Source organism: Acomys russatus, chromosome 25, assembly GCF_903995435.1.
Source record: "Acomys russatus chromosome 25, mAcoRus1.1, whole genome shotgun sequence".
Taxonomy (NCBI): Eukaryota; Metazoa; Chordata; class Mammalia; order Rodentia; family Muridae; genus Acomys; species Acomys russatus.
Genome location: NC_067161.1, coordinates 36,314,819 through 36,456,937, shown reverse-complemented (window position 1 = coordinate 36,456,937; position 142,119 = coordinate 36,314,819). Strand labels below are relative to the sequence as shown.

General features: G+C 47.7%; 4 protein-coding genes and 2 non-coding genes across 6 annotated transcripts in view; 4 read left to right on the top strand and 2 right to left on the bottom strand.

The window, feature by feature from the left end:
• The window catches only part of Glra1 (glycine receptor alpha 1), a 138,357-nt gene extending 133,522 nt beyond the window's left edge, over positions 1-4,835 (top strand). Inside the window, exon 9 of the mRNA XM_051168185.1 lies at positions 4,545-4,835. Coding sequence (XP_051024142.1) covers positions 4,545-4,835 — 291 coding nt within the window. The remainder of the gene's footprint in view (positions 1-4,544) is intronic.
• Positions 4,836-19,570: 14,735 nt separating this feature from the next.
• G3bp1 (G3BP stress granule assembly factor 1) lies at positions 19,571-51,586 on the bottom strand. Its single transcript, XM_051168170.1, has 12 exons — positions 51,447-51,586; positions 35,983-36,095; positions 34,408-34,489; positions 32,716-32,889; positions 29,727-29,820; positions 28,265-28,358; positions 25,673-25,871; positions 24,715-24,816; positions 23,119-23,230; positions 22,841-22,969; positions 22,126-22,235; positions 19,571-20,647 (listed from the first exon to the last, which is right to left on the bottom strand). Exons 2-12 carry the CDS (start codon positions 36,075-36,077, stop codon positions 20,438-20,440), a joined length of 1,401 nt encoding a protein of 466 aa, XP_051024127.1. The 5' UTR covers positions 36,078-36,095; positions 51,447-51,586; the 3' UTR covers positions 19,571-20,437.
• On the bottom strand, positions 38,783-38,922 carry LOC127208851 (small nucleolar RNA SNORA29). The gene has a single exon (XR_007833122.1). It is a non-coding gene; the product is annotated as a small nucleolar RNA SNORA29 (small nucleolar RNA).
• Positions 51,587-59,848: 8,262 nt separating the features above from the next.
• Atox1 (antioxidant 1 copper chaperone) lies at positions 59,849-74,557 on the top strand. The gene is made up of 4 exons (XM_051168182.1): positions 59,849-59,918; positions 67,723-67,798; positions 71,621-71,784; positions 74,420-74,557. The coding sequence occupies exons 1-3, from the start codon at positions 59,913-59,915 to the stop codon at positions 71,743-71,745; spliced, it is 207 nt and encodes a 68-aa protein (XP_051024139.1). The 5' UTR covers positions 59,849-59,912; the 3' UTR covers positions 71,746-71,784; positions 74,420-74,557.
• Positions 74,558-97,986: 23,429 nt separating this feature from the next.
• Positions 97,987-120,325, top strand: Sparc (secreted protein acidic and cysteine rich). Its single transcript, XM_051168186.1, has 10 exons — positions 97,987-98,149; positions 107,214-107,283; positions 109,811-109,870; positions 110,504-110,591; positions 112,029-112,150; positions 113,848-113,968; positions 116,126-116,259; positions 116,923-117,071; positions 119,384-119,532; positions 120,122-120,325. Exons 2-10 carry the CDS (start codon positions 107,227-107,229, stop codon positions 120,148-120,150), a joined length of 909 nt encoding a protein of 302 aa, XP_051024143.1. The 5' UTR covers positions 97,987-98,149; positions 107,214-107,226; the 3' UTR covers positions 120,151-120,325.
• LOC127208916 (U6 spliceosomal RNA) lies at positions 109,365-109,467 on the top strand. Its single transcript, XR_007833170.1, has one exon. It is a non-coding gene; the product is annotated as a U6 spliceosomal RNA (small nuclear RNA).
• Positions 120,326-142,119: the final 21,794 nt, after the last annotated feature.

Genomic DNA, 142,119 nt, shown 5'->3' with positions numbered 1-142,119 from the left:
TCTGCACATCGGAGCTGCCCTTGGCCAGAGCACACACACTCTCCAGCTCAGCACAGTCGGCAGCTCACTCCATCACTCCCCCTGTGCACAGCTGAATTAACATGACCTCGCTCACAAGCGCTCTACACTTGTTGCCCCAGTATCAGAAGCCAAGGAGGGTTCCCCAGGCCCACAATATGGAAGACCTTCCCTTGGCGTCTGGGTTTGGCTTGCACTGGAGACCTGCAGATTTGCAGAAACCTCCCTTGAGTAAGAAGCTCCTGGTGGGGAATGGTGGGGACCTAGCTCTGGCCTGGATTTCTCTCGGCCAATGAGTTGGGCCAGGCTCCCAACTCCCACTGTTTTTCCATGTTTTCAAATATTGCCTCATTTGCTGGGCAGAAAACATCCAGCCTTCCAAGTCCCTGGCCCGCCTTGTTAGAAGAATCATCAGGAAGTGTCTGTGGGGCCCCGACTCAGCAGGAACTTCAGACTTCAGATCCCTTGGGTGGACCAGTGGATTGCACAGTCTTATGTCCCAATTTCCTGCTCTGTCCCCAAGCATCTCTTGGCAGATGAGCATGCATGTCCTGCCACCTGCTGGCTGTAATAGGAATAGCAAGGCCTTTCCAGTAATTCCTATGGCGTTTTCTTTTCTCCAGGTTACAAGGGGCCATTGTCTAGCTAGAAGGGCCCAAACCTTCTTCCCTGCCAGTGTGTAACAGCTTCAGAAGGTAGAGCATAACTCTCCAAAAATGTCTAGGAACGCTAATTTTGTGTTTCCCATGCCAATAGACCCCGTTATATATAGTGGGGATGAGTGTTGTGGTGGTGCTCCTGTTTGTGTACAGACGGTTAGTTATATACAAGAGACACTACTCATCTATTGCAGTATTCCTTCTGAGTTTTTCCTCTTATTTATTTGCTTTTTGAGACAGTCTCTTGCCCAGGCTGGCCTTGAACACTGTGTGGGTGTGTGCACTCGCGTGCAGAAATATGGAGATCAGAGGACAACTTGCAGGAATCTGTTCTCTCCTATTGTGTGCATCCAGTGGCTCAAACTCAGGCTTGCAGGCTTAGGAGACAGCACCTTTACCCCCTGAGACATCTCATCAGCCTATACCTGCTTTATTCTTTTTTACATTTTTTAAAGTTTATTTATTTGTTTTTATTTTATACCTTTGAGTATTTTGTCTATGTGTATGTGTGTGCCTGGTGCCAGAGGAGAAGACCAAAAAAATGGAGGGGGCACTGAATCCTCTAGAAGTGAAGTTAGAGACAGTTGTGAGCCACAAAGTGGGTACAGGGAATCGAACCCCAGGTCCTCCGCAAGAACAGCCAGTGCGCATAACTGCTGAGCCACCTCTCTAGCCTAGGTCCTTCTTAGAGCACTGAGCGTTGCTCTCAGTTTTACTCACCTTAGTTCTGGGTTCAAGCTGCAGATGCTCAGAGACCATTTACACACCTGTGTCCTACATCACCAATGCTGTCAGCACTGAATTGTTATGTTGTGTGGTGATAAAGGCCATACAAAAAAAAAAAAAGAAAAAAAAGAACAGAAAAGAAAACAGCCACTTTTATTCTCTATCCCCTAAGAGGAAGGGCAAGTTTATGTTGAAATGTCATAAAGGCCCAGGTCCCCTGCCAGGTACTAGGTGCTGAAATGTGTTGGCTTCCCCCACTCCACTCCTTGGCCTTAGTCTGGAGCCTCCACCGACTTCCAGGCCACAGACAGTGTTTGCTTTGCACCTGTCTGCCCTCGTCATATGACCCACACTCTCCTTCCTCCACCATGAATGCTGAACCAGATGCAGTCATCGATCGTGAACTTCCTGGTCATTAGCCATGTGTCTAGTACAGAGTGCAACCCCACTTAGACAAACTAACGGAATGAAAAGAAGAAAAACGTAAAAGAAGCCTGGGTGGGATCAGACATCAGGGGCACTTGTGGGGGACCCAGGACTTGTAAAAGACCTGGGTTTCATTCTCAGCACCCACAATGGTAGCACCCACAACTGTCTATAACTCAAGGTTCAGGATACTTGACACTCTTTTCTGGCCTCTGAAGGGACTATATGGACTTGGAACACAGACATACATGCAGGGAAAACATCCATGGGGCTGGGCAGTGGTGGCTCACACCTTTAATCCCAGCACTTGGGAGGCAGAGAGAGGCAGGCTGATCTCTGTGAGTTCCAGGCCAGCCTGGTCTACAAAGTGAGTCAAAGGATAGCCAAGGCTAACACAAACCCTGTCTCAAAAAAAGCCAAAAAGAAAGAAAGAAGGATGACAGGAAGGAAGGAGAGAGAGAGAGAGAGAGAGAGAGAGAGAGAGAGAGAGAGAGAGAGATCATCCATGCACAAAAACTAAATATGTCTAAGAAAAATATTTAAGGAGGCTGGAGCTGGTGAAAGTATTAATTATTGAAGAAATAACTTTACTAGGAGAAATAATTTTACTCTGTCTGTATGCCCAGGGTTTGTTTCATTTGCAGTTTTGTACGTTGGAGTGTTGCTGGGTTTAGGGAATAGGCCCTCATATGCTTCAAGCTGCCCTCCATCTGTGTTGCTAAGCTGTCTAGAACTCTTGAGCCCATTACTTCTGCTCCCAAACACCGGGATGACAGGCTGCACCATGGCTGCTCTCACAAACCTTACTCTCTAACACAATGAGTCTCGACCTTCCTAACGCTGCAACCCTTTATACAGTTCCTCGTGTTGTCGGTGACCCCCAGCCATAAAAGTATTTTCATTGCTACTTCATAGCTGTAATTTTGCAACGGCTATGAATCATGTTATAAAAATCTGTGTTTTCCGATGGTCTTAGGTGACCCCTGTGGAAGGGTCATTCGACACCACCCCCTAAGGGGGTCACAACCTACAAGTTGAAAGATGCAGCTTTAATAAGAGAGGTAACATCCGCAAAGGAACTAGACCCCAGTGGGGTGAGAGCTTTCCTGGAGGGCAGGCATAGCCGAGAAAGTGACTGGAATTAAACCAAAAGGAAACACTCCAACATCCTCAAGCATAAGGAAACATTTCAGGGTGACTGAAGAATAATGTCACCTAGAGAATGGCGCAAAGTAAGATGGAACAGGTGGACACACTCCAGGGAATCCGAGGCCTTCTTTAGCACTGGAAGAATTTAATATTCCTAAGGTCAGTGGCAGCCTACTAGAAAGTTCTGAGTAGAGCACACACCCACAACCCCAGCATCTGAGATACTGGGGCAGGAAGAGTGAGAGTCTGGGTCGTCCAGATGATAGCACATCCTATGGCGGTGGAGGCATGGGAAGATTAGCGTGTCACTTCCTGTGCAGCACTTCTTATTCTCGTCGGCAGAATTCCTCTCCTGGAAGCTCTCAGTGTCCAGGAGGGCAATTCCAAGCTGGTAAACCTTGCCGGCACCACACACTGAATTAATTGTTAGCTCAGCTGCAGCCAAAACGCTGGCCTTGGCCTGGGGAGCTGGCTCAGCTGCTAACGTGGTTGTGGTTTGAGGGTTAGGACCAGAATCCTACCAACCTCCTAGGTGCCAAGCCGGTTCCATAACCTTCCTGTGACCCCCAGCTCAAGGGAGGCAGACACAGGGGACACCTGGAGCAAGCTGGCCTGCTGAACTGGTGAGCTCAGGGTTCAACTGGGAGACAAGGAACCAGGAAGATACTTGACATCAACCTCTGACCCTCACATGTCCACACACACGCACACATGCATACACGCACACACGTGAGCATACATATATGCCACACACAAAACAAAACAAACACATTGGTCTTTCAGTCCTTTGTGGAACTACAGGTATAGGGGACTGAGCAGGGCAAGATGGAGCTGACTGGAAAAGGGAGGGACCACCAGGATTGGGGTTCAAGCATTTTACATAGGAGAAGTCTAACAAAGCTGGCAGGGATGCTGGGCTAGGGCTGGAAAGGTAAGTGGGAGCCAAATGACAAAGAGCCTTTGACAAGCCTGTGGAAACTGGAAGACTGTTGGAAGTGATGGTGTGGGGACAAGAGGCAAGAAGAAGCCATGGTTTCCCTGGCTCGTAACACAGGAAAGCCAGGAGCTCTCTGCTCCTTCCCACGCCATCACGGGGTGGGGAAGATGGGAAGGACCACAACAGAGGCAAAGCAGGGGATGTCTCCAAAACTCTAACCAAAATCCAGGCCAGCCTTGAGTCACCTTCTCAATGCAACCTCCAAAGGTCAAAAAGCCTCGAGAAGAAACCTTGAAATAATTCTCAGGCACGAGGAAGGAAGTTTCCTGTCTGAGGTCACATGGTCAGTAAATGACAGAGAGCTACAACCTGGCACAGGGCTCAGGCCTCAGACCCCGTGACCACTCCCATCCCCTGGCTTGCATCTGTTTCAGCACGTGAGTGGCGCCCCTCTATAAGGCTCAACTCCCCAGCCAGCCAGACTGCCTCCAGAAACTGGGGACACAAAGCCTGAGAGACAGGGAGGATCAGCTGGCGTGGCCTGGCCTCCCGGGGGGGGAGTGCCTTGCAGGGAGGGTGCCCAGCCCTTGTCTTATTTTAAGTAGAGCCCCATGCTTAATCTGTTTCAGGATGATGAGGGTGGGGAAGGCCGCTTCAACTTCTCCGCCTATGGGATGGGCCCAGCCTGTCTGCAGGCCAAGGATGGCATCTCGGTCAAGGGCGCCACCAACAACAACACCACCAATCCCCCTCCGGCGCCATCCAAGTCCCCAGAGGAGATGCGGAAACTCTTCATCCAGAGAGCCAAGAAGATTGACAAGATATCACGCATTGGCTTCCCCATGGCCTTCCTGATCTTCAACATGTTCTACTGGATCATCTACAAGATTGTCCGAAGGGAGGATGTCCACAACAAGTGAAGGCTCTTGGGTGGGGGCTGGGGGGAGGGGCTTGGGAGAGGGTGGTGGGAGGAGCACAGAGGCTGGGAGCCAGGGGAGGAAGGAGAGGGAGAGGGAGAGCGCACACCCATCTCCCTCCACCAAGTGCAATAGCAACTGTAGGGGTAGATGCTTTCAGGGTGTGGCAGCATCCATTTAGCCTAGAGGGCTAGGTGGGAGGGCATAGAGGTGGGAGGGCCTTTTTGAATACAGCAACTGAGGACCATGAGGGGGGAGGGTGGGGCTTGGGGGAGGGGGGTATCGGGAAATCACAGCTTTCAAAATTCAAGTCCATTGGGTTGAACGGGAGGTTTCCTGTTTGGAGGTCAGTGCTGCCTGCTCCAGAGCAGGAAAGCAGTGTAATATATGACATCTAGCCATGCTTAACATTAATGCCGAACCCACAAGAGCAAAAGATGCGTCTCTTAAATCAGCCTAGTAACTGCTTAAACTTTCAAAGTCCCCAAAGTAATGGACAATTTTTTTTTCCCCAGAGTAGAAATGGTCACAAATCAGCTTGCTGTGGTATGTGTGCCCCGCCCCATCACACCCTTACAAATGTCTATCTTTGAACTGACACACACACACACATACACCCATGGACACATGCCAAAAAAGCCATTCTGCCTCTGCTTTGAGAGGGTCATGTGACACAGGCAGGAGTTGTGGAGGTGGATAAAGGTGAGAAAGTGACTAAAGAGGAGGACCACAGAAGAAGACTGCGGATGGAGAATCCAGGAAACTCACTGGGTACCAAGCTTGCTTCCTCTTGCTTCTGCGCTTCAACGCTGGCCCAACTTGGCGCCCAGCCCTATGGCCGCCATGGTCTTCTTGTTATATTACCAATATGCAATCTTTTTTATTGTTTAAAAAAAAAAGGTAATAATCTCAACAGATAATATGGGGAGAGACTGAGTGTAAACCCATGAACTTTTTTCCAAATGTCTATTTTTTTGGAGAATCTGTTTGGAACTGCAAGTAGGTGTGCTATGGGGAAGGTGAACAGGGCCACCTGTTCCCAATTGCCAGGTGGGAGTCAAGTTCAAAGATGTGAAAGGGTGAAAGGGACAGTGCCAATGCTGCTGAGCATTCTGTTTTTTGGGGGGGGTTGGGGGGGAGAGACGGTGATATTTAGAAAGTCCAGTCATTATATTTTGACATTTCATATATCATAACATGGGAAGTTTGGGGGAATGACCCCATTATATTTTTATAAGTCTTTTTATTTTAAAGATGCTTTGCACAGCTTTAACACGTAGGAAAGGGAGACAAATGTTTCTCTTTCCTTCTAACTCTGAAGTGCCAGAATGATCCCACACTTGCCAGAGCACTCCAGGGAAGAGCGACAGGGACTGAGATGAGCTGAGTTGGGAAAAGGGACCCTGCTGGCAGATCTGGATATGGCCTGTGAAGGCAGGAAGCCTGGAGCAAAGGCACTGCTGCACGCTATAGCAAGTACACTGGCATTTCTGTCCTAGCACTTTACTGTCTTGGCCTTGGGTCGGGGTTATAGGTAGAATGGGGGTTGATCACTGACAATCAGCCTGGAGTTTGGTTTGTATCCTTCGGGCTAGGGAGCTCAGGGGCAGAATGGAGGAGTGGACTGAAGAGATGGTGCCTGCCTGAGCCTCACCATGCACTTTCCCTGGGGAGTTTTCCTTCCTTCCCTGTGGCATCAAGGCTAATGCCTACATGCGTCTACTACAGAGAAAGCCAAGACAAAGAGCAGGGGATCTGAGTGATGAAAATGCACTGTGCAGCCATGGGATGAGACTGAAACATCGGGGATTCCACCAGGTCCAAGGTCAACTGGCCCATGCCTTCCCTCTTCTTGGGACTGTAGAAACCAAAAAGACAATGCCCATTTGGGCTCTGGGTGAGGGGGCCCAGGACCTTTGTTCATGGGAAATCTTGAGCCCTGGGAGTCCTGTGACTGGGTGACCCTCGTCTGAGGTGGTCTTTTCTCACCACAAACATGTTCAAAGCAGGAAAAGTAAGGGTGGCCTTGAATAATCAGGGTTCGGGATGGAGGTACCAGTGTGCACAGCTGTGAGCATCTTCCTCAGCACAAGGAATCTTGCCACTCCTGTTCTCTGCATCTCAGGAGAGGCCACAATTAGTCCTTTCCAGTGGCACTTTATTCTCTGTATTTAGGTAATAAATACTCGTAATAGAAAATAATCAACAGAACCCTCTCCTTGCTGTACTTAGAGCGACTCAAGTCTAGGTGAGCGGAGGGCCACAGGAGACTCCAAAAGGCACCAGGAGACACCAGAAGCTGTGCTGAGTCATGGCTCTCACACAAAACCATCCAGCACCTTCCAAAGTGGCCTCCGGAGGAAGCGTCTGGAATCACCCTGAGGCAGAGAAACCAATGAAACATTTACCCAACCTCACTTGGGCGCCCAGGCCCCCCATGTCACCATTTTGGAATGGACCATTATGAGCTGCCTGGCCTAGGTGAAAAATCCAGCAAGCAACGGACTCCCGTCTTTGTGACCCAGGGAGGAGTGTTACTGAAGTCCTTCCGACCACAAGCAAAAATAGAACCTGAATCAAGCCTGCAGTAGTAATACACAGAATGGTGTTGGGCAAATGTCTGAGCTTTGGTCTCTGAACATATAGTGGGGAGCATTTGAACTCTCCCTGGCTCTACTTGCTACGAGTCTGTGCTTACACTGAGGAACTTTGCACCACTAAAAGCTTACCATCACTTTGATTTCTCAGGGCTCCAGGCACGCCTGTAGATCTATGCACAGGTATACACGCACTGACCTACATGCCTGTAGACCTATGCGCAGGTACACGCACTGACCCACACGCCTGTAGATCTATGCGCAGGTGCACGCACTTACCCACACGCCTGTAGACCTATTCGCAGGTGCACGCACTGACCCACACGAGTCCTGTTGCTTCTCTTCCTCAGAGAATGTGCCAATTTGTTTTTCCTTTTGTACCACTTTTAATTAAAACCCAAAAGAGAGAGGAAGAAAGAGATAGAAGACAAAAAGGAGAAGAGAGGGGGGAGAGAGAGAGAGGGAGGTAGGAAGGAAAGAAGAAATTTGAACTAGATCATTTAAGCCAAGGATTTCAGGTGACCCCAATGAACAGAGCAAGGCTTTCTTAATTTCCCCTTTAGGTTGAGCACAAAGGGCTCTATGCCCTGGGATTGACTACAGGTGTAAAATGGATGGTTCGGTATGTGGAAATAGGATGTCGGGGCAGAGAATGACTACTGCTTTGCCAGCCCTTCACCAGTACAGACTGGTGTTCATGTATAGTGTGAGACTTGGGAAGGGGCATGGAGGAGTGGATGACTTCAACTCACTCCCAAAGCTGCAGGCTTATCCCAGGAGCCAGGGGGAGATGCCTACTGATTCCTACGCTGCTGGCTTGCAGGATCCCACTGGTGTCAGAAAGAAATGGCTCTATTACGCCCTCTGCTGAGATTTCCTAACACCTACAAATCCCTTCTTGGCAAAGGCTCCAGTGGAGAATGGGGTTTGCGCAGTGGGGGTTTTCTAATAACTCCAGAAAAAAAAAAAAAGAGGAAAGTTTATCATTTTACCCCAATTATTTCCTTTTTAAAACATCAATTAATAGAAAGTAACCCCTTTCAGAAGTGCATCAAGAGGGCTGGTTCATTTCCTCAGCGCGGGCTTCTTTAAGGGTATCATAAAAAGACATGGTGTTTTGCGAGGTGCCATGATGTTAGAAAGCAGGGCAGGCTGGCACAGCAGTCAAGATGGTACTGCCACTGATAACTGTCTTCTGTGCAAGTTAGACTATTTACTTAATTGCAGCATGCTGAAACCAAAGGGCTAACACAAGCCGGACAGCGGCTGCATCCTCTGGAGAAGCTGACAAGCAGAGTGTCTCCTCTTCAGGGTTCAGAGAGTCACATCCATTTTCCAGCCAGGCTGGAAGCCCAGTCCAGAACAATGAACATCACACTGGAAGCTATCCATATCTATTTCAGGAACATTTTCAGTACTTTGTACCCACTCTCCCCCCTTAGCTCTGCCCAGACAGGCGAGACTGGGCTTTCTCAGGATGTTTCTTGGATTGATACGTAGCCAATAAGTCTGTGAATAGATGACTTGACTTTTACCCATTGAATCAACCAGGCCAAAATGTCTCCACCCAAGCAACAAGGAAGCACATTCTTTAAATAGAGTACAGATTCTGTTTTTCTACTTCAGAAGTTTGAAACAAGGCCTTCTTATTTTCCTCCAGTTCTAAGAAACAAGTCTATGACAAGGGAAGAATGAATGTGCCTTGCTTTAACCATGAGAACTCTGTGCAAAGAAAACATACATCCTGGCAAGGGTTTGGTCTGCTGTACTCCAACATCCCAGTGACAGAGAGGACACCCTCAAGTAGGCCCAAATTCCAAAAGCAATAAGGAACTCTCTGTTGGAAGACACGTGGCCAGTTAATGAAAAGGAGAGGTAGACAAGGAAATGAGTGACTGACAACAGGGTAAGCTTCTGTTAATAAGAAAAGCCTGCGAAGGAAGGGACTAATGTAGGAGGCTGGGATGCTTATAGGACAGAAGAATGAAAGGAGCAGCCAGGCGTGGTGGTGCATGTCTTTAATCCCAGCACTCAGGAGGCAGAGGCAAGCAGATCGCTGTGAGTTCGAGGCCAGCCTGGTCTACAAAGCGAGTCCAGGAAAGCCAAGGCTAAAGGGGCCCTATTCTTCACCCTATGGAAGCTCTCTAAACCCACCCATGGTTTTCCTAAGCAATGGAACTCCAGAGGCTAGAGTTCCTTTAACGTCCACTAAAGATGAAGAGCCCAAAGGATACAGTGAAAGTCGTGGTGGCTAAATTTAACTAGACAAAACCCGGTCACACAGAGGAGGGGGAACTGAGTGTTTAGACTGGCTTGTGTCCATTTTAGACTGGCTGGTCTTCCATGTATGTGGGGGTTTTTTAAAATAATGATTTATTTCTTTATATTTCATGTGCACTAGTATTTTACCTGCATGTATGTCTGTGTGAGGGTCTTGAATCCTCTGGAACTGGAGTTACAGGCAGTTGTGAGCCACCATGCAAGTGCTGGAAATTGAACCCAGGTCCTCTGAAAGAGCAGCCAGTGCTCTTAACCATTGAACTATCTCTCTAGCTCCCATGTATGGGTTTTTTAACCTTCAACAAATTATTTCACTTTCCATGATCTTGGAGGAAACCTTACTTCCCAAATTGTTGACAAGCATAAAATTGATAAAATGAAATAACCATGTATTTGCCAGTAAAATGCAGACTATAGATGAGATATTGCACTAAAATGAATCTGATAGCTGCATGTCAAAAGTGCATCCCTGAATATTAACTTTTAGCATCTCAGGTATCTCAAATGCTGCTGAGTGACATCTTTTACTAGATTTGAGATCAAAGATCTTGATCAAAAGCCAATATTCACTTTCCCTTGTCTCAAAATATAGTCATAAGCAATATAAACCCACGAACCCATCTCAACAGTTGATAATAATAGGACCTTTCCTGGGGCTTTTCAAAGTCTAGAAAGCCTTTACTATCTCCTCAAGATGAAGACCAATGAAAGGCACAGGAGCCAAAGATAAGCATCATCTTCTCTCAGGGCTGAACTTGCAATTGAGCAGGGTGAGACCTGGTGTGGCTGTGAATATTCAGGGAGAGATGAGGTGATGAAAGGCAGAGATGGTGCTGAGAGCATCTCAGGGACACCTCAAGGGGTTGGGGGGGCATAGGATGTTCGAGCTCAAATTCCAAAGACAATGTCCATGGCAATCCATTAGTATTTGGTGGTCTCGTCTGCCTGTTAAGCAGTTAAATGGTTTGTCCCCTGTGGGGCGGTTAGCCAGCTACTTCTCTCAAGCAGGAGATAAGAGCTGACTAGAATGGAAACACTAACGAAGGTTCCAGTAAAGAAATGGTGTCCTGTAGCTCTTCAGTCTCACCCAAGATCTAGAAATCAGAAGAGGAAATGGAATTACAAGAGAAAACATGTGGATGGTCGCCTCCCCCTCACCACACAAGGAGAACCCTAAGAACTAAGTACATGCTGGTCTCTGGGTCCTATTATCCCTGATCCTGACTCGATGTGCACAGCACCCCAAGCAGCCCATCTCCCCACTCAAGGCCTCTTCTGCTATTTCCCAGGACTCACCTGGCCTTGGTTGTGGCTCTTCAGCCCACAAACTACAGAAATTATTTACCCAGGGACATATTATCTTCTGTCCTGAGGGCCCCCCAGATCACCCCTTCTGTGTAGCGAGGACTCCAGTGAAGGACAAGTCTCAGTGGGTCTCCAAATGAAAATTACATACTTGCCCTTGAATGTTTCAGTCTGGGCAAAGCAACTTGGCCTAACTGGACCAGAGAATATTCTAATATCATCATGTACCACAACGAAGACTAGAATACAACCACATACGACACTATAAAGAGAAGTAATCCCAATTTTTCTATGACTTTCTTTTTACCCTCCCTCCATGTGTTATGTTAGGTCTGGAAGTGGCATGCTATGAAAGCTGAGTATCCAAATAAAAACAATGTAGGAGGCAATGATGGAAGTTCCAAAATAATAACGTGGGAGGTGGAGGATGCCACACAGACCACAGAGTATTGGAAATCCATCTGGGCAGTCACATAAGAAACAGGTGAGATTCTGACAGATGGGCCAGGGCAGTGTCAGGCAGCCTGAGCAAGAGCTGAGATCCGGAGGGGTTCATGTAAGCGCTGCTTGCTCTTTCTGATGAAGGGTAGCAAGTGGGAGGCAGGTGAGGAGAAGTGGGTCTGTGCCTATCAGGCACACTAAAGGACGCGTTACAGATCAGGTCTCATTGGGCAGTTGGTCAGGACAAGGCAAGAAGATTCCACCTCCTCTCTGACTCCCAGTGTCCCTCAGCCTGCTCAGCTTCTCCCACACTTCCTTGATCTTGGAAGCATATAGTCATTGGGAACTCACATCTTAAAGGGCATTGATTGACACCATTAGTGCTAAGAGTTTATGCTAGATATGAGCACGGCAGGCTTCTTTGTTTATTTATGGTAAGTGTGGTGTATGTGTGTGCATGCACGTGTATGTGTTTAAAGGTGAGAGGTTGCTGTGCCTGCCTGGCTTTTATGTGGGTCTGGGGATCCAAACTCAGACCTTCACACTTCTGCAGCAAGCACTTTACTGACCAAGCCATCTCTCTGGCCATGAAAGCTGTGGTTCGGCAAAAACACCTGCTATGGAGAGTGACTGAAAATGGTCTTCCTCAACCAGTTAGCTGATGGGAGTGCATGCTGCAGACAGTGAAGACCTAGGTTTCTTTCTGTCTTCCTTGTGTGGTGCTGGGGATTGAACCCATGGCCCTTGGCATGCAAGGCTAGTGCTCTACCACTGAATCACATCTCTAGCCGTATACTGAAGGTGTTCCTAGAGCCGAGTTTGTGGTCCAGACATCACTTTGTTGTTGATCTAACTGGAAGACAAATGTGGAGGAAAAAAAGTCCAGCTTGCTGTTTTCATTCTTAGCTGCATCTAAAACTCACCTCCCAACCTAGAGATGATCTATTCCAGGCACAAAATCAGACAAGGAAAAAATGCCACGGAGGAGAAGATACAAACAGGAACCAGATAGTGTCACTGTCACACCATCACAGGTGCAAATGTGCAGAAAAGCAGCGTGTTGTTGTTGTTGTTGTTTCTCAAAAGCTTGCCTTTCTTCCTGTGGCAAATTTAGGAGGGGTGGTTTTTTGGGGAGTAGTTCATAGTATCTCCCTTCATCAAAGACTATCCCCAAGTCTTAAGCTTGCAAGTGAAAGGGGAAGGGCATTACATAAGCTGCTCAGTATGTTAATGTTCCCTGGGTTAGATGCATTTCTACCTCATACTAAAAGACACTGCGCTTTCAGCACACCAGTTTAGCCAGAAGGGTTATCAATGAAGCCAAGTGTTGGACAAGCTAAATTGCACAGCATTTAAAACCCATCCAATTTCATGTCATGATGAGTCCATCTTCTAGTGCTGGAGCCACGACACGATTATCACCACTAACAAGTTAAAATGAGATAAATGAGATGGACTCCAAAGGGGCTCATCTTGGTTTCTTCCTCATACTGGACACACATACAATGCCTACTGCATGCCGACAGGCACACTCCCAACAACAAAGGGGTGGGGGGGGTATGCCTTCTTTTCTTTTTTCTTTTTTAAATAAATAGAGTTCTCCTTACAAAAGACTGGCATAGCCGAGGCCTCGGTGGCCTCCAAAAACATAAAACGAAAACTTGAAAAACTGGACAAAAATACACGTCTTCAGTTGCCATAGGCTTGGAATAGACAAAGCGAATCACAAAGTGACAAAGACAGCCAGCCAGCTGTGGGGGTGCATGGCTCCTGTCATCCCAGCACATAGAGGCTGAGGCACAAAGATCTAACCCTGAGCTACATAGCCTGAGTTGAAGAACGGGACCCTCTCAACAGCCAAGTCGTCAAGGTAAAACCATAAGTACTTTGAAGCCCTCTTGTTTTGTCAGGCTCAACATCATGAGCGCCCGGTTGGGATCCATGCAAGTACTTGACAGTGCTAGTCAAAGAGTGACACTAATAAAAATAAAGTGACTGTTCAATCAAGCCACGGGGCTTCCAAACCAAATTGGACTGGCTTTCAACATGCCTGGGTGATTACAACGCTCAAGAGCAATGCTGCGCTTGCCTTGTTTATCTCAGACTTGGTAAGTTCTCGCTCCTCATCTGGACCTCAGATATATTCACCAACTTGAGATGGGCTAGCTTCTGCCACTGGGAGCAGTGTGCCACTTCAGTCACATCCAAACCTTGCCAAAGCAAATGACTTCCTGTGGACCTGGGAGTCACCTCCAAAGGACTCGCCCTCTGTCATCTCAGTTCATCCTCTAGGTGTCTGCACAGAGCTAACCTGTCGTACAAGTTCTCTGGCTTGGTTTTTAGACAGAACAAACTCCAGATGACTCTGGAAAACTTTACAGTACCTTTTCTCCTCCCCCTAAAAAGTTAGCTTCCAACTGAAATGTGTCATGATGCACAAGGGGAAAAAAAGTCAGCATCTTACAACAGGTAGGAAATGCTCCCTGGGCATGAACACCGACTCCCCAGACACTGCAGCCCTAGAACAGAAGGGCATTGTGCCATCCTTCCGATCACAGTGCCAGTGTGGGTGTGGGGTCCATCTGAGGTAAGATACCTACACTGTCTAAGCCCAAAGCATACAAGAGCTGTGCTTAGCTGGGCACTGCGGTCTAAGCTGTAACGCACCTGGTCATCCATGATGGGAGGTTTCCACAAGCCACATAGCCAAAGCAGGTTGTATCCCGGGCCAGCTCTACTTAACTGACCTGGGAAATTGGGTCCGAATTACTCCAGCAGAAGTTCCTCATCCTTTCCCAGAAGAGAGTGCGACTGTGTGTTTTCTATGGAAACTTCTTTGTATATATGTATAAACTAGGTATGGCCTTAAAGCTGCAGTTAAGGATCTGTCTGGCTCTCACCTTAAGCAGCGTGCTAAGCAACTGCTTCCTTAATGTACTATTTTTACTTCTCATTGGACATTCAACCTTGAACAAGCAATTCCCTCTGGCCCCTTCTCTTTTTTGCATGAAGTCATTAAAGTTAATGACAGGGTTTGTTTTGTTATTTTTGATTTGGTTTGGTTTTGGCTTGAAAAAAAAAACTATTTCTGCAGTTTAAAGATGGAATGTAAAATTTCTGTGCTGTACATAAAATATATATTTATTGAGCCGTCCATAGACTCATATCCACGCCAATTCTAATGGAAAAAAAAAATAAAGTTTTCTGAAATTTTCTGTGGTTAACTCCTAATTGTTAGACTTAGCCGATTTTATGAGAACTTCAGAAACCCTACATTTACCTCAGGAAAAAAATCTGTGTATAACCTGAGAAACGCTTCACATTGAGAAGTGAGAAATCAAGTCAAGAATATTTATTGGTAGATACCAGTGGAGGTTAACAGAGGTGACTCAGTCACAGGTCCTGCCACTCAGGGCTTACAGCCTATGGGGGTGGCGAGAGAAAATGCATGTGTGGGATACAAGGCCAGGGCTGTTTCAGAAAGATGAATTTAATAATGAAGCTAAGACCAGCGGAAATCATGGAGGTGGGAGGAGTGAGATGTGAAGTCTGTTGAGGCAGCATGATGAGACTTAAGTGAACAGTGGATGCAGGGAAGGAGGAAGCCCGAGGACTCATAGCAGGGCGGAACAGCCTGAGCAGTAGCAAGCTCATGAGAAACCATTTGTTCTGCAGAAATAATGACTAAAATGGATTAGGGACAACCAGGAAGAAATACTTAGCCCAGGGACTTCCTCCTCACACATGCCCCGCCCCCACAGCTTCCCAAGAATTTCCTCTACTGAAATATCACACAACCTGAAATTGATTAAAGGCTACCTCCAGTCACTGACTCAGCCATCATGGGGGCTTCAAGGATACAGGAATTAAGTGTCAGTTCTCAGTTCCCTAAGAAGTTACAACCTAGGTCAGGCATTAATCCCAACACTTGGGAGGCAGAGGCAGGCAGATCGCTCAGAGTTAGAGGCTAGCCTGGTCTACAAAGAGAGTTTCAGGACAGCCAGGGCTATTATATAGAGAAACACTGTCTCGAAGAAGAAGAAGAAGAAGAAGGAGGAGGAGGAGGAGGAGGAGGAGGAGGAGGAGGAGGAGGAGGAGGAGGAGGAGGAGAAGAAGAAGAAGAAGAAGAAGAAGAAGAAGAAGAAGAAGAAGAAGAAGAAGAAGAAGAAGAAGAAGAAAAAGAAGAAGAAGTAGTTACAACCTAAAACAGGTAATTCCAATTCCAGGCTGAACCATGAGAAAGGCAGAGACTTCCAGGAAGACCCTGCTTATTAAGATGGTGAACGGGGCTGGGGAGATGGCTCATCGGTTATAAACATGGCTTGTTCTAGCAGAGAACCAGACAACCTGAGTTCAGTTCCCAGTGCCCCATGGCTCCTCACAAGGACCTCTAAGCCTGGATTCAGTACATGCAATCTCTCAGAAATCCAGGGGAAAAAAATACCAAAGGACAGAAAAGGTACAACAACAAAAGATGGTGACCAGGACAGAACCACAAACAGGGACAAAACAGAATTAAAGAGGGATGAATTTGTTCATTTACAGTGCTGAACGGTGAGCTAGGTCTAGATGAAAACTGGCCAAGACAAAGAGGTGGGGCTGGGGGACACGGTTGCAAATTTGGGGAGAAGGCACATGAAGCTAAGGGCTCAGCACACCCAGGAGCATTATGGGGAGTCATCACTCCATGTGCTGAAGACTCACTCAAGTGAGTCAAACGAAAAGGAATAGTGGGTCTTTGATACATACATGCCACATAGATAGCCTGGCAGGAATGCAACATGGTGCTTCCACCCAAAATCTGTCCCTGGGGGACTTAACAGTGACAACCAGGCAGTGGCGGGACATGCCTTTAATCCCAGGACTCAGGAAGCAGAGGCAGGTGGATCTGAGTTTGAAACTAGCCTGGCCTACAGAGTGAATTCCAGGACACAGAGAAACCCTGTCTCTGGAGAAATTGCTCACTGTGTAAAGTGTTTGCCACACAAGCCTGAGGACCTAAGTTCAAATCTGCAGACCATAAAAGCTGGGTGTCATGGGGAGACAGGTAGGTGGAACCCAGGCGCTCACTGACCTACCTTAGTCAGGCCAACAAGCCCCAGTGAGTTTTATTTCAAAAATCAAGGTAGAGCCTGGCTCTGTGTTAAAGAGGAAGCTAATCTATGTGGCAAGTCCAGAATAGCTGGGCCTAGTGTTCAGCGTACAACCAGCTCAAAAAAAAGAAAAAAGAAAGACAGGGGAGGGGGGGTGTTGCAAAGAAAAACCCACAGTGAGTAACTTCACAGACCACACATCTGTACTCTTCCCCACCCTCACAAAATGCAGCTTGCTGGGAAAAAATAAGTGCACCCCTAAAACGGGTGGTGGGGCAGTTCTGTAGAGGGCAACTAATGCTCTCACTCAACAGGGGTGCTATTGTGCTCTGAATGTCACCCTAACTCAGGTCCGTGCAGCAGTAATTCCAGTTTAGGAATACCCAGCTGGAGCTGGGCTCCAGGTTCCACACAGCAGGCCCTGGGCAGAAGCACTGCTGTTCCTGGAAGCCCTGCTCACTCTACGGCTTCAGCCATCCCTTCAACTTGCCATTGTGCCATAATCCACAAGGCATGAAAACAAGGCATGGCCTCACTTGGTTTTGCTGTATTGTTCTTGAGCCAGGCTTTTTGCTTTGTACTCAAGGTTGGTTTTGAACTCACAGCTGTCTCACCTTGGCCTCCTGAGCACCAGTATTAGTGTGCCACTTGCCCTTATTTTAACTATCCAATTCCCACTGCTCCATGGCAGCGGTGGAGATTGGAGAACATAGGAATACCACCTCACCATGAAAGCAAATGCTCTTCCAGGATACAAGTTCAATTCCCAGCAGCTACATAGGAGGGCTCACTCACCTGTAACTCCAGCTCCAAGGGGCCAATGGCACCTCTGTCCTCCTCAGGCACCCCCACACACGACAAATCTTCACACAAACATGCACACATGTACACATAAAAAAAAAAAAAAAAAACCCACTTGGCTAAAATATTCACCACAGATCCTGGATCTTAAGCTCAATAACAATGAGCTAAGTCATCCCTACAAACCAAATCTTAATTTTATCTGAGAAGGCTGAGGGGTTAGCCACTTCTGGAAAAAGTCTGTGCTTCTGTGACCACAGACACCTCTAAGCTGAGCTTTAGGCTTCACGTGGTGTCACTGACATCCAGATGCTGCCATCCAAAGGCCCATGCTGTTCCAAAGCACACCCCACCCCAATCCCAGCGGGCCTAAGGCAGTTCCCTAACCAGCCACAAGCAATAGGGGAATACTGTAACACCCCTATATGCACAAGTGCACACCCCTACACACACACACACACACACACACACACACACACATACACACACACACACACAGCAAGTACAAAGAGGAGTCCTACTTCATTTATCTGAGACATAAGAGAACGGGGCTCCCTTTTGTGTCCCAACACCTCTGGGCCCTGCACCCCCACACCCACAGGTTGCAGCCCAGATCATTCTGCTACTGTAGGTCTCCAGAGAACACCATGCTCCTGTGACACTTCCTCACCTTGCACTGCGGAATCACCTCATCAGGTTAGCACTCCCGACTAGGGAGAACTTCCTTTCTAAAAGCATGACTTAGCACTTAATTGTGAAAAACATTTTTAGATTTACCCAAGTTACCGAAACTTTTTAAAAGAATATTATATAGGCCAGGCTAGCCTTGACCTTGAAATGTGCCTGAGGCCTCTACGCAGGCCTAGGCCAATATGTACCGCTTTCATTTTTCTCAGAAGTAATCTGGCTGCCCTTTGGCTCTGTTTTTTGTTTTTTTTGTTTTGTTTTGTTTTGTTTTTGACAGAGTCACACCGTGCAACCTTGTCTGGACTGGAACTTGCATTGTAGAGCAGGTTAGCCTCATACACTCATGTGCTTCTGCCTCCTAAATGTTGGGATAAAAATGTGTGAGTTCGAGGCCAGCCTCTACAAAGCAAGTCCACAACAGCCAAGGCTACACAGAGAAACCCTGTCTGGGTGTGCCACCGAGCCTCGCTCAGTTGCCTTTTTTGTCACCATGAGCTTAACATAAACTACATGCTGTACGCTCTTCTGAAACAAATGAAGTACTCAAACTGACCCAAAACAGTCACGTGACTTGGCTACCTTGGTTCATGTGTAGCTGCTGCCATATTTAGATCTGTGAGGCACTGATAATCTCATACCATTTTAATCCCAACTACCCTTTCTGACAACAAAACCAGAACATGTTTCTTGACAGTTCTAAAAACAGACACGTTAGGGGGCTGGGGGCAGCTCTGTGGCTAAGAGCAACCCCCAGAGCACACAGGAGAGCCAGGCATGGCAGCACATGTCTGTAAGCCCTGTGCTCTTACAGCAGGATGTGAGACAGAAACAGGGGTCCACAGAAACTTGTGGTTTTCGGGCCAGTTAGCCTGGGCCTATGTAGAGACGTGTCTTCAGCAGGGCGGGACATAAGGGCTGGCAGCAAGTATGCTGTGGTTCACCCATGTGTGATTATGCACATGTATACACACAAATGAACATTAGGAAGTTAAATGTGGCAATCTGGCCGTCTATAGATGAGTAACAACTTGTCCACAGAGGCTTGTGTAAACAAAACCTTCACCATCTCACACACAGCACTCAACACACAACACTGTGAAGTGAGTTGTAGCAGTCTACTTGCCAGATGAAGTTTTCTTCCAGAAATATTTTAATAAAAATTGGCCTTTTCCAAGAAACACCCACCGCATGTCCATCAGTAAAAGAGAACTGTAACAAAATAGAAAATCTACCATATGGCTATGATTTAAAGAAAAAAAACAAAAAAAAACAAAAAACAAAAATGCAGAGCCTGGAGCACATTAGCCAAGTCCAATATTCAAGCCAAATCCTTCTTAGGGCCCCATCAGGAACCCAGACAGACAGACAGACAGCAGAGTGTGGCACACAGCCACGGAGGTCAGCGGCCCCACAGAAGCACCTTCCTCAAAAGCCTTCCAGTCTGAGGCGAGATTTTAGGATAAGGCAGAACAAGGTCAACACAACATACACGTGATCAAAAAAAATTCTACAGTTCCCCCACATACTCTGAATCTGAAAACAAATCTAGAATCTTTATTACTTTCTTTAAACAATCGCCAGGACCGGAATCACAGATAAATAGAAGGCACAGTTTTGCTTGGTTTTGTTATCAGATTTGGGGGGTTGTTTTCTTGTGGGGATTTTTTGTCCTTTTTTTCCTTTTTTCTTTTTTTCTTTTTCTTTTTCTTTTTTTTTTTTTTTTTTTTTTACAAATACAAATAAAACATGAAAAACTCTACCTCAAAAAAATCTAACAGTTCAACAAAAGTCCTTAGCTGTGTCCTAGACAGTGACAGGCTACATCGCAATTTAAAATCCAATGGTAGAAATGGAGGTTTAGAACTGTTTGGTAATCACATGTCAAATGAACAAAGTTCTGGAAACACCTTTTATTCAGCTAGCCACACCAGCAGGGACCCAGCGGCAGTTGCCAAAAAGGCAATTTTTCCACACCAGAAAGAAGTCGTGACTCTTGATAGACAATATGGATTTTTCCTGCTTTCAAAATGTTTATCAAATCCTGTGTCTCCCAACAAACGAACATCCATTGTCAGTGAAAACCGAGACACGCTCCTTTGGGGAATGGCTGTTAGACCTCCAGTCGGTAGATGCAGCGTGAGCAGGAAGGTCAGTCTCTCCTCTTCTTTAAAAATCTACTCCTCCTAAAGTATCATTCCGGAAAACTGGAAGTGAAGGACTAAAAGGTCAGGGGAGGAGAAAGGGGTGGGGAGCACACACCATGAACACAAGCGAAATTAAAATTGTACAAACTCAAGCAGTTTATAATAGACTACTCCGAGACACCAAAGGCTGGTTGAAGGAATTCACCATTCTGCAGGAGTCGGGGCTGTGTGCTGTGTAGAGATCTGGGCCGAGCAATTCACTGCCTTGAAGTTGTAATTCCCCTGCCCACGCCAAAGCCTGGTTTCTGCACCATGCCTCCCCGCGGAGGGCCTCTCATCCCACCACTTGGCCCACCACGGGGGCCTCCTGGTCCCCGAAGGCGATTATCCCTGCGGTCGCCTTCCCTGGCAGCTCGAGTCTTCTTCTCCTCCACATTCAGACGGACTGCTCCTCGGAACATGATGGGCTGTGTGAGGACCAAGGAAAGCGGACACTCAGATTGGCCCCTGACAATAATTATCAAAACTGAGCAAAGCCTGACGCTATCAACGATGCTCTGCTATGCTTGCAGACAGGAGCCTAGCTGTGTTGTCCTCTGAGAGGCTCCACCCAGCAGTGCTTCTAAACAGATGCTGAGACTCACCGCCAATCATTGGGTGAAGTGTAGGGAGTCTTGTGGAAAAGTAGGGGGGTAGGGGGGAGAGAAAAGGACCTGGAGGGGGCAGGAGCTCCACAAGAAGACAAAAAGAGCCAACTAAAGGGCTCAGAGGGGCTTGTGGAGACTGAGGCACCAAGCAAGGACCATGCATGGACTGGACCTAAACCCCCTACACAGATGTAGCTGATGAGCAGCTCAGGCTTCATGTGGGTCCTCTAGTAAGGGAAACAGGGCTGTCTCTGATATGGACTCATTTGCCTGCTATCTGATCACTTCCCCCTGGTGAGACTGCCTTGGCAGGCCACAGGGAAAGAGGAAACCCTCAGTCTTGATAAAACTTGATGAGCCGAGGGGGAGGGGGAAGGGGGACCCACTCCCCTCTTCTGAGGAAGAGAGATGGGGGAGTGAGGGAAGAAGAAGGGAGGGTGGAACTGGGAGGAAGGAGGGAAGGGGCTATGATCAGGGATGTAAAGTGAATAAAGATTTGTTTTTGTTTTTTTTAAGTGAGCAAAGCCACCCTATGGAGCAGGCAGCTTCCCACCAACTAGTTCTCAGCATATGTGGGTAACTGCAGGAAGTAGGAAAAAGCCAATTAAAACAACCCTGAAGCATGTAACTCAGTGCACTAATAGCTAAAGCAAATTTCAGGTAAACAAAATGATATAAAGGTGCCTTCACAGGGAGCTGGCTCAGCAGTGAGGGGCACAGACTGCTCTTCAAGCAGACCAGGATTCAAACCCCAGCACCCACTGGCAGCTCATAACTGTCTATGACTCCAAGATCTGACACTCTCACATAGACATAGTTGCAGGCAAAACATAAAATAGAGGTTAAAAGGCGGGGGGCCTTCACAGCTTTGGGGATAAAACCTTCTCACATACTTCTCACTCAGGCAAAATACCTGGTATCTCTCAAGTAAACACTTCATGAAACTAACTTAAATAAAACTCCTCGAGACAAGCAGATAGAGACTGAATAGGGCTTCCAGGATGGAAAGTGACACTTGGCGAGCTAGTGCTGAACCACATACGCATATACACAAAAGACTGCAGGGAGTGCAGCAAAGTTTTCTCAACACAGCAAGTTGAAGAGAAACAGAGAGCACCCCAAGTGTCACCTGCAAGCACAGCTTCAAGCAGCCTTGGAGTTACCAAGATAGCTAACTGGAGGTGCTCGTCTCACCTCTGAAGGTGCTACACACACCTGGTGTAGGCTAAAAGCACACACATAAAATAAAAATAAATCTTAAAGCACACACACGAAGAAAGAAATGCAAATTTGCTTACCCTGTTGTTAAGGACTTTCTGAACAGGCTCAGAATCATCAAACACAACAAAACCGAAGTTGGGTAACTTCCCGCCACTGTTGATGCGCAGCTCCACCACGTTCCCATAATCTGCAAGTGCAAAGGACTCCTAATTTCTTTGCTGATACCCAGCTTACCCAGAGCTCACTTTTACACCAAGCAAAGATGAACCATAAATTTAGAATGCACACTTGATTTCAAAGATGTCATGTTAAAATGCAAAATATGGCTGAAAAGATGGCTCAGAGGTTAAAAGCACTGGCTGCTCTTAACCACCAAGCCATCTCTGCCATCACTCAAATGCTACTTACATGTATTACATGCTATGTAGTTTTTGGCTTTCGGAACTTAGAGAAAGGACTCAAGTCTAAAAGACAATGCATTATGTTTTACATGCTCCTTATACACCACAGTAAAGGAATTTTATACAACACCGCAGCATGCCTACAACTCATGACAGTGAGGTCATGGTGGAATTTTCCACTTGGTGTCACGCTCAAAGGAAGTGCCAATCATGTCAATCGTTATTTTGGAGTGAACGCTCAGCCCAGAACTCCCTATTTGTGGAAGCAAAGGTTCAATCATGCACTGGACTAAGCAGACCATTAAGTTACTAGAAGACCTGACATTACACCTGTGCCTCCAGTAGGTGGCACTGCATAGGAACTCAGGGCCACATTAGACTCAGCACCTACTTTGGAAAAAATCCTTCAGTTCAGACTTGTCAACCTCATGTGGCAAGTTCCCGATGAAGAGCTGGTGACTGTCAGGGTGCCTCACCATCCTCCGAGGTTCCACATCTCCTGGCTCACCAGCTTCACGGACTGCAGAGACAAAACAGACTCTCAGGGACTCCTTTTCACAAACAAGTTTCCCTCCACAAAACCAAGTCCTTCCACTGCGCCAACCAGGCCCCAGAGTAAGTTCTCATCTCAGAACCGCCCAGTGCTAGAGAAGTCACCAGAACTCTTACTCGGCCGGGGTCCCCTCTGCGGAGGGATATTGATCCGTTGCTCTCGAACTCGCTGATCCCTCTGAGGCCTTTGCGGTGGAATCTGAGAATCAGGCTTTGATTCTGGACGGGGCTAAAAAAGTTTGCAAATTAATTACCCTTTGTGAGAAACCAAAGTAGCTCATCTGATGTTAATTTTCTTTTAAATTTTTTAAAATTAGCCAGGCGGTGGTGGCCCACACCTTTAATCACAGCACTCAGGAGGCAGAGGCAGGGAGATCAACATGAGTTCGAGGCCAGCCTGGTCTACAAAGCAAGTCCAGGACAGCCAAGGCTACATAAAGAAAACCTGTCTTGAAAAACCAAAAAAATAAAAATTTAAATTACACTCTGTGTGTATGAGTGTGCTACACACACACACACACACACACACACACACGGTCCCCACATAACTAACTACCCCAGGTTGTCAGCCTTGGTAGCAGGTGCCACCCCACCAGCTCACCAGTTATTTTTCACTTTTCTTTTTTATCTTATGTATGTTAAGTATTTTGCTTGCGTGCATCGGTACACCACGTGTAGCCTTTGTCATAGAGCACTGGGTCCCCTGGAGCCGGTGTTATATGGTTGTAAACCACTGTGTAGGCTCTGGACGCTCTGTGAGAGCAGTAGGGTTCTTAGCCACCGAGCCAGTCATTCATCCAGCCTTACTCCCTCACACGGTTTTTTAAAACTTAAAAATGTGTGTGTGTGTGTGTGTGAGAGAGAGAGAGAGAGAGAGAGAGAGAGAGAGTGAGTGTGTGTGTGTGTGTGTGTGTGTGTGTGTAGGGCAGGCACTGGTAGCTCTTCCTGAGGACCCAAGTTTGATTCCCAGCATCCACATGGTGGGTGCTCATAGCTGTTAGCTAGTCAGACAGGCACATGATGCACAAACTTGCAGGCAAAAATATCTATACTGATACAAAAAAAATAAAATATTTTAAAATTATGCATTCCTGTGTGAGTGTCTGTGCACCAAATGCATGCATCCTCTGTGCGGCCAGAAAAGGACACTGGATCACCTAGGAGTTCACAGACAGTTGTGAGCTACCCGGTGGAAGCTGGGAATGGAATCCCAGCCCCGTGCAAGAGCAGCAAATGCTCTTAACTGCTGAGCTATCTCTTCTACCTCCTGTTAATTTTCTTAAACAAAATCATTAAGCTAGAAAATAGCAATTCTGGCTCCAAGGAGGTGAAGACAGGCAGCCTCCTAAGGCTTACTGGCGAGCCAATCACACCTAATCTGCAGGCTCCAAGTCAATGGAGACCTTGTCTCAAAAGAGCAAAGTGCACAGCTCCCAAGGAACACGGCCTGAAGTTGACCTCTGGCTTCTACATGCACGCAATGACCTGCATGCACACCTCATAGAAAGAAAACCTCACACATACCAAAACGGCCCTGCTTTCTGGCAAGTGCTACTCTACGAGCAGTCTGCAGAGTCCTCGATGAGGCCCAGTGAAACGCTTCTATTCTCTCCTCCTCCAGGCTGGCTCCCCCACCCCCAATCCCTAGCCCTGCTGGGTGTCACTTCCAAAGCATAGCTAAGTCTGCTCCAAGTCCTAGACTGAGATCCTTACCTGTGAAGGTGGCACTTTGACCACATGAGGTGGTGTCCCTGTCACTGGAACAGCCCCACTGGGAGGAAGGTTCTTACTAGTCACAGATGCCCAAGAAAATGTCTAGGGAAGAACAGGACACATCAGAGGTCTTAACATAGAGCCATTCACTTCTGCCTCACACACACCTCTGCATCGCTCACAGGCAGGAGAGTCTACTAGCATCTGCCAGATCACAAACTGAGTGCTAAAAATGTCTTGGAAGCAGCCAACCATACAAGCACAATAGGCCAGCCTGGTCTACACAGTGAGACCATCTCAAAGAAAACCAAGTAATTATAATGGAGAAAACAGTTTTTAAAAATAAACTAGTGGGCTGGAGAGATGGCTCAGAAGTTAAGAGCACTGGCTGCTCTTCCAAAGGTCATGAGTTCAATTCCAAGCAACCACATGATGGCTCATAATCATCTATAACAAGATCTGGTCCCCTCTTCTGGCAGGAAGGCACACATGCAGGCAGAACATTTATACATAATAAAAATCTAAGTCCTAAAATAACATAAAATAAAAATAAACTAGCAGAAAGCCAAGTGGTGGTGGCATATGCCTTTAATTCCAGCACTTGGAAGGCATAAACAGGTGGATCTCTGAGTTGAAGGCCAGCCTCGTCTACAGAGCAATTCTAGAATACCCAACACTACACAGAGAAGCAAGGAATCAAATAACAAAAACAATAAACAAATGAACAAACAAATCACCAGAGAGTGGGAATGTGGCTCTATTAGCAGCTTCACACAAAGTCCTGGGTTTAGTCCCCAGTGCCTTATACATCAGGCATGACAACAAGTGAATCAGTCTCAAAGCAGAAAGAGCCCTGTAGCAGCCAACGCCTGGCACATGCACACCCACTCATGGCCTGGGGCTAATCATTAGCACAGCATCAAGAAACAGAAATATAGTGCTAAGCCACAAGCCATACCCTCAAGTCCTCCTGTGCTGGGGCTACGTCTGCCGGGGAGGGGGAAGCACTCTTCTGCACGTCCTCAGGAGCAGCTTCCTCCAGTGCAGGCTCAGGCTTGTCCTCCTGGATGTCAGGCACAGGTTCCGGCTCCGGCTCCGGCTCTGGTTCCGGCTCTGGCTCTACAACAGGCTCCTCTAAATGTTCCTCCAAGTCATTGCTGTCACAGAATTCAAGAAATCACCCAGACACTTTGAGCTATCCAATGACTCCAGAGACAGCTCTCAGGACAAGAGCTTGTTTGCTAAATTCTGATGAACATAAGGGTCAAAACAGAATCCAGTGGTTCAGGTTCAGTTACTACTACGCAGTTTACCTATATGTATCACAGCACCCTTGTATTGAACAGGCAGGAGAAAGATGGAACTCTCTGAGCTCTCAGGGCTAGCACAGGCCCAGCAAGGCTAGTGGGGCCAGCCAGTCTCAAAATACCCAAGATAACAGATGTTATATCTGTGGCTTTAGCCACACAAACAGTCCCCATGAAAATACAGAATGTTGCCAGGCGGTAGTGGCGCACACCTTTAATCTGAGCACTCAGGAGGCAGAGGCAGATGGATGGCTGTGAGTTTAAGGCCAGCCTGGCCTACAAAGAGAGTCCAGGACAGCCAAGGTTAAAAACATAGAAACCAGCCGGGCGTGGTGGCGCACGCCTTTAATCCCAGCACTCGGGAGGCAGAGGCAGGCGGATCGCTGTGAGTTCGAGGCCAGCCTGGTCTACAAAGTGAGTCCAGGATGGCCAAGGCTACACAGAGAAACCCTGTCTCGAAAAACCAAAAAAAAAAAAAACATAGAAACCAACACAATAGGGCTAGAGGTGGCTCAGTGGTTAAGAGCACTGACTGTTCTTTCTGAGGTACTGAGTTCAATTCTCACAACCACATGAGAGCTAACTATCTATAAAGTGATCCAATGTCCTCCCGTGATGTGCAGAAGTACATGTAGACAAAACACCTAAATATGTATAATACATAGATTAAATAAACTTTTATTTAACAAAAATCACACACAAGTAGTTCTGGGAGAGAAGACATCAGTTACAACTAACTCAGAACAATGGTTCTAGTTCCACACCAGCTGTAGGCATACTGTCCCAGGCCATGTTTTCTTCCTGGTACCTGACCTCGGTAGGTCTGTAGTAAAACATTTTCTTTACTCGAAGCACAGGGTAAACAGGCATGAGCACACCTTGATAACATTTGAAAGGAGCTTTAAGCACTGAGTAGTGACACATGGAACATCCATGTCAACAGTGCATATTTCTGGCCCATCAAAAACATAAAAAAAAAAAAAAAATACCTAAGACAACACCATATTCATTGTTTGAGGTCATGAAAAAATACTTCTACACATCGTTTTTTCATGTAACCCAAAACCGTCCTTTTAAAAATGTGTGTGTGTGTGTGTGTGTGTGTGTGTGTGTGTGTGTGTGTGTGTGTGTGTTCGTTCCTAAGTGTACACAGATGCACCAAAAGAATGCCAAAGATTTCAGAGGCCAGAAAACTACATCATATCCCTACAACTCAAGTTAAAAAGAAGTTCTAGGCCACCACGCAGGTAGTGAGAATTAAGTCTTCTGCAAGAGCAGCCAGTGCCCTTATCCCAGCTGAGTGGTCACCCCCATTCCCCAGGACAGCCTTAAAATGTACTGCATTTACTTATTGTGGGGAGGAGGGCTGGGACACATGTGCTGCAGCAGACATGTAACGGTCAGAGGATGACTTGAAGGAATCAATTCTCTCCTTCTATCTCGGAAGTCCCAGGAATAGTCTCAGGTCATCCTGTGCCACTCAGCTTTCTCTGAGTCTCATGCTGTGCTGGGCTAAGAAACTTTCATTACTTAGCTTATGGGTCTGAATATACATATATCAGAAGAGTTTATTTATGTGTCTACAACATGTGGAAGGGCTGGAACACATGTAGATCTAGGCTAGCCTCAGCTACACAGTTGAGAGCCTTTCTCCAAAATAACTGACTTGAACCATAAAAGTAACTCATAAACATTAAATAGTTTTTTTAAAAAATATTTATTATTATGTATACACTGCTATGCCTGCATGTACACCTGCAGTCCAGAAGAGGGCATCAGATCACATTAAAGATGGTTGTGAGCCACCATGTGGTTGCTGGGAATTGAACTCAGGACCTCTGGAAGAGCAGACAGTGAGTACTAACCACTGAGCCATCTCTCCAGTCCCCATTAAATAGTTTTTATAATACATCCTATAAAAACAAACAAGTTGCATATTGCTACTTAGAAATAACACATTAAAATATTTTCCTAGAAAATTAGCATTGCTTTGCCTCTTTGGAGGCAGTCCCACTCTAGAGCACACACACGTCATGCTCAAACTCTTCTGGGACACTGGGCTGCAGGCTTGTCCCCACACCTGCCTTCTGCAGTGCTGCAGATCAAATCCGGAACCTGGTGGACACTTGCCAAGGCCCTATCGACTGGATAGAGAGCCAAACCTCGCTCACCTCCTCAAATTAGTCTCTGTCCAGCACAATCCAAGTATTTGTTGAAAGCCTGAGCATGTGAAGTCTTCTTACCTGACAGTCTGATCATAGAAAGTTCCAGAATCATCAGGCACCACCTCTGGTGTCTGCTGTCTCTCTTCAGGTTCTTCTACTTCTTCCTCAGATTCTGAGAGGAAGAGGTGTAAAATAACTATGATTGCTCTACATCCACAAATTCTTTAAATTACAGGTTCTATTACAGACACAAAGAACATCACAGAAAAGAAAACAGGGCAATTTGGTAAAGTCATGGCACATAGCGCAGACTTTGAGGGAAAAATTAAGCATTTTAATTAAGAACACAGAATCCTTAAAAAGGAAAAGGTTCTCTGCTTTCTATTCCTGCTACCATGCCTTGCCTGCCTATCATCCTGCCTCCCCACCATGACAGACTTTATCCCCTTAAACTGTGAGCAAAAACAAAAGCTTCCTTCCTAAAGTTGGGCTACTTCATCACAGCAACAGAGAGAAAAACCGGGATGTCTGCCACAGGATTCACAATTGCTCTGAATCTGGGGTGGGATTGTGGGGCTACACGCTGCTCTGGGCTCACCAGCCTCACATCTGTCCTAGCTGAGAAAACCACATATACAAACAGTGGAGAGAGAACAGAACACCTATGTTATTACAAAGGCCAGCCTGGAAAGCACTCACACAGCAAGTGAACTGTGAGGCAGGCTTGAGCACAGGCTGGCTTGTGACTTCAGTCCCGGCCACACTACTGTGGTCACAGGGTTCTCATTAGAATACTCCTCCCTGGGCCTACAACCCAGAGAAAAGCTGGGACTCCCTCAAAAGTGACTCCCAGCCGGGTGTGGTGGTGCACGCCTTTAACCCCAGCACCCCGAAGGCAGAGGCAGGCGGATCTCTGTAAGTTAGAAGCTAGCCTGATATACAAATCAAGTCCAGGATGGCCAAGGCTGCACAGAGAGAAACACCGTCTCAAAAAAACAAAACAAAACAAAAAAACAAAACTGACTCCCTTCTCCTAGGGAGGCAGCTAACTATAAAAGGCTGATGCAAAATTCCTTCTCATGAAGAAAACATCAAACTTTGTGAGGAACACTGCAGAACAAAGCCAATAGACAAAAAAAAAAAAAAAAAAAAAAAAAAAAAAAAAAAAAAAAGCAAAACCCACGTGGAGACTACTCTCCACAGGTCTGACTCTGCACTCCAGTCTGCCCTTTCTTCTAGCCGTCCTCTACCCTTTCAACAGCACAAAGCTTTAGAATAGCATTCCCTGCAGAACAAAGCAGGCACTTTTAATGCCCATCCTACAGAACTGGGGTTCCCTAGAGGAAGGACTGCCTGGTGTTCACCACCCCTCACAGGCACACCGGTGACCGACCTTTCACATTACCTAGGGGAATCCCTGCAGACCTTTCATGCACCGATAATTCATAAAATACAGTGTAACAAGAAACATTCTCCTAAGTCAGTCTGACAGCGCTTTCAAATCCCACAAAAGTAGCCACGTCTACAGTTTCACACTTACCACCCTCCTGCGGCTCCGTGACAAAGCCACCAAAGACCTCATCTTGGTATCTGAAGATGTCGTTGTGAACATAAAATTTGTTGGCAACAGAGCCCTGCAAAGTCAGCAACAAGTTTTCAGTTATGTAGACTTAAAAACAACAAATCACAAGCATTCATCTCTCTGCGTCCTGGTTCCTGCTGCCTCACGTGCTCACTGCCTGTTCTGGTGGACTGTACCCTCAAAACAAAGCAAAGCAAGCCCTTCCTTCCTTTAGGGGAAAAAAAGGTCACTACACCAAGAGTTATCAGCTATGGGAGATTTTGCCCCCAGCAGACATCCGGCAAGGTCTACAAAGACTTCTGTCTCTCAACAGGGCTTGGCTTCTGATAACCACTAAGGGAAGAGTAAAGTCTAATTGCTAACAGCACTCATGACAGCCGATGTCATCCATGCAAGACTGGACACCCTACTGTGTGAAATCCTGCTTGTACAGTTGTGAAGAACCAAGTAGATACAGTTAAAATCATCATCCTTACCACCAGACGGGCATCAGATAGAGGAAGGAAGGGAAGGTGGGTGGACAGACGGACAAAAGAAAGAACAAAAATAGGTAAAACTCTTTCACAGGATGCCAAAGACAACCATTTAAAGGCATTGTATGCAGTCTCATCTCCAAGCAGAGGTTTTGGTTTTAGGTTTTTTCTGTTTGTTTGTTTTGGTTTTGGTTTGGTTTTTTTGGTTTTTCAAGACAGGGTTTCTCTGTGTAGCCTTGCCTGTCCTGGACTCTCTTTGTAGACCAGGCTGGCCTGGAATTCACAGAGATCCACCTGCCTCTGCCTCTCAAATGCTGGGATTAAAGGCTCTAGCAGGTCTTTAAAAATACCCTAACTCTTATGTAGGAATGTGAATCAAGGTCTGGAGAGATGGCTCAGAGGTTAAGAGCACTGGCTACTCTTCCAAAGGCCCTGAGTTCAATTCCCAGCAACCGCATGATGGTTCACAACCATCTATAATGAGATCTGGTGCCCTCTTCTGGCCTGTAGGTGTTATATGCACACAGAACATTGTATACTAAATAAATAAGTAAATAAACCATTTTTTAAAATCTCTTAAAAAAATAATATGAATCCAGGTACTCACGGTGGCATAACTAAAAGATTTCTCTTGTGGTTTACACATGCGTGAGCCCAAATCCTATCATCTCACTTATGGCTGTTCAATTTTTAAACCTGTTCCCTCATCCACAAAAAATGGGAAACCAAAGCATACTGTAATGCTTTCTATATTGAAATGGTTTATGCAACAATACATTTTCTCTCTTTTTAAAGTTTATTTACTTATTATGTATACCATGCTCTGTCTCCATGTACACTTGCACAACAGAGGAGGGACCAGATCTCATAGATGGTCATAGCTACCGTGTGGTTGCTGAGAACTGAACTCAGTACCTCAAGAAGAGCAGCCAGTGCTCTTAACAATAAATTTTCTTAAGGGAGATAAATGCTTCCCTTGAAAGACAAAAGGGAACTGTGATAAGCCTGTAATTAGCAATATAGGCTGTAAAATCCTCCCCACATGGAAAAGTCATCAAGCCATTTCTTCTCTTCTTCCTCTTCCTCTTTTAAGTCATCAAGTCTTTCTTCTTCCTTCTTTGAGTCATCATCTCTCGGTTTACTGTGAGCTGGCCTCAAGCCTGCAAACCTTCTGACTAAGCTCCTCAAAATATGCAATTACTGGGCTCAGTGGTTTAGAGTACTGGCTACTTTTGCAGGGTACTCATGCTCAATTCCCAGCACCCACATGGCAGCTTACAACCACCTGTAACTCCAGTTCCAGGGAACCCACTGCCCTCTAAGGACACTATATGCATGCAAACAAAACACAGATACACATAAAACAAAAATATATGTATATATATATATATATTTGAAAGTTGGAATTACATGTATACACCATCATGGCTGGCAAGTATTTTACAGTCTAATGTAAATCTTCCTTCAAAAATCTTGACTTCGATCCCCAATGGTGGTGCATACCTGCAATTCTGGCACTTGAGAAGCTGAGGCAGGAGGATCACTGTGATGTCCAGGACAACCTGAGCCACATAATGAGATGCTATCTCAAAACAAAAACATCCAAAGTGATTATTTTTTTAAGATAGGGATAGTAGTTTTACTATCCTAAGTAGTATTTTTCAGATGAATACTACAGAAAACACTCATTCAGCATGAAAAGTTCCCCCTGACTAGGTCCGGGACATAAGGGTTATGCCAAGCAGTTATTAACGAATCATAACTCATTAAATATACTAGAAATGAATGAATGATGGGGTGGAGGATGAGATCAGACATTCCCACCTGCCCCCCTTCCATTCAGCCAAGATCCTCAAATGACAGCATACAAAACTCTGGTAAACAGCAACACGTCCATACAGAATCCAAAGACTGGTCACAATTTACAAACCAGATATAAAAACTACCTGACTACGCAATGGCAAGACCTGTACATACACATTACCTAGGGAAACCAGAGTCACTAACTAAGTGGCATCATAGCCACTAAATGATGAGTAGAAGAAAAACACATCAAGTGTGAACAACATGTGACTGTGCTCTTCAGAACTGCCAATGCCAACCAGGACACAATGGATAGTTACACACAGAATCTTGGATCAGGAAAACAAACTACTATGCATAAACAATAATGGCATATTTTCTGAAACTTAAATATGGATTATTAAGTGAGTTATACTGAAAGGTATTTCCTGAATGTGATAACAACGGGATGATTATGAGACAAAATTCCCCATCCTTAGGAGATGGAAGACACCTCCCAAAAATGTCTCCCTGGGCCAGTGACGACAGCACAGCTCCAGCACAGGACAAAGCAGCTCTGGCCCTATAGACATTCCCACAACCACTGGCTGCCAGGAATGCAGACACTACACACAGCTTTTGGTCTGTAAGTGCTCCCTCACTACAGAGCCAACAGCCGTGATGCACCGTACCTCAGGAGCAAGGACGAAGGTCTGCATGAACCTCCGCAGAGCCTGGTTGTTGTTGGACAGCAGGCCCATCACCTGGACGACCACCCCATCATTCAGGGTGGCGTGAGCATCCACGTGGCGGATCTTGGTGTGGCAGTTGGTGAAGTTTTGTGACATCACTTTTCTGTGGATTTCCTGAGAAATGGAGGCAAGAGTCAATCCCCTGGGAACTCACCAGTTCAGAAATTGAAACAGCAGGTGCCAGCACCAATGACAGACCCTGGCAGATCCTCTGGCTCCTCCTGCAAGCAGTCACTGAGCAGTCTCAAAGCAATCTGAAGCGCAATAGAACTAGCACACTGAAGGGCAGAAACCTGTTAGGTCCACGCCAACTCATCTCCCGCCAACCTGACAGGACCAAGAATCACCTAGGAAGCCATGGGCATGCCTGAGAGGGGGTTTCCAGACCTAGAAACTGTGGAATGAAGACCCATCCATTCCACAGGCTAGCGGCCTGTACAGCAGAAAGCAGGAACTGAGCACCTGCACTCATTTCATGCTCCTGCCACCCTGCCTTTCCACCGTGGACTATACCCTCAAACTGTGGCCCTGAATGCCCCTTCCTGCCTTAGTTGATTTTCTCAGGTATTTGTCTCAGCAATGAGAAAATTAAGTAACACAAAATCTACACAACATCGAGTTAAAAAAATAAATAAATCCAAGGCTAGTGAGGTGGCTCAGCAGGTCAGGGCACTTTGCTATGGGGCCTGAAGATGCAAGTGTGACCTCTAGGACCTACAGGGTGGAAGCCAGAGTCCCTGACAAGGCGTCCCTTGACCTCCACATGCATACCATGACAGTCACACTCACCCAAAAACCAATAAATGTAAACACTTCCGAGCTGGAGAGATAGATGGCTCCAACTTAAGAGCTCTTGCGGCTCTTGCAGGACCTGTGCTCAGCTCCCAGCATCCACATAGCAGTGTAAGCACTGTAAGTCCAGTCCTGGGACTCCAAAGCACCCTTCTGGCCTCCTCAGACACTAGGCATGCACATGACGCACAGACATATGTGGCCGCAATACATAAAAAAATAAGTATATCTTTGAAAGAATTAAAAAATAAATTCCCAACAACAGATAAAGAGAATGCATACATTACTATTACAATATAGCCCAGCTAACTGTGTGTGCTCTAGTTCTTATGAGTACTGGCTGCTCTTCCGGAGGACCCAAGTTCAACCCAGCACCCACCCACATGGCAGCTCACAACTGTCTGTTACTCCAGTTCCAGGGGATCTAACTCTCTCACACAGACATACATAGAGGCAAAACACCAATGCACATAAAATAAACAAACCATTTTAAAAAAAGAAAAGCTAACTAAAAAACAAGAAACAAAACTGTCGTGCCACATGTATGTGCAATCCATGCACTTGAGAAACCGAAGCAGGAGGATGGCCAGAGACACAGCAAGTTCCAGGACAGTGAGAACACATCAAAGTCATGCCTCAAACAACACAAAAATCAAGTAATTGTCTTGAATTTTAACTTAGAAATGACATTCCTATGCTGAAGCCAGCTATCTAACACAGAAAATATAATGTGGCAACATACAGGCATTTCAGCAAACCAAGGAATTACATAGGACTCGCCCCCAGGCACCGGTAGGCAGGAAGCTACCTCCTTTGCTGCTGCGGGCCCACAGCACCTACCTTCTGCCCGTAGACTGCATCTGCTGGCTTCCCGTTGGAATCCAAGCCCCCGTGGGCATAGGAAGAATTCTTTCCATAAAATCTGTACAAGAGAAGGCAATTTACTTCTCATCTTCCAAGGACCCGAAGAGCAGGTACTTAGTGTTCAGGCTTGGTACCTATCCACCTCACTGGCAGACTCACAGCAGGGACTCTGCTTATACTTGTGCACGACAAGTCCATTGCACACGCCCGAGTGGGAACAGTCTCAGTCAGTGAGGCATGACCATGTATGTGGTTGTCAAGTCCCGACTTCCAGGTTTCAGGGTAGGATGATCGTGTTGGGAAGGACCTTGGAGTTTGGCAGCAAAGCCAGGCACTTAAAATCAAAGTCAAGTTCCTGTTTCCGCTGAGCACAGCTGCCCTGTCATGGACCTGGAGAGTCTGTGCCTTCCACCTAGAAGGCAGTGGGCAGTTGTCCTGTGCATGGCTGCTACGAACCTCAATCCCTCCAGCTCTCCCTCATCTACACACTCGGTACCCTCTTCTCATTAAAAGGATAGAGAGATGTACAGCAAAATAGTAACCACAGATCACTGAAGACATCTGAAGTCAGCCCAATAAACCCTAAAATAAATGAGTCCATACTGCTGCTGCTGTGTGTGTCCTGCTTCCATCTACCTGACCCCCAAAGGACACTAACTTGCTACCTTTTTCTGTTTTTGGAGACACGGCTTCTCTATGTAGCTCTGGCTGCCCTGGAACTCTGTAGAGCAGGCTGGCCTCAAACTCTTAGATGTGCTTGCCTCTGCCTCCTGAGTGCTGGGATTAAAGGCTTGCGCCAATGCGAGTGGCACCTTGTACTTTTCAAGCTATTAAAGGGACTCGCTTCAGCAGGTCTGCTCTCTCCTCCACACCCTTGACAGGAATGGAAATGCAGGAAAATAAAGCGTTAGGCTGTAACAGCACTGAGAGACAGGCGCGCAGGGTCTCGCAGCTCCAGCTTCCGTCTGTGCTGATGCAGATTCTGACACCATAAACTTAACTAGCTTCCAAGGCAGGAGAAAAAACTGACATAAAACCCAGCAAAAATGAAGAAAAAGGAAGAAGAGTTAAAACGTGCAGAGACCCTTCCTTTCTGCTGCTCAGAATGACTCCGCTGAGTTTTAAACCCTCTGAGCTACCAGACGAAGGCAGCTCTGGGAGGCTTCACCATGAAGTTGTCAAGAGAAGCAAAACTGTTCTGAAAACGTAAACCTCAAAAAAATAAAAAAATAAAGGCAACATAGTGCTCTGGCCCAGCAAATACACCTTATAACTTCTGTGCAAAATTATCCTAAGGCCTGATAGTTTTATATACTGCAACATTGTAAGAATGCCAGATTCACGCCACCTCACTAACAAAGTCAACCTGTGAGAGCTGGGCACGATGGACACCTTTATCCCAGTAAGGTGGAGGTAGCAGATCTCTGAGTTCAGGCCAGGCCAGGCCAGAGCTACATAACATGGTCCATCCGTTTCTAACCCTCTAGTTACAGGTAGGTGCTTATGTGCAGAGCACCCCACAACACCCCTCCTTGGCACACGAGAGCACACCTGTGCAGCATGTCTGGGGCCTGGTTCAGCAGGGTGTAGTACTGTCGCACAAACTCCCGCCCGACCAGCAGGGGACTAGGCTTCTCCATAACCATCGCTTTGGTCGAGTCAACCTGTAAAACAATACCACAAGTCAGTCAACCAATCACAAGAGCTTGAAAGACACTGACTCACTTTGCTAAGCAACTAACCACAGGATCACTTCAGCATCCCTAAGAGTCTCACTGCCAAGCGCCGAACTCAGAAACTTGACAACCTCAGCCTCCTAAATGCTGAAATGGAACAACCACAGCCATCATCAGTCTTTTTGTTTGTTTGTTTCTTTCTTTCTTTGTTTTTCGAGACAGGGTTTCTCTGTGTTGTCTTGGCCATCCTGGACTCACTTTGTAGACCAGGCTGGCCTCAAACTCACAGCGATCCGCCTACCTCTACCTCATCAGTTTAAAAAGGAATAAACATTATAAGAGCAAACTAAATCTAGTTTTTACATTCCTATGTATTGTAATCAGATGAATACATGAAAACTCAATATTCCAAATATCCAGTCTTCTTAAACTAGAGATAAAACCCCAACAGTATACATTTCTTTCCATCATGAGCCAGCCCAGTTACTAACCTAAACAGCATACGCAAAGGACTTCCACCGTTTTTTGGTGGGGGGTGGGGGGGGGGGGGGGGGGGCTGGCTGGGACTAACCGCGTGTGGCACTACCTTGCAGCACTGCTCTGAGCTCGCTCTTGTTTTCCCATCTGAGACGCAAGGACAACATCCTCAGGTGGTATAGTTAATGCCTAGACACCACTCACCACACTCTAGTAGTCTACCTGGACAAAAGTTTTGCTCTATTTAAAAAAAAAGAAAAAAAAAAAACCATACAGGCCCGTGGTGGTGGCAGCACATGCCTTTAATCCCAGCATCTGGGAGAGAGGCAGGCAGAGTGAGTTCTACAGGGACTGGAAAGAAGGTTCAGCAGTTCACAATACTGGGTGTTCTCCAGAAGATGAGGGTTCAGTTCATAGCACCCACACGGTGGCTAACAACTATCTTTAACTCCAGCACCTACTTCCGGTCTCCACAGGCACAGGGCACACATGTGTTCCACATACATACATATTAGCAACTATACATAAAAGAAAATTTTAACTAGGTATGGCAATGCATACCTTTAATGCTAGCTCTCAGAAGGCAGAGGCAAGCAGATCTCTGAGTTCAAAACCAGCCTTGTCTACATTTCTACCTCCACGCTAGCCAAGGCCATGTAATAAGACCCTGTCTCAATAAATAAATAAATAAGTAAATAAATAAATAAATAAAGCCAAAGCCAGATGAAGTGGCACATGATCTCTGTGAGTTTGAGGCCACCCTGGTCTAAAGAGCAAGCCCAGGACAGCCAAGGCTACACAGAGAAACCCTGTCTCAAAAAACAAAAGCAAAACCAAAAGAAAAACAGTTTAACCCGTGTGGTGGCACAAACCTGTAATCTCAGCACTCTGGGAGGCAGAAGCAGGTGGATCTTTGTTGTGAGTGCAAGGCCAGCCGGGCCTACAAAGCAAGTCCAGAACAGAGAAGGCTACATTGAGAACCCTATCTCGAGGGGGAAAAAAAATTTAACCTCTACAAATAATTCTTAACATATTTAACATACTCATTGGTTTATTGTAAAATAAAGATAAAGGAATATCAAAATCAAATAGTATATAAAATTAACATGATATTTTTTTACTAAAACTAACAGCCCAAAAAATTATGGAGATTGACAGTTAATACATCTGTTTACAAAGACATTGGTAGGGGCTGGAGAGATGGTTTAGCAGTTAAGAACACTGGCTGGGTTCAATTCCCAGCACCCGCATGGCAGCTACAACTGTCTATAACTCCAATTCCAGGGGATTTGACACCCTCACACCAATGGATATAAAATAAAATTAAAAAGAAATTATATAAAAAAAAAAAAAAAAATCAGACACTGGTGAATCCTCAGCACCATGACAGTATATGGCGCATGTAGCACCTCCTTCTAAGTTGACACATGGCATATCCTGCCCATTTTCTCAGCTGCAGTTCCTGCATCAGGTGATGATGGTGCTACCAACAAGTTCACCGGGGCAGACGTTGGCCCACATCTTCCTAAGGAAGTCACACAACAGAGTCTAGCTCATGGAAGATAAAACTACCCAAATAAACATGCAAGTAAAGCAGAATGTAACAAATTTAGTTTACAGTATAAAAGGGTAATTTTGTTTTAAAGTATAATATATGTTCTCAGTGTTTTCTCTGCATGTATGTCTAGGTAACACATAGGTTACCTAACTGGAGTTATGAATGATTGTGAGCGGCCATGTGGGTGCTGGGAATCAACCTCCAGTTCTGTGGGAAAACAGTGTTCTTAACCTCTGAACCACCTGTCCAACCCATTCAGCTTTAATCTGTATTTTATAGCAGCACACCATCTACTAAAGAAGAAATCACCATTTATTCCACTAATTTAGGAAAGCATGGGTACTTCAGCAGAATTATCAATTTCTCTCAAGAACATCTCTGTTGATATTTGGACTTTCACTGATACAGCACATTGCTTTCCTGTTTAAAATATGGGAGGGAGCCAGGCAGCAGCGGCACACGCCTTCAGTTCAGCACTCCGGAGGCAGAGGCAGGCAGATCCTGTGAGTTCCGCCAGCCTGGTCTACAGAGTTAAGTTTCAGGACAGCCAGGGCTACATGTGAGGGAAAATTCCTTTCAAGTTTATCACTCAAACTTCTACGTTTTACTACATGTAACAGTGCTAACTGTCGTAAGCAGTGGTTTATTGTCCAGCCATTTCATATAGAGGGAGGACACTGAAAAGCCCTCTCTCTTCAGATCATGGCACCGTTAATCTATCCCATAAGCATAGCCACCAAAATCTACTGTCAGGAGAAAGTGTGGTAGTCAAATGGGATGGCACCAAGCGTTCTGAGTGCTGTGCGTAACACGGACTGGTTCCATCAGGTCCTCATAATAGTTTGTACCCTCTTCTGGCTCATGCCTACTTCTTTTTTTTTTTTTTAAGCTAGGATCTTGGTGTGTTGGCTCCAGCCACCTTCAAACTTCTTGGCTTGGATGATTCCCTAATAAAATCACCATTGCTCTGACTACTGGTGTTTATACCACACATGGCTGCCGTGCTGTTCTTTGTGTGTGGTGTGTATGTGTGTGTGTGCATGTGTATATGTGTATAGTTTTATGAGACAGTCTCACACCATGAACCACGCTGGCCTGGAACTCAATTCCCTGCCTCAGCCTCCCAGGGCTAAGTTACAGCATGGCCCATTTCTTGCACTATTCTTGAATATCTGACCCACTTATTTTATTTCACTGAAACTTAAATTATTCCAAAGGTTGTTCATTTTCCAACTACAACCGTGACATCAGAGGTGTAGAATCAGTCAGGGCCGTTCTAAATGAGACCCGGTAGTTTGTAAGTCAAGATGTGGGTGACAGGAACTGAACAGGGGTCTTCTGCAGGAACACCAAGTGTTCTTTCTTAATCAAGCATCTTCTTAATCAAGCATCTCTCAAGTCTTGTTACTTTATTTTGTTAGTTCAGCTATGTGGGTCTCCAACATGAACTTGGTAGGTGACATGGCCAGAAGCCCTGCCCTACTATGGAGAAGCTCCGAGTGGCACCCGGAGCACGAAACTCTAATCCTAAGTCAATAAACATCAGAAAGGTGGACCGCAGACCTCACATGTGCCCACTTGTCTAGGTTCAGAATCTGACTCCAGTCTTCAGAGTTAAGGTAACAACTGTAAAATTCTCCACTTCCTCCTTTGTCTCCACACCACCAGGAAGCTGCTGAGACACGGAGGGATGATCTGGAGTCCCCTGCACCCTCAGCCAAGATTCTTCTCTCCTCCAAGAGACCCCAGCAGCCCTTGTACTGCACTGGAACACCACGCCAAACAACTGAGCAAACATCTAGCTCCTGCTGAGTTCCTGCCCTGACTTACCTCGATAGTCTACTTACTACAAAGTTAGTAAAGCAAATGAACTCTTCCTTTAAAAAAAAAAAATCAAGCCGGGCGTGGTGGCGCACGCCTTTAATCCCAGCACTCGGGAGGCAGAGGCGGGCGGATCGCTGTGAGTTCGAGGCCAGCCTGGTCTACAAAGTGAGTCCAGGACAGCCAAGGCTAACACAGAGAGACCCTGTCTCGAAAAACCAAAAAAAAAAAAAAAAAAAAAAATCAACAACTGAACATCAGGGATTCTCAGACATCACAGAAGGCCATGGTAGCTCACACTTGTCATCTCAGCACTTGAGAGGCTGAGGCAGAACGACCACTGAATTTAAGGTAATCTACATTTTTTTCCTTTTTTGTTTTCTCGAGACAGGGTTTCTCTGTGTAGTCTTGGCTTTCCTAGACTCAGTTTGTAGACTAGGCTGGCCTCGAACTCAGAGATCCACCTGCCTCTGCCTCCCTGAGGTAATCTACATTTTAAATTACTGTCCAACTAACCCATCCTCTTTCCTGGCTCAAAGGTGAACCATGGATAACACAGCGACCCTTAAGAATATTTCTTTTTTTTTTTTTTTTTTTTTTTTGGTTTTTCGAGACAAGGTTTCTCTGTGTAGCCTTGGCCATCCTGGACTCACTTTGTAGACCAGGCTGGCCTCGAACTCACAGCGATCTGCCTGCCTCTGCCTCCTGAGTGCTGGAATTAAAGGCGTGTGCCACCATGCCCGGCCCGAGAATATTTCTTTTTAAAAGATTTATTTATTTATTTATTTATTTATTAAGTACACAGTGTTTTGCCTTCATGTATGCCTACACACCAGAAGAGGGCACGAGATCTCATTACAGATGGTTGTGAGCCACCATGTGGTTGCTGGGAATTCAACTCAGGACTTTTGGAAGAACAGGCAGTGATCTTAACCTCTGAGCCATCCCTCTGGCCCTCCCGCTCCCAGAATATTTTTATCTCACAAAAACTAGTCAACTCTCCATTCTTTGAAGCAGATTAATTCTATGTAGCCCAGTCCTGCCCAGAACTCATCTCCGTCCAGCCTTGGCCTCAAAGGCCAGACCTCAATAGGCTATCAACACCCATTTCTCTCCAACCTAAAATAATTTAAAAACAAAAACAATTCAAACAGATTCTTTCAGAAACACATCTGCTCCATGGTAATGAATGGAGACTGAATGCAAACCTGTGAAAATGGTCAAGTTCTATGAAAACACAAGCTGTGGAGGCTCCAAGGTTCCTCCTCACTCAGCCAGAGCTTCTGACGATTTATACTGTGTCCTCTCCAAAGAGCTTTTAGAAATAGCTACAAATATGGACACACACACCTCCCCCATTTCCAGTGTAATTGACAGGCTAGCGATAAAGCTTCTACACACTCAGCACCAGGAAGCAGGCCAGCTGGATGACTTCAACTAGAAACAGCAAGTCTCCCACACCCTGGGAGGCCTAGAGGGAGTCTGAAAGCACAGAGACCATGTCCTAAGACAGTCAAGCTCACAGACACTCCAAACGGCCTCCTTGAGCTCACTCCTACTTCTTACACTGTTTCCCAGGATGGTAACCGCTGGGGTAGGATATACGTCCTACCCTTAAATCATTATGATTTTGGGAAATCAGAAATGAAAGAAAATTAACCTAGGAAAAGTGAAGGGTTGGTTAAATAAGCCATTTTCACTAAAGTTTAACATTCCAATAATGTTTACAACTTGTTTTTTTTTAATTACTGTGTGTGTGAGTGTGTGTGTGTACACACATGTCATATGTGTGCAGGTGCCCTAGGAGGCCAAAATCCCCCTGCGCTAGAAGTACAGATGGTTGTGAACCACCCGACATGGTGCTGGGAATCAAATTCAGGTAGGTCTTCCACAGTAACAACAAACACTCTGAAACACTGAGCTACTCCTACCAGCCTTCCACGTCACATTTTTATTATGCAATCTGCAAGTCCTTCAATATATTCAATCACTGGAATTAAGGCCCACTCCATGAGATGGAATGGGAGGTGCCTGACATGGCTCAGGAGGCCAAGAACCTGAGACTAAATAAGCCATGGACAGAGAGAAATAAAATAGTGCTAGAGGAACACAGCAACAAAGCGACTGCAAGCCTTTGCCATTCTGCTACGCTCATGCACTAGCGCTTTACTCAGTCTCCACTAGAGAAGCTTCTTCCCGAGGGCGACAGCACAAGCTCAGAGGCAATGATGTGCAGAGAGCGAGCGAGAGCCCTTGGAACATTCAGTCCTAAATGTCATGTCTCCATCAAATCCCTCCCTTCAGGGCTGGGGATCACTGCAGAAGAGGAGATGGAAAGATTGTACGAGCCAGTGGAGACAGGAGACACCAAGGAAACACAGCCTTCTAGACACAACAAAGTTGACGCATACATGAATCAAAGGGACTGTGACAGCACGCACAGGGCCAGATGGGGACCCAGCGTTGAGAAAGAGGACACAAGCCCAACCCTAACCCAGAAGCTATCTCTTGCTGATAATCACCCAAAAAGGAAGAATCCTGATGGAGTCTCATTCAATCACACTACACCCAGCAGTAGATGGTGAACACAAAATAAACTCCATGGGATTTTTGGAGTTTTCTTTATTTCACAATGCTTTGTCTGGGCCATTTTTTTTTTTTAACCTAACAAATCTTTTGCTTATGATTTCCGATTTTGTTTTTATGGGTCTTCTGTGTGTGTAAATGTATGTCTCAGTATCTGTGTTTCCTGGTCTTTTGGGTCTTTTCCCCTTCCGCTTTTTGTCCTATTCTGGTTTGTCTGATTTTATTTTACCTTATCTTATTTGTATGATGTTGTTGTTTTCGATGCCTGTGTGTATTCTAATGAAAGAGAAAGAAAGGATGTAGATTGGGTTGAGTGGGTGGGAAAGGGAAGAGGATCTGGGAGGAGCTGGGAGAGGGGAAACTGTAATCAAAACATACTGTAAACGCCAGGCATGGTGGTGCGCACCCCTTTAATCCTAGCACTTGGGAGGCAGAGGCAGGCAGATTAATGTGAGTTCGAGGCCAGCCTGGTCTACAAAGTGAGTCCAGGACAGTCAAGGCTACACAGAGAAACCCTGTCTCAAAAAACAAAACAAACATATATATGTATATGCATATACTGCATAAAAAATTCTATTTTCAATAAAAGAAACTCAATCGTAAACTATGCAGGGCTGCAGGGGTGGAATCAGCAGCAGAGTGCTCCCCTGGCATAAACCTGGAGTCAGCCTCAGAGCCACAAAAAGAAAAAGCAGTTAATACATGCACATACACAAAATATCACTGACCCCTCAACTCACATCTATTTCCTATTGGCTGGACTAACTGGCTTGCAAGCTTCTACATACATTTTCAAAACTTCTCACCTGACCTCATGTTGCTAGATGTCACATCTTTGCTGAAACGGACAATGCCACTTGGGTCCTCCCCCTAAGTCCAGAAAACTACCAGTGTCCACTCCAGTTGCTGACGAAAGGAGCAGGAATGATGAAAGCCAGCCACCCCACTGCCAAAGTTTCAACAGCTCTGCTTACTGTTTCCAACAAAATCAAAAACAGGATGTCAACAGCTCACTTTGAGTAATAGTTTTAAGGTCTTTTAAAGCAACATGATATAAGTTACTATCCAGAATATTACAGTGGTAAGGGAACAGGCCTCTAGTTCAGTCTCCAGCACCAAAGACAGAAAAGTAAAAGACAGAACAGGAGCAACACTCAAATAAGAAAAGCAGGGCACGTAATCACAGCAGAACTGTGCAGATGGACCACAAACAAAACACAGAAAGCTACCACTGGGAGGCAGGCTCTCCAAGCATGCCACCTAGTTGGTCACAGGTAGCATGAGTGGGTTCTGGACCAAGACAGGGCCTCGAAAGAATAACCTAGAATTCTTTTCCTGGGCCCATCGACCAAGACCTCACCCATGAGCATAAGACAAAAACACACATAAATGCTGCCATGTCTGTAAATTATAAGATTGGTAACATCAGAGAGACTGGCTGAGCTCTTGCCACAGGTGACCACATGCACATTTACATGGCGAAAACCAACAATGACTGCACCACATTAGCTGAGTCTAAGGGCCAATCTGATTATCCAAGTCAGTCCATATAATAATCAGGAAGTCAGCACAGAAGTCCAGACATAGAAGGGCACACCTGTAATGATGCCAGTGCTGAGTAAACCTCAGCAGGAGGATTGTGAGTTCAAGGCCAGCCTGGACTACACTGTGAATTTGAAACCAGGTAGGAAGAGATTTTAAAAAAAAAAACAGTTTAAATAAAACAGGTCAATTGTCAAAAAGGCACCACATTATACTAAGGAAAATGACTCTACACATTTTCAATACCTGCAAAGTAAAGTCAGATAGACAGTCTTAACACAAATGTAAATGGGTTCTTTTCACAGGTTAGCTATGACATAAGACAAATGGACCAACGCAACTGATAAGACTGTCTGAACTGAGAGTATGGCTCAGTGGGTTCAATTCCCCATATTACAAAAACAAAAGCGTTCAACAGACTGGAAAGATGGCTCAGCAGTTAAGAGCACTGACTGTTCTTTCAGGACTCAGGTTCAATTCCCAGCACCCACATGGCTGTTTACAACTATCTGTAACTCCAAGATCTGACACCCTCACACTGACCTATATACAGACAAAACACATAAAAAATTTTAAAATAATCTGAAGAGTACACACACACACACACACACACACACACACACACGACTAAGAACAGTACAAATGCAATTAAATATATCTCATTCTCGACAGGCATGGTGGTGCACCCCTTTAATCCCAGCACTGCGGAGGCAAAGGCAGGCAGTTCACTGTGAATTCAAGGCCAGCATGATCTACAAAGCCTGGTGTAGGATGGCAAAGGCTACACAGAGAAATCCTATCTGGGTGGCAGGGGGAGTGGGGTGGGGGATGAGGAATACATATATGTATATATATATATATACACACACACATATATATACATAAAATTCTTTAAGAGAGGGTAATACAATTCAATACACATACTCAACAGCAAACCCAAGGGGCTGGTTGAGAGGTGGCTCTATGATCAAACACCCTGCTCAGTCAGATCCCAGCAGCAGCACTGAGCGGCTCACAACTGCCTGTAACTCCAGCATCAAGGGTTCTGATGGTCCCGTCTGGCCTCTATGGGTATGCACAAGCTCACCACACACACCCAATCTTAAAATGAGTCAAACCAAATCGGCCAACAGTGGGCCAACCTTCCAGAGACAAAGTACTTGAAAATAAGTTAATGAGGGATTCTGCCCCCAGTGCTTGGTTTGAACTTGGTGCATGCAAGGCCAGCATTCTCCCGCCTTTTTTTTTTTTTTTGAACAGCATCTTACTAAGTTGCCCAGGCTAAACTTGAGCCTGCTGCCTTAGCTAAGAGAAAACACACAGGGGAACAGGGAATACTTTTGGAGGGTAAACTGTTCACTGTCTTGTGATGATAACTACACAATCATAAACTTCAGACTACTCCCTTTAAATGTATGTGCTCTACTGTCCAATAAATCCTGATAAAGCCATCCTTAATTTTCCACCCTGCACTAACAGCCTGAAAAGACATTTAAAAGGTTTCTGGGAAAAACAGAAGGGAATGGGAATCTACACTGGAAAAGGAATAGACCTGGCTTCATTAAATCTACCACAGAGAGCAGGCTGGTCTAACACTCAGGAGATCTATCTACCTGACTCTCTCTGTCTCCTGAGTGCTAGGATTACAGGTGTGCACCACCATGGTAGGTTTATGATTTTAAAAAATATTTAGTGTGCATGCATGTACACACACACACACACACAGAGAGAGAGAGAGAGAGAGAGAGAGAGAGAGAGAGAGAGAGAGAGAGAAAGAACATGGAGCTCAGAAGACAACTTGCTGGAGTCAGCTCTCCTCAGAAAGGAATTCTTTAAAAAACAATGCAAGGATACACAGTGGAACCCTGTCTCAAAAAAACAAAAACAAAAACAAAAGCAAAGTATTAACTATCCCTGAATAGTGTCAAAGTGTCAGTTTGGCCTTTTACAAATGCATCAAAGCCCCTAACGCTGAGGATGTGACACTTGCTATCTGTTTGAAGGTTATTCATTGTACTTGAATGTTTGAAATCAGGCTCTGGGAACTGAAACAACGTCTGCCCAGGACCAGAGTAACTTTGTTGCCAATCTCTTCCACAGCAGGTGTAGGCCCAGCACCAGCTGGGACAGTCTGTCAATCAGTGCCCTAAGTCCTTTAGACTCACTACCTACCTATGACAATCCCTCCAAAACTCTCCCTGGTGAAAGGCTAATTTTAAGCTGGGCCAGACAAAATAGCCCATTAAGTAATGCAAGGAATTAATGCAGCCAGGCCTCAGGGAACATGGAAGACAGCAAGTTCAAAGCTTGCCTTGGCTCCAGAGTTCAAGACCATCCAGGGCAAGAAATTCAAATAAAAAAGAGGACTAGGAACATAGCTCAGTCAACCCAGGCCTATCATCTCCAAGACCTTAGATGCGATGCCAGTATCACAAAAAGAGAAATATCAAAAAAGGGGAGGCGGGCAGAATTATTATACCAACTAAGCACTAACATATACATAATAAAAACTGGTTAAGATAATACTGAGCACAAGTCAAAGAATAAAAATCAATGCCACCGCAAGTTCCCATTAAACAAGGGGAGCTGGGTCTGCTGGAATTCCAGCATTTCAGACAGATCTGAGTTCAAGGACAGCCTGGTCTACATAGTGAGAGTTTGTCACGAAAATCCATCAATCTTAGCAGCCTTGGTATACTAATTGGCCTACAGACTCAGAGTCTCTCCTAAAGGAAGGAGCTGCATTTCCCTTCCCTTGGCTATGAGCTGGACTAAGAAAGAGTGGAAAGCTAAACACAACTACCTCACCCTCCCCACACCATCGAGGTACCATGAGATACAGATCCAAAAACCCAACCTAGTCATAAGACAAACCCAAATGAGATCCTAAGTGTCAAGGTCATAAAGGACAAAGAACAGAAACTCACAGATGAGAGGTGACTAAGGAGACAAGAGGACTAAAGGATAGGCACTCATTTGGAGTAGATCCCGAAACAGAAAAAGGCCATTTGCAGAAGGACCCGAGGAAGCCAAAATAAAGCCTACTCCATGTTCATTTGCTTTAGTAAATACACATAGACTGCATCGGATGAGGTCGGCAGACTGTGCTGCAATTCTATACATCTAAAACTATCTCAAATACTAAGTTTCCCAGGAAGAAACACTCAGTAAGCTGGACAATTTTCTCCCTGAGTAGTCTGTGGCTATTCCAAAGTTAGCAGAGAATTAGTTAACCCACGTGTGACAGCACACCCTAGATCCCAGCCTCAGGAGCCCAGGCAGCCTGTGCTAGACAGCAATAGCCCAAAGTTTAGGGATGTAACTCAAGGGCAGGACAGCCAAGCATGCACAGGGTCCTGGTTCTGGTTTGATTTCAAGCACCACAAAAAAAAAAAAAAAAAAAAAAAAAAGAAAGAAAAGAAAAGAAAATGTAACTAGATGAAAAAGTACATTACACTCAATCCTGAACAATAGCTCCTACTCCTTGGCTCCCACAATGCAAAGGGACATGCCAGGATTCTTTTTTTTTTTTTTTTTTTTTTTTTTTAAGATGGAGTTTCAGGTTCCCTATGTAGCTGAGGATAGTCCTAAAACCATTTTTAAAATACTAGAAAATGTTGGGTGCCAATTTCAGGGTGCCCTACCAAAAGTAACCATTCAGTGACCAACCACCAGAAATGGGTGCCTGCAATGATGTGCCCTAACCAAGACACATTTCTCTCTTTGCCTTTTATACCTGAAATGCAGCACAAGCTCAAGAGCAGCACTACAAAGCTAAAACATCTCTTTCTAGGATGCAGCTTTCTGCTTTGTAATGCAAACCATGCATTACAAGTATTCCTAGCTCTTAACCCTATCCTCTGGCTAGCAGATAGTCTTCCCAGATAAAGACACACTTTAAAAAAACAAAACAACTAACTAGAGAATAGTAAATATTTCTAGCTAACAGTCACTAGTCACTAGCTGCAAATGGGGTGACAGCTGCTCAATCTAAATTTAACTCCTGAGCTTGTACAAAGGTTCCCCCACTAACTATGACAACTACAGAAGAAGGGGACATGACAATTTTTTTTTTCTTTTGAGACAGGGTCTTACTATGGAACTCTGGCTGGCCTGGAACTTACTATATTGACAAGACTTGCCTGGAACCCAGAATGCCTCTGCCTCAGAGTGCTGGAATTCAAGGTGTGCACCACATACCTAGCTTGATCTATCTATTTGACAATTACCCCCTCTGTAAGTCAGCAATTCAATGTCAATTCTAAAGCATACAACGCTATTTGAATACTGTAACTTAAAAAACATAGGCAGTTTTATTACACTGACAAAAATATGGAGGAAAAAAAACACTTGGTTTGTGTCAAATTCTCAGTTTTCTATTAAATTTGTTAGCATTGGACTCATTCATTAAAAAGCATATGCAGCCAGGTGTTAGTGGCACACACCTTTAGTTCCAGTGTAGAGGCAGCGGCAGGCAGATCTGAGTTCAAAGCCAGCCTAGTCTACAGAGAGTTCCAGGACATCCAGGGCTACAGAGAAACTGTCTTTAAAAAAAGTATACAATCATCAACCCATTAAAAAACAAAGTCAACCTATGCCTTGTGCTTTCTACAGAGTTCAGAAATGCAAGGAAATTCATTATAAAAATGATGATGCCTGGCATGGTGGCACAAGCCTTTAATCCCAGCACTCGGGAGGCAGAAGCAGGTAGATCTCTGTAAGTTCAAGGCCAGCCTAGTCTACAAAGAGAGTCCAGATAGCCAAGGCCCTGTGTCGAAAAACAAAAAAACAAAAACAAAAAAACAAAACAAAAAAAAAAGATAACAACCAAAACTAAATAAACCTGCTTTCAAACAGGTCAAGGACACACATTTCCAAAATCTAAAGTTCAAGTTCTAGATTGACAGCTGAGAACTGAAAACTACAGTGTGAGTTACAGAACAAAGAAACTGCCCAGTTTTCTACCTGTTAACTCCAACAACAGTAACCTCTGACCAGCTTGAGAGGTAGGGCCCAGTGCTTCTGCGCTTCAACTCACTTCTGACATTACTCTAGGGAGTCACTTTCCTATTCCTGCCCTAGTAACCACCTGCCTGAGGCCAAGAGCACAGCTCTTTTGAACATGTGAGGAGGAAATTAACAAAAACTTCCCTCAATTAGATAATTTCACCTTGATATATGTGACCTCAAGCAGTTAATAAAATTAACCTAGACTCAAACTTCCCAGATTAAATGCAGGCCAGTCCCTTGTTTTAAAATGTGACGAAAGGAACCCCTACCAAGTGTCAAGGAAACAATGTCATATTCACAAACCAGCCAACAAGCTCAGCGCTCACTCTCCAGGTGTTTGGTTCTTTATTGACACTTTGTATTTATTTGGAAACACAAACACAACATTTAACTTCTTTGGTCTTCAACTTTCTGCAAGGCTGTGCACCCTGAGAGTTTGGGAGTCTTGTTTCAATCAGAAACATCTGATGACATGGTTCTACAAACTAACATGTTTTATAAAGCTGGGAGCAAAGGCTATCCTAAACATTCAAGAACAGTCAGCATGCCAGGCATGGTAGCGGAGGGCAGAGGCAGGTGAACGGCTGGGACTGGTCTACAAAGGGAGTCTAGAACAGCCAGGGTTGTTCCGCAGAGAACCCTGTCTCACCCTCCCACCACCACCCCAAAGAAAGTCAGCACACAGAAAGAAAAGTTGATCACAAATCCTTGAAAACATCTTTGCAAATCCTAGAAGTCCAGCTAAGAAAGGTCTAAAACATATGAGTTGAGCTGGACTTGGTGGGATACATCTTAACTCCTGGCACTCAGGATCCAGAGAGCCTCCTGCGAGCCAGGCCAACCTGTCTACAGTGAGTACCGGGCCAGTCGGGGCTCCTTGGTGAGAATTAAAAATAAACTGGGCGGTGGTGGCGCTGGCCTTTTGCCCCAGCACTCGGGAGGCAGAGGCAAGTGATCTCTGTGAGTTCGAGGCCAGGCTGTTCTACAAAGTGACCCCAGGACAGCCAAGGCTACAAAGAGAAACCCTGTCTCGAAAAACCAAAATAAATAAATAAATAAAAGTTGATCATAAGATAGTTTAGCAGGAGACCTAACTGTTGTGCTTGCCAGCAAACCCAATCAGTGATTGGGATCCAAATTCACAATAACTGGACACTGGACACCATCCTTTCCCCAGCAATTTCAGATGTGACTTATTTTTTTGGCTCTGATGTTTAGACCTGGAGCTTCCTGTATTCCACGCCAAGGGCTCCACCTCTGAGCTAGATCTCAGGTCCTATCCAATTTCAAACTTTAACCTCAACGCTGGTGAGAATTTCAACTCTTTGTTTCCTTGAACTTTAAAATCTTTTCAAAAGTTTTTATCTAAGTTTGTTCTGATTCAAAACTAAAACATTAAAAGTTAGAAGGGGCCTGGAAGAGATCTAGTGTCACAGCGCTTGACGACTTCCTGCTGGCGGGAATTTCCCATTACCTCTCGGTGCGTTTCGGACCTGCTGAGGTGCACACTCCTTAGTTACATTCCACTGGCTGTATTTTCTTTTCTATTTTTCCCAGAAGCTAAACTAGAGGCGCATCTATCTATTCACGTAGTTATCTGTGTCGTTTCAAAGAAAGCCAAGTCCTCCTTTGTCATTCAAAACCCCACTTGGAACCTCCGTTCTCTGGAACTCACAGATGCCACCACGAGTCTTCCCACGCTGAGGTTTGAACCCAGGTTCAAGAGCTCATTGGTCAAGGGTGTCCCGCAGCCAAGCAGCCTGCACAGATGCCTGTGCCCTCCCGACTGAGAAAAGCGGTCCAAGTTACCCACCTCTGTCTCCAGGTCACTGTACCTACCAGATCGCACCCAGGTGACCGGGAAGGGCGGGAAAGGAGGAAACTCTCGGCATAGTGCAGGAGCACACAGTGGGGTTTAGGGAGATCACTTCTTGGCGTGGTTGACTGTCCCTGCACCACTGAGCCCTGGATCCCGGGGTCGCGCGCCTCCGCTCTGCAGCCTTGGGAGGCGCGATCGCGCTCTCCTCGGCGTGGGCTTCCCCACCCCCATCCCCGAAGGCTTCCTTAAAGTCCAGGCCCAGCTAAATCATCCCGGGGAGCCGGCACGCGCCGGGAAATGCGCGTGGAGCCCGCGGGCCAGGCGGCCGCGTGACGCCCACCGGGGGCCCCATAAGGCCGTTGGAGCGGCGGACCATGCGCGGGGCCCAGGGCGCAGGCAGGAGGCCGCGCCGGCCGTTGGTGGGGGTAGGGACGCGCCGCGCGGCCTCCCGGGGCGCCCTGCTCGCGGGCCCGGCTCCGCTCCGGCCCCGCCGGCATCCGCCCAGCCCCACCCGCGGCCCAAGTACCTGTGCGGCTGAGCGGGAGGACAGGGCTACTGCGTGGGAGGAGGTGGCGGCGTCCCTCGCGCGATGCCGCGGCACGCGTGCCCGCCGCCCGCTATATAGTCGCGCTCAGCCCAACATGCTGCTCCCGGCCGCGCGCAACGACCAATGGCCGCCCGGCCGCCGCGGCCCTTGGCCGCGATTGGACATCGCCTCCGTCCAGAGGCCGGGCTCCTGAGTGGCGGCCGCATCTACCTATGACTGCAGGAGTTAGAGCCCAGATAGACACAAAGCCTCACCAATACATGGGTGAACTGTCAATACGAGGGCGGGATGCGCTCTGAGCGACACTCAGACAGGCCAATAGCTGTATGCACCCGCTCCCATTGGCTTACATATCTTTTTCTGGGCGGAAACCCACTGTCCTGGCAGGAGCGGTTGATCCACAAGGTGGGGCCCTTGTACTTTGGGGAAGTAAACCCCATGTAACTGGGAGGTAGGCGCGGGGGCAAGAAAGCCACCAGCCAATCGCAACACCGGGTGAAGCTGATTGACAGGGAGGGATGAACCTCTCCAAAGACAGCCTCGGGGCCATCATACCCTCTGGGGCGGTTAAGAGGATGTGCTAGCTGCGCCTTTCGGTCCCTTTCCTTTCTCTTCCTCTTAAGTCGAGTGCTGTCCTCAAGGACCCCTCTCCCGCCTTCCCTGGCGACTTTGGTACCCGGGATCTAAGTGACAAAGTTTCCCGACTTGCCCCCCGCCCCCGCCCTTCACATCAAAACTGTTTTGTTGCACGCGTTTTGGAAGAGCACTCATTGCTTTACTCAGTACGAATGCAGTGGTCACAGAGAACAGCAAAACTGGCTTGGGCAGGGAAGCCAGAGCATCCCGTGGGGCAGCCTAGCTGGCGTTTGGGAATGCGCGTGTCCCCCAGTGGCTTCCAAACAGGTGGCGCCCGCGTGGTTCGTTTTCCGAAGGTTTTCTTGTGATTGCAGAGGCAAGATCCCCACTTTGATCACCCTCTGACCTGCCTGCGCCACAGGGTGCGTCACTTACCAGCTACTGTCATATGCTTTTCAAATTGAAATGGGAACTTACCAACTCCTAGGCAGACATGCCTAAGGTTCCCCCCATAAACGCTCCAGGGACCAAGTAGCACCCCAGCCTGCTGCTGTCCGAAACTTGGGGTTTTGTGAGCCATCTGTTTGGCCACCATCGGCATTTTATATTAAAGAGCTGTGGTCCGAATGCTAGACACACAGAGGACTCTAGTCTGTATTCCTTGGGATCCCTGAAGGTGGATACATAGCAAGTCCGAGGCTATCCTGAGTGACATGAAACCCTGAAAACAAGATAAACTCTCATTAATTCGGTTTTTTCTTGGTGGGAGGTACTTTTTGAGACAGGGGTGCCCCCCCCCCCCTCCGTAGCTGATGCTGACCTGGATTTACCATGTAGCCTAGGCTGACCTCAAACTCGTGATTCTCCTGCCCTAACCTTGGAAATACTGGGAACACCTACAGGCGTTTAAGTATTACAGCAAGTTTCTGAAAGGGAACACGTGGGACAGTCCCCTAGTGCAAAAGAAAGACTCAGAGCTTGTCCAGCCCATGTTGGAAGGAAAGGGAAACCACGCAGAACCTGGAACTCGGGAGCCAGGAACCAAGTGAAAAGTCTGTGATCTGTAGTTCTCCGGCAGTCCGGCCTCTTCTGCCTTGACGCAGCCAGAGCTGTCAGGGTGCCTGTCGGCAGACAGTGGACACCCCAGCCCTGAAGCCAGGGCATTGGGAACCTTCTAGGATTCTTTAGTAGGACCAAAACCATAGAAGGCTTTCTTTCCTTTCCTTTCCTTCCTTCTTTCCTTTCCTTTCAAGACAGGATCTCTCTAGATAGCCCTTAGCTGTCCTGGATATCACTGTGCAAACCAGACTGGCCTCGAACTCAGAGATTCCCCTGCCTCCGCCTCCGCCTCCAGAATGCTGGAATTATAGGGATGCGCCCTCACGCCCCTCTGAGAGGCTTTCTTCTTGTTGTTGTCGTCGTCTTGGGATTTTTGTTGGGTTTTTTTTTTTTTCCCCCCTGAGACAGGATTTCTCTGTGTAGCCCAGGCTGTCCTGAACTCACTTTGTAGACCAAGCTAGCCTCAAACTTGAACTCAGATATCTCCTCTGCCTCTGCCTCCCAAGTGCTAGGATTAAAGGCATGTGTCACAATGCCTGGCTTGGGAGGCTTTCTTTTTTTTTTTTTTTTTTTTTTTTTGGTGGGGGGAAGGTAGAGGCTTTCTTAAAGGGTAAACCAGGATCTTGCAGGAACATACAATACTTTATTCAGAGAACTTTAACAAATTTTCACCTTTTTATTGCAATCTCCATGTTGCTGACTGCTTTGCTTATCTATCATCTATCTATCTATCTATCTATCTATCTTTTAAAGTTTTATTATGTATACAATGCTCTGCCTGCATGTGAGCCTGGATGCCAGAAGAGGGCACCAGATCACATTACAGATTGTTGTGAGCCCCCATGTGGTTGTCGGGAATTGAACTCAGGACCTTTGAAAGAGCAGTCAGTGTTTTTAACTTCTGAGCCATCTCTTCAGCAATTTTTTTTTTTTTTTTTTTTTTTTTTTTTTTTGCACAAAGTCTCACTTCATAGCCCTGGCTGGCTTAGAACTCATAAAGATCCTCCTCATTCTTCCTCTGCTGGGATTAAAGCGGAGCATCACCACAACCAGCTTTTAAAAAGACAAGAAAAAGGCCGGGCAGTGGTGGTGCATGCCTTTAATCCCAGCACTCGGGAGACAGAGACAGGTGGATCGCTGTGAGTTCAAGGCCAGCCTGGTCTACAAAGTGAATCCAGGGCAGCCAAGGCTACACAGAGAAACCCTGTCTCAAAAAGCCGAAAGAAAAAGAAAAAGAAAGAAATGTTTTAAAGATGTAAACCTATAGAGATACATATCTTTTTGTTGTTTTGGAATTACATACATGCATGTGAAGTTCTCCTCCAATCCCATGGAGTTGTTTGTTTGTCTGTTTGTTTGCTTTGCCCACTGGATCCACTTACTGCTGCCTGTATGCTCCTGGATATAGGGCCTCTCTGGTGCCATCTCCCTCTCCTAGTGACCATTGATTGCCTCTGCTTCCTCAGCTAAAGGGGAATCTTTGTTCCGGAACTACCTACTGGCTTCAGTTTCCCTGGATCTTGTACATGCTGTCCCTGTCTGTCACTGTGGGTTCTGTGTGCAGATGGCATGTTGTATCCTGAATCATCCACTGTCTCTGCCCCTCACAGTCCTTCTGCCCCCTGTTCTACAGAGAACCATGAGCCTTGGAGGTCAGTAGGCAGTACTGGCATCCCATTTAGGGCTGAGAACACCACAGCCTCTTATTCTACTGTGTTCATCAAATTAGGGAGTCTCTGTATTAATCTCCATCTACTGCAACAAGAAGCTTCTCGGAAGCCGGGCGTGGTGGCGCACGCCTTTAGTCCCAGCACTCGGGAGGCAGAGGCAGGCGGACCACTGTGAGTTTGAGGCCAGCCTGGGCTACAAATAGAGTCCAGGACGGCCAAGGCTACACAGAGAGACCCTGTCTCGAAAAAAAAAAAAAAAAAAAAAAAAAAAAAGAAGCTTCTCGGTGAGAGTGAAAAGATGTGCACATCTGAGGGTGGCTCACAGACACGAAGGTCTTCAGGTCATGGAGTTGGCATTGGGGAGGGGGGGGACAGTCCTCTATAGACCTCATGAAACTCTGCACACAAACAAACAAAAAGGCTTACTACAGTAGTCCTCTTCAGGGCAGCACTGACTGCCACTGAGATAGAAGGGCATCTATCTCTATCTCGGAGCAGGCCTGGAAGGCTGAAGGAGGACTTCCACCTTCAGTGGACTCCTGTGTAGGAAGACTGCCTCCGAAGACGACAACAGTCCCACCCAGACATCTGGCTGCAGAGAAGAATCAGACATAATAACACTGTAACAGACACAATAACACAATCTCCACTTCCAAGGGACAGTCACCAAACCATCCAGAAGAGGAGGGCAAATCTGCGGGTACAAGTATAGAGCTGTTCAGAAGGCAGTGAGCAAAGAACGGGAACATGCTGCTGGGTCAGACAACGTGGCAGAGGCTCCCATGGAAACACTGAGCAGCCTGGGTTGTCCAGAACCATCCATTTCTGTGTCTTTTCACCCGGCTTGCACTGGTAAGATTGAAATTGAGTCACAAGAAACAGTTAATGATTACTGATAGTGAGATGAACTTTGTCCCAGTGGAGAGGACAGGCTCACTTTTTATTCTGCACCCTTTGCTATTGTAGGATTTTTCCCCCTCTGTTTAATTTTCATTGTTGTGGCTGTTATTGTTTTGTTTGAGTCAGGTCAAACAGTCTGGCATTTAACTTCTGATCTTCCTGCCTCCACCTTCCAACTGCTAGGATGACAGGCGTGAAAAACCATGCTCAGTTTGTGGGTGCACACACATCATGATCGGCCTTTGGAGGTCAGAGGACAACATGACAGTAAACAGTGGTTTTCTCCTTCCACCATTTGGGGCTTGGAGATCAAACTCAGGTTGTTGACATCACCTGGGCCCATGATATAAAGATGTTTTGTTGTTGTTTTGAAACAAGATCTCAGGGGGGGAGAGATGGCTCAGAGGTTAAGGGCACCAACTGCTCTTTCAGAGGTCCTGAGTTCAATTCCTGGCAACCACATAGTGGCTCACAACCATCTATAATGTGATCTGATGCCCCCTTCTGGCATGCAGATGGAGCACTCATGAAAAAAAAAAAAAAATCTTTAAAAAAAAAAAACAAAAAACAAAAAAAACCCCCCAAGATCTCACCATGTAGCTTTGTCTGGCTTGGAACTTGTTGCGTAGCTCATCATAGTGTTGAACTCATGGCTATTCCCCTGCCTCTGCCTCCTCAGTGAGGGGATTACAAGTGTGTGTCTTCACTTTGGGTCTGGGATTAAGAGTTTGAGCTCATCGTGAGCTACGTAGTAACATCTTGTCAAAGAAGAGGAGGAGGAGGAGGAGGAGGTAGGGTGCGATGGCACACACCTTTTATCCCATCACTCAGGGAGACAGAGGCAGTCAGATCTCTGAGTTTGAGGTCAGCCTGGTCTACAAAGAGAGTCCAGGGACATCCAGGTCTACACAGAGAAATCCTGTCTCGAAAAAAAAAAAACCCAAAACTTTAAATGACAGACAATTCGTCACATACACATTTACTCTACTTGGACTTTTAGGGAACTAAGTGGGTGTCATTGCATTAAGGCTGGAAGCAGCCTGTACACCCATCAGGTGGAGACTATCACTGAGGGGCAAGTATAGGAAGTCTGAGTGCAGGAGGTCAAATAAAGATGGCTTCATTTCTCCCAGAATAAGTCTGAGGCCATCAGTGCTTGGCACTGGCTCCATGGCTTCTGCATCAGCCTTTGTAGCATTTCTGTCATAAACAGATAAATGGGAGGTCTTTATTCTCTAGAAGTCTCTAGTAGAGTAGAGGCGAGGAGGCAGAAAGTGGTATCAGTTCCATTTGTGAGGGATGCAGATGCTTTCCCAGAAGCCTTCCACCCAGCCTTCTCAAGAACTTGCTGCCTTTGGCAGACTATGAGCTCAATTTGGGGGCTGGAGTACAGAGGGAGGGACCTGTTTCTTGGACACCCATGTCTTCTGGACAGTGAGGTCTTCTTACAGCTACCACACTTTTATATAGGTGAAGGGTTGTTCGTGCTTGGGACATGATGTTAAGTAGTCCAGGCTGGCCTTGAACTTTCAGCAATCCACCTGCTTCCAATCCCCAAGTAATGAGCTTGCCAGTGTTTGCTACCATGCCCAACCTATTATAATCTTACATTTACTTTATTTATGTTCACTTAAGACAGGTTCTCATGTAGCTCAGACTGGTCTCCAATTCAGACTTCCCCTGCGTCAGTCTCCCAAGTGTAGGACAAGGGGTTGTTTATAAGCACCTGTGCTCCACCCCATCCAATTAGTCTTAGATTCTTAGGTTTTTTCCTGTTAGCCAACTTCTCATAACTTTTATATTCAAATTATAGCATGGTTTCTGACTGAACCTGCTATACCCAGATCACGAGAACCCCAAAAAAAGACCACCAGGACTTGATACACACAAGGACCTTTACTTTTCTACTTGAGTGGGGCTCTGACAGTCACCAACGCAGTGGTATCCAGAAAGAGCCTCGATCTCTGAGCTGAGGGTAAGTTTATAGGCTCCTATCCCTTCCAGTGCCCTAAAGCGGGGGCGTTCCAGCCTGACTAGTGCTTATTGGTTGAGTAACATAAGGAAGCCTGATGTCTAAAGGCAACAGGCTACAGAAAAAGGCACCAAGACCACCTATGGCTTAGCTTTCTCTGTTCTCTTTGTTCACTACTTTGTCCAGGGACGTATCTTGTAGTGGTGGTGGTGTTTTGTTTTTGTTTTTTTTTTTTTAAGACAGGGTTTTTCTGTGCAGCCTTGGCTGTCCTGGAGTCCCTTTGTAGACCAAGCTGGCCTCAAACTCACAGCAATCCACCTGCCTCTGCCTCCCAAGTGCTGGGATTAAAGGCATGCACCACCACACTTGGCTGGGGCAGAAAGGAATGTGGCCATAAATCTTGGCCTTTTATCAACTCTATCTCCAGTGGGATCCTTGGGGTCAGTCACTAGGCAATGCTATCTCTGGTGGGGCTCTTTTTTGTAGCTGGCCAGATTATCTCCTGTAGGCCTATTTCTTTCTTTCTTTCTTTTTCTTTTCTTTTCTTTTTTGTTTGTTTGTTTGTTTGTTTTTTGTTTTGTTTTGAGACAGGGTTTCTCTGTGTAGCCTTGGCTGTCCTAGACTCACTTTGTAGACCAGGCTGGCCTCGAACTCACAGTAATACACCTGCCTCTGCCTCCCGAGTGCGTAGGCCTATATATTTGAACCTTTGCCCTGGTAACCCTGAAATCCAATTTTAGTTCTTCTGGTATCTCAAACCCACCCTGACACACAGAATGACAAGTTGCCTGTTCAGTTTAGGGATCCTCTCTTAGCCTTCAGCTTAAGGACACAAATGGCTAATGGTGGAGATCAATCTAAGGCTCCTACGGGCACTGTTGAGGAAGCCCATCTTCTTCATGGGTATCAGAGTTACCCATGAAGTAACTCAGTTTACTGGGGCTGCTATAATTGGGTAGGAATAGCACTTATATTCTCACAGGTCTTGTTGTTGTTGTGGTGGTGGTTCTTCTTCTTCTTCTTCTTCTTCTTCTTCTTCTTCTTCTTCTTCTTCTTCTTCTTCTTCTTCTTCTTCCTCTTCGAGTTCTGGTTAGATTTTGTAAACTTGACACAAGCTAGAGTCATCCCGGAAAAAGGACTGTAATTGAAAAGCTGGTTCCATCCAATTGGCCTGTAGGCAGGTCTGTGGGGCTATTTCTCCCTCCTGAGTGCTGAGATTAAAGGCCCCAGCCACCTCTGGATCCTCCTGCCTCAGCTGTTTTGTTTTGTTTGACAGGGTTCCTTTGTGTAACCCTGGCTGTCCTGGAACTCCCTCTGTAGACAAGTCTGGCTTCAAGATCAACCTGCCTCTGGGTTTGAAGGTGTGGGCCACCACTTGGCCCCGCTCTGCCTCTGCTTTTCTTTCTTTTTCTTTTCTTTTCTTTTTTAAAAAACAGGATTTCGTAGCCCTAGCTGTCCTGGAACTCACTTTGTAGACCAGGCTGGCCTGGAACTCACAGAGATTCACCTGCCTCTGCCTCCCAAGTGCTGGGATTAAAGGTGTGCGCCACCACTCCAAACTCTGCCTCAATTTTTCAAATGCTGAGATTACAGGTGTGTACTGATATGCTCTGTGCTTTTAAATTTGGACTTTAAACGTGTGTGTGTGTGTGTGTGTGTGTGTGTGTTTGAGGACAGAGTCTCAAGAAGTTTGGAATAGCCTTGAACTCTGAAGCCTAGGCAAACCTTGAACCCAGAACCCTTCTGCCTCAGCCTCTCTAGTACTTGGGACAACAAGCCTGCAGCCCGAGGCGTGGCCACTCTAGTTCAGAGGCTGAACGGCAAACAAAGGAGATGGTCTCTTTAAGGAAATGCCAGGAACTGTCCTTCCCAGGAGCGTGGACCTTGCATCCCCCAGCCCCACACTGAAAAAAAACCGACCCAGTGGAGGACACAACCGGGTCCCACAAGACAGCCTCCAAAAGAGCCTTGGCTGTCGGAGCCTGGAAGGGGTGTGGCCTGGCGCCAAAGAGGCAGAGCCGAACGAAAAAGCCAGGTCAGAAAGAGGCGGGAACCAAGCGGAGGCCGGCCCAAAGGAGGAGCCTGGCTCTAACTGGGCCGGAAAGGGCGGGGACTAAGCGGAGCCCGGCCCCAGGGCGGGGCCTGGCCGAAGGCTGGGTTGGCCTGAGGGTGGGGCTCCCAGGAGCGCACTCCGGAAGCGCCGCGTTGGTGTCCGGGAGACGCGTTCCAGTCGCTGCTGCCGCCGCCGCTCCCTGTGCCGCTTCAGTCATGCCGGTAAGTCGCCGCGTCGCTCCACCCGCGCGAACTGCTGCCTCTGGCCAGATACACCGTTTTCCGGCCAGATGCTGCTGTCTCGGCTCAGGCCGTGGCCTGAGCTGCAGTCGTTTCTCAGTTTACCCTCCTCACTCGCCCTCCAGCTGTGGGACCCTCGGGAAAGCTGCAGAGAGCGCTGTGATGCAGAACACAGGCCTCAGGATCGCTCCGGAGAGTCTTGGCGGACCAGTTCCATCCTTCCTGAGTGGTAGAGAAAGGGAGGCCAGGAGGGAGGCCAGAGAACCCACATAGGGACCCCGGAACCTGCCCTTTCCACGTGCATGCCTCCCTGCAGCGGGGCTAGCAGGTTTTAAGAGTAGCATGTCCCTCCACCTTTCCTGTCCACTCCGGCCGGCATTTACTGCTGGGAGCCACCTAGGTAGGATGAAGCCAGACCACTTGGGAAGTGCTGGGCAAAACCAGTTGTACTTGCCTGGAGGCAAGCTCTGATCCCAGTTGAGTTCCAGAGATACTGGCTAAGGCCATGGAGCGGGGAGCATTTTCCTCCTGGTAGCTCTGAAGCCAGAAGTCTCCCGCGGGTATTCTGTGTTCTAGCAGCTTATTTTCTGGGAGTAAACCAGGGATTTCCTCCTGGTACAAAGCCTTAAAGCTCAGGTGTCATTTTTTTTGTGGTTTTTGCCCTTTGTCTGGAGACCTGTCCTCTGATCACACAAAGACTAGACAAAGAACTTGATAAAAATCTATCCTACCAGTCAAGCTAGTCAGCCCTGCCCTGTGAGAGACTCTGGGATTCCAGAATGGATGCTGCCAAGCTCTCGACGGAGCAGCAGTAAAGAAAAAAACAACAACAAAACAAAAACAAAAAAACCAGCATGAGGATCCCTTTATTCTGTGTCTGCCTCTGCCGGCATTGAGCAGGACTTCGATGGAAGCGAGGCCTACAGTAGGCATCTTATCAAGACCAACAGCTAAAGGCAGAGAGGTATTGGTCAAGTGCTGCCTCCAGTCTAGCCAGGAAAATGAGTCTTAACCCAAGATGCTTTGCTGACCAAAGCTTATCCCAGAAACTTGAAAGTTTGTGCCTTTGGCTTGCAAGCTGGGGGGGACCCCAGACAAGTTGTTCTGCCTTCATAACTTGTCCATAAAATGGGGAGTGAAAATAGACCTCACAGGGCTGTGGTTGGAATCATATCATCAAATATATAACTCAGCCTGTTAAAGTATCTTTTGTTTGTTTGATGTAACTGTCATTTTACTGCCTCCATCTGCTAACCTAGCCCCAATCCTAGAAGTTTCTAGGCTCCATACAGTCTTATCTAGGCCTAGAACATTTTGAGCCTCTGCTGAATAAGCTCACCCTTCCTAGTTCTTTCTGAACTCTGGCTGGCTGGTTCACCTCAGCTGTTCTGGCTCAGACTCCTCTCCAAACTGACTGATTCCATCTGGCTTTTCTGACTTTTCTCTCGGTGTCTAACTGAATTGCTCCACTTGGCCTCAAACTAATGTTGGCTCACTCTGTCTTCGGCTGGGTCTAGCTTGTCCTCTCTTCAACCTGTCTCTGTAATAGTCGTGATAAAACTGCCTCTAAACTCCACGAACTGACCTGCCACTCATCTCCACTGCACTGCCTCCCAACTCACTGAACTGACTCAACTAACCGAGATCTGCATGCCTCTGTCTCCTGAGTGCTGGGATTAAAGCCATGTACTACAATGCCTGGACCTAAGCTTTTCTTGAAACTTTCTCTACAGCAGGCTGTCCTTGAACTCAGAGATCTGCTTGCCCTCTGTCTCCTGTATTTTTTTTTTTTTTTTTCAAGACAGGGATTCTCTGTGTATCCTTGGCTGTCCTGTACTCGCTTTGTAGACCAGGCTGGCCTCGAACGTCACAGCGGTCCACCTGCCTCTACCTCCCGAGTGCTGGCACTAAAGGCGTGCGCCACCACACCCAGCGTTGTCTCCTGTAATTTAAGGTGTGCTTGCATTCTAACCCTACCTTCCAGGTTTGTGATCTTTTGCCAAAGCAGCTATGTCTGAATTAAAATTCCTCTACACCCATCTGTCCTCAGGGACATTTTAGGAAGATGTAGGTCAGTTTGGGTAGAGCTGGCTTCTACCCCATTTTAACATGGACCTCACTGTTTAAAAGATGCCTTTAGGGGTGGAGAGATGGCTCAGTAGTTAAGGGCACTGGTTGCTCTTCCAGAGGTCCTGAGTTCAATTCCCAGCAGCCCTCTTCTGATGTTCAGGCCTACATGTAGGCATAACACTCTATAAGTAATAAATAAATAAATCTTTAAAAAAAAAAAAAAAAGCCTTTAATCCCAGCACCCAGGGAGGCAAAGACCGGGCTGTGAATTCAAGGCCAGCCGGATCTACAAAGCAAGTCCAGGATAGCCAAGGCTACACAGAGAAACCCTTGTCTCAAAAAACAAACAAAAGTTAAAGTTTTGTGTATCCATGAGCTGTGTCTCCCTGAGTCAGTTCCTAACCTCAGAGCTTCTGCTTTCTCACCTCTCAGAAGGAGTAGTAAGTTTCCCAGGTTATGGAATCATTGTAGTGACCAAAGGAGACAGAGTAACAACGCATTTAGAAAAAGGCCCAGCACATCACAGATAACATAGCTATTAATAACTGGGAGTCCAGACACCAGTGTTCAAAGACGCAGTGTCCTCTAGAAGAGCAAAGTGCCTCCTCCTCCTCCTCCATCCCCACTCTTCCAGCTCTAGAGAGCCGATTACAGAATCGTACCACTTACTGGCTTTCCAAAATAAAAGAGTTACGGACAGTTGTGAGCTGCGGTGCGGGTGCTGGGAGTTGAACCAGTGTCCTTTGGAAGAACAGCCAGTGCTCTTAACTGCCGAGCCATCTCTCCAGCCCCTCAAAGAAGTAAATGTATTATGACCCTCCAGACTTTGACATCTGATATGTCAAAGTTATATGTCATATAACGACACAACAATATGTTGCCATACAACAATATTATATACATTATACTTAAGAGGATTCATTTTGCTTGCTTGTTGTCATTGCAGAGTCCTACACTGTAGCCCAGGTTGGCCTATAAATGAATATATATATATATATATATATATATAGGCCAGGCTGATCCTTAAATTTACAGCAATCCTCCTGCCTCAGCTTCTCAAGTGTTGAGATTACAGAGCTGCTGCACCTGGCTTAAAGCTTTTGTTTTGTTTTGTAGTGTTAGATGTCGCTCTGTATTCTGTGTCTATGCTCTGCCACTGAGCAGCAACTCAAGACCTAAAGGACCGTCTTATATAACACAAAGCAGAGGTGCAGAGGAGCGGGCGAGACAGCCAGGGGTGAAGCGGTCCAGGGATGTCCTTGTGAAGGCTGGATCACTCTTAGGCAGACTTTGTGTCACCCTCATGTTTAGTTGCGCAATTTGTAGGTGGAGGTAGGGAGCTCTGAGTTGGGATGCTGGCTTCCTGTGGGCGGACCCCTGGCCTCTGATCTCTGTATTGTGAAAGAAAGACTTCCTTGCTGTGGTCCTCAGTTTGGAGTTCAGATAACTGTTGACTTAACTCCTTGGGCAGCAGAAATTGTCCCATGAAACTCCTATTTCTGAGCGTCTGCTGAGAGTCGGGCTGTGGGGGATGGGCACTCAGCTATGCTAAAGATTTCCCTGGAGCAAAGAAAGCCTCTCCCCTCAGGGCTTTTCCACCCATGACCTCACACCTTAGTGAATCAAGAGCAGGAGTAAATGAATGCTTCTCTTCTCAAGCTAGAAAATACTGCAGAAAGGGAAGTGAGGGTTGCAGGATGGGTCAGCTGGTAAGGATGTGCACATGAGTGGAGCTGCACGTGGAGTCCAGATGATCCCAGTGGAGTCAGATGATCCCCCTGGAGCTAGAGTTACAGGCTGTTGTGAGCCTGCTATTATGTGTGCTGGGATTCATACTCGCGTCCTTTGGAAGAACAGTATGTGTTCTTAGCTGCTAAGCTGTCTCTCCAGCCCCCAAATGTAATTTTCAAAAAGGAATTTGCGATACCATGTGCTTGCAGTGGGTTTAGCCTAATTTATTGATTTGGTAGTGCTGGAAATTGAACCTAGGGGCATTAGGGCATCATGGCAGACAAGCTCTCAACCACTGAGCTACAACCCTTAGTAGGTAAGAATGCTATCTTGCAGAGGACCCAAGTCCAATTTCTGTCACCACATAGCAGCTCATAGCTACCTGTAACTCCACTTCCAGGGGATGCTACACCCCTCTTTTGAGTTATGTGAAGTCCTCTACATACCTGGTGTGTATAACTCGTGAAGGCACACCCATATACACATAAAACTACTGTATTTTTACCAAAAAATATTGTAGACATGGTGGTGCATGACTTGAATCCCAGCCCTTAAGAGGAAGAGGCAAGGAGATCTCTGTGAGTTTGTGGCCAGTCTGGTCTGTATAGGACGTTTCAGACCACCCAGGGGCCTTGATGCCACAAGTGGTGTGATAGGTGCCCAAACATGGCTCATTAAAAACATTACATGAAATTATCTTTAGTCTGTGTACTACATATGATTCACGTTTAGACTCATCCCGTCCCCAAGATACCTCATTATGTGTATGCAAACATTCCCTAATCAGGGCCATTCCTGCTCCCAAGCACTCAGATAAGGCACACTCACCTGTGTTAGAAATATTTTGATGAGCTTCATGACGAAGGTGAAGATTGAATTTGGGTATGCTGTTGGGTGCCTGTTTATAGAGTACTTGGGTTTCTGAGGCAGGAAGATACTGTGTGAGACTACATAACGAGTCCCAGGCTAGCCTGGCCTATATAATGAGACTCTGTTGTCAAAGCAGCAACACTAACAATAACAAATCAAGCACCAAAAATCAAGGAGAAGTAGCCACTGTTTCATTATTGTTTGTAGTAACATTACTGGTGGTTGGGGTCTGGGCTAGGTGATCCTATGCTCTGAGCATCTTATTCAAAGAATTAAAGATGCACATAGACTACAAAGTAGCAAGGAAACTATTCAAAACAAAGCAACACACAAAACAGACCAGAATATACTGCAGCAGAGGAGCCTGCCATTTGAGTGAGGGTACTCAAGGACCCTACTTATTGTTTGGGGCTTTTTTTTTTTTTTTTATTAAGATTTATTTATTTATACAGTATTCTGCCCACACGTGTGCCTGCCCACCACAAGAAGGCACCAGATCTCATTACAGGTGGTTGTAAGCCACCATGTGGTTGCTGGGAATTGAACTTGGGACCTTTGGAAGAACAGATGGTGCTCTTAACCTCTGAGCCATCTCTCCAGCCCTTGGGGCTTCTTTTTTATAGGGTTAAAGAGAAGGGTTTTAGTTGCTAGGAGTGTGTGATTTGGGTGCTTATCTGTATGGACTGATGGGCTTGGGCTAAGGAAAGCTTTGTTCACTGTATATGCCCCTTCCCTCAAGCCATCTGATTTTAATCATATACATATGCATAGGCATAAGATGGAAATAAGGAATTCTAACTACAATTGCACCTCGGAGACAGTTTGCCTCGCTGTGCTTGAGCAGCCCATTCCCAGTGGTTCCTAGATTGTGTTTTAGGATGGGGAATAGAAATGGGGAAATCAGGCATTGTTGAGAGGGTAACTTATTTCCAATGCTTGAAGCAAGGGAGGGGGCAGGGGGTACCATCTTGGGTTGCTAACAGGGTGCTAGGTTCATTGTCAAGGGGTAGGTGTGTAGCGGAAGCCATTCCTTATGCTTGGCTGTCTCAGTACTGGGAAGTAAACCCAGGGCCTCGCACATGCTAGGCAAGCGATGTGTGGAGTTACATTCCCAGGGCTGAGACATTGTTTTTCTTTTTTTGTTTGTTTGTTTGTTTGTTTTCGAGACAGGGTCTCTCTGTATAGCCTTGGCTGTCCCGGACTCGCTTTGTTGACCAGGCTGGCCTTGAACTCACAGCAACCCACCTGCCTCTGCCTCCCGAGTTCTGGGATTAAAGGCGTGCGCCACCACGCCCAGCTGAGACATTGTTTTTCAAAAGGAAGAAAACTATCAGAATCTAGTAACTTTGGTTTAGAGGTATCCAGTCCATAGTCTAATCTTATTAACATATTGGCTATCTATTGCTCTTTAATACTTATCCCCAAACCTGGGGTCAGGACCTGGGAGTGGCTGAGTAGAGTGACTAGGCTTGGCTTGGGACCTAAGGGAACAACGGTGCAGGCCAGAGGTTTGCCCACGCTGGGGCACTCCTTGGTTTTAACCTTGAAGACTGTTTCTCGCCCGGTAGACCTCTGGATGGATACAAAAGTGTCCTTTTCAGACAGGGTTTCTCTGTGTAGCCCTGGCTGTCCTGGACTCACTTTGTAGACCAGGCTGCCCTCTAACTCACAGAGACCTCCTGCCTCTGCCTCCCAAGTGCTGGGATTACAGGCGTTTACCACACACGTGGCTATCAAAGGTGTTCTTTAACATGGCAGCCAGCTTCTTCTAGAGCAATGGTTTTCAACCTGCGGGTCAAACTCCTTTTAATGGTTGAACCCCTTTTAGTGGTCAAATACCAGATATCTTGCAGATCAGGTATTTGCATTATGGTTCATAACACTAGGAAAAATAGAGTTATAAAGTAGCAACAGAACAATTTTATGGTTGGATGGGGTCAACACGACATCAGGAACTGGATTAAAGAGTGGCAGAATTAGGAAGGTTGAGCTCTAGAGTGACCCCAGTAGGAAACAGGGCAGAAGCCAGCATTGTGACGAGCTCAGTCACCTAACAGTGCGTCAGCCTTCAGTTGAAGACACACAGGCTTACCCTGCGATGTTACGGAAAGACCTCTCAGGGGCATAAATACCAGGAGGTGAGAAAGTAGAGGGCACAGTGGAGGCTGACTGCCACATGACAAACCCTGTGTTTGTGTCATTCTTCAGCCCAGAGAAGGGACTGGTACCCCATGAGTTGAGCTGCTTAGAACATACAGTTTGCAAGTGTTGGAGCCCAGATGTTCGCATTTCCAGATGGTGAAGGAAGGGAAGGTTAGCGCGGCCCCTTTCTGAAAACAGCCAAAGACCCAGAAGTTGTCTAGCCATGATGTTGGTCATCAGCTCACTAGTGGGTTAGGTACCTTTTCTGTGCCTCTTACTGTTCCCAGTATTTTGGGTGCAGCAGTGATGTGAACAGAAGCCCAGTCTCATAAGCACTTGCCTGCCTTGGCTTGCTAGATATCTTGGAGGTTGCAGGACCTCAGGAACCTGGGATCCCTTCCCATCTACCTGCAGTGCACTGGGGAGTTCCAGAAGTTCCTCCTCTTCCTGGAACTCAGGTGCTGCCTTTGAGCATGAAATACTTGGATCAGAACAGTGGTGACCACATGCCCGAGTCACCTGCCTATTGACATAATTGATATCCCTGACCAGGCTGCTGAGCGGACCTGCAGCCTGTGGAGAATCCTTGGGGACGCACAAAATAATGCGTGTGTGTACAGAATAATGTTCTGGTGAAGAATCAGGTCCTAGATTAGCTCTGCTGGGAGTGCAGCCCATGGCTGAGTTCCCTGGTCCTGAGGCAAAGCCTCATGAAGCAGTAACCTCAAGGGAGGACTGGAGAAGAGCATCTCACACAGCCCTGCAGGTGATCCTGTTCATCAAGTGAAAGACCTTTCAGAAGACATCATGGAGATTGCCTCTGTTGGTACCGCCTGTGATGCACAGAAGCCCTGCATCCTCCTCTTACCCGTTGACTGGGCTCACAGACAGGCTTCCAGTGAGATTGTGTCCACTCTCTCTGCTCCTTGTCAACTCGGGACAGTGTATGACTCATAATCTCCCTTTCTTGCAGAAACACGAGTTCTCCGTGGACATGACCTGTGAAGGCTGCGCTGATGCCGTCTCCCGAGTCCTCAACAAGCTGGGAGGTGAGTGCCTCTCCGTCAGAGATGGGATGGGATACGGTTACCCGGGAGTCATGTTCAGTCATGAAGCCTGGAAGGATCGGCTGCAGCTGCAACTCCATTTTGTTGATTATTTCACCACGCCGCTCCCTCTTCCTCCCTCTCCCCATCTCCCTCTTCAGGGTCCCGATGTGTAGCCCAGGCTGGTGGTCATGGACTCCATTATCCAGCCTCTATTTGGGTTGCAGGCACATGCCACCAATGCCCAGCAACTGTCTTCATTTTATGAAGGTGGGAACTATTTGGAGTTCAGTGACTTGGCTGGATTCACAGAGCCAGCAGGGCAGAGCTGGTATTTGGCCACATGGTCCAGTTCTGGAGCCCTGGAGTTGGTAGGTAGAATGCTGGTGGGCTCCAGTATGACAACACATTCAGAGTAACAACAGCCAGGCCTGGTGGTGCGTGCCTGTAAACCCAGAAGCCCAGGAGAATCAAAAGTTCAAGGCCAGCCCAGTTAATTAAAGGAGACTTTGTCTCTAAATAAAAATGATCGAAGAGGCTGGGGTATAGACCAGCAGTAGAGTGCTTGTATTGCGTATATGACATGCTAGATCCAATCTGCAGTACTGCAATAAAATAAAAATGAAAAACGAGTTCACAGAAGCAAAGCAAAGCTGTCTGAGGCAGCTCACAGCTATAATCCCAGTACTTGGGGGGCTGAGACAAACAAGGCATTGCCGTGGACTTGAGGCTAGCCTGGGCTAGAGAGTGGGACCCTATCTCTACAGATTGTAAATCAATAAAACTCATGATAACAGTACCACTGAGTGCTGAGACAGCCTACACATTCTCAGTCCACAGAGTGGGACTTGCCAAGGTGGAACGGGACTGATAACACCAGTGCCTGAGGGGAAGTGCCTTGCCCAAATCCCAAGTCACAGAGTGAGTCAGCGACTTGCTTCTGAGCCCTGTGGGCTGGGATATCTTTATTTTATTTCTTTTTAAGACAAGGTCTCCCATTATAGTCCTGGATAGCCAGGAACTCACCATGGGTAGCCCAGGATAGACTTGAGACTTTGAATAGTTGCCCTGCCTCAGTTGCCTGATTTCTGGAATTATAGGCGTGAGTCACCACACCCTGCTACACTGAGATGTCTATTCACAATAATCTGAAACACAGGACAGAACCTGGCTGCTGACTTCCCACAAGGCCAGGGACTTTCCTCCCCAGGGCTTAGACCTCCCCAGATAGGATCTGAGAATGTCAGTCCATGTCAGCATGTGCCCAAGATACTTGAGAAATGAAATAGTGAAGAGATGGCTCAGTGGTTAGGGGCACTGGCTGCTCTTACAAAGGCCTTGGGTTCAATTCCCAGCACCTACTTGACAGGTCTGTAACTTTCTATTATACATAGATTCAGAGGTCGCAGCCATACCCTGCACTGTGTGCTGAATGGCCCTGCTGGTGCTGAGGGGCCTTTGCCTTTGATAAGTTTCTCTCTGCACTGGCTAGTTTTATGTCAACTTGACACAGGCGAGAGCCATTTGGCAGAGTGAGCCCCAACTCAGAAAACACCCTGCCAGATTGGCCTGTGAGCTAGCCTGTGGTGGATTTCCTTGATTGATGATTGATGTGGGAGGGCCTAGCCCATAGTGGGTGGCACCACCCCTGTTTTTGTGGTTCTGGGAGCTATAAGAAAGCAAAGTGAGCCTGTGAGGTGCTGCATGCCTGCAATCCCAGCACTTGAGAGGCAGAGGTAAGTGGATTGCTATGAGTTCAAGCCAAGCCTGGTCTACCCAGGACAGCTAGGATAGCCAAGGTTACACAGATAAACCGTGTCACAAAACAAAGAAAGAAAGAAAGAAAAAGGAAGACGAAGGAGGGAAAGGAAGAAAGAAAGAAAGAAAAAAGAGAAAAAGCAATTGTTAGGAGCCAAGCATGGTGGTCGCACGCCTGTAATCCCAGCACTCAGGGAGGCAGAGGCAGGTGGGTCTCTGAGTTTGAAGCCAGCCTGGTCTACAAAGAGAGTCCAAGACACCCAAGGCTACACAGAGAAGCCCTGTCTTGAAAAAAGCAACAAAAAGAAAGAAAGAAAAGCAAGGATCAGCCTGGCGTGGTGGCACACACCTTTAATCCCAGCACTCAGGAGGCAGAAGCAGGCAGATCGCTGTGAGTTCAAGGCTAGCCTGGTCTACAAAGTGAGTCTAGGACAGCCAAGGCTACAAAGTGAGACCCTGTCTCGGGGGGAAAAAAAAAAAAAAAAGCAAGAATCAAAGCCAGGCCTGTCAATCACAGTAAGCTGGAAGCTGAGACAGGAAAATCACAAGCTCAGGCCTCCCTGAACTATAGAGTGATTCAGAGAGTTCACTGCTACCCTGGGTAATTCAGTGAGACTGCCTCGAAATAAAAAGTATGAGCCAGGTGCAATGGTGCATGCCTGTAACCCAGGTATTCGGGAAGCAGAGACAGGCGGATCTCTATGAGTTCGAGGCCAGCCGGGTCTACAAAGCAAGTCCAGGACAGCCATAGCTACCCAGAGAAACCCTGTCTCCAAAAATCATAAAATGAAATAAAGTGTGAAGAGGCCTAGGGATAAAATTCAGTGACAGAGTACTTGTTTGGCATGTTTGATACCCTGGGTATCAATAGCACACACACAAAAAGGTTGGGGAGGCCCAGGGAACTAGTCAGTGGGAAAGGGTGCTTGCTGCCAAGCTTGAGTTTAATTCCTGGGACCCACATACAAGGAGGGAGCTGATTCTAAGTCATCTTCTCACAGGGGAGCGTGCATGTACACACACACACACACACATTCTCTCATGCACACCCTGACCACATGCTCATTCACCTCACTCACGTGCACTCACATATACTCTCCCTTACACTCACTCACACACTAACATACAGTCCCTTATACTCACATAAACCCTTCACACACATACACATGCTCATATACAGATTTTCTTTTAACACATGATCACTCTCACTTGCTAACACAGACTCAGCATGCGTTCTCATTAAAATGTAATAAAAAATGGAAAGAAAGGGGCTGGAGAAATAGTTGAGAGCACTTGTTGCTCTTGCAGAGGATCCCGGCTCAATTCTCAGCACCATATGATGGTTTACAAGCATCTGCAACTCCAGTTCCAGGGGATCCCAAACCCTCTTGTGACCTCCATGCATACTGCATGCATGTGCTACACAGATATGCATGCCAGGAAACCACTCAGATACATAAAAATAAGTAAATCAGGGGCTGGAGAGATTGCTCAGTGGTTAAATGTGTGTAGTCCTTTTGCAGAGGACCTAGCACCCACATCTGGTGGCTCACAACCACTTAAAACTCCAGACCCTGCACCTCTGCCCTACAGGGGCACCTCCACTCATATGCACATACCCCACACAAACCCAAACATATACATAATTTTAAATATATATTAAATAAAGTTGTAAAGAAAGAGAAGGAAAGAGAAGAGCTCTGTGTTGCTAAAGTGGAAACTTAGCTTGAGCATAGAAAAGAGAGACAGTAGTGGTGACAGGATTTGTGGGGAAGGGAACTGGATGGAAGGAAGGAAAGAGAAAAAGGAGAAGCTCAGAGGGAGGGCTGAGGAAATAGCTTAGTAGTCCCGGGGTTCAATCACCAAAACTCCTTTCTCACCGAGAGAAGCCTGCCTCAGAGCCTGCCACGCTCACTGTGCCTAAAACAGAAAGCTTGCTGCTCCCTGGCCCCAGGGGAGGGACCTGGTGTTACGGGAACAATTAAGGAAGCTGGCCTCTTTGTTCCAGTGGGTGGGAAGATCCTGCGTCCCTCCTCCCACATCCCAGTTTCCTCCTCCTTCCTGCAGGAGTGGAGTTCAACATTGATCTGCCCAACAAGAAAGTCTGCATCGAGTCTGAGCACAGCACAGACACCCTGCTGGCAACCCTCAACAAAACAGGAAAGGCTGTTTCCTACCTTGGCCCCAAGTAACCAGGACCTGGGCGAGCCCCTCCAAATGTACTGAAGAGGTAGGTGGGTGAGGCCCCAGCCTTTGTCACACAAGCCTGTTGCTTCTCCAGGGGTCCTATGGGATGCAGGTTCCTCTTCTGAAAGGCTTGAGCCCAGACGCAGTTCAAATTGCAGTGTTGCTGGGGTTTGGAATCTTTGTCCAAATTCACACAGAGGGCATCCATAATAGGAAACCCCCAAGCCTTTCCACCATCACGTTGGCACACGGAAGTTCTCACTTTGGAGCACACTGCAACTGGGCTTCCTGGATTTGAGGTGCTCAGCCTGAACTTGGGCTTCTTGAGTGAGGTAGGAGGGGTACCCTAGTCTATTTAGCCCACTGGCATCCCTTTGGAAGGGTCGCGTCATCATTGTCTAGGGCAAACCAGAAGCTTGGGGGTCTTGATGGCCTCCTGTGAGCAGGTAGAACTCCGTGTTATGTCCCCAGAGCCCCATGGCGCTTGAAGGGCACCCTGCCTGCCAGCAGGATTTAGGTTGATAGTGTCTGGCCCTCCTGGAATAGTGAGCCTCTTGCTTTGGTGAAGTGACTGGCCCTTCACAGTTGATGCCTGTGCCCTAGGCCTCGCATTCCTGTGCATGGCTTCATGCTCACCCAGCCCTTCCTTGCACTTGGAGCCGGATGCACCTCTAGCCCAGCCTGGTGCAGAATCAGTGACCCCTCTAAGCTCTCTTCCTTCTATTTTACGGGTTCCAGAGAGGCAGGAAGTGGCCCCGTGCCAGCGCCCTTCCCTCAGGAAGCAGGACTGTCCTCACCTGTCCACCCAGCAGTCCTTCCCACTATGCCCAGCAGTCTCCTTTCCTCTGCAGTGCATGTGACCCACGAATTACAATGGTCAAGGGTTTATTGTTGTTGTTGTTTTGGTTTGGTTTTGGGTTTTTTTGATGGTTTGTGTCTTCTCTAGAGCTGAATAAAATGAGGCCTACTGAGGGCAAGTGACCTAGCTGACCTGAGCCCCACACCGGTGGGTGGCAGGGGAGGGAAGGAGCCAGGCATCCCGTGTGAACATGCGGGTGTGTGAGCGTGTGAGGAGTAGTCACAGTAGGTAGCACTGGCCCTGCCAGTGACCCATGAGAGCCCCTGGCAGAGGCTGGGTGAGTGGGTGGGCCACTGGCCTCCATCCCTTCCAGACAACCCTGTTGTGTTTTGCACCGCCATGTAAACAGTTTTCTTTGTTGGTTTTATTTTTTTATTTCTTACAAGTCATTTTTTAAATAGGCCCTCACCCTGTTACCCAGGCCATCTGGAATTGGCAACGATTCTGCCGTAGGCCCTCAAATGCTATCATTATAGCTGTGAGCCCCCCTGTGCAGCTTTTCCGTGTAAGGTCATGTTTGAGGGCCAGGAAGATGGCTTGGTGGGTAAGGACATCTGAGTGACAGCCTGGCGACCTGCATTTGCTTTCCAGAACCCATATGAAGGCAGAAGAAGAGAACAAACCAGTCCTCTGACCTCCACACATATGATGACACACACACCATATACTACTCAGAATGCTTTATTTGACCAGGGGGCGGAGGCACACACCTCGTCTTTAATCCCAGCACTCAGGATGCACAGGCACGTAGATCTCTGAGTTCGAGGCCAGCCTGGTCTATAGAGTGAGTTCCAGGAGAGCCAGGAATACACAGAGAAACCCTGCCTCCAAAAAAGAAAACAACAAAAACAAAAGGTTTTGTTTAATTTTGAGAAAAGATTGTATTTAATAAGCATAATCTCTATGGAGAACTGGAAGAAAGAGTGGCTCTTGTAACTGAATCAGCACCTGCTGAGGGCCAGTAGTGTGACACTTCTCTTGTGTCTTTTTTTTTTTTTTTTTTTTAATCAAGTTGAAAATGAAGGTCATGGGCGCCATTCATAAGCACTGTTGGCGTTTGTGGTGGAGCACAGCCACACCAGCACCTACTAGAGAACATTTTCATTGTCTGAGAAAAATACCCCATGTCCATCAAGCAGTGGTTGCCCAGCCACCCCTGCTGCTTCCTGCTACTATGACCTAGCCTGGGTACCACCTACAAAGGGAGTGATACTGTATGTTTATTTGCTTGCTTGTTCATTTGGGAGTGTCTCATGTACCCCAGGCTAGCCCTGAACTCAAGATTTAGTGACAATGATCTTGAATTTCTGATCATCCTGTCTCCACTTCCCCAGGCTAGAATTACAGGCATGCATCTCCGTCATGCCTGTTTTGTTTTGTTATTTTTGTTTTTTGAGACAGAGTTTCTTTGTCGTAGCCTCAGCAATCCTGGAATTTACTCTGTAGACCTCAAACTCAAAGAGATCTGCCTGTCTCTGCCTCCTGAGTGCTGGGATTAAAGGCGTGCACCACCACCTCCCAACACGTATGTATATATTATATCAGGGTAGTCTTGAACTCCTGATCCTCCTCCTACCACCTGTGTTGGTATTGCAAAAGTCTGCCAAGCCCAGTTCTCTGACTTTCTATTCTGGGAGTCAAAGATGTATAAACGCTGTATGGAAGGAGTCAGCTCCCGCCCCTCACCTAGACCTAGAGTTGGCAGATCTGGTTACTTTGTAGCATCTGTGCAGACAGCAGTCACCATAAGCCGCAATATTTCCCATCCACAGTAGGTGGCGCCATTGATCCATCTAATTTTTCCTTCTCTCCTAGGCTGGCTGTTGATCTGGTCTCTTGGCAGATCTGGAACACCAACTGCTCAGTCCAGCTCAGCCATGGAATTCCTGCCCAGACAGGCCTTCCCCTGCCGGCTCCCTGCCATCTTCTCCGCAATAAAGTCAGGCTGCATTTGTTGAGGAAGTGTCTGTTGTGTTCTTGGTACTGCTCGCTCACCCACAAGCTGCTGCTGTGTTTGCCTGCGTTTCTAGAGCCTCCCACTTGAGGTCAGGTGCCCTTCACATGGCTGGTCTCTGCTGGTGATCCTGAGAAGCCCACTGCCCTCTCTCGGCTTCTCTCTGTAGTGAGAAGTATTTTTTTTTTTTTTTTGTGGGGTCAGATCCCTGACTTTCCCCCCCCCCCCTTCTCATTAAGAGATGAGACTCTGAAACAATTAGAAAGATGGGAAGCCGCCGTGAAGGCAGGCTGCCCCAGGAGGGTTTGAGCTTTAGCACCTCCTAGCTGGTCTACTTAACATCTCAGTGTTCAAGGCCTGAGAGAGAACAGCGTGTTCGGCAAATGACTGTGCTAGTGGTAAAGAAAAAAAAAGAACCAATGAGTGCGCACTGTTTGCAGTAGAGCCATCCCCCAGTGTCCACCACTCACTAAGTTTTACATATTTCACAGACCACAGACAGAGGACTGGCAAGTCCTTCCCTCCAAAGAGTGACACCACCTTCACGGAGCTGCTGAGCTAGGCAAGGCAGTGGGTTTTTGTTCATTTGTTTTGTTTTTGTTTTTTCGAGACAAGGTTTCTCTTGTAGTCCTGGCTGTCTTGGACTTGCTTTGTAGATCAGGCTGGCCTTGAACTCACAGAGACCCACCTGCCTCTCTGCCTCCCGAGTGCTGGGATTAAAGGCGTGCCCCACCACTGCCTGGCTTAAGTTTGTATAGCTTAAAAAGAAAAAAGAAAAGAAAACGTGTGTGTGAGGTGTTACATTGCTGCCAGTCTGGGAACCAGAGAGATGGCCCAGATGAACCACAGACCATGCAGGACACATGTGGTGTCTGAGATGCTTTTGAACAGACTTTAGACCATCTTCACCAGATCATGGGGAAAGTTGATCTGGACAGAGTCATTACCTCATGACCCAGGTTGGGGTGGGGGAGCTGGAAAGAGGAAACAGGTCCCACCTCATAAAAGAAATGGAGTTTTCTGCCCACCTACACTGAAAACCAGAGTTCCATTTTCCCAAGCCAGGAGCAAGGCAAGTGGCTTTCTGCAACTGTCTGCTGTGCATAGGCAGGTTTATACAGCAGTGGTTCATTCTCCTGTTTTGCGAGGTAGGGTATCACAAGGTTGCCCTGTAGAACCCATAGAGAAACACCTATCTCTGCCTCCTAAAAGCTTGAATTGGTAGCATGCACCACTATGTCCAACCTTAAGATGTATTTATGAGTATAAATATGTGTATCTGTGAGTGTGGGTACCCAAGGAGACCAGAAGAGGACACTAGATCTCATGGAGCTGGAATTATAGGCAGTTCTGAGATCCCTAAGGTGGGGAAAGGGCACTGAATATGGATCCTCTGCCATCTACTGGGCACTCAACACTGCTGGACATGGGACAAGATCAGTTCTGCCCTTAGCCAGCGTGACCTTGGACTAGCCAGCACATCACTCCCAGGGGACATTTCTTCATCTGGACAATCACAGTTCCTTCACTCCAGGGAACCTGGTACCCAGAACTGAGACATCCTTTCACAGTGGAGGCAAGAGGAACCGGAGCTCAAGGCTAGCCTCAGCTGTATAGAGAGTTTGAGGCTAGCTGCATAAGATCCCCCAGTCAATCACCTGCCTACCAACAAAGTCTAGGGCCGATTCTGCCCTTGTGGTCCCTTAGGGGCACAGGGCTTCTTCCTAAACCTCCTGGTAGTTGGGGGTTTTGTGTTTCTTTTTTTTTTTTTTTACCACTAGATGGCAGTGTGCTTTGGATTTGGTCATCCTAAAGAACAGAACTAAGGGCCTCAGCTGAATGCACTGATCACAACTAGGAGCCTCTAGCCCTAAAGGCACCACTATCTCAAGCCTTGGGTGTTTCCAACAGACTAGGCAGCCTGGACCAGAGTTCCACTTTCCCAGGCCAGGAGCAAGCCAAGTGGCGTTCTACAACTGGCTACTGTGCATATACAGTGTTTGTTTGTTCACTTGGAGGAAGCCATCCCCAAGCTTCATGTCTGGTGTCTTAACTCTGTTCATCCTCATTTCAGACAGGGTCTCTCACTAACCCTGGAGCTGGATGACTCCAGCTAGAGTGTCTAGCCAGTGATCCCCCCTCACCCCCCACCTTTTTTTTTTTTGGAGACAGGGTATTGCTATGCAGATGGTCTCAAAAACATCTCCAGTTGCTGTTATTTAAGGTTTATTTTCTAGTTGGCTGGTGATGACTCACACTTTTAATCCTAACACTTGAGAGGCAGAGTCAAGACCAACCTGATCCAGAGGATAGCCAGGGATGCACACACAGAGAAACCTTGTATTGAAAAACAAACAAACAGAGCTGGGTGTGGTGGCACACACCTTTAATCACAGTACTTAGGAGGCAGAGGCAGGCAGATCGCTGTGAGTTCAAGGCCAGCCTGGTCCACAAAGTGAGTCCAGGACAGCTAAGACTACACAGAAAAACCCTGTCTCGAAAAACCACTGATTCTAGAGCGAGGCCATAGCCAGCAAGCTTGCACCACCCTGTCTGCACCTCGCATAACACTAAGGTTACAGATGCATGCATGCCTTCTTCTGTGGGTACTGGAATCCGAACTCAGGTCCTGTGCTTGTGCAGCAAGCACTCTTATCCATGGAACTGTCTCTCCAGATTGTTTGCCTTTTAAGGAAGACTCTCACTCTGTAGTCCAGGCTGGCCTCTCAAGAATCTCCAGCTTCATCCTCCCCAGTGCTGGGATTAAGGATGTGTGCCACTGCACCCAGCGTTGATTCCTTTTATGGACTGAGCTTCCACCTGCAGCCAGCCAGGTTCTGGACTTTGTAGCCAGCATTTGCAACTTTGTAGGTTCTTCTTTCTTCCACCCCCTTTCTTCTTCCCTTTCAACCCCCTAGTACTAGGTAAGAGAAAAAAGGATAGAGAGGAAAGGAATGGGGTCCCTGAATAAAGTCAGGGATTGGGAAGAGGGTAACTTTAAAGTAAAAACCACTTCCTGCTGATTAGGGACATTGAACTCCTTTGGGCAAATTTGAGCTTCGCCCTCAGGATATCTAATTTCTTCTTATCCTTCTCCTTCTCCTTCTTCTTCTTCTTCTCCTCCTTCTCCTCCTCCTCCTGCTCCTCCTCCTCCTCCTCCTTGATACTCCTTTGCAAACCACTTAATAAACCACAACCAACAGCAGCCAACCAATAACCCACCTATTGGGGAGCTAGCATTTAAATACCCTCTGAAAAGTCCCCAGAATTCCAACCATCACACAATTGCAGAAACTCTCTGCAGCTGCAAAATCACACTCTCACCAGGGCATTAGGCAAATCATAGCTGCTGCAAAGCAGCACCATATCCCTATATCTGGGATTAAAATGAAAACTTTTTCTTGGGGGTGGGGGGGTGGGGTTGAGGTTCAAGACAGGGTTTCTCTGTGTAGCCTTGGCTGTCCTGGACTTGCTTTGTAGACCATGCTGGCCTCGAGCTCACAGTGATCTGCCTGCCTTTGCCTCCCAAGTGCTGGGGAAAACATATATATATATATATATATATTTTTTTTTTTTTTTTTAAAGACTTTATTTATTATGTATACAGTATTCTGCCTACACACCAGAAGAGGGCACCAAATCTCATCATAGATGGTTGTGAACCACCATGTTGTTGCTTGGAATTGAACTCATGACCTTTGGAAGAGCAGCCAGTGTTCTTAACCTCTGAGCCATCTCTCCAGCCCGAAAACATATTCTTAGAATATTTCTGTTTTACCAACACTCCAAAATTCTCACTCCAGGACTTTAGCATTCATGTTCTATCCCTGCTACTGGGTAGTTGTGGCCTGTGGAAGGCGATGGTTTCTTTTGTGAAACTCAGTTTCCTCATCTATATCGTAGGGTTCATCACGGTAGTCCCTGTGACAGTGATGATTACCCATGATTCCCCAGGATGCCAGTTTGACAAAGGAGAATATTGTCTTTCAGTTGGAAAACTGAAGGTTGATAAGAGAGAAGGAGATTATGAAAAAGGAACAAGAGGGGCTGGAGAGATGGCTCAGCGGTTAAGAGCACTGGCTGCTCTTCCAAAGGTCCCAAGTTCAATTCCCAGCAACCACATGGTGGTTCACAACCATCATAATGTGATCTGATGCCCTCTTCTAGTGTGCATGAAGACAGAAAACTCCTACACATGGAATAAATAAATCTTTAAAAAAATATTAAAAAAAAAAAAAGAAAGAAAAAGAAAAAGGAACAGAGCCTGAAGGGTTGTACCTGTGCCGTGTGGGAGGGGATCAGTTTCTTGGGCCACCGCCCTCTTTGTGGCATCTCCTTTAATTACTTACTGCCCATCCCTTATACAGCCCAGGTCTGTTATTTCTTGGGAGTGTCCATCTGGGCTGCTTTTAGAATTCTGTGTTTTCGGTGGCTGTGTCTACTTAATTTAAGTAAATCATTCAGGTCTCCTTAATCTGCTGCTTTAAATTTTATCATCTGTGTGTGTATGTGTGTGTGTGTGTGTGTGTGTGTGTGTGTGTGTGTGTGTGTGTGTGTGAGAGAGAGAGAGAGAGAGAGAGAGAGAGAGAGAGAGAGAGAGAGTCTATGAGAGTTGCTTACACTAGCACAGGTAAGAGTTGATTACAGGAGGATGAGCACTTTACTTGTAGCTACCCCACTGAAGAAAGTGCTCCTCCCTCCCCAGCCACCATTAGCTGCCTTTTGGACCAAGTCTCCACTACTGTGCTTCCCCCAGCCCTGCACTCCCTCCCTGCTTTGTTTGAGTGAAGTGGGTAAGGATAACTTGCCTAAAAGGTGTTCCATGAGGCTGTTATTGCTGCAGGGTGCCAGAAATGGGGACAGTGGGGATGGCTGTGTATCCCCGCTTCTGCTGAGTGGTCCCCCAACCTTGTCTGGTACAGTGTCCCTGAGAAGCAAGGCTTCTCACCCTTGCACTGGACAGCTTTGGGGTGGGTCTTATATGAACTCCACCCTTACCTTCAGCCTTCCTCGTGCCTAGGGCATGAGTTGTGGTGCCACAGGGAGGGTTCCTTCTTGTCCCCTCTCTGCCACCCTCTCCATCTCCTGTGAATCCTGTCTCTGTAAATATCCTAAATCAGAAAACCTTGAGTTAATAGGCTCCTCGGTACAATATCCTCTTCCTCAGTGCTGTTGTTTGGGAGGAGATCTCAGGTACTCCAGGCTGGCCTTGAATTCACTTTCTAGCTAAGGATAACCGTGAACTTTTGATCCTCCTGCCTCACCTTCTGAGTCCGGGAATTACGTGTGTGGAGCACCATGCCCAGCCCTCTGGATGTCTTTTTGATAAGGGAAGCTGAGAAAAGTGGGAGGGGCCAAGGGGAAGTAGGCCACATGGATACTACCCTAGCTTACAAGGTCTGGCTGTGGCCAGGTGAGAACGTACGCACGGAGCCCAGAGAACTGGAGGACACTCAAGAAGGGACTGTGGTGGGGGTTCCCTGTCTAGCCTCAGCCTGCCACTATGGCTCCAGGCAGAGCAGATAACTCCAGCCTCCGGCCTGGTAAGTGCTGCACAAAAGCCAGCTTGTAGGCCCCACACTTGAGAACACATCCCCACATCTTTCCATTGTGCAAGATCACTGATACCCTGACCCTGGGCCTGGCTCCTCCTCTGCCCCTCAGTCCAGGCTCAATTTGGAAACTGCCCTCCCAGAGGCAGCTGTTTGTGGCCACATGGCTCCCATTTTACCTAAACAGAAGCTGTGGTCCCTATGCACGCCCCTAATTAGAGGGCCAGAAAGCCAGAGATGACAAGGGAGGAGAGGCCAGAGGACCAGAAGATGAGCAGCCTGGAGTCCTCAGAGTGCCACATCTCCGTGTAAGGCTACAGCCACCTCAGCTTCTGCTTTTGCTGCAGACCGAACCTCTCTTGGTATCAGGTGCCTCGGACATTCTGGACCTGGACAGAGCTGAGCTAAGCCCAGTAGCTTCCATAATCTGCCTTCTCGCTCTCCCAGCTCCAACGGGGCACATGCTGCCTCTCACCACGTTAGTCCACTGGTCATTTGCCATGGGATCTCACGTAGCTCAGGTTAGCCTGAAATTTCCCATCCTCACCCCCATTCCCCCCGCCCCCCACCTCCAGCATTCGGATCACAGGTATGCACCATCATGCCCAGTTTGTACAGTACTGGAGGGGAAACCCAGGGCTTCAGGCATGCGGAGCAAGTGCTCTTCCAGCTGAGCCACACCCCCAGCCCCCACTCCCCACATTGTATGTTTCAGGCTGGGCCTTAACTCCAATCCTCCTGCCCTCACCTGGGGTCACAGGTGCTCACCGTATCGTTGGCTTGTTGTCTTCTCAGGATTCACTTTCTTTTTTTTTTTCTTTTTTTTTTTTTGGTTTTTCGAGACAGGGTCTCTCTGCGTAGCCTTGGCTGTCCTGGACTCGCTTTGTAGTCCAGGCTGGCCTCAAACTCACAGCGATCCGCCTGCCTCTGCCTCCCGAGTGCTGGGATTAAAGGCGTACGCCACCACGCCCGGCTAGGATTCACTTTCGAAGAATATTGGCCAAGTATTTTATAAGCTGCCCCACTAGTGGGGTTGTCTAACAATTTTCCCTGGATTAGCTGGATCTGGGCGAGGTCAAACATCTTTACTGTATTGTCTCAGAGGAGCCTGTTGTATCCTGTGTCCTGGCACTGCCATATTACCTGAGGGCATTGAGATCACTGCACAGCTTTCCTCCCTGTAAATTATTGTTTTCCTCTTTTTCTCTCTCTCTCCTCTTCTCCTCTCCCTCCTCTCTCTCCTCTCTCTCTCTCTCTCCTCCTCTCCTCTCTCCTCTCTCTCTCTCTCTCTCTCTCTTTTGAGACAAGGTTTCTCTGTGTAGCCTTGGCTGTCCTGGACTACCTTTGTAGACCAGGCTGGCCATGAACTTACAGCGATCCACCTGCCTCTGCCTTCCAAGTGTTGGGATTAAAGGCATGCGCCACCATCACCCGGCTTGTTTGTTTGTTTTTTCATTTCATTTTTTGAGACAGGGTTTCTCTGTGTAGCCTTGGATGTCCTGGACTCTCTGTGTAGACCAGGCTGGCCTCAAACTCACAAAGACATGCCTGTCTCTGCCTTCCAAGTGCTGGGATTAAAGGCATGTGCCACCACATTTGGCTTGTTTTTCTTCTTCTCTTTTTCTTTCTTTCTTTCCTTCCTTCCTTCCTTTCTTGTTGGTGTTCATTTTTTCTTTTTCTTTTTTTAAGATTTATTAATTTATTGTGTATAAAATGCTCTGCCTGAATGTACACCTGCAGGCCAGAAGAAGGCACTAGATCTCATTATAGATGTTGTGAGCCACCATGTGGTTGCTGGCAATTGAACTCAGAACCTGTGGAGGAACAGTCAGTGCTCTTAACCTCTGAGCCATCTCTCCAGCCTAAATGTTTTGATTTTTTAAGACAGGGCTTCCCTATGTTATCTTGGCTGCCCTGGACTCACTTTATAGACCAGGCTGGCCTCAAACTCACAGCAATCCACCTACCTCTGCCTCCCGAGTGCTGGGATTAATCTTTTTTTTTTTTTTTTCAAGACAGGGTTTCTCTGTGTAGCTATGGATGGCCTGAAAATCACTCTATAGACCAGCCTGGCCTTGAACTCACAAAGATCTGCCAGCCTCTGCCTCCCAGAGTGCTGGGGTTGAAGGCCTGTTTTTCTCTTCTAAGAAAAGAGGGAGAGTCACCTGTCCAGTTACACTCAAGGGGGATTGAATTTCCCTTCCCCAGGGTGGGGGCTGGGCATCCTACACATGTTTCTTAAAATATGTTCCTGTCTGTTTGAATGGCTGGATGATGATGTCTCACCAGCCAGCCTGTCCAGCACAGTCAGTGAACTCCAGTGTCAGTGGGAGACCAGGTCTCAAAAACTAAGTGGGATGTTGACCACAGTGGTCATGCCTTAACCCCAGCACTCAGGAAGCTGAGGCAGAGGATCAAGAGTTTGAGGTTGGGCTGGGAGCGGTAGCACACATATTTTGGGAGGCAAAGGCAAGTGGATCTCTAAGTTAGAGGCCAGCCTGATCTACAGAGTAAGTTCCAGGAAAGCCAGGGCTACACAGAGAAACTCTGTCTTGAAAAGTCAAATCAAGCAGCTGGAGAGATGGCTCAGTGGTTGAGACTGCTCTTCCAGAGGCCCCAGGTTCAAATTCCAGCGCCCACATGGCAGCTCACAACTGTCTATAACTCCAAGATCTGACACCCTCATACCAACATACATGCAGGCAAAAACACAAATGTACCTAAAATAAAAATTAATAATTTTTTTTTAAAAAAGAAAGAAAAAGTAAAGTCAAATCACACCAAAACCCAAACCAAAAAAAAAAAAAAAAAAAAAAGTTAAATTAAAATATAAAGTTCTGTGCCTGGAGAGATGGGTCGGAGGTTAAGAGCACTGACTGCTCTTCCAAAGGTCATGAGTTCAATTCCCAGCACCCACATAGTGGCTCACAACCATTTATAATGAGATCTGGTGCCACCTTCTGGCGTGCAGACAAACTACTGTATATGCAATAAATCTCCTTTTAACATTTAATGTCCCAAGACTTTATATCCCAAGAAATCTTTTTTTTTAAGATTTATTTATTTATTATTATGTATACAGCACTCTGCTTGCATGTACTCGTGCAGGCCAGAAGAGGGTGCCATATCACAATACAGATGGTTGTGTCCACCATGTGGTTGCTGGGAATTGAACTCAGGACCTCTGGAAAAGCAGTCAGTGCTCTTAACTGCTGAGCCATCTCTCCAGGCCCCAAGAAATCTTTACGTTTGGAATAAAACAAGTTGTTTGGTCGCCAGACTTAAATGTGGAACAAACATTTGAGGAGTGTAAATAAAAGATGGTCAGATTTAACAGAACAAGCAGTCATCTTGGCCTTTGCAGGAAAGTGAAACTGTGAAGCAAACCTAGTCCATAGAAAAGGAAGACTTTCCCCTCAGAACACTCGCTGTTCTCGGGATGTGACTTGGGCTTTTAGGTGACTGAATAGCATTCAGTCCTGTAACTTTACCGTCATTTTATCTAACCTGGTCCCCACAGATGGAAATTTACTTTCTTTCCAATATTTGGCCATAATTAACAAGTCTGCCATAAACATCCCGTATTTATCTGTTCTGTAAAACTGGCAAACTCTGGGTAGTAATTTGTTTTGAAAACAGGGTTTTCCTGCTAAAAACAGAACTTTTGGGAGTCTCTTTTCCTTCAGGTGGACCAAGGATGAGTTAACATAGGGTCCCAGCCAAGGCCCTGGGAAGGCAGCCCAGATGGGGAGAGGGAGGCATCCTGGGATGCATTAGGGAGAAAACAGCCTCCTGCTGTGCTTCCCAGCTGGGAGAGGGTTGTTTATCAAGGCCGGTGGGAGAGGAGCTGGCCAGACCTGGAGGGGTCCAGAGCTGGCTAGGGCAGGACAGAGACTGAGGCCATTCAGCGGGCCTCCAAAAGGAGCAGAAAAGGGCAGGAAAAACAAGCCCAGACACACACTGGGTGGCTGCTGGCTTGCCCAGCCTCCTGGTACACCAAGTCCGTCCAATGCCAGGCGATGGGACCTAGCCAGCTCTTCCACGAGGAACCCACCCCTGACTGGACCGGTCTCAGTCAGCTCCTTAGTTGCTTCCTGGGGCTACAAGGAATGGATTCTTACAGTTGGGGATAGTTCAGTACTTTTCCAGAAAGGTGGACATCCTGGGCCTGGAAGGTGATTTTCCAGCCACTTGTGCACTGTGCCTGTGTGGATGCATCCTTGCTGGCTTCGGGAGTGGCAGGAACACTATCCATCTGTTCCGTGCAGAATGAGGTTGGTGTGACACAAGGCCTCAGTGTCAAAAAGGAAAAAAAAAAGTTTGGGAAATGACATGCCTATAATCCCAGCACTTCAGAGACAGGCAGGAAGACCAGAAGTTCACAATTATCCCCAGCTCTATAGCTAGTTCAAGGCCAGCCTGGACCAGGAGATCCTGCTCCCTCACCCCCACCCCAAAGTTTAGAATTGTGGGAGATTTTTTTAAAGCCCCCCCCCCCCCGGGGAGATAGGGTTTCTCTGGGTATTCTGGGCTGCCTTGAACTTACTTTGTAGACCAGGCTGACCTCCAACTCACAGAGATCTGCATGCCTTTGCCTCCCTGAATGAAGAGATTACAGGAGTAGGCCAAGGCTACACAGAGAAACCCTGTCTCAAAAAGCCAAAAAATAAAAATAAAAAAGTGTATACCACCATGCCCAGCTCTACTTTATTTTTTAAGACGAGTTTCTCTCTGAACCTCTAGCTCCCTTATCCAACTAGACTGGCTGGCAGGAAGGCCCAGGGGTCTTCTTGTCTCCATCTGCCCAGAGCTGAGATTACAGCCTTTCACTGCTGTGCCTGGCTTTTTACATGGGTGCTGGGATCTGGACTCAGGTCCTTACACGTGTGTGGCAGCTCTTTACCCACTAAGCTGTCACCCAGGCTAAGTAGAATATTCTTTGTTTGTTTGTTTGTTTGCTTTTCCCAGACAGGGTTTCTCTGTGTAGCCTTGGCTATCCTGGACTTGCTTTGTAGACCAGGCTGCCTCTAACTCACAGCGATCCGCCTGCCTCTGCCTCCCGAGTGCTGGGATTAAAGGCGTGCGCCACTTCACCCACCTCGCACCTTTTTTCTAGCAAATTTTAGTAGCTCATGTATGTAATCCTCACAACAGCCCTAGAAAAATACTATTATTATATGTTTATGTTGCAAGGAATTGCTGCAGAATCAAGACTGAATTTAGATCTTGTCTACTCCCCTAATACCTCCCTGGCCCTCTCGGGGAAAGAAGACTGGAGAGGCTGAGCCTCAAAACAATGTCATTCCTCACATGCCTGGGAAGAGGCAGAAGCAAGCAGGGCTGCTGAGTAAAGAAAGGCCTCCCCTGTCCCGAGTGGCTGAACAGTCAGTGACATCATTTTTGTGACCCAGACAGCACCCCAGACACAACTGCAGTCTTTTTTTTTTTTTTAAATAAAGATCTATTTATTTGTTATTATGTATACAGTGCTCTGTTTGCATGTACATCTGCAGGCCAGAAGAGGGCACCAGATCACATTATAGATGGTTGGGAACCACCGTGTGGTTGCTGGGAATTGAACTCAGGACCTCTGGAAGAACAGCCAGTGCTCTTAACCTCTGAGCCGTCTCTCCAGCCCCCACAACTGCAGTCTTATCAGGAACCAGAACAAGCTTTCTGTCCCACCAAGTCTCCTCTGTGTCCCCTTTCACAGCTGACTTTCCCCTTTCTACTTCCTGGTCTGAAGTTCCTCTTCACCCCTGGGGTGAATCTTCCCTCCACACACAAAGCTCACCTTCTTGTCACTCACTTGGTTGCACAGAGCCAGAAAGTAAATATTTAGTCAGATGTGCTAGAACATGCCCACACTCTCTGAGCTTGCAAGCTGGAAGCTAGAAGATCAGGGGTTCAAAGTCACCCTTAGCTACATGGGGCCCAGGGAAGGGTCATAAAGTAGAGGGAGGGAGAGAGACAGAGACAGATAGAGAGGTTGACTGAATATCTTAGATTAAAAACATAACCCAGCCAGGCGTGGTGGCACAGGTCTTTAATCCCAGCACTTGGAAGGCAGAGGCAGGCTGATCTCTGAGTTTGAGGCCTTCCCCAACCCATCACATACTGGATTTACAGGCATGGCCACTGAGCTGGTTAGTTTTTTGTCAACTTGAAACAAACTAGAATCACCTGACAAGAACGAGCAATCAACTGAGGGATTGGCTCCATTTGTTTGGCCTGTGGGACGTTTTCTTGATCAATGATTGATGTGGGAGGGGCTAGCTTGGAATGAGTAGAGTCACACAAAGGCAGACAGTTCGGCGGCGTGCATAAGAAGACAGGCTTGATCCCAGCACTCTGAAGGCAGAGGCAGGCGGATTGCTGTGAGTTCGAGGCCAGCCTGGTCTACAAAGTTAGTCCAGGACAGTCAAGGCTACACAGAGAAACCCTGTCTCGAAAAAAACAAAAACAAACAAACAAAAAAAACAAAAAGAAAGAAAAAAAGAAAGAAAGAAAAGGAAGACAGGCTGCTTCGCTGGGCGTGGTGGTGCATGCCTTTAATCCCAGCACTGGGGAGGCAGAGGCAGGTGGATCATTGTGAGTTCGAGGCCAGCCTGATCTACAAAGCGAGTCCAGGACAGCCAGGGATACACAGAGAAACCCTATCTCAGGAAAAAAAAAGAAGAAGAAGAAGAAGACAGGTTGGATAAGCCAGTAAGCAGGATCCTCCACAGTCTCTGTTTTAGGCCCAGTGTCTAGGTTCTGGCCTTGCCTTCCCTCAACAACAGACCATTACTTGGAAGCGTAAGATGAAATAAACCCTTTTCTCCCAGTTGCATTTGGCCACTGTTTTATCACAGTAACAGAAAAGCAAACTAGAATAGCCGCCGCCATGCCCAGCCCCATCAAATAAATTCTTAATTAGAGAACAATCCCAGTCAAATAAGGCCACAGCAGTTCCTAAGGCAGACAATGGTCCGGACTCTGGAAGAGGGCAACAGAGAAAAGTCAGTCAATAATAAAAGATAATTGTCCCTTTGTGATAGGCGCTACAAAGACAATAGCTCAGATTAGGCTACTAGAGAAGATATGGTGGCGGGTGGGGCCTGGCTACTGATGACTCTTTCCAAGATTGGGAGGATTAAAAGACAGAGGGTATTCGGGCTACAGGTTGAAACCCTGTCTCAACAACACAATGTGTCAGCAGAGCTGGGATGACAGGAGGGGGTGGCTTGTCTGTGAAGACCTAGTCAGAGTGGAACCAAGCTGATGGGTCTTTGAGTAAAGCCTGTAGGCTGTACTGGGCCAAGAGAGAGAAGCTTAAATTTTATCTATGAAGCAGAGACACAGCAGCCTGCCTCTTGGCTGCATCCGGGGTTATTCCGGAGGCTCTCCATCCTTACTCTCTGACTTTCTGTCTCTCTTGTCTCAGACACCAGTCCCAAAAGTTCAGAGGATCTGTCCCTGCTGTGTGTCTGTCTGGCCATCTCTGTGTTTGCCTCTTCTCTGTCCCCTCCAACTTCCTTTCTGCCTCCTACATAAATGTGCGGCACCTCTGGGTGTCAGGGTCAGATATAGAGTGCCCTGGAGGCTCAGATGTCTCGGCACTCAATAACCTTCCTCCGCGGCAGGAGACCAAATTCCCAGCTACATTCACACTGCGTCACTGAGCCGCATGCCCTGCTCTTGTCTATTTATATTGTATTGCTTTTCGTTTTGTTTTGTTTCAAGACAGGGTTTCTTTGTGTAGCCTTGTCTCTCCTGAACTCTTTTGATGACCAGTCTGGCCTTGAACTCACAGAGATCCACCCATCAGCTTGGTACCACTCTAACTAGGTCTTCACAGACAAGCTACCCCCTCCTTCTGTCATCCCAGCTCTGCCTCCCAGAGTGCTGGGATTACAGGCAGGTGCCACTGTGCCCGGCATTATTATATTTTTAAGTGTGTGTGTGTGTGTGTGTGTCACTAGCTTTCTGTTTAGGATTGCTGAGGCCTCAATCCCTCTGCCTTTACTTCTGTTTCTCTGTCTCTCTCTCTCTCTCTCTCTCTCTCTTTTTTTTTTTTTTTTGCTTTTCAATCCCTGTCCCTGTCTTTCTCTGTGTGTCTCCATCTTCCCCCTCCCCCCACCGCCCCTTTCTTCTCTCTTTCTCCCTTTCATTCTCTTCCCTTCTGTTTCATGTTAATTCTGCCTCTCATCAAAATATACGATTTTTTTGTGGCAGTCTTAACCATGCTGCCCAGACTGGCCTTGAACTTCCAGTCTCCTGCCTCAGGCTTTCAAGTGGTAGGAGTCTAAGTGTGGGCCACCAGAGATGGACATGTGTCTTAATAGGCTTGTTTGTTTGTTTGTTTGTTTCCATTTTTTTGGAGCAGGGTGTTCTGTAGGGATGCTGGCCAACGCTGAGGGCAGTGATGCACACGTTTAATTGTAGCACTTGGGAGGTGGAAGCAGGAGAGCCAGGAGATCAAAATCATCCTTGGCTACAAAAAGAACTCAAGCCTAAAAAACAAACAAACAAAACAAACAAACAAAAAAGAACTCAAGAGTACCCTAGACCACATCAGATCCCATCTCAAAATTATTTATTATTATTATTTCTTCACAAAGAAGAAGAAGCCAACAGATAATATATTTAGTTCAAAGAAAATTCAAAGAAATATGTGCTGACAGGCAGTGAATGAATGAACGAATTCTGGGAAAGGCTTCCAGGCCATATGAGATACTGGTTAGTGTCTTACGGGAAAATCAGATTATAATCCCTGATGGCCTTTTGTGTCACTGGACAGAAATCAATGGGTTAACATACAGCTTTAGAATGGGAGCCCTAATCAAGAGTAAACAACAAATCCAGTGAAGATATCTCCTAAGCCAAGACAGTGCCTGGGAGGGCTCAGGAACAATGCTCTCATCCAGGTTAGGGGTCACGAGATCGACCTTTGGCCACTGTCACACTCTGTCTCTTTGTCTGTGATGTAGGTCAAGCCTCTTTCTGTCTCTCGGCCTGGCTGAATGTCTGCCTTTGTCTTTTCACCTTCTGGGACTTTTCACTCAGGAGTGGACTAGGCCCAGGATCTGTAGCGGGAGCTATGGGAAAAATAACAAGGCTCCATCCCACTTGCTGTGGCTTCTCTGTCTGTCTGTGATTCTCTGCAAAGCTGGAAGAAATCACAGGGAAATTCTGTGGGCCTGGAGGAGAGAACAGTGTGGGGACGTGGCAGAGGAGGGGAGGGCCTGGAGCCACTGCAGTGGGCAGAGGCACACTCCCAGCTTCAGCTGGCTGGAGCGGAGGTGATTTCACCCTGAAAAAATGTCTGAATCAGGAGAATAGCTCAACTGGGGATGGGGCTAGGGAGGCAGCTACTCAGTGGGGGAGGGGGAGAGGCTGGAGACTGCAGCCTGGGACCAGATGGGATATCTGGCTAGGATCTGGCCCAGCTCTTGTCTGGTTCATTGTACTGGAATCTTAGGCGGTGTTGCAAGCAAAAGGTCACACAGGAGACCAGGATCTAGCTCTGGGAGAGCTCTGGGGTGGTGAGAGAGAGAGAGGGAATCCCTTAGCTCTGCTGGTAGAGACAGTTGTTGAGTGAGGAATTCAGGGAGAGAGAGAAACGGAGACATAAAAGGAAGAAAGGCAGACACTGAGTTTAAAGTCTGAACAGCACTGAGAGTCTAGTTTGGTGGTAGATGACTCAGCATGCTTAAAGCTCTGGGTTCAACCCTCAGTTCTTTTATAGACGAACATCTCTGGTATGGTGTGGTGGCGCACACCTTTGGTCCCATCACTGAGGAGGCAGAGACAGACGGATCTCTGAGTTTGTGACCAACCTTCTCTCCTTAGCAAGTTTCAGGTTGGTCGAGGCTACATACACAGTGAGATCCTACCTAAAAGAGTGGTAGTTTCAGGGCTGGAGAGATGGCTCAGCGGTTAAGAGCGCTTGCTGCTCTTCCAGAGGTCCTGAGTTCAATTCCCAGTAACCACGTGGTAGCTTATAACCATCTGTAATGTGATCTAATGCCCTCTTGTGGCATATATAGGTATTCATGCAAATAGAGCATCATATACAATAAATAAAAAAATCTTTATAAAAAAAAAAGAGTGCGGGGTGTGGTGGCACACACCTTTAATCCCAGCACTCGGGAGGCAGAAGCAAGCGGATTGCTGTGAGTTTGAGGCCAACCTGGTCTACAAAGCGAGTCTAGGACAGCCAACACTGCACAGAGAAACCCTGTCTCGAAAAACTAAAAAAGGGCTGGAGAAATGGCTCAGAAGTTAAGAGCATTGACTGCTCCTCCAGAGGTCCTGAGTTCAAATCCCAGCAGCCACATGGTGGCTCACAGCCATCTATAATGACATTTGGTGGCCTCTTCTGGCATGCAGGTGTACATGCGGGCAGAGCATTGTATACATAACAATAAATAAGTAAATCGTAAAAAAAAAAAAAAGAAAAAAAAAAAGAAAAACCAAAAAAATTAAAATAACAGTAGTTTCTAAGAGGTAAAGGTCTTTCTAAAGGTTTTGCTTGTTTTCAGATAGCGTATTGGCTATAGAACCCTTGTTTTTACAATTAAAATAGCAAATGGCTACCACTGGGGACACAGAGAAAACACAGAGCGCCTGGAACCATCGTCACCTTGGCTGAGAAAATCTGAATGAAGCCGACACTCACATCTTCAGTATGAGCAAACTAAGCCCAGAGGCTGGAAGGTCGGAACTGACTTGCTCATGTCGGTGTATGACTAGTGCAGAGCTTGGGTCTCTCAGCTTCTCATCCACTGCTTTTTTTTTTTTTTTTTTTTAGACAGGGTTTCTCTGTGTAGCCTTGGCTGTCCTGGACTCACTTTGTAGACCAGGCTGGCCTCAAACTCACAGAGATCTACCTGCCTCTGCTTCTTAAATTCTGGGATTAAAGGCGTGCACCACCACGCCCAGCCGTCTAGTGCTCTTTATTAAAGTGTGAGAAAATGGTCAGTCATATGGCTGAGCAGGGAAGGTGCTTGCCACCAAGGATGACAACCTGAGTTCGATTCCTGGGACCCACATAGTGGAAGGAGAGAACCAACTCTCACTAGTTATCCTTCAAATGAGTATGGTAGTCCTCTACCCCACCCCACCCCCCAAAGAAATGTAATTTTTTAAAAAAAGTTAAAAGCAAACAGAAACCAAAGGTTGAGAAGGACAGAAAGGAGGAGAGATAAGGACCAGACTTGGAGTGCAGAGTCAGCAGGAGGCTGTTTCCAAGCCCGAGCTACAGGGCTGGTGGTGTCCGTCTGTGATCCCAACACTCCGGAGGCTGAGCAGCACTGCAAAATGAGAGCCTGTGTCCAAACCAAAAAAGCAAAGCCTGGATATCCAGGTTAGATGCTCTCTCTTCTTTCTGAAGACAATGAAAGGGGAGGAGGCAGCAGGAGTCAGAGTGGAGGGGGCTGGGAGACACTGGGCTCTCTTAATGAAAGGAGATTTCTCCAGTTTCTAAATGGGGGTGGGGGTGGGGGGCCCAAGGGAGCTTTCTCCTACTGGCGGGTTTTGTTTGAAAAGAAAGCCTTTTAAGAGGGGAGGAAGGCCTGGTCTCTGGGTGGGGACACTAGGTTGAAAACACACATTTATTACTCCTCACCTCAGTTTCAGCGAGGAAGGTGCTGCCTCATAGGCTTCCAGAAGAGCTAAACTGTAGGCTTGCAAAACGTGTCTTTTGTGGTCCCAGCTCACCTCTCAGAACTTTCATATACATAGAGAACCAGTGGGCGCAAATGTAAATGAGCACGCATAAAATGTTTTCGGTTTTGTCGCTTATTTCTTTGTCAGGGTGGAATTTCATTCTGTAGAAGAGAGGCTTGGAACTATTATATAAACCAAGGTGCTGCCAAAGTTGCAATCCTTCTGCCTCAGCCTTCCAAGTGCTGGGATTGTAGGCCTAAACTACCATGTCAGGCCTCAATTTCTTATAACAATAAGATTTTTTTTGTTATTGTTGTTGTTTTGTTTTTGTTTTTTAAGACAGGGTTTCTCTGTATAGCCTTGGCTGTCCTGGCCTAACTTTGTAGACCAGGCTGGCCTTAAACTCACAGCGATCCACCTGCCTCTGCCTCCCGAGTGCTGGGATTAAAGGTGTGTGCCACCATGCCTGGCTTATTTTTTAATCTATATATATATGTATATATATTGTGTGTGTGTGTGTGTGTGTGTGTGTGTGTGTGTATCCCTGCATGCATACGGGTTCCCTCAGAAGCCAAAAGAGCTCTGGGTCTCTTGGAACTAGAGTTACAAGTGTTTGTAAGTCTCCTGATCTGGGTGCTGGGAACTGACCTTGGGTTCTCTGCAAGAACAGCAACTGCAAGCTGGGCACAGCCTTTAATGCCAGCACTCAGGGATGCAGAGGCAGGAGGATCTCTGTGAGTTCAAGGCCAGCCTGGTCTATAGAGTGAGGCCAGGACAGCCTGGATGGAGGGAAGAGTAGCAGCTGCTTTTAACCATGGAGCTGGCTCTTCAGCACCCTCAATTATTTATTTATTTATTTATTGATTTTTTTGAGACAGGGTTTCTCTATGTAGCCTTAGCTGTCCTGGATTTGCTGTGTAGACCAGGCTGGCCTTGACCTCACAGCGATCCACCTGCCTCTGCCTCCGGAGTGCTGGGGTTAAAGGCGTGTACCACTACGCCCAGCTCAAATTTTGTTTTCAAGTAATAAAATCACTTTCAGATGTGAAATCTTAGGCAAAAACTTAACTTGTCAACCAGGACACAGCAGTTCTCAGGTAGGCACAGGGGTAAGGGGGTTAGAGACCTGGAAAACTGTTCCCCTTCCCTCAGGCCCTGGAGGTTTCTGTATGGGATTCCTAGGACTTCATAGACCCTGAGCAAGCCACTAATAAGGAATTTTAGAGCCTGTGAGGGGGGCCAGGAGTGGGGACTGTGGCACATGAGGGCACTGTCAGCAGACGCTGCCTTTCACTGGGGTCAGCCTCTCTAAGGAAACAGAGCAGAGCCTTCTTTCTGTTCATCTGAGATCCCCAGGAGATGCGTGGAATCTCCAGGCTCCATCTGGACCAAAAAGCTGAGTTGCCACGTCCTGGCCTGACGAGCCCTCGTCATTCCTGGCTTCCCACACAGCCACTGAAATTGACAAAGGCTCCGTTGGAAGGCCACGTCCAGGGCTGTGTAAAGCTGCCACGTCTTAGGGTTGGGCTGCCCAGCTTTCCTCTTCCCTCCAGAAAGGAGTTCCAGGACTGTGGGGTTCAGAAAATTGATGCCTGCTTGTGAATGTTCCTGGCCTTTGGCCAGCAGCTAGACTATTACAGACCAGGATTAGGAAAGGCAGAACCAATCTACCACCTAGCTTCTCCATTCAGGCCTGGAGCAGCCAGAGACAGGGCAGGCCAGAGCACTGCCTGCATCTCAAAGGCATGGGCATAAGGCTCTGAAGGAAGATGGAAGTGCCACAGAAGCATAACATGGACTTCTGGCATTCGCATCTTGAACTCCTATTTTTCTTTACCTTCCAAGTGATGGAATGACAGGCTTGTACCACCATGCTGAGCTTTATGCAGTGCTGGAGACCTTGTGACTGCTGGGCAGCCACTCTACCACATGATCCGCCCCTATGAATCCCTAGCATTTTGGAGTGCTTGTCCATATCCACAGCAGGACCCAGATTTGGATCCCAATACCCACCCACATCAGGTGGCTTACAATCACCTACAGCTCCAGCTCTAGAGGATCCAGAACCTTCTTTTGGCCTCCAAGGGCATCTATACCCATGTACACATAATTACAAATGAGATAAATCTTTTTTTTTTTAAAGGTTATTAACATGTATGGAGTGCTTATGGCATTTGACAGTGAGCCAAGGGACCTGGAGAGATGGCTCAGAGGTTAAGAGCACTGACAGTGAGCCAGATGCATCTCATGTCACCTCGATTAATAGTCACAAGAACTTCATAACAAGTGAGGGGGTACAGCTTATACTAGGGAAACTGAGGCTGGAGGGTTAGTAACATGCCTCAACTTGCACGGAACTAAATAACTCATCCCACACTCAAGCTCGGAGCTCTGCAAAACCAGTGCCGATACCACTCTCTTGTTTGGTCCTCTGTCTGCCTCAGCCAAGGTAGTTGTAGAGTACCCTGCTTCTCTGCTTACAGATCAAATCAGTGCGCCACTCAGCAAGGCCAGAAGATAAGAGTTCTTTGTGGGGTTGCACAGCATTGAGGGAGAGTTCCCAGCTGCCTGGGGGAGTCCAGTCAGAAGACGGAAGCGTTGAAGTCCGATTTTATCCTCCAATGTGTTTGGCCTTGCCCTCATCAGTAGCCCATGTGCCCAGGCGACCAAGGCCTGGATGCCGATGAGATCTTTGTGTCCTCCAGCCAATGGGAAGACCTGACTGGAGAAAGATGCAGTAACAAGGAATGGGCTGAGTCAGTCTCTGGTGTGCCTGGCCTTGTGAGCCTAGCAGCCTTGGCTCTGAGCCAGATACATAGAGGGCACAGCCATGAAGGCTGTGATACACAATCTCGCCCCTGGATCTAGAGCAGGCTGAGCTGGCACCAGCTCAGGTTGGCTTAGGATATCAAGGCCTCAGGCTTTGTCATCCACACTCTCCCATTGGCCTCATAAACCTGTATTTCTTAGCCATTCAGTGAGAATGGGGCTGGGTTGAACTTAGTAGATTAAGAATTTTGAGGTAGTGTGACATCCTCCTCACCTGCCATTACAAAATGGGGGCAGGAAGATCAAAGCCAAACAAAGAAACGGAAGCAGAAAGTATAAATGAGGGTGAGGCCCTTAGAAGGCAGAGGAAAGCAGGTTGGGATGTAGCTCACTAGGCAGGATGCTCACTTAGCTTGTGGAAACCCCTGGTTTCCAACCTCAGCATCACGTAAAATGGGCACGGGGAGCTGGAAGTCATATACCAAGGCAGAGTGTAAGAAGGTCACAACTGGAGCAAGATGGCAGAAGCTGGAGGAGGTGCTGTCTGCCAGCAAAGACCTCAAGGCCCTGACTTGTCATTTTGCAGGATGAAAAACAGGTCCAGAGGTTTGGAGAAGTGTCTCGGTGGTTAAGACTGCTTGCTGATTTTGCAAAGGACCCGAGTTTGATTTCCAGCACCCATGTTGGGAAGCTCACCAAGCACTAGTAACTACCAGCATGTGCGCGCACGGGCACACACACACACACACACACACACACACTCACACTCAGAGAGAGAGAGAGAGAGAGAGAGGAGAGAGAGAGAGAGAGAGAGAGAGAGAGAGAGAGAGAGAGAGAGAGAGAGAGAGAGAATATGAGAATATTGCCATTTTGTAAAGGTCATCAGAAAATCTATGCAAAAAACTTGGTTCATTCTTTGGTCCAAAGCATGCGTTTAAAAGAAATGTTGCTGGGTGGTGGTGACCCACACTTGTGGTCCCAGCACTTGGGGAGACAAAGGCAGGCAGATCTCTGTGAGTTCGAGGCCAGCCTGGTCTACAGAGTAAGTTCCAGGTCAGCCAGGGCTAAAACAGAGAAACTCTGTCTCGAAAAACCTAAATAAACAAACAAACAAACAAACAAACAAATAAATGCTATTCAACTGTCTATTCCAGTTCACGGATGAAAAATAAAGATGTTGTTCAGACAGGGCTTGAAATTAGCACAATTTTCCTTTGTAGATGAAGGGCTTTGGTGTGTTGTAACATTAGTGGCAGAGGAGGTGCTCAACCAGGCCTCCTACACTTCCTTAGCTTCCTGTGAAGGTCTGGGTGAGGCAGGAGGCCCAGCCCTGGACTCTGAAATCCTCTGTCTCCATCAGGCTCACCCTTGCTGCAGGATTCCTGTGCACCAGTGTGCTTTAACGCTAATTTCAAACTCTTCCAGGAATTCAGCCACTCTCCTTTTTTATTTCTCATTTATTTATTTATTTATTTGTGGCAGCGGTAAGGGTGGGGCGAACGCACCACAGTGAGTGAGTGAGTGAGTGAGTGAGTGGAGGATAGAAATAACTTGCAGGCACAGGGTCTTTCCTTCTACTATGTGGGCTCTGGGGATGGGGCTCAGGTTCTTGGGCTTGGGGGCAAGTGGCTGTACCCGCTGAGCCACCTGGCTGTCCCCTGAGAGTCCAGTTCTCTGCACTCCCAGAGCCCTTCAGTAGCATTCCTACAACACTCCAGCCCAAGCCCTGGCTCCAAACAGCTTTTTCACTCTTGCACCCAAGGCTAACTGGGAGCCCAAAGGCAACACCAGGTGTAGTTCCTTCTGCTTAGATTTATCAAACTAAGACACAAGGCTGTGGTTAATTTTAGTCTATAATTTCAGTTGCTATAGCAACCAGCCCCATGAAAATAGACATCTGTCCCTGTGGACAAGTCAGATGTCTAAGGAGTCTATTGGAATCCTAAGTTTGACAGCCTAGAGCTCCTGGCTGTTGGGTCAAGGAGAGGACTCAGGAGCCTTATAGGTGAAAAGGTCTTAGGATTCCTCACAGGCCCTTTGGAGATCCTGAAGGAAGCCATGCCTCTTCTCTGCAGAAAACCCAGGAGGTCTGAGAGTCTCTGTCACAGGCTAGAACCCTAAGAAAAGACTCCCTTCTGTTTTTTTTTGTTGTTGTTGTTGTTTTTTTGTTTTTTTGTTTTTTTGTTTTTTTCCAAGTAGGATAGTGGAAGGCCTTTTATGGATAGAAAACAAAACAAAATGAACTAGCTAAAGCCCTTCTGACTGAGAAATGCATGAGGACCCTGTTTTCCTGGCCTGCTGTCATGGGAAGCAGATGATGACAGATGGTGACAGGCATGAGGAAGGAGGGAGATGCTGGGAAGGGTATCCACCCTCCAGTGAGAGAGGCAGCCAGCCCTCTAAGTGGACCGCCCAGGAGGGCCTCTCTAAGGAGGTGACATCAGAATAGAGTTCTGAAGACTGAGGAAGGTCCGAGTTCAATCCCTAGCACTGTATAAACTAGTCATGGGCAGGGCACACATGTAATCCTAGCACCTAGGAAGTAAAGGGAGGGAGATCAGAAGTTCAAGGTCATCCTCACTACTTAGTGAGTGGTCAACCTAGACTGCATGCAACCTTGTCCAAAAACAAACAACACCTAAATGGAAGCCCGCCATGTCAACAATGGCTTCTCCCACCAACCCTGGGCTATTGTTTCTGATCTACCAATATTATTGCTCTCTGTGCTTGTCAGGTACTGATGATGCAAGACTCCCAGCTAAGTTCTATTTTTTTATTTTTTATAGAACGCCTCATGAATTTGTGTGTTAATCTCAGCATGCTAATCTCTGTATCATTCCAATTTTAGTATATGTGCTGCCAAAGCGAGCACCCCATCTAAGTTCTAATCTTTCATTAAGCTATGGTCGGTGCCATTAGAGTGCTAGGGGACTTTTTAGACCAAGAAGGCCTCACCTCATCAAGGATGATGCCACCATTGTCACCAGTGACAACTTGTTTTGTTGGCACTGAGAAAATTCTGTGCTTATTTTTGTCACACACACACACACACATACACACACACACACACACACACACACACACACACACACACACACAAATTGCTCTGTCTTTCTCCACATCACCTAAGTCCAAGAGAAGACTCTGTTGAGTTTGCTAGCTGGGTATAAAGTCAGGACACAGGGCTTCGCTGTGTCTCTGCAGCTCTTAGGTAATGCCTTGGACACTTCGAGCCTGGGAGGCGCTCTGAACAAGGCCAGGCCTGTTCTAGCCTTGTGCTGGTCCTGACCCTCATGTCTCTTTAGGCAGCAGCCCCAGAACAGATGAGGCAGGTGAGGCCAGGGTGTCTGGGTAGCACACAGCCTACCACAAGGCAGGAAAGGAAGAAAGAAAAAAGACAGTTAGCTTTGGTTCTGGGGAGAAGGGGGAGGCAGGCCAGGGGGAAGGAGGAGACAGAGGAGGAGGAGGGCCTTTGAGTGGAGGCGGAGGGTGGGACAGACCCTGCCCAGAGCTCCAAGTGGCTTCCTGCTGCTTGCCTCTAAACCCCTCCACATTCCTGCAGCCCTTCAGACCGCCAGAACTCTTCTGCCGCCGCTGCCTGCTGCCTGCCTGCCTGTGCCGAGGTATGCACCACCCTGTAGTCCATGCCCTTCTGGAAGCTGCACCAGTCCCCTCAGTCCCATCCCCATGACCAGCCTCAGGGGGTTGCAGAGCTGGGGCTTTCCTTTCGGGGCACAGGCTCAAAGCCTGTTGCTCACCCACAGGGGAAACTTGCAATCTCTGTAGCTCTGCAGAAAATACCCGCGATTTTCAGGGACCACTTTCTCGCCTTCTCTCTGTGTGTTCTCTAGTGGTAGAGACTGCTCGTCTGTCCTCTGTCACTCTCGGTGGCAGCTGCCTCCTTTTCTGGGAATCTGTTCCTCATTTGCCCATCACGACTGCCAACCCAGAGAGAGTCTGGCTGGCAGCCTGCTGGGTCTGGCTTTCTATCCCAGAACAGCCAGCCAGTTCTGGATTAGAGCCTTGTTGTCCAATGGGACTTTGCAAGAAGGGTAAAATGATCCATAAACAGCCAGGGCGAGGCATTCCTTTTAGTCTGTTCCTCCGGGAAGGTGCAGGTCCCTTGAGTCTCTGTCCGCCCCACCTCATCACCCAATGGCGTCAGTCAGCCTGAAAGGCCATTGCCTTTCCCAGCCTGGGACTCGGACCAGCCTGTTGGATGCTTGTCTGCCCCAAGCTATTCTGTAAACTTTCTGTGTGTGACATCTAGAGTAAGTCTCACCCAAAGGAAACAGGCATCAGTCATCTGCCTCAGGAACAGACAGCATAGCTGCAGGGGAGGGAGCGTCTCCACTGGCAATTCTCTAGGTGAAGTTTCTTGAACCATCCGAGTATAGGTATTGAAGTAAGATGCAGACCCTACATGGGGTGGCAAATTTTAGGCAGTAAGTGGACAATCTTACATAGGCATTTCCCTTGGGTAGCCTTCCTGCCCTAAGGGAGAGGCACAGTCTTTAGGGTACCTGAATTCCCCTGAGACTTTCCAAGCAAGGTCACTTAATTGAGCCTATAAAATGGTCTTTGAGCTTCAGGGTGTCTCTGGAAGTTTCTGAAAATCATGTGCAAGAGGTGTGGTGGTGTGGGTACGTGATTGGGACTCTGTGTGTGTGTGTGTGTGTGTGTGTGTGTGTGTGTGTGTGTTTGTGTGTGTGTGTATAAGAGATGATGGCTATCCACTGCTTTTAGGTCTAAGATACCAACCCCGGCCCAGAATGGTGCCAACGGTGCGATGCGAAGAAGAGAGAAACAAGTTTGTATTTGCCGGAAGACTAAACCAGAAAGGAGTGGTTGGGGGGAAGAGAGAGTTAACTCAGCCATCAGCTGCCACATCGACAAGGCCGCACAGAGGGAGGGGGAGGGAGGAGGGGGCGGCTCTGAGAAGGAGTCAGTTTTTGAAACTTTCTCCAAGCTCCACCCACCAAGAGGCTCTTCTCCCTAGTGACTCACTCGGGGAGGAATGCGAGTTGCCACGGTAACCTTTTTTTTCCCCTAGGGTCTCTGCCTACTGGCTGGGAGGGGACTCTGGGAACGCTCAGGGACTGTCAGGTTTCAGTCCCCCGACGCCATCAGCACCCCACCCCACCCCACCCCAGCCCAAATACAAGGATGACAGCAAATTCCTGGTTCTGGTCCTGTCCCCACCTCCCACGTCCCAGGGCCCCCAGGACTGCGATAAATCTCTAGAACTGCCCTTTGTAGGACAGGATGTGGATCTGTGTGGCGAAGGGTGTTTGACCTTGAACTAATCTGTCTTCTTCCTGAGCTCCGGTTTCCTCCCTATTTCTCCTGAGCTCTGGTTTCCTCCCTTGGAGAAGGTGCCTCATTGAAAGGGGCTAATGCACGCACTGGGAAGCACTTTGCGACCCCACTTCCTTTTAACCCATAGATTTCCCAAGAGCAATGCACCCTCCACTACAGAAAGATCAGGGCTGGAAGCAAGACTCAGTCTAAAGTGCTTGCTGCATAAGCCTGAGCCCAGACTTGAGGAGCCAAGTGTGCTTACTATGCCTGTCTGTTATCCCAAGCCCAGCTTGCCTCATTAGCTTCAGGTTAGTGAGAGCCCCTGCCTCAAAAAATAAAGTAGATGGACATGGTAGCTAAAGGACACCTGAGGAAGATGCTGACTTTTGGCTTTCTCTCTCCGTCTCTCTGTTTCTCTCTGTCTCTGTCTCTCTCGGAGGGAAGGAAGGAAGAAAGGAAAGAAGGAAGGAAGGAAGGGCGGTACTGGTCAAAAGCATGGTTATAAGCCAATAGTGACCCGAGCATGGTGGCGCACACCTTTAATCCCAGCACTCAGGAGGCTAAGGCAGGCAGATCGCTGTGAGTTCGAGGCCAGGCTGGTCTACAAAGTGAGTCCAGGATGGCCAAGAAAACATAGAGAAACCCTGTCTCAAAAACAACAACAACAACAACAAAAAGCCAATGGTGATGTTTAGAAAGACGCTACCTGTCTTAGCCTCAGTTTCCCAGTCTGTCAGGTAGTGATTATCTGAGCTAGATTTCCCAGAACCCAGTCCCAGGCACTGATTTCCTTGGAAAGAGCAGCACCCTGCGTGTTTAACAGCAGCCTCCTTTCCTGTCTTAGGAGAGCAAACAGGAAGGAAGGCTTAGGAGGCCCTGGCTTTGGGCGGATTCTCCTCCAGCTGTGGGCTCTGCAGCCCGAAGCAGAGCTGGGCTTGCTATTTCCAGCTGCCGCTTTCCGAGTTGAAAATATGCTTTAAATAGGAGAGGATATGAGGCAAAGCATGTTTGTCTATCGAGGACATCTGGGCAGGCAGATGAGTCTGGGAAGATAAATAGGCAAACACAAACACCAGGGGCACAGAGTTTAAATATGTAGGTACTGATTTTACCCACCAGCATGGCTAGAAATATGTGCAGGATGAGCTACACCTTCACATTCTTCTCCCTGAGTGATGTCCTCGCTTACACACACACACACGCATGCACACACGCATGCACACATACATGCACGCACACCCACACATGGAGAGAGACCCTTGAAGTACATCCTTTTTTTTTTTTTAAGTACATCTTTGAAAATAAATTAAAAAAAATTTTTTTTTGAGAAACCCTGTCTCAAAAAACCAAAACCAAACCAAACCAAGCCAAAAGAAAACAAAACAAAACAACAACAACAACAACAAAAAAAAATATATATATATATATGGTTTTTCAAGGCAGGGTTTCTCTTATAGTCCTGGCTGTCCTGGACTCACTTTGTACACCAGGCTGGCCTCAAACTCACACAGATCCACCCACCTCTGCCTCTGCCTCCCGAGTGCTTGGATTAAAGGTATGCACCACCAACACCACCCGGCTCTTTAAAAGTTTTTAAAAAGTATTTGAGCCAGGTTGTGGTGGCACATACCATTATTCCCCGTACTTGAGTTCGAGGCCAGCTTGGTCTACAGAGCAAGCTCCAGGACAGCCACAGCTACACAGAGAAACTGTGTCCGGAAAAACCAAAAACAAAAGGGAGAAAAAAAAACAGAGAAGAAGAAAACCTTGATCCTCACCTATTAGCAGATGCCAGCGAGGCCATATGTCATCTACACTGACACACCATCAAGGATGCAAACAAACATACTGTCAGTTGGACTCTCTCTCTCTCTCTCTCTCTCTCTCTCTCTCTCTCTCTCTCTCACACACACACACACACACACACACACACACACCCTTCTCTCCTCGAAACACAGGCACATGAGTTACCCGACTCCTTTATTTCCAACGTACAAAAGTTGAAACTCTGAAAGAGAAGGAAACTCCCTGGACAGTATAGAGCAGGCTCATGGCCAAGCCCAGACTCCAGCTGTTGGGGATCTTGTTATATTCTGGTCAGTTTAGAACTGACCTTGCTTATTAGGCCCTAAATCATGCATAACACATAATTAGCAACATTTCTTCCCTCCCTTTGCTGGTCTACACAGCCCAAGTAACTTGGCCATGAGGCCCAAGGCCCAGCATACGTGGCTTATAAGTGGTTACTCAGTTGCTTCCCACTGGCCCCTCCTCGGCCTCTAACTTAGACAAAAGAGGAGGCTGGCGCCAGCGTCTAGCCGTCTACGTCTACGGGATTGAGTAAGCTACCTTTGCCCTCTACTGTAGTGCAGATATCTGCTCCCTCCCAGCCTTGCTTGTGACTCCTGGGACAGCTGGGTTGCACAGGGTCAGGACTAGGGCCAGCAAATGATAACTTAACAGAGGCCCTTAGGTAAACAGTCTCCGCGTTGGCCAGAGGTGTGTTGTGCAGCAAATCAGCTCCTCTTTCTCCTGCCTAGCCATAAACAGCTAGTAAAGAAGCCATGGACAGAGATAGCAACTCGGTCCTTCCAGGAACTTGATTTCAAAGTCCCTGGTTAAAGGATCTTTCTGGATCTCCCTTTACTCCTTGTGGCATTAGGATCTCAGGTTTCAATGGAAGAAATGAATTACAGGAAAAGTTTAGATATTTCTGAATGTTTGGCTCAGAAACCACCTTGTTGGAGGAATTTGAGTGAGCTATTTTCTCTTTCTAAGCTGTAAGTTCTTTGTCTAAAGTAGAGGCACGGCCCACAATGGCAAGCCGCTAGTAATGGCTGCCAGAATGGTGTTCAAAATTCGGATGCCATTCCAGACTTTGAGGGGAAAAGCTTATATGATTGATTAGTAATGTCTGCCACATACACAGGAAGGGTGTGGACAGGTTGGCATGCTACATATCTTCTTCTGCCTTTGGAATCCCTTAGTCCTTTCCAGATGTTACATCTTGGGTACTTTGATGTTTCTTATCCCTCCATTTGTGGTCACCCCTGATACAACAGGGATGGCTGAACATCCTTCAGCCTTTCTTTGTTCTGTAGAGGGTTGAAAACTCAGCCTTGGCTGCCAGCAGGACCCAGTCACGTGGTGGTCTAGAGGCCGCAAAGGCAGCAGGAACTCCTCCTGTCTGGTCTAGACGAAGTGAAACGTGGCACTTTAGGAGACTCTGGAATTTCGCTGGGGCTGTGTTCAGCCACAAACTCTGGAGCCACCTCTTAGCTGCCCAGAATCAATTCTAGGTTTTAGCATCTGTGACACTCTAACCACTTCCCATAGCTTCATCCTGTCCAAGAATAAATAGAAAGAAAAAAAAGGACTCCGGAGCAACTGAGGAGAAGGGACACTCCAAAATTTGCAGCCCTCTCAAGTCCTAGTTGCGCGCTCTCTCTCTCTCTCTCTCTCTCTCTCTCTCTCTCTCTCTCTCTCTCTCCCTCCCTCCCTCTCCCTCTCTCTCTCTGGATGAAGGGCAGGGCTTGCATGCACTTGTGTGTAGGTGCTTGTAGAAGCCAGAGTTCAGCCTCAGCTGTTGTTTCTCAGGCTCTGTCCACTTTGTTTTTGAGACAGGGTCTTTCACTGGCCTCTGTCATGCTGATTCAGCTGGACTGGACTGGCTGGTGAGCAAGGCTCAGCACCCTCCTATTTCTGCCTCTCCCCAGTGCTGGAGCTACAAGCATGTGCTGCCATGCCTGCCTTTTACATGGATACTGAGGATCTGAACTCAGGGTTTCATGCTTGCTATAGCAAGCACTTTATCAACTGAGTGCTCCCTTCAACTCCTGGTTGGTTTGTTTGCTTGTTTGTAATTTCATGCATAGACATAGTCCAACATGTGCCAAGGCCCTGGGCTTTGGAGGACACTGCTCTTCTGGAGCAGGCTTTCTCAACAAGTCATCCACACCGGCAGCATTTCAAGGTTCAGTAATCCCTGTGGCCTGGCCTAGTAGTGTCTAGCACTTCAAGAAGCAGAGGCTCGTAGGCCACAAATTTGAGGCCAGCTTTGGTTACATAGTGAGACCTTGACCTCGCCCCCCGCCAAAAGACCCCAAAACCAACAGAACAAAAGAGCTGGGTGTGTTAATTGAGGTCTGTAATCAGTGTTTGGGAGGTGGAGGCAGGAGGGTCTGGCGGTTGTGACCATCTTTGCCTGCAGATCAAGTTCAAGGCCAGCCTATCTCGTTGAGGCTGTTAGGAGGTTCTCTTGAGATTGCCTTTCGCCACATGCTTTCCCACCACATTAGATGATCCAAAGAGCCCTTGGCTCTGAGCCACACTGTCTGAAAGCCCACACTTCTGAGGCTGCCCCAGGGTTTTGATACGCAGTGGTACCTCCATGTCCGCAGGGAGCTCCCAGGAGCCCCTTTAGGTTTGAAGGGGAGTGAGCCAGGGGCTGGTTGTACTTTTCCATCCCAACTCTTCCATCCAAAGAGCTAAACAAGTGACCCCTGCTTCAGGTCCTGCTGGCAGCCCAGGCTGAGTTTTCAGCTCTCTCCAGAACAAATAAAGGCAGAAGAAAGGGACTCAATGTACGGAACAGGGAAAGGGACATCAGGGTGCCAACCAGGGGTGTCTGCATTTGGTGGTCACCAAGCCAATGGTAATACACCTCCACTTCCTCCCCTGCTCAGGGCATTTTTCCTGCCTGCATCTCAGGCCAGTTTGGCCCAAGTGGGCACCATCCTAATGACCACCCAGAGGTGGGTATCTGCCAAGGGAAACATCACATAGAGTTGAGAGACCATGCTGATACCTGTCACTCATGTACTGGACTGCTGGATAGAGGCATGGGTCTTCCTTTCTAGGCCTCAGTCTTCTCATCCATACAATGGGGCAGAAAAATCTGCCTCAGGCCCTCCTTGGAAAGTGGCTTGTGCAAACGCCAAAGGGTATTTGTATGTTGCCCAGCATGTTGGACTTAATTTGATGGTAGAAGATCATGGCTGCCTGGTACTAAGGACAGACCCTGTGCTCTGACCTGCCTGGTTTGACTGTTGTGCCTCCAACAAACTTTGTAGGGCGGACTCCAGCCTATTTAGCCAGAACCTCAGAGATATGTCTCACGGACAAGCAGGCAACGTGGCTCTTCATCCATAATAGTTAAGGGGCTTCTCTATCTAGAGAAATCTAGAGGAAAAGGATTCTGGCATCAGTGAGGCAGCATCATGCAGAACTAACATGTAGACAGTGACCATCTCTCCTGAGAGTCCTTATGTCTGCTTTTCTTCCTACCCTCACCCAGTCTCTGAGCTTAAGGCCATGAAGCACTCCAGGACTTAGGTCCTTAGACAGGGCAGAGTGAGAGTGAAGGATGGGGGCAGGGCAGTCTCAGGGTCCCAAGATCCCTTCCTTCTGCCCAGATGAGAAACCCAGGCTCCGGGGTTGTCACTGTAGCTCTCTAAGCTGAGGCATATGGCATGTCTAGTCCTAACCTGGCTGGCTACCTCTCCAGCGATCTGACTTCTCTGCTGCTGAAGCCTGGACTGGATGACGTTTGGCCACTAGCTGCCAGCCTCGCTTTGATGTTTCCTTTTCAAACAACTTCAGACAAGTCCCTCATTGATGCCCTCTCTCCCCTTCCGTCTGCCCAAAGCCACATGCAGAGGATGTCAGACGCCTGTTTTCCAAATGGAGACGCAAGAAGGGAAACAAGTGAACAACTGTGAGAGGGGAGAGAATGTTCCAGAAACTGCCTAGAAAGGGAAGACTAGACCCTTCTGCCAGGCGGAGCTATCCTGGGGCAATGCCAAGCTCCCAAATCAATTTATTTGATTTCTTTGCAGTTTTACTTCATGCCCACATCACGAAGTAGGGGGTGAGGCTCTTTCCGGTTTAGCCTAGCATGGGACTGTTATGGTGTCTTCTTCCTCTGCCTGTTCTGCTACCCAGGTCTTGTCTGAATAGCTCTGTGGTGCTGCAGACTGAGCTCAGAGCCTTGTGTGTGCTAGCCAGTCGCTATACTGCTGTGCCACACCCTCAGCTCAAAGATGCTTGGGAATCTAGACTTTTGTTTTGTTTTTTCTTCCAAGTACTATTATCTGAGGGAAGAAGGTGGATACTAGAGGAGGGCGTATGCCAAGACCAGCTTCCCTTGTGTTTGTTAGTTTGCTTGCTTGGAGCTGGAGTCTGAAAGCTAAGCATATGCTCCTTTCTTCAGCTACCCCTGCCCAACTTTCCATTGCAAGCATTTCAAAGACTGCGTCCATCATCTTGAAGTTTACCAGCTCCAACCCTCTCTGTTGAGAGATGGGGAGCCAAGGTTTAGAGAAAACAAAGAATTTAATCCATACATGAAGACAGGGGTTATTGAGGTAGAGTGGCAATCCTGGGCATTGAATCTGAGCCTGGTAGCTTTGCCCATGTTGCCAGGGCATCCCCCAGCACCAAGCTTTGTCAATTGAGAAAGTTACAGAAGAGGCTAGGGTTGGGGAAGAGGCTGAGAGGGGGAAGTCTTGGGTAACCAAGAAAGATGGCGTCGCCATGCCTCCCTTGACCCGAAGCTCTGGAGGGATAGAGGGGACAGGCTTGCTCTGTGTGGCCGTAGAAAGAGACAGGATAGACCACGAGCTTGAGGAAGGAGGTCTTAGGAAGAACTTTCTAGATCTTAGCTGACGTCCCTTCTAAAACACAGGGACACATCTGGATATGTCCTTGGGGAACCCAAAGAAATGTTGTCCCTCTGGGCAGAGTGGAGAAAATCATGGTGCCTCCGGTTTCCACCAGGCACCCAGGCTGTGTCTTAAATGTGTCTCATTGTCTCTGATTCTGGTTGACTTTTCCCACTGTAGAGGAGAGGGTGTAGAGGGCAAGAGGAAGGGGAGGAGGAAGAGAAGAAGAGGGAAGAGGAGGGGGAGGGAATGTGGGGGTGAGATTGAGGGAGAGCTGGGGCTGGGGAGGGGGGAAGAACTTGAGAAATACGGGACAAAAGTCTTAGAACAAGAGGCATCGGAGGCCCCAACTTGGCTTTTGAGCCTGTTGCCTTTTGTCCAGTTACTTTCAGAAACTGAAATAAATGTACTTAGAACGGAGACTTCATCTCACTACCACAAATAGAAAACTCTGTACCTCAATAGATCCTCAATAGAAGGAAACTGAAGGGGTGGGGTGGGGTGAAGTAGAAAAGCCAATCCCATTGGCTTGCAGCTGCAGAGTTTCCCTTGGAGACTCCTAGTCTGGTCTGCTTTTTGCATTAAGAAATAGGACAATGGGTGTTGGAGGTTCAAAAGGCATCTCAGCTCTAAATGAGGTTTCTTCTACACTGCTGAGAGGCTAACATTCCCGTCATCACTCAGGAAGTCTGTCCTAATGATTCCCGCTCTCTCCTCCCCACAGGCTTCCCAGCACCATGAGGGCCTGGATCTTCTTTCTCCTTTGCTTGGCCGGGAGGGCCTTGGCAGCCCCTGTAAGTACCCAAAGATGCTGAGTTGCAGCACATCTCGTTTTCTCCAGCCTTGGAACCTGCCTTCTGTGCTCGGGCAGACATCAGGGGTGTGTCTCAGTAGAGCGCTTAAACAGTATTCATACACAAAGCCCTGGGCCCAGTCCCCAGCATTGCTTAAACCTGGCCTTAGGGAGCACTGGGAGACATAGGAAGATTGGGAGTTCAAAGTCATCTTCAGCTACATAGTAGGTTTGAGGGCAGCCCAGGCTATGTGAGATCCCGTCTTAAAAAAATAAAAATAGGAGGCTGGGCGTGGTGGCGCTCGCCTTTAATCCCAGCACTCGGGAGGCAGAGGCAGGAGGATCTCTGTGAGTTCAAGGCCAGCCTGCTCTACAAAGGAAGTCCAGGACAGCCAAGGATAAACAGAGAAACCCTGTCTCGAAAAAACAAAAAAAAAAAAAAAAAAAAAAAAAAATAATAATAATAATAATAATAAATAAAAATAAAAATAGGGCTGGAGAGATGGCTCAGTGGTTAAGCGTGCCGCCTGCTCTTCCAGAGGTCCTGAGTTCAATTCCTAGCAACCACATGGTGGCTCACAACCATCTATAATGTAATCTGATCCCCTCGTCTGCAGATAAAGCACTCATATGCAATAAATAAATACTTTAAAAAAAAATAAAAATAAGGGCTCAAGAGATGGTGCAGTGGTTAAGAGCACTTGTAGAGGACTCAAGTTCAATCCCCAGAACCAACATGGTGTTTTACAACCAGGGGATCTGATGCCCTCTTCTGATCCTTTATGGATACCAGGCATGCATATAGTGTACAGACATACATGCAGGCAAAATAAATTAGCCTTAAAAAATTAAAAATAAGTAAGTCTTTCTCTTAAGGCAATAAGGTATTCAGTGAAGTTAAAAAAAAAAAAAAAAAAAAGCTCCTGTAACCAAAAGACAGGTCAGAGTTTGCACGCTAGTTTCAGCTCCCTTTAGCAGGACCTGGCCTCTTCTCTGAGGGAGTCAGAAGCAGAAATGAGGGCCTGTTGGTGGAACGAAGCTGGCAAAGGACCTACATTCAGAGAAAGGGACAGGCTGGCTTCTGAGTTCGTGAACTGGTTTGCTTATAAGTAACTGATGGGTAGAGAAGACACAGACAGCGATGTTGACATTGGAGGCAGTTGGAGGTCTGGGATAGGGCAGCCCTGATCGGATCTTGGAGTAAGACTGGAACCTGGCAGGCTTGCTGGGAGAGGGAGGGGCTGGAATGAACCAGAAATGACCATTACTCCATCTTCAGGGAATGTGCTGGATGAAAAGTTAAGATGAAACAGAACAGAAACATATTCAAAGAGAGCCAATCAGGCCGAGCGAGGTCCGAGCCCCCAGCCCCCTCTATGGTCTCACTATGTGCTCCTTGCTTTGCCTCCTGGTCCCCACACCCCACTCGTGCCTCAGCCTCCTGATGGTTGGAGTTTCATGTGCCACCACTCCCCCGCTCAGAACAGCTCCTTTCAAACCAGCATTCCCTGCTCTGTTCACTAGAGGGTGGATGGCAGCTTCTGGCCAAACTCATCAGGCAGGCAGATTTTGACTGACATTTGGTGAGGTTACTGTTAATTTTGGAAGAGGTTGCAGCCAATCAGTCGAGGGTAGGGGTGCAGCCAATCAGTTGCAGGCAGGGGGAGGGGGCACTAAAAGTTTTGTGTCACCCTACCTGCTCCTCCTGGAGTCTGAAAAGTCAGGAGGGAATTTCCTACTAGCAATAAAATGAGGTCCCATGGGAGGGGTAGGAAGGGTTGCCAACTGTTAGAAGTCACAGAGGATGCTTGTTCTGCCTGGGTCCCGGTTTCCCCATCTGTGAATTAGAGGGAGTTCATCGGCCTCTGTTATATTGAGGCTTGACCAGCAGAAGTGCTCCAGTCAGTAAGATAATGGATGGGGGAGATGGTTTGTGGGAGGGTTATACAACAAGCCCAGTGTGATGGCTCAAGCTCCTGATCCCAGTTCTCGGAGGCCTAGAAAATAATTGACAAGTTCAAGGTCAGCCTGGAGAAAGATCCCTGTCCAAATGAAATGAAATAACTGAACGGGGGGGGGGGGGTTGCTTCAGGCCTAGATTGACTAAAACTGGAATGAAACAGAGAAGATTGGCACAGCCCTGGTGCAGGAGGACACACGAATGCTTGGAGCATTCCATATTTGAAAAAAAGAAAGAGGGGAGGGGGCAGTGAGATGGCTCAGCAGCCAAGCCTGACTGTCTGAGCGTGGTCCCTGGAACCGACAGAAGGAGAGGACCAGCTTCCACGCATTGGCTCTTGGCTTCCACACATGCATTGCGGTATGGGTGCTCACTCCATCCCCCACATAAACACAAACAAATTAAACAATTGTGATTAAAAAATTTTTAAAGGAAGGAGGGAGAACGAAGTTGCACTGTATGTGCTAGCCTGAGACGTCAATGCCTCCGGGCTTGTGTTCCCAGCCGGAGACACTTCAGAGAGACAGCTGGCCTTGGCCAGCCCTCTGAACCCTGTTCTCTTTTCCAGCAGCAGACTGAAGCCACCGAGGAGATAGTGGTGGAGGAAACGGTGACAGAGGAGACGGGAGTACGTATGTGGCGTGGTGATGGTGACCCCACCTCTGACCCCTTTCTGCCTGGTTCCTTCCTTTGGGCCATCCAGACAAGTGCAGTGGGGCTCCCCACTGGAACAGGACGTGTGTTCTCTCCTTGTGTGCTCGCAGGGAACAGCTACTAGCCTGAGTGTCCCCCGACGCTCCTGACTGTTTCCCAAGCCTTCAGTTGAGCCCTGAGGTTGGGAGGACTCAGAAATGTTTGGGTTTCATATTTCTTTTGTTATCACCCACAGTGTCCCCTGGCATGTAACAAAGAGACCCACTCAGTTGGGCCTGGCAGCCAGAGATAGCTTGGTGTGGCTTCTTGTCCTAACAGCTTAGAGGCTTCTGATTCATCTTAATAGAATTTCGGGGCTCTAGACATATTTAATATAGAATAATAAATTGAACAAGCTAATAACAACTATAGAAGTCCACCCAAATCACCACCCTGACATTTGCTCTGTGATGTGGGCCCAGCCCACCCTTGTCCTGTGTGTCCCTCACACTCTCTTGTGGGTGTCTGAAGATTCATGCAGGCCTCTCCTCCTCCTTTGCAACTCTCTCCCAGGTCTGGGGTGGGGTGAGAGCCCCTGGACTCAGTTTTTTTTTCTCTTCCATGTCAGGTACCCGTGGGTGCCAACCCAGTCCAGGTGGAAATGGGAGAGTTTGAGGACGGTGCTGAGGAAACTGTTGAGGACGTGGTGGCTGACAGTAAGTCTCTTCCCTGTCATTTGACTGTGTGGGTAGAGGCCCAAGGACAGCTCACCCGGAGTTTCTGGCCAAGGAGATGCACTGTGGGGCCCTGGTAGCTGTGGCAGGCCAGCTGGGAATCCTCAGGCCATGGGAGTCTGGGATAGATCTATTTATAGCCAGGCCATCTAAGTTGTGAAGGGCAGAGGAAACTCCACAGTTGGGTGTCACATTCCCACAGAGGTCATGGTCACATCTGGTCACCAAGATTCCCCCAGGGCTTCAGCTTGAGCGCAGGCCCCTTCTGGGAGTCCATCTAAGAAAGCTGACTGGCTCTTTCGATTTCCACTTGGCCCACGGAAGCAGAGCATGTAGGAAAGGGAGCCTGACGTAAATTCTAATGCCTCAAGTAAAGAGGAAGTGACTCAGGGTCCCAGGCTTCAGCCCACAGGGACTCACTGTGTCCTACATGGACTTCGAATCTTGTTTGAATCCTTTGAACTAGGGCTTCCATATCTTAACAAAGCAGTAGTGCAGATGGATGATGCTCCGAAGAAATGGTTCAGTGGGTAAAATCACCTGCTACACAAACACGAAGCCTGGAGTTCAAATCCCCAGCACCCACTTCAGCTTTCTCTCCCTCTCTCAATCTCTCTCTCTCTCTCTCTCGCTTTTATTTTTATTTTTATTTTCATTTTTTATTTTTCAAGATAGGGCTTCTATGTGTAGCCTTGGCTGTCCTGAACTCATTTTGTAGACCTGGCTGGCCTCGAACTCACAGCGATCTGCATGCGCCACCACGCCTGGCATCACTTCAGCTTTCTCAAGGGGACAGTTAGTTACAAGTGTCTGGAGAGAGCCAGGCAGGGCATGCTGGAGCAGGGGCTGGGCATGGGGTCTTGAGTCATATCCTTTTCCTCTTCCATGCTCAGCCATTGTTTCCTGTCATAGCTGGGCCCATTGTCTTCTGTAGCCCTGAGTTCTTCTTCCTTTTCCTTTGCGGACACCTGATCCTGTTCCATTGGACCTCACAGCTCACTGAATCCATGACAACAGCTCAGTCTTGCGAGTCATTCTAGAAAGTGCTTTGAATCTGGAAATGCTGCACTGTAGTTCCTTAGCGGAGAGCTGAGAACCTAGATGTTGTCTCAGTCACGGGGGATAGGGGATCCATATGTACCCCAGGTTTCTGAGTCCCCAGACTGAGGTTCCAGCCCTCTGAAAATGCCTTAGTCCTGACCTTGAACTCCTAATCCCCAGACTGAGTCAACTGCTCCTCCCCACCGCCCCCCCAAACTCCATGGTTGAGCACAGAGGATTGGGCACAGGGAAGGAGATGCCCACAACTCCAGTGTTGGGAGTAGAGGACAGGCAAATGCTGTGAGCCCCAAATTCCCATCTGTGTGGTGTGGGAGCACGTGCCCAACCAGTGAGCTGACTCTATGCCCTGTTCTCCAGACCCCTGCCAGAACCACCACTGCAAACACGGCAAGGTGTGTGAGCTGGATGAGAGCAACACCCCCATGTGTGTGTGCCAGGACCCCACCAGCTGCCCCGCTCCCATTGGCGAGTTTGAGAAGGTAAGAGAAGGGGCCTAGGGCTCTGCAAAGGACAGACAGAGTCTGTTAAGAAACCTGTGGGCATTGGGGACCTAGCAAGGCAGCTCCAGTCTCAGAAGGCCTCTCCCTAGGACCAGTCACAACAGGAAAGTGGAACTGAGTCAGAGGCGAGAGCCTGCCAGGCCCCACCTTTCCAGCCACTGATGAGAATTTAAAAGAATGTCCTTGTACCACCAGGTTCCTGGCTCTGTGTTGAAATGATCACTAAGTGCTATATAATCTCAGATGGAATGCACTCCCTTTTTTTTTTTGAGACAGGGTTTCTCTGTGTGATAGCCCTGGCTGACCTGGACTCGCTTTACAGACCAGGCTGACCTTGAACTCACAGAGATCCGCCTGCCTCTGCCTCCTGAGTGCTGGGATTAAAGATGTATACCACCATGCCTGCCTGGAATGCACTCTTGTTATTATTATTATTATTACTATTACTATTATTATTATTATTATTAACAACATTTTATTTCTTTTGTGTGTGTGCCATGCATGCATGTGGAGGTCCAAGGACTTGCTGGGTCAGTTTTTTCATTCCATCCCATGGTACCTTTACCTGCTAAGCTAGCTCACTGGCCCTTCAGTTTTATTTGTGCAAACCCTGGTGGTTCAGTGGTGGTTCAGGCCTATCATCTCTGGTACAGGAAGGCTAGAGTAAGAGGGAAGTTGAAAGTTTAAGGCTTGGCTCTGCTACAACAGTGCGTTTAAGGTCAGCCTGGCGAATGTAGTGAGATAGTGTCTTAAAACAATAAAGGGATAGGGATTTTGATCAGAGATAGAGCACCTACCCAGCATGCATAAAGCTATTCAGCACTAATACGGCAAAAACGTCTTTACCAGGGACTGGTCCTATAGCTAAGTTTTGTTGAGTGTGGACCAATTCCAGACTCCCATGGGTACTCTGCCAAAAGCATCCTCTGCAAGTAGCCACATTTAGTGAGCATCCTTGTCAACTAGGGAACTGTCATCAGCTCTTGTTGCCTTCTTTCTTCCCTTCCTCCTTCCCCTCTTCCTAACTTCTCTTTTTCCCCCGCCCCCTCCTTTCTTTCTATGTGTGTACGTGCTCACATGTGTGGATGCCATGTTTTATGTTCGGAGTCAATTCTCTTCTACCATGTGGATCCCTGAGATCAAACACAGGTCATTAAACTTGGTGGCAAACTTTTTTTGTTTGGTTTGGGTTTTTTTTTTTTTTTTTTTTGTTTTTTTAATGAAACAGGTTTCTCTGTGTAGCCCTTGATTGGCCTGGAATTTGCTTTATAGACCAGGCTGGCCTTGACCTCACAGAGAGCGCCACCACACCTGGCTTAAGGGTCTTTACTTTCTGAGCCATCTCACCTGCCTCACTGCGTCTTTCAGAAGGATAATGGATCTTGGCGTGCTGTGTACTTTTTTTCCATGCACGAGTGTCTTTTCCATAGCCCTGTTTCACTGTCCTTTGTGTCTTAGTGAGTACTCAGACGTGTCCCCTGCTCTAAAATCACCCATGGCTCTCATGTGGTGGAACAGTGGGGTCCAGAGTGGACTTCTGTTCCCCAATCTCTAATTCATGGTGTGTGATACCTTGGCTGTTGTTTGGGTTGCCCTGTCCCCATCTCTTGAAATGGCAAGGGAGACCAGGTTGGGCTTTGGGACTGAAGGAGAGGTACCCTGTGCTTGGCCAACAGGTGTGCAGCAATGACAACAAGACCTTCGACTCCTCCTGCCATTTCTTTGCCACCAAGTGCACCCTGGAGGGCACCAAGAAAGGCCACAAGCTCCACCTGGACTACATCGGGCCATGCAAATGTGAGTGTCCTCCTGCCTTCTGGCCTCTTCCTCAGGGAGATGGCTCTGTGCCCTCACAGATAACCTTTGCTGACCTTGGGTAAACCTCATCCCCTCTCTGAGCCTCAGTGGACTCATTCATAAAATGAATTCAGGCCATCTTATCTACTGGGAAGACTCAGCCATCGTGGAAGCACATTTCAGAGAGAGAGAGAGAGAGGATTGTCAGAGCCTCCCACTTGCACCGAGACAACCAAACCATGCTTTTTTTTTTCCTTTCCGATGATGAGAATGCACTTTCATAAGGCTAACTTAAATCCTTCCCACTTCAGTACTATAAACCAAAAACAATGGTTGACCTGGGCCTATAGAATTATTTTAAATATCTTTGAATTTAAATGCTTTGGAAATAGGGGCATCCCTGGAGCTGGGGAGATGGCTCAGTGGGTAAAGCATGTATGTAAAAAGCTGGGTGTGGTAGCACATATCTGTACTCTGAGTGTTGGGGAGCCTAGGAGATCCCTGGGGCTCACTGGCCAGTCATGCCAGCTTAATGAGTGAGCCAATGAACGATTGTGTCTCAAAAAATAAATTAAGGCTGGGTGAGGTGGCGCACGCCCTTAATCCCAGCACTCTGGAGGCAGAGGCAGGCAGATTGCTGTGAGTTCGAGGCCAGCCTGGTCTACAAAGCCAGTCTATGGCAGTCAAGGCTACACAGAGAAACCCTGTCTTGAAAAAAAAAAAAGTTAGATGGCTCCTGAGGAGCGATCTTCCGCCTGCACACATGTGCACATACACACATGACTATGAGCACACATACATACCAAAACAAATGAATAAATAAATTTTAAAATAGGGACGTGCCTGTCATTGTCTTCAGGCTTTGTTCCTCTATTGGCACAGGTACCCCTTATTCCATCACATTCCTTGTCTCCCTTTTCTTGAAGCCTGGGGAGTTTGAAGAGGATGCCAGGGGGTCTGACTGGCCTATTGTTAGTGACCCAAGTTGCAAGTTCTGTTGGCTCTGGGGTCTCCTTATCACCGAGTCTCTGAAGCCATACCCACCGCCTGTGAGACAACATGAACTGTGTATCTGTAGCATGTTCTAGATGAGGAAAGCATCCTTCCCCATGGGCTGTGGCTGTAGCTAAGCGGTAGAGTGGTTGCCTGCTGTGCCCAAGAGCGAGAGCCTGCATCCCATCCCCAGCACTGCAAGCGGAAGGGAAGCACACTAAAACAAAGGAGAGGCCCCTCCCCTGCCCAAGCTTTTCAGCTGTAAGGAAGTGAGGGCAGGAAACAAATGATCCAATGGTTAGCCCTGAGCTCTTAATGAAGGGGCTAGGATGCACAGGGGAAGGCATAGATTAGACAGCCTTAGAGACGGCAGGGTAGAGGAAGTTGGTGAGGAATCTTGGACTATGAGGCGAGACATGTTCCAAGGAGCCCTTAGCAAGTGGCTGTTGCTGCCTCTGAGGCCATCCACCTCCTCATTTCAGTTCTTCGTGGGGCTCCCTACTCCCAGATGGCAGTGGTCCTAGCCACAGAGGGGCATTCCTTGGGTTCAAAGCCAAGGACAAGAAGGCATCGGATCCCCCAAGTATCCATCCACCCTACCTGGATCCAGGCTGATGCTCTGATAATTTGACTGTAGGCACGAGCCCTTCTCTTGTCTCTTGCTAAGCCCAGTGCCAGGAGGGCTTGGAGGGAAATCTCCAGGTGTAGCGTTCTGGGTGTTATGTTCCAAAGACAAGGCTGGGGTTACAATCTCTAAAAAGATCCCGACGGTTGTATATTCTTGAGCCTTCTCCCCACTGTTGCTATGCTGGACCTGTAGGTACAGGTTGTTTCTAACACCTCCCGGGGGTTGGCCTCCAGCTCTGCTGGGATCACACCCTGCCCATCGCCTAGAAAGATGCAAGAGCATGGGGGGGGGGGGTGGCAGTACCTCCCAGCAGGTTAGGTGTAAGCCAGGAAGCAGCAATGCCCTTGGGCTTCCCCATGCAGTCAGCTGTCCTTGCGTATCAAGCTGGAAGACTCTGGTTCAGAGAGACAGAGGCCCCATGGCCAAGGTTGCCCAGTGGAGTACTCAGCGGAGTAAGACAAGGGGGAGAGAGTAGTGGGGTGGCGTTTCTGCCTTCTGGCAGTCTGGGTTGATTAATCTTGTCTTCTGGGCCCTAGACATCGCCCCCTGCCTGGATTCCGAGCTGACCGAGTTCCCTCTGCGCATGCGTGACTGGCTCAAAAACGTCCTGGTCACCTTGTACGAGAGAGATGAGGGCAACAACCTCCTCACTGAGAAGCAGAAACTGCGGGTAAGTGGCCTCCTCCCAGTTCGGACTAGTGGGCCTGCTATTGGCCTCTCTAGACCCACCTTGCTGATAAAGACCTAGGGCCAATCCCCAGAACCGAGCCCCAAGGTGGCCTACGCCCCCACTATGCAGAGTGCTTTCAGCCTCGATACCAGGACACAAACTTCCAGCTGCCTTTGGAGGCTCTGAGAAGGTCTGTAGTAGACAGACCCCAGAGCATAACCCTATTTATTCCTTCTGCATCTGAGCCAACAGGCCTTCTCCTTTAGCTGGCGTATTTAGCCCCATGGTGGAGACCTAATGTTGCTTTCTTTTTTTTTTTTTTTTTTTTTTTTTTTTTTTTGTTTTTCGAGACAGGTTTTCTCTGTGTAGCCTTGGCCATCCTGGACTCACTTTGTAGACCAGGCTGGCCTCGAACTCCCAGCGATCCTCCTGCCTCTGCCTCCCGAGTGCTGGGATTACAGGTGTGCACTACCACCGCCCGGCTTCTCAGCCTTTTCTAAAGCCTCCTTAGGTAGTGGTGGCTCGAGGCAGGTGGTGCTATGGCCTTCCCGTCTGTGGACATACCCTCTTCCTCTCATTGTGAGCTCTGGTCTTGGCTGGCCTCTTGTCGCAGGTGGGAGGGGGCCCGGACCCTTGGTCACCTGAGGGTTCCACTCCTCGCAGGTGAAGAAGATCCATGAGAACGAGAAGCGCCTGGAGGCTGGAGACCACCCCATGGACCTGCTGGCTCAAGACTTTGAGAAGAATTACAACATGTACATCTTCCCTGTCCACTGGCAGTTTGGCCAGCTGGACCAGCACCCCATTGATGGGTAAGAGTCAGGGTCCATAGGACCATAGGCTCAGCTCTGTCCTGGATGGAGGCTGGCGGAGGCACTAGATGAGGCTAGGAGGCCCAAGACTCCAGGGGCTGCTTAGAGACGGTAGAGCACGTGGAAGAAACATGCTGAAGGAAGGTGAAGGCTTGGGGTTGGGGGAGGGTGGGGAGGGGAGGAAAGCCCTGAAAACATCTGATGTCGGAGTAAAGAATTGGCAGTGCAAAGAGACAGGGGCAGGGGACCCATGTGGAGAGAGAGAGGGGAGGGGGGGTCAGTCTGGGAGCAGACGCGAATGCAACCCAGGGCCTAGGCACAGCAGCCTTGCTCATGCCTTCTTCATGCTTACTGACGGTCCTTCAGCAGAGTAGAGCAGCCATCTCAACGGCCATGTCCCAGATCCATCCTGAGGTTCAGCTCCGTGGAGCCCACCTGGCCCCAGAAGCTGCTAAAACTTCCAGTCAATAGCTTCCATATGGAAAATTCCTGACTTGGGTGCTCTTGTGAATAGTCTGGGCATTATGGAGCCTGCTGGGAGTTCGAAGAGCAGTGCCTGATATGACACTGTGTACCCCTGCCCCCACCCCCACCCCCTCACTGTCATTTCTGGCCTCCTTTTGCAGCCATGAGAGTAAACAGGGCCTGTTTAGCTCCCAAACAGGCAACTTACTTGCTCCTTCCTGGAGCTGTTTCTGCTCTTTGCTTTGAATATCAGAAGCAGGCGGTCACTCAGGCAACAGGCAGGGCCACCCTGCTGGCATATCTGGGAGAGAAATACCAGGCCAGAAAGGTTCCTCTGAGATGTTCATTGCTCGATGTGTCCGGCTGTGTACCAGGATGTGGCTAACCCCCCACCCCCAAGTGCCTGGCTCTGCTAAGCTCTGGGAAGCTCTCGGCTGCTCCTCTCCCAAGCTCTTGCAGTGGCTGAGATCCAATTGAATGACACAGGGGGTATGGAGGGGGAGAGTCCCGGGGGACATCCGGATCCCATGTGCCAAGTGGCTCAGAGAAAGTTCTAGATGGATTGTCAGGGCTGGATAGCTGAGGAAATGTTCCAGCTTGGTCAGAGTTGTCAGTGGCCTTGCGGCTGCCTGAGTCTGTTTTCTCACAGGAGAGTGAAGGGAAGGGCCCCAGCTAGTTCAGATTCTGTGTGACGTCTCCTATAAGCAGTGATGAACATTGGAGTCACAGTGTCCCCTGAAGTCCCTAGCAGGCAATAGTGTTCTGGGGACAACTAATTGGGATTCTGAGGAAAAGGAAGGAAAAGAAGCAAAGGTCATGCTCTGGAGTCTGAGGCCAGCAGGGAAGACAGGGTGGAGGACAGTGGGCAAGCCTGAAGTCAGTCAGTCATTGCATGGTATAGAGAGAACGTGTGAAGGTTAATATACCCTTCCTACCGCCCTGGCCCTGTCAGGCCCGGCTCCCGGAAGTTAGAGCCATCGCCAGATTTTGTTCTTCACTTACATCTTATTTTTAGCGCTGCAGATGGAACCCCGGGGCCTGGAACATGCTAGGGATTCTGGGAAGGTGCTCTACCATTGAGCCACCCACACCCCAGCCCCTTACTGGAAGATTCTAGCCAAATACTCTACCACTGAGCCATGTCCCCCAATCCTTTTCTGGGGGATTCTAGGCAGGTGCTGTACTGCTGAGTTATATCCTAGCCCTGTTACAAGACTGCTGGGTCTCTTTTTAGACCTTTTTCTGGGTGCCTGCAGCTATGTTGATGTGTGAACATTGAACATCAATAGTGTGGTTGGGTGGTGGTGGCGCACGCCTTTAGTCCCTGCACTCAGGAGGCAAGAGGCAGGTGGATCTCTGTGAGTTCGAGGCCAGCCTGGTCTACAGAGTGAATTCTTAAGATAGCCAGGACTATAGAGAGAAACCTTGTCTTGAAAGAAAACCAAACAAAGAGAAGAAGAAGAAGAAGAAGAAGAAGAAGAAGAAGAAGAAGAAGAAGAAGAAGAAGAAGAAGAAGAAGAAAATGTATATTGTACTCTCACTAGATGTTGACTTATCACTAAGGTGATGAATATATTGTTTCTATGTCCCCAACACTCAGCCAAGTGGCCCTTACTGTGAAGCCCATGGACTCAGAACTGGGACAGCCTATCCTTCCCTTGTCAGATGGAGTAGGAAGCTGCGGCTCAGAGGAGGGCAGTGTGGTGCAGTGGGTCCCATTGCAGGTCCATGGCAGCGCTGTGGGGTATAAAGCCAGGATCCCAACCCTGGACTCCTACCACTGGCTTCCCACCTCTGGGCTGTGGGGTTCTCTTGTGCTCACACCGGTGTGCACTCTTCCCTGCCAGGTACCTGTCTCACACTGAGCTGGCCCCACTGCGCGCTCCCCTCATCCCCATGGAACACTGCACCACACGCTTCTTTGAGACTTGTGACCTAGACAACGACAAGTACATCGCCCTGGAGGAGTGGGCCGGCTGCTTTGGCATCAAGGAGCGTGAGTGTCTGGGCTCAGGGTTGAAGACGTGCCCCTGAGGATGGGATGTTGGCCTTTCCCTTCTATTAGCTCTGCCTGGTGTTTGCCTATCCTGTCTGTTTCCTTTGCCTGTTTAACTCAGCTCTGCTCAGTCTTTGTGCCCTGGAGGTCTCGTTCCTAGACCTCAAACATTAGTCCTCACTCCATATGAGCACTATTTTGGGAACTGGCTGCCTAGGGAGAGGAAGCAGGAAGTGCAACTTGGCAGCCAGTTCAAGAGATGGAGATAGGCCAGAGTCAGAGAGATCAAGGCCCCATTCACCCACTTCCCAATGACCTTGACTGGTCACTGGCCCCTGGTCCTGGGATGGGAGGGAGCCCAACAGATGCTAGGACGGACACTCGCCGTCTGTTTTATTGACGTGTAGTGATTATACACAAGATGGATTTCATGATGACACCCTCATATGTGTTCATAGTTTATTATTACCCTCTCTTGCTCCCACTCCCACTGTTCCCCTTCCTCTTCTGGACCAGCCCCCACCCCCACCCATCCCCTATTTTCCTGTGGCAGAGCCTTGATTTAACTCCGTCTCTTCTTCCTTTGCAGAGGACATCAACAAGGATTTGGTGATCTAAGCTCACAACTCCTGCTGTGGTCCCTCTGATGTCTCCCCCTCCCCCACCCCACCCCGTTTCATTCCCCCCTTGTTTAAAAATGTTTGGATGGCTGTCTATTCTGCCTGGGGAGAAGGTGCTAACATAGATTTAACTCAATCCATTAACGGTGCTAAAAAGAAAAAAAAAAAAGAAAGAAAGAAAAGGAGACTATAACCCAAGTCACGGCATTTCCCCACATCACTTGACTCCGAGGCTGCGGTCCATCCACAGCCCCCTCGTTCCCTGCTGTCCAGTGTCTTGCTGGCTGTGTTGAAAATGGAGCCGCACAACCTTGCCTTACACAAGCATGAGATATCTTCAGCTTTTGTTTCTCTTTTCCACTTGACTCTAACATTCACCCAATCAGACTCTTGGCTTATTTCACTTCGGGGCGTGTGGGGTGGGCAACCTAGGGTCTTCCCCTGGTGGTTTGGAGGTAGGCAAAGGGAAGTTAGAGACACAGACACAAAATTTGGGCAAGAGTGCTGTGGGAGCTGACAATCCACCAGTCAGAACCCAGATAGCAAGTCTCGGCAGCCTAGGTCAATAACTGATAGAATAATCCAGAGCTGTGAGGCACAGAACGGACTCCCAGCAGCCAACTGGTTTAAATGTTGGTGAGCCACGGGAGCTGTGGGTGGACCAGAACATTGCACGGGGTCATCCTACTCAACTTCTGATGGGCTTTCGGGCTTCTTTCTGGGAGTTCCATGCAATGGGAAGCTGTTTCAGGAAAGAGACTCAAGAGGAAGACAAAGAAAGTTATAACACAGAGAAAGCGAGGCCGGTGAATTGGTTTGCTTTTCACATCTACATGGCTGTAATAAAGTTTCTAGCATGTGCACCCCACCCCCTCCTTTACTTTAACCCTCCTACTAATCAAGAGAGACTTCCAAGCCAACGGAATGGTTGGCTCTCACAGGCTGAGAATTTGTTCACCTCCAAACATTTCATGAAAAAGCTGCTTCTCATTAACCATTGCAAGCTCTCACGATGATGGTGAGGAGCTTGACAAATCTTTCAAAATAAAACGTAACGACTTAGAAACTGCCGTCCTGGGTGATGGTGTGTGTGTGTGTGTCTTAGTCTCAGGCTCTTTGTTTCCAGGTGCGCACAAACATGGGCATATTTGGTCACATCTGCACAGATGCAAACACGCTTTTATTCACACACTTCACACACAGGGAAGCTGTGGCTCCTGTGTCCTGTGACCACTGTTGTAACCAATGAGGAATTCAGTTCCTGGGCTGGAGAGCAAGTGGCTCCATGGGTGGTTGATGCCATCTTGCCCCTTGGCCAGCCTGGGTTGGATCATCTGTGGAACATGTAGCGCTGACTTCCAAAGCTCAGTTCTTAACTAACAAGTTCTGGGCTTGGGTGATGTGGCCACACCCTGAGTCCGTGAATGAACAGCAGCGGGGGCTGGAGCTTAGTGTGCCTCCCACCTCCAAAAGTTGAGTATCTCCTATATTGAATTTGCAGGATTTCTAAGAAAAGTCAGCATTGAAGAATTAAAAACCAAGATGGAGTTGAGGACTCTGGGAGGGCACAATGATAGGTACATACATTGCAGCCCGTAATAAAGTCGGTCATCCACCAGTGGAGTTGATGGAGCATCGATCCTTAGAGGTGATGCTTCCCTGACCTCCTGGCTGTGCTCTCCAAATTCTTTAAAGCAGTGGTTCTCAGTTTTCCTACTGCTGTGACCCTTTAATGCAGTTCCTCATGTTGTGGTGACCCCTAACCATAAACTTATTTTTTTGTTGCTACTTCATAATTGTGATTTCACTACTGTTTATGAATCATAATGTAAAAATCTGACACGCAGGATGTCTGATTGACCCTTGTGAAAGGGTCATTTTACCCCCAAGGGGGTCCCAACCCACAGGTGGAGAAGTGCTGCTTTAAAGCAAATTACTTAGGACACGTCTGTAATACCAGCACTTGGGGGATGGGGACACGCGCAGAAAGACCTCAAATTTGAAAGCAGTTTGGGTTACACTGTGAGTTCTGGACCATCTGTATCTCCATAACAATACCCCGCCTTAAAAACTAAACCAAAACGAATAAAACATCCCCCCTTCACTAAAGCCCTTTAATATCCAAAGGAAACTGTATTCTTATTTTAGATGGAAGACCAGTTTCATGTAGCCTAGATCATGACTGTGGCTCAGCTGATACAGAATTTGCTTTTTTAAAAAAGATTTATTTATTCATTTATTCATTATTATGTATACAGTGTTCTGCCTGCATTTACACCTGTATGCCGGAAGAGGGCATCAGATCACATTATAGATGGTTGTGAACCCACCATGTGGTTGCTGGGCCTTGAACTCAGGACCTATGGAAGAGGAGGCAGCGCTCTTAACCACTGAGCCATCTCTCCAGCCCACAGTACTTACTTTTGTTTTTGTTTTTGTTTTTGAGACAGGGTTTCTTTGTGTAATAGAGCCCTGGCTGTCCTGGACTCTCATAACCACATAAACTGGGCATGATGGTACAAAAATAAGAGGACCAAAAATCCAAGTTTATCCTTGTCTACAGGTGAGTGGGAAGCTAGCCTGGTATGCTGGCTAGTCTTATATGAGCTCGACACACAAACGACTTATCTGAAAAGTGGGAACCTCAGTAAGATGATGCCTCTATAATATCCAGCTAAGGGCCCAGCCCATTGTGGGTAGTTGATCCCTGGGTTGGTTCTGGGTCCCATAAGGAAGGCTGAGCAAGGGAAAGGAAGCCAGTAAGCAGCAGCCCTCTGTGGCCACTGCAGCAGCTCCTGCCTCCAGCTTTCTGCCCTACTTGAGTTCCTATCCTGATTTCCTTCAATGATGAAACAGTGATGCGAAAATGTAAGCCAAATAAACCCTTTCTTCTCCAACTTCCTTTTTGGTCATGTTATGGTGTTTTGTCATAGCAGTAGCAACCCTAAGACACCTGGGTTACATGTGACCCTATTTTAAAAATAAAACCACACACACACACACACACACACAAATCCCACCTACCCTAGAGCTAGACCTTAAAGATAAATACAATAAAAATACATGTCCCCTGGAGGGGGAGACCTGGTGGCACTCAGAGGAAGGATAGCAGGCTACCAAGAAGAGACTTGATACCCTATGAGCATATACAGGGAGAGGAAGTCCCCCTCAGGCACAGTCATAGGGGAGCGGAGTAAGGGGGGAAATGGGAGGGAGAGAGGAATAGGAGGATACAAGGGATGGGATAACCATTGAGATGTAACAAGAATAAATTAATTTAAAAAATTATTTTGAAAAAAAAATACAAACAGTAAGAAACAATGCTATTCATGAGTCTATGTATCCCATTTTCCTCCTCCTCCTCCTCCTCCTCTTCTTCTTCTTCTTCTTCTTCTTTTTTGTTATGGTTTTGTTTTGTTTTTTCGAGACAGGGTTTCTCTATGTTATCTTAGCCATCCTGGACTCGCTTTGTAGACCAGGCTGGCCTCGAACTCACAGTGATCTACCTGCCTCTGCCTCCCGAGTGCTGGGATTACAGGCGTGCGCCACCATGCCTGGCATCCCATGCATCTTACAAGTAAAGAAATCAGACCTTGCTCTTGACAGCCACACAGTTAAAGGAAGATCAAAGTACAAGTAATTAGACAATTAAAGCCAAGCAAAGAACCTTCCTAAAATCATCCTAGGGCTAAAATGGTGGCTGTCCCACCCTTATGGGAAGTGTAGGTCTTTGGGTGACCATTGAAGATGCAGTCATTTCCTAGGGAGTAGGTAAGCAGACCTCTGAGATGGGAGGCACCTGGGGTCAAAGGAACCAGAAAGGGAGGCCTCCCTCCTACTTTTCCTCCCAAGCACTCTCTTTTAAAAACCATTAACCAAGTTCCCAAGAATAGAGAGAGCCTTTGCTAGCATTCCAATCTCATGGCCCATCTGCCAGTAACATTTCTGTCTTTCAGTGCACAGAAAAAGCCAATAAGGTATCATCATCATCACCATCACCATCACCACCACCACCACCACCACCACTGGCTTCTCTCCACTTAACTGTGAAGGAAGCCCCATTATTTCCAGTCTAGGCCTGTCCTTGACCCAGAAGTGTCTCAGCCCTGTGAGGCTGTACCAGGCTCCCCAGTGTCTGTTTCAATTCTTGCTGCAGGACTCCAGGTGTTAAAGATTGAAAGAGAAGAATCAGAGTACTCAAAGGAGATAGAAGGGCCCTGGACAGGACTGGAAATGTAACACCAAACCAGCTGTAGGTGGGGCCTCTTCTCTTCTACTCAATGGTCAGTGGGTACCTGGACATCAGAGTCTTGTCTTCAGGGACTATGCGATCTGCTTTTCTTTACTTGGATAGGAGTTTCCAGGCACATCTGGATCCTGCTAGCCTTTACAACCTGATTTCCAGCTGTCCTCCCAGATCCAGAGGGACCCAGACAGATGCCTAGCAAGAGGCATCAAGAAGACTCTGGTGCCCCCTAGTGGCACTAGAGAGAAAGGTTCCTAGGAACACAGGACGTGAGGACGTGGCATTTATTTAAATAGGGTGTTCCAGTCCAGCCCTTCATTTTCCTCATGTGGAATCTGAATTTCTGAGAAGCAGAATCCCTCAGGGTCACCAGATAACATGCACAGACTCCTGGCTTGATTCACTTTTCAGATGAACAACAAATCTTTTTTTTTTTTTTTTTTTTAAACCAAGTGTAACTACCTCTCCTGTGCTATGATCTACTAAAGCATGGCCTGTTGGATCCTGAGGTTCACATTAAACTGTGTGTTTCTGTGGTAAATCTAGCAACACTCCAAGCTCAGCCACTGAATCATGTCTGAGCTGGCACTTCCACCCAGGCTTGACCAGGACTTTCTCTCCGGTTGCCCAGTGTCCCAGGACAGTGCCTCATTCAACTCAGCCTGGTTGCCAACTTCCCATGGAATCCTAGGATGACCTTGACTTCCTGATCCTCCAGATTCTACATCCCAGTGGTGCTACATCACAGGAGCACCATCACCAGGACGTCCGGTCACTTCCTTTCAGCTCTGCCCAGTCCTCAGCAGGGGCACAGGAAATGTTAGTGTCTTTCTGGCAGAGGATGGTTGGAGCATCTGACTCTCAGCTGTGCCAATCACCAGGCATGGTTCCGGTGGGAGGGAGGCCAGTCTTCTCGTGAACCCTTGTCCCTATTGAGAAGCCCTGCAAGGTCACATTATAGGCCCATGCCAACGTCCCTACGCCAGGCTGAGGGTGAGAGCAGCTTGGACATCTGCGTTTCTGAAGATTCCTCGGGTGATGCTGAGTGCATAGCAACAATGTGGACACCACCACCACTGCAGGTCACCCCCAAAAAGAATAAGGGGCTTATGATAAGCTTAATGGGTATAAATCAGTCAGTGTCGGTCTTGCATGGTGGTATGGGTGCAGTGTGCAGTGTTCTTGGTGAAGCTTACCACAAAGTGAAGTTCCTTTGACTACAAGGTTGCTGCAACCCAATGCATTTTAAGTGCAAAGTAAAACACACACACACACACACACACACACACACACACACACACACACACACGCACACGCACACAAAACCCACCGCAAACTAAGCCCAAGGAGAACTTGGTTAATCGTTTTTAAAAGAGAGTTGGAAACAAAGCTTAGATCACTTGTTTGTTTAGAAGCCAGGGGGTGTAGCTCAGTAGTAGAGCACTTGTTTAGAGAAAGGTCCTGGGATGGCTTAACAGCACCATCAAAACAAAACAAAATGTGCTCTCTTGGCACATTACTCTTCGATGGGTACCACACTGCACACTGTAGTCCTAGCACTCCAAAGGCTGAAGCAAGAAGGCTGTGAGTTCAAAGCCAGCCAGGGCTACAAAGGAGACCCAGTGGCTAATCTCAGTTTTCAATCTAATGAAGTCTAGAATCACCTGGGAGACCAGCCTCTGAGCACACCTAATTCTCCTGATTAGGTTAGCGAGATGTGAAGAGTCACTGTTCAGGGCAGTTTTATGTCAACTTGACATAAACTGGAGTCATCTGAAAGGAGGGAACCTTAATTGAGAAAAAGATCCAGCTGTAGGGCATTTTCTTAGTTAGTGATTGATGGGGGCAGTCCCAGGCCACTGTGGGAGGTGCTATCCCTGGGCTAGTGGTCCTAAAGTCTATAAGAAAGCAGGCTAAGCATTCACCAAGGAGCAAGCCAGTAATCAGTATCTCTCTGTGGTCTGCCTCCATCATCTCCTGCCTCCATCATCTCCTGCCTCCATCATCTCCTGCCTCCAGATTTCTGTCCCACTTGAGTCTTGTCCTGACTTTGTTTAATGATGAACAGTGATAAGGAAGTATAAGTCAAAATATAACCCTTCCCTCTCCAACTTGCTTTGGTCATAGTTTCATCAGAGCAATAGTCACCCTAACTAATATACTCACCCATTATGGACAGCGCCATTCCCTGGGCTTGGATCCTGGACTATATGAAAAGAAGAATGTGAGATGAGCAGCAAACATTCATTGCTCTCTTCTTCCTGCCTGGGGATGAAATGTGACCAGCCATGTTAGGCCGCTGCTGACTTGCTTAACATAATGGATTGTATCTATGAGCCAAGATAAACCTTTTCTTACTTTTTGTTGTTGCTGTTTTTCCAGACAGGGTTTCTCTTGTAGTCCTGGCTATCCTTGACTTGCTTTGTAGACCAGGATGGCCTCGAACTCTCAGAGATCCGCCTGCCTCTGCCTCCCGAGTGCTGGGATCAAAGGCGTGCGCCACCACGCACAGCCTCTGGGATGTTGTTTTTATCAATGCATTTTATCACAGCAACAGAAGAAGAGACCAAGACATTCAGTCTGAAAAAGCAAGCGCTGGGTCTTGAGGCTGTTTTTTCCTGTGAGCTGAGCCATCCCTTTGGGGAAGGTAATGAAACTTCTCTTGCCCGGGGAAACTGAAAAATCACAGGACTCAGAGGCCCTTCCTCAAGGCAATACCAGCAGCGAACATCTGCTGGAGAAAAAGACTCATGGGGAAGCTGCTGGCAGGTTAGGTACACAGCTTCAGAGGTGCAGCCGCTGTGAGCGGTCACTCACAGTGGGGTGGGCTCTTTAGGGATGCAGCTGTTTTTTGAGTCACCCATGTGACCTCAATAAACTTGCTGGTTCACTAAACTGGACTTGGGTGGAGCCCTTTCTTTTGTCTCTTGTTGACAACCTATCTAGAGTAAATAGATATTTTTTTTTTTTCATGTCTTCCCAGGAAAAGTCATTCAGCAGCTGGGCATAGAGTCTTATGGGTAGAGCCTCCTATGGGTAGAGAGTTCTATGGGCATAGAGTCCTATGGGTAGAGAATCCTGTGGGCATAGAGTCCTATGGGTAGAGAGTCCTACAGGCATAGAGTACAATGGGTAGAAGTGCTTGCCCCACAAGTGCAAGGACCTGGATTTCATCTCTAGCATAGCAAAGGAGAAAAGAAAAAATAAACAAAAATCCAAGCTGTGCACGAGGTGAGGCCCTCATCTGCTGGACTGACTAGCTTACTGAAGGCCTCCCAGCTGCCCCAGCCTCTGCCACTGAGTCAGTGGCACCTCAGCACCACACAGTTTCCCGACCCTTCCACACCCCACCCCCACCCCCGCAGCCACGGTCGGAAGCCTTTATTGCAAGTTTACTGAGCACTACCATCAGATACCAGCAGGGGGAAGGCTGTCCTCAGGAATGGGCTCTTCCCAACCTCCTCAGTTGAGGCTCTAAGTAGCAGCCTGAATTGTGGATTTTAAGGCCCTTTGGCTTTCATTTGCTTCGTGGCACCACTCAGCACACTGTTACACAGGTGGAGAAACTGAGTCTCAGAAAGAAGACATGTGGCACAGCTCAGTACCCTCTCTTCATGACACTGTCAGAATTCCCGGGACAGGACCCTAGAGATCCCAGTTCCCTGGGGAACAGGGCCCCTCTTCCAGCTCTCAGCCAAAAGCTAGCTCAAGAGGAGGCAGAGGCCTCCTGAGCTGGAGCCTGGCTGCCAACCACAGAAGAGACCGTAGCTTGCTAAGATGCAAGGGGAGAAGCCTGGAGCCTCATCTCTGACGCAAATGCCGGCATGATGTGGAAGATCCCACGATGGCAGCCAAGCCACTTCAGACTCCCAGCCTCGGGTTTTCTTTCAGTATTGAAACTATCTCACAAGGTGAGAACTACTGGACAGAAAACCCCACATTGTACAGAAGGCTGTAAAATGAGGCATGTTAACATTCGCTGTTTCTTGTATATAATTTCAGGAAACGCGCTAATATTAGGATATGATAATAATAAATGACATAAGCAACAATCCATCCATCCACTCACCTGTCTATTACTTGCATTGTGCGTCTGTGTTACAAAGTAGAGTGGAGGGGCCTTCAAGAATGGGAACAGCTGGGTGCTGTGACGCACACCTGTAATCCCAGCACTCAGGGAGGCAGAGGCTGAGCATTTCTGTGAGTTCGAGGCTAGCCTGGTCAACAAGGTGAGTCCAAGACTGCCAAGGCTACACAGAGAAACCCTGTCTTGGAAAAAAAAAAACAAAGACAAACAAGCAAACAAAAAGAATGGGGGCAAACAGAAATGGAAACCTCTGTTAGGGAAAAGCTCTGGTACTTCAAATGTGCACCCCTGATTGCCCACAGGACATGCAGAGGTCAGAGAAGAACTCGACAAAGTCAGTTTCATCCTTGCGCTATGTAGGTCCTGGGGATCCAATTCAGGACTTGGTGGCAGGTGCCTTTAATCCAGCGGCCCTCCTGTTTTGTAAGACAGAATCTCTCATAGCCCTGTCTGACGTTGAACTCTGTGCTGATGACCCTGGACTTCAGATCCACCTGCTTGTACCTCCGAGTGTTGGGATCACTGTCATGTTCCATCATGCTTGGTTTATGTGGCTTTGGGGACAGAATCCGTGCCTTTGTTGCATCCTAGACAAGCACTCTAAGCAGCTGATCCACACCCCAGCCTTTTGTCTTACGCTGTAACCCAGGTTGGCCTGGGACTCTGCTATGTAGCCCAGGCTGGTCTCAAACTTGCTGTAACCCTTGTGCTTTGGCCGCCTGAGTTGTGAGACCACAGCTGGGGAAACATCACACCTGGATTGTGTGTTTATTTAAGATTTTGAATTATCAATCATAATCTCTTTCAGGTCGTGGCTTCTTTGTGGGGAACCTACTGTGTGGCACAAATGTACCTGTTTAAAGCTGTCCCTACCGGTAGCCACAAGTGCCCTGTGCTGTGGAGCAGGCTGCAGAGGGCAGGCAGTGCACACACATCTCCGCACAGAGCACGGTTTCTTCAGCATGGATCCCTGAAACTGAAGTTGCTGGTCAAAGAGCATGTGTGCCCCGTCCTCGTCCTTGTCCCATGACGCCAAGTTGTCTTCTGAACGTGCCAATTTCTTCTTCCTCTTCAGGTGTCTAAGAAGCCATCTCCTCCTGGGGGAAGTTCATCTCTGCCACCTCTTCTTTATTTCTTTCTTCATGTGTATTGTGTGTGGTATACACACACGTTCACACGCATGTGGGTACATGTGTGTGGTGCATGTGTGGAGGCCTGAGAGTGACAGCAGGATCTTCATTAATCCTTCTGGCTTTATTTATTTATTTATTTTTTTAATTCTTTTAGGATTTATTTATATATTTATTAAGTATACAGTGTTCTGTCTGCATGTACGCCTGCATGCCAAAAGAAGGCACCAGAGCCGGGCGGTGGGTGGCGCACGCCTTTAATCCCAGCACTCGGGAGGCAGAGGCAGGCGGATCACTGTGAGTTCGAAGCCAGCCTGGTCTACAAAGGGAGTCCAGGACAGCCAAGGCTACACAGAGAAACCCTGTCTCGAAAACCAAAAAAAAAAAAAAAAAAAAAAAAAAAAAAAGAAAGAAAGAAAAAAGAAGGCACCAGATCTCATTATAGATGCCTGTGAGCCACCATGTAGTTGCTGGGAATTGAACTGAGGACCTTTGAAAGAGCAGCCAGTGCTCCTAATCTCTGAGGCATCTTTCCAGCCCCCTTCCAGCTTACTCTTTTGAGGCAGAGTCTCTTAGTCAATCGCACAGCTTGAGGATATGGAGAGTCTCGCTGCTAGCTAAATCGCTCTGGAGATGTCCTGCTTCCCACAGGTGGGCCTCCATGGCTGCCTAGCATTTGTGTGGATTCTAAGGAGCCAAACTCTGGTGCTTTTCCTCGCGCAGCAAGACCACTGAATGACCTTGGACTCAGATAGTCTGACTGGCTGGTGCCCAAATGTCTGTGTGTGTCTGCCCCGGGGAAGCTGGGAAGTGGGAGGGGCCCCACACAGACACGTGGCTTTCTTCCCTTTTTCCCCTCCCCCCATGCCCCTCCACCTGAGCCTGCCCCAGTCCCTCCTCCAAGGCCCCCAGCCATCTTCCCACACAGTTGAACAAGTCCTGGCCTCCCTCCCGGGGTGCCCATGTGGTGTCTGAGATAACATCTTATCAAGTGCTTTGCCAAAAAAGCCTGCCTTTTTCTGCCCCTGGAAGGAATTAGTTTCACTTGTTCTGAAGGAGTCTGTGCACGCTCTCTCTCCTTCTGCCAAGAAACCGGAGAGGCCCTGAATTCCTCTGCACCTGGAGGCAGATGCTCTCAGTTTAATCGGCCCAGCTCCTTCCAAAGGCCTTTGAGAAGATGGGCCTACACGCTGCTTAAAGGCTTAGGGAGGAGAGTGAGGGAGCGTCTGCCTGCACTTGGAGAGGCCTCTTGGATGACAGACCTGCAGAGAGATTGGGAATGTTTACTAGAGGGGCCAGCGATCCCCTGGGGCTGCTCAGAGGTGACCTACCCGCCAGATCCCTAAAGCTGCTGAGCAAGACAATTCCCATCCCAAAGTTCTCAGAGCTGGAAGGCACTTGGTGGTTAGGGAGATCAGAGCTAAGGCTCCTGTACTATACCCCCCAGTCTCTGTTTGCACTGAGTGGTGACCCCCCACCCCCAAGGCTCACAGTGACTACTGTGACCACACAGAGTCAGGGAGTGGAGTCTAAATGTGCTTTTGTTTGTTTGGTTTTTTGTTTTTTGTTTTTTTGAGACAGGGTTTCTCTGTGTAGCCTTGGCTGTCCTGGACTCACTTTGTAGACCAGGCTGGCCTCGAACTCACAGCAGTCTGCCTGCCTCTGCCTTCCGAGTGCTGGGATTAAAGGCATGTACCACAAAAGCCCGGCCTTGTTATTTTTAAGCTTTTTTTTTTTTTAATTTTTGTTTCTTGTGTAAGGGTATTTTGCCTGCATGTATGTCTGTGTACTGTGTGAGTGCCTGGTGCCTCGGAGGCCAGTAGAAGTCACCGGATGCTGGAGATGAAGTTATGGGTGGTTGTGAGTCACCCTACTTGGGTGTTGGGAACTGAACTCAGGTTCTGTGGAAGAGCAGCAAGCACTATTAACGATTGATACATGTCTCCAGCCCCTTAAATGTCTTTTTTAAAAATATCGAATTAATTCATTATTAATCTCTCTCCATCTCTGTCTGTCTGTCTCTCTATCTCTGTGTGTATTCACACATATGTGGATGAGTGTGCACATCTCTACATGAGGCAAGAATGGAGCACAGAATCCCCAGGAGCTAGAGTTACAGGTGTTTGTAGGTCAAGAAGCAAGAACCCCCAGAAGAGGAAATCCACAACAGACCTAGTGAGGACAGAGGGGAACGTTCTCCCCTTCACACACAGACCTGGAAATGTTCAAAGTATTTGCCCACCATTCTTTCTTAGAGTCTCCGAGGTGCCCACCATGCTTTCTTAGAGTCTCCGAGGGCTCCTGTTCAGATGAATAACTTTTTAAAAAAATATTTATTTATTATCTATACAGTAATCTGCCTGCAGGTCAGAAGAGGGCACAGGATCTCATTATAGATGGTTGTGAGTCACTGTGTGGTTGCTGGGAATTGAACTCAGGACCTTTGGAAGAGCAGTCAGTGCTCTTAACCTCTGAGCCAGCTCTCCAGCCCCAGATGGATAACTTGATGAGAACATAGCGGAAATGGCTGACATCTCTGCTCTCGGGGATGGGGAGGTCACGATCCAGGCTGGGGATGTAGCTCAGTTGATAAAACACCTGTCAAGCATTCAGGAAGTGCTGGGTCCCCTCTAAGGCCACACAAACCAAACATGGTAGTGGACACTTGTCATCCCAGCACTTGGGAGGTAGAGGCAGGAGGATGGAAAATTCCAGGTCATCCTCTGCTACAAAGGAGCCGACCTGGGCTACGGGAGACTGTTGAAAACAAAGACAGAACCAGGTGTGGTGGCGCATGCCTTTAATCCCAGCCCTCAGGAAGCAGAGGCAGGTGGCTCTCTGTAAATTTGAGGCCAGCCTGGGCTACAAGGTGAGTCCAGGACAGCCAAGGCTACACAGAGAAACCCTGTCTCGAAAAACAAACAAACAAGAAAACAAAAACAAAACAAAAGGAAAGAAAATAAAGACCAAAGAAGACCATCCCAACTTCGCGCCCATCTCCAGGAGAGACTGGGTTTTTGCTGCTGCTGCTGTTGTTTTTGTATTTATAGAGGTAGCTGAAGAGGCAAGAAATTCCTGGAGGCAAATTCCTCGTGGTGTTGTAATTGGGATCTTGGGGTCTCTGCTTGGGTAGCAGAGTGGGAGGGAAGCACAGCGTTTACTGCCCCCCTCTTTCAACCTCTGCCCATCTCATTTTGCCTTGGGCTAATCTCCAACCTCAACTACAAGACCTGTTTGCACACCAGCAAACAAACAAGACAGCAAACAAAGAGCTGTGTGTGCAACTGTAACCAATCCCGCAGGTGGCTGGGGTGTATCGGAAAGCAGCACTGGGCGCTGGTACAGATGGCATTTGGGAAGCAGTGGGGCACAGGGTTGGGGGTTGGGGGGCGGGGCTGCTCTCCTGACTGCTCTGGCCACCCTGCCTTCCACCCCGGCGGTGGTCACAGTGTTAATCAGAGGCGGGCTGGAGATGGTCACACAGACTGAGCACCTGTCCACTCCCCTTGCTCTCCTGAAGGTGGGTTTGGGTTGACCCCAGGCTACTAAATTGTGTGACCTCCAGCTGGAGTGGTCTGAAAGCTGGTGAGAGCAGCTGGACTCTGAGATTCAAACAGAAGCCTGGAGCTGCTCACGCCCTACTTCCTGGAGTCAGGGCTGGAAACCCCTTCAGGAATCCAGTAGGTCACTAACACTACAGGAACAGACACCCAGGGGAAGGGCGGGAGCTGCCTCAAGGGCTTGGCAGCTGGCCGGCTGCAGGTGTCTCTGTGGTGCACAGTATTTTCCCTTCCCAACTCCCTGTTTAGAGCCTAGATGCTTCCCAAAGCTTACAACTGGGACTTTCTAGCCCGTAGTGGTCTCTTCCTGCCTCCCTGTCCCCATGGTCTGCATCTGCTGCGCTTACACAGGCTGCCTGTGTCACCACCACCATGGGGTGCCTGACATTCCCCACCAACTCATTCTCACCCTTCAGTGGAGGCCAGGGATCACCTCTTCCTTGCTAACTTTCTCCTTCCCCTCCCCCCTCTTTCCCCCTCCTTCCCTCCCTCTCCTTCCCACTTCACCCCATCTCTAACTCTGTTTCTGTGTCTCTGTCTCTCTCTCTCCCTCTCTCCTCCCCCACCATCTCTCTTTCTCTCCCTCCCTCCTTCCTCTCCACCTCATCTCTTTCTGTTTCTGTCTCTTCGTCTCTCTCATCTGGTTTTTCAAGATGGGATTTCTCTGTGTAGCCCTGGCTGTCCTGGAACTCACTCACTGGAACTGGCGATCCACCTGCCTCTGTCTCCTGAGTGCTGGGATTAAAGGCGTGCGCTTTTTGTCTCTTATACTTAACTCAGCTAGGAACACAGTCGGAGAGGCCCTTGCCGGAGCTAAATGGAAACTGTCATGAATGAGCCTCTCCTTGTGGCCACAGATGGATTCACTGTGGCCTAGAGAGAACAAGGGGACTTAGAGCTGGCCAGGTCTGTGACCCCTGTGGCATGCCCATAGAGATAGAGCATTTCAGTCTCTGCATTTGCGATTGTCTGTGTGGTGGATTGAATAAGAATATCCTCCCCATAAAGTTTGAATAGTTGGGCCCCAGGTGGTGGTGCTCTTTGAGGGAGGCTCAGGAGTTGTAGCCTTATTGGAAGTAGCGTGTAGCTAGGGTGGACTTGGAGAGCTTTAAAGACTTGAATCCTTGAGTTTGTGTTCCCTGCTTCCTGTCTGCAGTTTCAGATGTGACCTCTCAGCTTGCTGATCCCTCCAATCACCATGACTACCTGCTGCTGTGCCTACACCCGCCCCCCTGCTGTGATGGCATTGGGCTCATCCCTTCCTTGGTCACTGCAGTGAAAAACCTAACTAAGACAATCTGGGACATGTGCATCAGCTGCATTGGCAGAAATCAAAGCTATGAGTTGTAGAAGGTTAAAGAGACCCCCCCACCATGGCACATTTTCCATTAAGAGTGGCTGGCATGTGGCTCAGATGGTAGAGAGCTTGCTAAGCACCCGCAGGGCCCAGGGCTTGATCCTTAGTATCCCAAATCCCACTTATTTGGCTAGGGTCTGTCTCTCTCTGTACTTTAGGTTACCCTTGAACTCAAAATCCCCCTGCCTCCATTTCCAAGTGCTGGGATTACAGACGTCCATCACCCGCACCTGGCTCCTTGCACTTGGTGAGTACTTAAGGCTCAAAGCACACTGAGTAAAGCTTGCTCTGTCAGATGTGACTGTATCAATCAGTGGCTGAAATTAGGATCAAACGACAGATACCTGTGTCTAAAAACTGCAGTTCTTTTTTTTTGTTTGTTTGTTTGTTTAAATGTCATTTGTGTGTGTTGGTGCATGCATGCATGCATGTGTGAATGCATGTGTACCTGTGCTCAGTCTAGAGGATCTCTCTCTCTGTCTCTCTCTCTCTGTCTCTCTCTCTCTCTGTCTCTCTCTCTGCCCCCCTCTGTCTCTCTCCTTTCTTTCCCCCTCCCTCCCTCCCCGCTTTCCCCTTTGTGTCTCAATAGTCTAATATACTTCTTTCACACTCATGTTCACCTGCCGAAAGTGGACTTTACTCACCCGACTTGTGAGACTGGCCTCTGGTGGGGGTTCTACTGGGTTGATTGTGCAGCACCTTTGCACCAATGCCAAGCCCGTGCGTGTCTGTTGGCCAGCCTCTTTCTGCTTCTTGACCTACTGAGCTGTGAGAAAGGGCCCACTATCATAGTCATGAGCAGCTGCTGTTGCCATTCCCTTGTCACCACGATGGACTTGTCCCCTTAAACCATGAGCCAAATACATCTTTCCTTCCTTAAGTGGAGGAGGTTGTTTACCTTGCAGTATCTAGGAGGCAAAGAGGGGAAAGGGAGGGGCCAGGGCACATAGACTTGGAGTGTAGCCTCCATGTTCCTGGAAGACTTTTAATTAGGTCCCACCTCTTACTGGCTTTCTCACCTCCCAAGAGCACTTGCAGGCTGAGGACCAAGCCTTCAGCACATAGGCCTTCTCCTTCTCCTCCTCCTTCTCCTCCTCCTTCTTCTCCTCCTCCTTCTTCTCCTCTTCTTCCTCCTCCTCTTCCTTCTTCTTCTTTTTGGTTTTTTTGAGACAGGGTTTCTCTGTGTAGCCTTGGATGTCCTAGACTTGCTTTGTAGACCAGATTGGCCTCAAACTCACAGCGATCCACCTGCTTCTGTCTCCTGAGTGAGTGCTGGGATTAAAGGCGTGCAACCCCCCCCCCCCCCACCAGCACACAGGTCTTTAAAGGACACTTTATACTAACTGTTGTATCCATAGAGTGCCTTGAGTTTAGGCTATCTGACCTTGGGAAATGCAAAGTAATAAATTTATGCACTCTCCCTCCTTTGGCTACGTGCATGTGTGTGATGTACATAGGTATTTGTGTGTGTGTGTGTGTGTGTGTGTGTGTGTGTATAGGACAGAGATTGATTTACAGAATTTTCCTTGTTCTCTCGCATACATGCTGTAACAGGATCTCTCACTTGCTGATTTGGCTAGCCAAGCTAATCATTTTGCTCTGGGTGGCCTGTCTCCACCACATGTACACTCAGATTATAGATGGGCTACCATAGGCACCTGGCGTTTATGTGGGTGCTGGGAATCTGTGGGCCGTAGGACTGTTGAGAGGATTAAATGAAACTGGGTGTGCAGAACGTCCACATCTAGCCCCTGTTGCCTCAGCGGTTGATATTATTATGATTGATGTGAGGGAGGGAGAAGATTTGATCATGGAAGACTTCAAGGGGCATGTGTGTGCGTGTGCATCAGCTTTCCACCACTGTGATGTGCCAGAGGAGGAAAGGGTTGAGTTAAAGTTTCATCCTAAAGTGACTTGGGTCCATGGCATCTGTAGCCAGGGGTGAGACCAAGCATCACTGTGGAAGCATGTGATGGAAGAAAGCTGCCAGAAAAGACGAGAGGAGAGGAAAGAGGAGGCGGGGGGGGGGGGGGGGGCAGAGAGCACACTATAGCGTCTGAGGACAAGGTCCCCAGAGCATGCTCTGTGGTTCTACTATATCAACCAGGCCCCCCTCCATCTATGCTTCTAGTGCTTTCCTATAGCCCATCAGATGATGAAGTAGCTTATAAGTGGGTGGATCCTGAGAGCCTGTGGACCTCAGAGCCCTCAGGATCCACTGAGCCACTTTCCAAAAGCACAAAAACTGGTATCCAGCCCTTAGCACGTTGTCTTGGGGAGGTGGGGAGATTTAGTTCTAAACCCTAATGGGGATGGCTTTTTTTTTTACTTTGTTTTGGGGTTTTACTTTTGAGACAGAGTCTCAAGTAGCCCAGACAGGCCTCAAATTTGCTATGTAGTCAATTTCCCAATCCTCCTGTCTCTACCTCATGAATGCTGGGATTATAGCTATAATTATATAGTTCTCTGATAGAGTATTCCATATGCACAAAGCCACAACTTCCCCAGCAGGACCATAAATTTAATTACATATAACCAGTTACGTCATAGTATCTTACGATAGCATTACGTGTCATACATAGAGGAACTCCATAGCCTGTTAAAGCAAATAGTTGAATAGCTATTATAAGGAACGGAAACACAGTCCAGCAGCTCAATAAACCATGAGTCTGTTAGGAGCCAAGTTCCTAGAGTCATGGCTGCCCCAGAATAGTGTGGCGCAGGTGTGCAAGGAAACCTTCTGGAGTAAGCAAAAGTGGGTGAGAGTGAGCACTTAGATAGGATGCCCAGCCCTTCCTGGGTGGGCTAAACTGACATGTTGGTCCTTTGTAAATAAGCTGAACAGCTCAGATGCTGGGGGGGGGGGGGGTGTAATGGTGGTGACCTAGCAACCCCTGCTGTAGCTGCTGAGGCAGTTCAGAGGGCCTTCCCTACTTCGCCCCTTCCCCCAGCTGTGTTAGCTGAGCGTTCTGTCCTCATGTGCAGGGTACCCTGTATGTTCATTTTTGTTTTTTTGTCTTTTTATTTTTATTTTTTTGTTTTTGTTTTGGTTTTTTGGTTTGTTTTTTTTTGTTTTTTTTGTTTTTCCTGAGGCAAATTCTTCCCTAGACCAGGCTAGTTTCAAACTTCCTAGGTAGCCAAGGATGGCCTTGAACACCTACCTGTGTCTCCCAAGGGCTGAGTGTGCGCTCCCACACTTGGTTTAGGCCTAACTGTGCCATCAGTCTCTGGGCATCTTCCATTCCATTCTACAGACTGAGCTACATTCCTTGGGTTGCCTTTGCCAGACATTTTATTACAGTAACAAGAAAAAACTGGGCACGGTGGCACACGCCTTTAATCCCAGCACCTGGGAGGCAAAGGCAGGTGGATCGCTGTGAGTTTGAGGACAGCCTAGTCTACATAGTAAGTCCAGGACAGCCAAGGCTACACAGAGAAACCCTGTCTAAAAAACAAACAAAGCAAAAAAAACACAAACAAACAAATAAGAAAAGTAATCAATGCGAAAACCGAATCTTGGCTAGAGAGGTGGCTCAATGGTTAGGAACGCTAACTGCTCTTCGTAGGACTTGGGTTCAATTCCCACGACCCACATGACAGTTCGCAACTGTCTGTTACTCCAGTTCCAGGGGATCCAACACCCTCACAAAGACATGTATGCAAGCAAAACACCAATGCACATTAAAAAAAAAAAATAGATAAGTCATTAAAAACCACATATCTTTTCATTGACTAAAAAAAAAGACAAAGATGACATGACACATTGGAGCTGGACATGGTGGTGTATACCTTTAATTCCAACACACAGGAGCCTCAGGCAGAAGGATGGAGAGTTGGGGGCCATCCTGGCCTACATAGGGAAATTGTCTGAAAAAGAAAGAAAGAAAGAAAGAGAGAGAGAGAGAGAGAGAGAAGGGGGGACAAGATGCTCCAGACATTTGCAGTATTCGCTGCCAAGCCTGATGACCTAAGTTCAACCCCCAGGATCTACATGGTGAAAAGAGAGAATGCCTGAAAATTGTCCTCTAACTCCACATGTACTCCTCCCTCCCTCTCTTTCTCTCTCTCCCCCTCCCTGTCTCTGTCTCTGTCTCTCTCTGTCTCTCTCTCCCTCTGTCTCTGTCTGTGTCTCTCTGTCTCTCTGCCTCTGCTCTCTCCCCCACTTCTCTCCCTCTCCCTCTTCCTCTCTTTCTCCCTCCCTGTCTCTCTCCCTCTCCCTCTCTCTCCCTCCCTGTCTCTGTCTCTCTCTCACTCTCTCTCTGTCTCTCACTGTCTTGTTCTCCTTCTGTCTGTCTGTGTCTCTCTGTCTCTGCTCTCTCCCCCTTCTCTCTCTCTCTCTCTCTCTCTCTCTCTCCATCTTCTCTCCTCCTCTCTCTCTCTCGGTCCTCATCTCTCTCTCTCTCTCTCTCTCTCTCTCTCTCTCTCTCACACACACACACACACACACACAGAGCAGTAAATGAATGTTAAAGAAAAAATTAAAATGGAGAAAAGGAGAGCATATAGAGTGTGATGTGGAGAGCGGGCGTGAGGATTGACAGCCGATGTTAAAATGGACACAGGCTGAGGAGGTAGACTGCTTGTCTACCCAGAGCTCTGGTTCCGTTTAGCTTTTAGAAGGATAACAATGAATCGGAAAGGTTGGGAGCTTACATGGCCTGGTCCTCCGCAGAACCTGATGAAATCCTCTAAGAACCTGGGCCCGCAATGGCAGTGTGTCTTCGTGTTGAAAGGCCTGTGAGAAAGCTACAAACTGCGGAAGGTAAATGGAGGCTGAAAGGAAACAGCAGCAGGCTGAGGCAGTAGGTGGAACTCGAGGCCTGTGTGCAGAGTGCCTCTGACCAGGCGCTGGTGGCAAAGGAAACCCTGAGGACTTCCTCCTGACCCTGACAGGGCATGTCAGCTGCAGTCCTCACTCAACAGAAGGGAACCTGCTGGCACAGATAAGTGAAGGCCTGCTCCAGAGTCACCCATCTTTTTTGTTTTGTTTTTTGTTTTTGAGACAGGGTTTCTCCGTGTAGCCTTGGCTGTCCTAGACTTGCTTTGTAGGCCAGGCTGGCCTCTAACTCACAGATATCTGCCTGCCTCTGCCTCCCAAGTGCTGGAATTAAAGGCGTATGTCACCACCACATGACCAAACAATTTTTTTTTTCGAGACAGGGTTTCTCTGTGTATCCTTGGCTGTCCTGGACTCCCTTTATAGACCAGGTTGGCCTTGAACTCACAGAGATCCACCTGCCTCTGCCTCTGCCTCTGCCTCTGCCTCTGCCTCTGCCTCTGCCTCTGCCTCTGCCTCTACCTCCTGAGTGCTGGGATTAAAAGAGTGTGCCACCATACCCAGCTTGAGTCACCCACCATTTAGGGCCTTCTCCAATCCTGTTTCTCAAGCGGGCCACACTGAAAGTACCCCTCTGGTACCACCAGACTCACCACTTCCACAGAGCAGACCCCTGCAGAGGGAGTGGTGTGGAAAGGCAGCCGCCCCTCAGGGACTGCCCTCGTAGGGCAGGAGGAAGGGAGACGAAGTGTCGTGATCAGGCCTACAGCTTCTGCCTCAGGGTTCCCCATGGTGCCCCAGCCCAGAACAAAGCAAGGTAAGTGAGAGAAAATTACAAGGTCTCTGAGCATGGAAAGGCTCTTTGATGGCCGCAGGGTGAGGGTTGAATGGGACTTGGTTCTGCCTTAGACTCTGTCCTCTTGTGTAACCCCATGCATTCATCGGAACAAGCTGGCACAGGATGCAGCTGAGGGGAGCACCCATCACTGTGTGATCTCTGCTGAGGCTCCGCCTGAGCTCCTCTCCTCCACATGCTCAGTGGAGATCCCCAGCCTTTCCAGGACTTGGAACTTGAAGAATCTTTGGGGATCCAGCATACCCTTTAACGTCTGTCCTCTCTGTCCATCATTCCTGCTCCACTGACCCCTCTCTCAATAGAACAATGGGCAAATACAGCAAGAGCCACAGAGCAGGGTCCTCTGGTGGGACTGAGGTCCCAGCGCGTCGGCGCCTTTCATCTTCCCCATCCCTTTGAGGTTGTGGTAAATCCATTTTGTTGACAGGAAAACTAAGCCATAAAAGGTTAGGTGGCTTTCTATGAATCATACAACTAGGTAGCGGCAGAGCTGAGCTTGTATAATTCCAGGGCCTAGATATTATATTGGAGGTGGGGGCAGGGTCACGTGTAGCCCAGACTGACCTTTGTCTCAATCTATAGCTGAGAATGACCTTTACATTCCAATCTTCCTGCTTCTACCTCTAGGTGAGAGAATTACAGACGTGAACCATCATGCCCAACTCTACTGTATAACTTTGTAAACATGTTTATATACATGGTTCATTTAATCCTCTCAACTCCCTTTAGTGAAAGACCTGGGGTGTTTTCTAGTGGGGGTGGGGGTGGGGCATGTGTGTTGTGGGTGCAGTGCCCATGGAGGCCAGAGGAGGGCATCGGATCCCCTGGATCTAGAGTTACAGGTAGTTTTGTGCCTCCTGCTGTGAGTGCGGGGGGGGAGGGGGGGGACCCCCTCTGCAAGAGCAGTACATATCCTTAATGGCTGAGTCATTTCTACAGCAATGACTTTTTTTTTTTTTCCTAAAGAAAAAAGAAGCAAGGTAATTTATTTGGAACTAAGTGATAGCACAGACTAAAGGAAGCCCAGAGGTTGACAACAGGTCACATGGATGAGATACTCAGAGGCCATTGTTTTTTTGTTTCCTTTTTTTGGTTGTTGCAAGGCGGTTTCTGCTTCTCTGTACTACTCTGAAACACTCAATAGTGTAATCACTGCTCCCAGCTGTTAAAGCTTGCACTACCAGCCAAAGGCTCTTAAAAGTAGCCTGGCAGTGAGACTCACTATGATCCCATGCCTTGAGCCCAAGCAGGGCCTGCTGGGATTTGAAGGCCGCTGGCACCAAGCAATCGAATCAGCTCCAGGAACGTCTAATACAAAAAAAAGAGAAAGAGAAAGAAAAAAGAAAGAAAGAGAAAGAGAAAACGGAAGGAACAGAGAAACAAAAAGGTAAGAGAAAGAAAGGACAAGAACAAGAAGAAAGCGAAAACGAAAAGAAGAGAAACACAAACTATGGATTCAGTGGAAGTAGCAAATGACCCTTCCAAGTTGTTCACGCCCGAGGCCAAACATGATCAATGTACCTTCTGAATCCCTCCTTGGAGCCCCGCAGAGGCATGTAATGTGAGGCTGAGGCCATGCTACATAAAAAGTCTAAAGAGAAAGCAATGAAAATCCAAAAATAAGAAAGAAAAAACAAAATAACAATAACAAAAAAACCAATACAGAAAACAACAAGGATAAAAAAAAAACTAGAAAAAGAATGAAGAACCAATAAGACACAATAACGTTAAGAAAAAAATAAAAAGAAAAAACATCAAAAAATGACAAGAAAAATAAGAAAAAATATACATAAAAGAAAGACAATAAAAAAGAAAAAAGAAAATAAGAAACAAAAAAAAAAAAAGAAAGCGATAGAAAAAGGGCATGATGAGATGGAAACAGTAAAAGACATGACTGGAGAGACATTCAATTCCACAGAACACATACAAAACCAAAATGGAAAGGATGCCCTCT

What these genes read in the sequence shown, in the direction of transcription:
- Sparc (XM_051168186.1), top strand. Translation starts at nt 107,227, where the DNA reads ATGAGGGCCTGGATCTTCTTTCTCCTTTGCTTGGCCGGGAGGGCCTTG. An exon ending in GGAGGGCCTTGGCAGCCCCT is followed by an intron (nt 107,284 to 109,810) that starts GTAAGTACCCAA and finishes TCTCTTTTCCAG; the next exon opens with CAGCAGACTGAAGCCACCGA. An exon ending in CGGTGACAGAGGAGACGGGA is followed by an intron (nt 109,871 to 110,503) that starts GTACGTATGTGG and finishes CTTCCATGTCAG; the next exon opens with GTACCCGTGGGTGCCAACCC.
- Atox1 (XM_051168182.1), top strand. An exon ending in AGTCCTCAACAAGCTGGGAG is followed by an intron (nt 67,799 to 71,620) that starts GTGAGTGCCTCT and finishes TCCTTCCTGCAG; the next exon opens with GAGTGGAGTTCAACATTGAT.
- G3bp1 (XM_051168170.1), bottom strand. Translation starts at nt 36,077, where the DNA reads ATGGTTATGGAGAAGCCTAGTCCCCTGCTGGTCGGGCGGGAGTTTGTG. An exon ending in CCTTCGTCCTTGCTCCTGAG is followed by an intron (nt 29,821 to 32,715) that starts GTACGGTGCATC and finishes CTGACTTTGCAG; the next exon opens with GGCTCTGTTGCCAACAAATT. An exon ending in TTCTATGATCAGACTGTCAG is followed by an intron (nt 25,872 to 28,264) that starts GTAAGAAGACTT and finishes ATTCTGTGACAG; the next exon opens with CAATGACTTGGAGGAACATT.